Below are 127734 nucleotides of genomic sequence, written 5' to 3'. Positions count from 1 at the left end.
CCAGTAACTTTAAATTTCAGATCTTTGTATGTGAAGGTAACTTCACTCACAAACTGAAGCAAAAACATTCATATTTTAGCCTGTCAGTAATTAATAGCTAAGTAATATGTGTTCAGGCACGTCTTAGTAATTTTGACATTTTTATTATTGAGAGTGAAAGCTGCACACATAGCTGCACAGTAAGCACAGCAGGTCAACTTTGCACATCAAAACATCAGTCTGCACCAAAGGAAGCATGCCTCCTGTTTATCACACATGAGCTCCCCTGAAAACATGATGAGCTTTTCACATGGAAAACATCACCAACTCATATTCATTTCATTTTCAATGAGAAGCAGGCAGGAGGTCCTGGATGAATGAGTTAGGTGGCGATACACCCAGCGGGAGAAATATTAACAGAGATGGGTCTTGCAGATGATTTAACGTTAACTGAGGTAAACATAGCTAAAATAGTGTCAGTATTGAGTTGGGTAGAGTAGAGTGGATTATTAGGATCCCACATCATGGCAACGTTTGTGCAACATCAGTGATGTATTGAAGAGCTGTTTGGTCTGCAATATTTGTTCGTTTTAATATTCAAACTATCAGATATTCGTGCTTTCATACCAATAATATTTCCAGCCTTCTGGATGGAGTCTGCCTGCAGTAAATGCCAGCACCTGGCTCAGATGCAAACTGAGATACAGAAAGCACCTGAAAAACATGAGTAAGAAAGAGGTGAGAAAAATGTTGATCATAGCAACTTATATCTTCAATGCAATGTTTAACTTTAAAATCCTCATTGCATGATTTCCTGATATAGTGAAGCCCTTTGTAGTGTAGCACATCATAATATAGTGTAGCACAGCATACTATAGAATGATATAGTATAGTAGTGTATAGTATGGAAAAGCATACTGTGGCATAGCGTAGCATAATATAGTATAACGTAGTATAATGCGTTAGCATGATAGTATAGCATGGTAAAGTATATTATGGTATGGTGTGGTATGGTATGGCATAGTATAGTATTGTGCTGTATAGTATAGCACAGTGTAGCAGTGTAGTGTGGCATAGTATAGTATGGTATAATGTGTTATGGGATATTAAAGTAATGTTTAGTAGTTTAGTAGTGTGGAAAACTGAACAGTAGTTTGGTAGTTTAGGATTGCATAGTGTAGCATATCATAGAATAGATTAGCATAGTATAAGTTGAGTTTGGTATAGCAAAATATAAAATATGGTGGTATAAAGCAGTATGATGCAGTAGAGCTTAGTGTAGTGTGTTATGCTGTATTCTGTTGTAATGCATTGTATGTGGTACAGGCTATAATGTAGTATTGTATTATTTTGTTAAACATAGTTTGGAGTAGTGCACTGTAATTCAGTTCAATTTATTATTGTGTAATAAATTTTAACATAGCATATTTTAATATATTGAAGTATAGTGTAGTGCAGTGTAGTGGAGTATAGCACAAAGTTGCATGTTGTGGAACAGTTTTCTGTAATGCATTGCATGCCACAATATAAAAGTAGCAGAAAAGTATTATATAAAGTAGTGAAATATAGTTTCATGTAAACGACACTAGAGTGCCGTGTAATTTAGTGTGCTGTAGCTTATTACAGTATATGTGTGGTTTATTACAGTATAGTCTGTGGTGCTTATGCATCGAATGGTGTTGAATAGACAAGTGGAATATAATGCTGTATAATGTAATATAGTATTCTGCAGTTAAGAGTAGTTTATAGTAGTGCAATGTAATTTCTGTCATGTCGTGTTATGCTTTGACTAATCTCTTAGTTTAGCTCCCTCAAAAGAATTTCTCCCTTATTCTCCAAACTGAGGTCTGTCTTTCTATAATCTGTTACAAAACACTAATTATGAATCAATGGTCCACAAAAGCCACTCCATAAAGCATGCTTTCCCTTTTAAATACTTTTTATCAATCTGTCTGCAGCCTCTCTCTGATTCCATAGATTACACAGCACGGAGTTTGACCTTTTAAAAGGGACGCTGGTTTTAAGAATGTAATCCAACCTTTTGGATCAAGCCAGAACGAAGATCCCTCCAGTGTAATTGCCAGTAACATCTGGTTCTGTGTAACATGTCTGAGGCTTAAAATGATATAGATTTATAGATTTGTAGTTTGGATGCATGTCACTGATCTTTGAAAGTCTTCTTAAACAGGGAGGTGAGAACTGGCAGCAGGCAGTATTAAGGGTTAGACTAGGGAGACTGCATGAGTCAAATGTACATGAACTGCTGTCAGGCATTACGAGTGACATCATAATCTCCTCTCAGTCATATATGACAAGATAACTTATATGTACTGAGTTATTCTATCTGTGGTTTTATCCACCATTTTAAAGAACAGGTCACACAAAGTTCACCTAAAGGAAAATATCTACTTCCTAAATCATTTGGGATTGTGGACATCCTTTCTGATTCTGGGCTTTAGGCTAGCTCTGATTTTGTTTTCATGTACCTCGTCTCTTGATGGATGGTCCTCCAAAGCATCTCAGACAATAAATCTGTTAGAGGCTATTTAAAGTACTCCATTGCCACTCCACCTTCTGAGACACTTGTTTCCTCCTGCTACAACTCTCCTCCTCTGTAATCTTTTATCATTTTCTCCTCAAACAGAATTCATTCCTCTTGTCCTTTTTTATTATACTTCCACTTCTGACTTCTTATTCCCCTTCTCACTATCAATCCACACCTTTTTTCCAGCAGAATCTCTGGACACCTCCTCTCTTGCCCGTCCTCTTTCATCGTGTTCTTATGTGTTAGACCCCATGCAGCTGGGAGAGCCGCCATTAGCTTCTGTGTTCCTTTTCCCTTTTTTCGAGTCCTTGCCGCTGCTCCTCTGGCGTGACCGTCTGAGGGGCAGCTGCATGTCTGTGGGAGATCAGTGAGCGGAAAGGAAATGTTAGCACACATTCTTTCAGAAGAGGGGCATTCCCTGAAAAAGCAAAGTCTGAATTTTTCTAGCTGATCTGATTTGTATTCCGACTTAAGTTGGATGCAGGTACAAAGAAGCTTTCGGTGGATGGCCACAACTGATTCGAATCATTCACATGCCTGTCTTTGCTCCCAAACCAGCTTCCTGGTTTTAATGGGATGCAGCCACAGGCCCGTTCAAAGGACTAGCATAAACACAGAAACAGACACAAAAGAAGCAGTGATAATTCATCTTGCCTGCAAGTGTTTTGATGAGTGATCTCCATCACTTACCATGAAGAGCAGCCCTTGTCTATTGATGTGCTGGAGGGGACGACTACAAACCCAACTGTGTTGATTACAAGCCTTCAAGGATACGATGTGTTTGCAGGGTTAATTTGGTTAAGACGCACACATTTCAGGACCACTGTTGTTTATTTTCAGTGAATGAGACATCTGCATTCGTCATGAGCTACCTCAGAGGGTGTTGCGGTTTCAAGCAGAGGCGAGGGAATGCCTGGCACAACTGGGGTGTGTCTGCATGTGGTTTGATGATGTATGCAGCTGCAAAGCCACGGCTGAAGCTCCAAAAGTCTAATTCCGCTATCAGTCTGTAGCAGCGCCGAAAGGATTACAGTGATTTGGATGCCAGAGTGGCGCCTGCTAAAACAATTATTTGGATTCAAACTTTCCAAATCCAATATAGACACCAAACACTATGTGGGGACAAAGTCCCACTTGAAAAAAGTGGAGTTTTACGGTCTAAATTGCTTCTACAGACGGCGTTGGGCATCTGAATTACATGCTGGACATTTAGTCTTCTTTACAGAGCCTCAGAAAAGTATTGACACGAGTGAAGTTTCTCACATTTGACCACATTCAAGTTTATTCAACCACAAAAAATGCAATACTCTGATTTGTACATGAAACATCTGACAAATCAATATCAAAAGGTTACAAAAAATATGAAGATTCTCCTGGTGACTGGCAGAAGCAATGGAGCTGAAGGTGTACAAAGGTTTAAGACACGTCTCAAAAACTGTGGTTCAAGCATTGATAGCTATTTTTTCTGCTTTATGTCGGTTATATGCAGATTTATAAACCAGATTAAAGCCTTTATTGCTAAATTTTGTTTGAAGTTCATAGATGTGGGCATACATATTATGCTATGAGTGATAAAGTGCAACAGCCATGTCTGTTTTCATGTCACTGTTACACATAAATCACAGGAGTTATATTGAGTGAAACGGATGAAGTCAGAAAAGCTTATTGAGAGTTTGTTCATTTTAGTTCCCCCATTTATTGTTGTAACATGTTCAAGTGAAGAGCTCAGGCTGTGGCAAAGGGACTTTTATGCAGTGTGTTGGATTGAAGTGAGTCAGGGGTGAAACAGGATGGGACTAAAGTTTAGAAATCAATTCTGAAAGTAAAAATATATGTAAGAAGTGTGTATAGAATACAAAAACACTGAAATTTTAGGGTCTAAATTGCTTCCACAGACTGGTTTGGGCATCTAAGTTGGATGCTGGACAAACATTTGCTTTAATCACGTCTATAAGTGAGTGATTATATAGAAACTGTACATTTGGGCCCCACGACACTAACTACCATCAGCTGGACGAGTCTGTGTGTGCGGGTAAGACTCACGGAGCCAACACAGGTTTTTACGCGTAAAAAACACAAGTAAATCATTTATATGGCAACATTGCTTACCTCTTTATTATGCTCCTGGCAACAATGCGGCTCAGACATGGGGGAATCAGGAAAAATTGCAAATGAATCCCAGGAGTTTTGTTCTGGACACAATCAGTGTTTCCTTTTCCTGCCAGCTGGCCTGCTTTTGATTAGTAGGGTCTTAATGTAATAAATTTCTGCTGTTATCCAGTTTAAAATCACACTCATCAGTGTTCACATGGCTGCAGCGGCCAAAACAAACAAACCTTAGAAGTTGCAAAAATAGAAGGGGGCAATAGTGGGAGAAGGAGGAAACCTTTTTTATTCCTCGTGTCCACGTAACACCAAATTTCTAATGATTTTTGGGTATCTGTTGAGGGAAATAGATTTCTAATCAAGATCCACACTGGAGGTCAGAGGTCTGAGGGAGAGCAGCAGTAATCAGCATGAGGTAAAGGTCTCTGATTAATTTTCCAGGCTGTAATCTGCATGAGGCATTACATAAAATCCCTGGAATGTGATGCAATATTTATACTCCCTCCTCCCTGCAATGTTAGGTGCTGAATGTATTTCACTCATAAACCCCTTCCTCTCTGCTATTCTGCTTTCATTTTTCTTCCTGTCAAAGATGCATATTTCCAGTCAATCAGGGTGAAAGAAAAAGAAGACTAAATGTGAACAGTTCACAGCAACACTTCATCCATTAAATAAGCTTGGACTCAAGCTTATGGATCAACTGATTCTGTTTAGTTCAGCCAGTTTCCATCTCAACGCCTTTTCTTTATTTTTTTGCTTTGCATTCCTTCCTGCAAAGTGGGCTAGCGAGACAGCAAGAATGTTTGCTCTTTGTTTGTTTGCTCTGAAAAATGCAATAAGAATTAGGCCAGAGACAGAAAAAAAAAAACATGTAACGTTGATGTGGCTCGATGCCCCATGAACACCAGCAAGGACTTAAGCTGTGCTGCTAAATGCAAGGTCCAAAAGTATTTAGTCGTATTTTGTCGTCGTGCAAATTGCATTAGTAAACTCAGAATATCTGCCTTCCTCCACTGTGAAAACCTTGTGTAATGAAAAACCAGGAAATAGGAGGCCCCAGTGTGTGTGTGTGTGTGTGTGTATCAAACAGAAACTCGAAGGAAGAAAAAAAACAAGAAAAGAAAAATGAAAGAGAGTAAAAGTCCACTGTTTGTTGGCTTAAATTATACTAGTTATAAGTCAAGCATGAGGTTATACTTTCATTAAAAAAAAACGTCACATGTTTAACATATGTAGTATGTTCTCTAACAACCCACCCAGACCTAATTGCCACTCCATTAATCAGAAACAAAAATGGGTTATCATCTCATCCTTATAATTTTGGCTGATTGTACTGGAACTGGTTTCACTCAGTCTTGTTTAGAGGCATCAGCTTTTAATTTCTTTTTAAAAAAAAAGAAAAGAAAGAAAGGAACTCCAAGAAAGCATTTGGTTTCTTTTAGCCACTTTTTGTGTTTAATGGCCAGTATTTTTGCCTTGTGGTAATGCTAAAGGCATTACATTTTCCATAGCTTGACATGCTGAGTTAATGTTGAAGACAATAATAAAAAACCTGCCTCGTAATTTCCCATCACACCTCCACAGTTTAATAATTCACTATGTGAATTGTGTTACTGAAATAAATTAACTATTCATTATTCATTCATTCATTCGTTGAATATGAGTGTATTTTCACAATGCAAATGTTTGAATGAACCACGCACACTTAACATTCAACCCTGCATTTCATAAATCCTATTTTGTTTTTGGTTTTTCTGAATACAATAGGTAGCACTAATCATTATTAATATTTAATGCTAAAACTCAAATGAGCAAATTATTCTGCACATATGAACTCATTAATGGATTTTTTTTTAAATCAAATTCTAAATTACACTTATTTAGAGAGACATAAGTTAGGAATTATCATGAAGTCACTGCAGTGTTTTGTGCTCATGAAAATCTGACCACAAAATATTCTTAGGCCCCAACACATAAATTCTTGACCTATTTTTGTCCAATTAAATCTTTTAGAGGAGACTACTGGTCAGCACTCAGACTGGTGCCTTTGCCAGAATTATGCTGCGTTCTAACAGGCAGAAGAGACTTGTAATAATATTCCACCCCTGCAAACATCCTCCACTGTGTGTTTGTGCAGCTACAGTACCTTGCATCCCCCGTCTGCTCGCCTGTCTGGAAGTAATTAAATTCATGCCTTCATACCTTCTGCCATCTGGGCTCTGCAAGACTTTCTCACTGCTTTACTCCCTGAATTAAGAGACCATGCTGTATCTTTTTCCATTCTCCAGGCTCATATTTATTTTTGGTACACTGGAGGCTTTATTGGTTCAGCTTTTTTTTTTTTTCTTCTCTTAGTCTTGTTCTACATTTCTCAGGGAAAATAAGCAGCCAGAAAGAGTTTCAATTTGTCACCTGGGGAAGGCTTACTACAAAAAGATGTGTGAGAGTTAATGTACGAATGACACAACTGCAAAAACATTCAGGTTAAACGATGTTGTTAGAGCGACAGTTACGGAGCCGTCTCATCTAGAAATACTTAATTTGTAATGCAAAATACATCTTGAACTGTCCTATTAATGTATGAATATTCCATTTACCTCTTTTCCACACTTTGTCATACTACAAACAGAAATTCTAATGTGTCTCTGTGAGATTTTATGTAATAGATCAATGCAAAGTAGTGCATAAATGTGAGGTGGAAGGAAAAATATATATATTTTCAACATTATTTAATAATAAAAATCTGATGAATGCATTTGTATTCACCATACTGAGTTAATACTTTTCAGACGCACCTATTGCTGCAATGTTGGAGTATGTTTCTAAGAGCTGTAGACATTTAGAGACCAAAATTTCCACCCATCCTTCTTTACAATAAAGCTGAACCTCAGTGAGACTAGACTAATGTTGCTTCTCAACGGGGGGGCGGTGCCACCACTGGTAGCAATTCTTGCAGAAGGGGGCAGTAATTTGGGGGCATTTGCTTTAAGGTAGTTTACACCAAAGATGCACAACAACACCAGTTCAACCTTAAACAACTTGCAAAAAACTGCAGCCTGCAACACTAGAACATGCAACTGAATCAATCGTAACTCTTCATGTCTTTAGTGTTTGTCGGCTTACTGTGTTTCAGCTCCACGTTCCGGACATCAAGGCACGGTTAAACCACCTGACGCCGTAGCTTTGTTATGTCTGGTTTTATAATATTGAATGATTTATTTTTGTAGCTTTGTGTTTAGAGCCTTTGCCAGCATTGCACTGAAGTCATGTCAACAAAGCAACTTGTATCAAAAAGTGTTTTAATGTGGGACTGGATACAGTCAGGGGAAGTCTGATGGATTATGGCTCTTGTATGTGTAACCCCTGCAATAACAATACTTTCATGGCATAATTAATTGAAAAAAAAATTATTTTTTTTTAAGAGAGAGAAATTCTTCCACCGGTACCATCATGAAAGAGAGTGTTCATTTTCCAGGATCAATCAGTCAAGTTTATTTGAATAGCAGTTTCAGCAACAAGGCAGTTCAAAGTGCTTTACATTGTGAAAACATAAGAACATCATGAACACATCATACAGTCACTAAATGTGAAAACCAGTTGCATACATTACATTTTGTCATCAATAAAATCATCAGTACACATCAAATCTTTTTGGTCAATGTTCCAGTCATTATGGGGTCAAAAGCAAGTCTAAACAGGTGAAATTTTAGCCTTGATTCAAAGGCGCTCAGTGTTTCAGCTGTTCTGCAATTTTCTGGAAGTTTGTTCCTGCTGAAAGCTGCTTCTCCATGTTTGGTTCTGGTTCTGGTTCTGGTTCTGGTTCTGCAGCTGCAGAGCAGACCAGAACTAGAGAACCTGAGAGGTCTGGAAGGTTGATAAAACAAGTAGATCTTTAATGTATTATGGTGCTAAGCCGTTCAGAGATTTATAAACTAACAACAATATTTTAAAGTCTTTTTTCAGAGCTATGAGGAACCAGTGTAAAATCTTTAGAACTGGGTTGGTGTGCTCTTTTCTTTCTTTTTTCTTTTGGTTTTAGTGAGAACATGAGCAGCAGCATTCTGGATCAGCTGCAGCTGGATGATTTATTTTTTTAGGCAGACCTATGAAGACGCTGTTGCAGTTATCGATGCGACTAAAGATAAAAACATGGATGAGTTTCTCTAGATCTTACTGGGACATTACTCCTTTATTCCTGGAAATGTTCTTTAGGTGATAGAAGGCCGACTTTTTAACTATCCTTTTGTGTCTCTGAAAGTTTAAGTCTGAGTCCAGCATTAAACCCCAATTCCATGCCTGATCGCTAGTTTGTAGATTAATACAGCAAAGGCCATGTGTGGGGAAATGTTAAAGGTGATACTCTGACATCTTGTTCTCCTGAAGGCACCACAAAGCTGCACGACAAGAAGATGACAGATACTCCACAGAGAAAAGTTACAATCGACACAGTTGGAGTTCCATGCATGTTCTAATGTTGCAGACCAGCGCTTTGTGTTGCCAGGTATGCACCGATACACAGTACCAACAGTTTAACTTTTTATTCCTCAGCGTAACAGGTGCGACATCAGTCTGCGTTTCCCCATCGTTGAGTTCCCCCAGTGTAACCAGCTCGCTTTGCTCACACACACAGGGACTCCGGCAACCTGTCAAGTTTCATGGTGAAGAGACAGAGACAATGCGGTCTGCGACAGCCACTAATGAGAGCCCTGAAATAAGCAAAACTTACCAAACCTAGAAACAGGAAAAATGGGACATGGAAACAAATATGTGTATATAGAACAGAACAGTAACAAAATCAAGAGATTATACAAGTGGCATATCTGGTAAAAGACATAGAAATTATGCAGTAGAATGGCATGAGTGAAGGTTACTCTTCAGTGTAAATGGAACAGAAAGGCGATGCAAACATAACGTGATAGAGGACATAACACTAAACCAATAATGGATAGGGATGCTGATTTTAGGATAGGATTTTGCATCTTGGCCAAAAAGTTATATTTGTTTCTCATGTAACTATATTGTCTTACTGCCTTATTAGTTTACAACCCCTGTAAAAAAAAAGACAATATCAAAACTGTAAAAATGGCCTGTAGCTTTAAAACCATTCATATCAAATTATGTGTTTCTATTTTTATTTAGAATAAAATATTGAGACATTTTAATGTATTCATAATTCAAAATAAGTAATCAAACCCCTTTAAGTTTTTCACATTTTGTCATTTTACAAACACAAATGTTAAAGTAATTTGTCAGGATCTTTTTATAGTGATTGACTATTGTAAAATATGACACATGGTTTTCAAAACCATGTAACAAAAACTCTAGTAGATATTTTATATATTTTTTTTATTTGTAAAAATAAATAAATAAATAAATAGAAATACTCCTAAAAACAAAAAAGCATTTCCTATTTATTGTAGTTCACAATTGTGCAGTGCTTCATTTTGGTCTATCACATTAAACCCCAATGAACACTGAAAATTGTGACAGAGGCTGAACATTTTCTACATTTATCAGCTGCTGCGAGGCACTTTAGATATTTTCACAGAGAACCCATTTCATGCACAGCAAGGTTTCATTTATAGCCAGACAGTCAGGATGAAATAGGTGTTCCTGCTGTTCCTGACTCTTCCCTGTGTGCTTTACTCATCATTGTCAATCCACAAGTTTAATAGTCCTTCACCGGTCTGTGGTAGATCCCATCACTCAGAGTGGAGTGAAGATACTGGCAGGTACATAACTTTCCCATTTAAAGAGAAAGAGTTGGAAGGGTCAGTGGAGGCCGACAAATGGGTCACAGGGAAGGCGAGGTTGGATCTGGTTATTTATCTATAGCCCAGCGGACCACAAGAGATTACCGCATTTTCTGACAAGAAAACATGCGAGCGGTCTAGCAGCCACCTGTCAGATGGGACAAACAGCAGGACAGACGGCCTCAGCAGCAGCTCAGATAATGAGCAGCCTTAACAGGTTCTCTCTTGGAAAAGTGAAAACAGGAGAAAAGTTTGTTCACCTTGCAAAGTAAGATAAAGGAAATTAATTTCACTTAAGGATTAATGCAAAATGCTACATATAGACAAATATATGGGATTAAAAGTGAAAGTAGACTCTCTTTTCGAAAGTATTTTTCTGAGAAAGTGCCGGGAAAGAATTTTTCCCATAAAACCTCGTCACATTTAAAAATGAGTGGAACGATGACTCATTTATGAGGGTTTGAGATGCATCAGTGAGCATCGCTCTGGCTAAACTGCGGGAGATTCCCAGCTTTCAGGTTCTGTATAAACATAGTCATTTTGGCAAAAATCATAAGCTTTGCCTTACTGCTCCAGTTTAGCATACGCTAGCCTTCAGCACATGAGAGGAGGGAAACGCTGGCCTGTATTCTGAAATAGCTTAAGCTGTTTTTCACAAGTTTTAATTTGGGCAGACTTTGTGACCTCAGCACATTTTGGGGATTACTTAAAATTACAGCCACTCTGACAGTAAAGTTGGCTTCCAGTCAATTATTTCATCCCTGAACGTCTGTTTAGCTAATCAGATTTACTAGGCAGCTAATCAGCTTTATATGCCTTGGTGTTTTGGGAGGTGATATTACATTCAGCTCGTGTCAGGAGGGATTAGTCTCTGCAGCACTGAGTGTCCTCTGGACATTGGTTCGTGCCAGGCACAACACGTTGGGTGTATAAAACTTGTGTGGCATTATAAATGCCTCTTACAGGCACAGCGTCAATAAGTTGCGATTATTGAACAAATGGTAAAAGTTGTGAAACCACGGTATACATGGATTTAAACATGACTCTGTCACTTTTCTGTGTTTCGCTCATTGTGCAACCTTATTTTGTGCTGTGTATGCGTCTCGAGATAAAGGGTGTAAAACAGACATTGTGTCCTACCATGTCCTGTAAATCTATACATTACTTTTTTTCCATAATGTCAACATTTTGTGCCTCGCCTACATACCATCTGACCATTTTAGGATTAAAGTTTAATGATATACAGTCTCTGAGTGCCTCCAAACTCAAATGTTCAAATAATTATTAGCTGAATTAAAGTAAAAATAGGTTATACAGTCCTCCCATGGTAGAGCAGAGCACTGTAATAAAGGTCTTCAGTCCACCACAAAATTGTGGATTCTGCAGCAATACCAATTCAATGTCCGACTGGGAAAGTTTACTTTCCTCACCCTTTGCTCTTCCTGCTCAGAAATATAGAGCTGATTCCACCACAAAGTGGACAAATCTAACAAAATTTGCTTTACATCTATAGCAAAGAGAAGTTATGAAAATACAATGCAGTCTAGAATTTATTACCATTCATTCTATTGTAAAAATGGCAATGTATTGTAAGGTATTGTGTTGTGGTGGTTTTACTGTTTCTGCATGCATACCAAGGCAAGTTTAATAAAAAGCAGCAATTATATTGAGACCGGCTGTCATATATTATTGTCCTTTATTGCTTTTTTTTTTTTTTTGGTGATTGGTTGTTATGGTGCATGGTTTGACTTGCCCCTGTTTTATGAGCTTGGCCAAAGGAATTAGATCTAGGTTGTTTTTACAAGAGTTTATTTAATGTTTAATATGAATCCTGCTTGTAGTCTTCCTACGTAGCCAAGAACACCGTTTTCAACTTTGGTGTATTTCTTGTGAAGAGGCCAGGTTAAGCCGTCACTGCATGCTGGGTGGTGAGACTTGTGGTTGCACACACAAAGACCAAAGCAAAGTTAAAATGTGTTTTAAGCTGTGCAGCGGTAGAAAGGTTTGTAATATTCGCGGTGCCTCTGTTGTGGGATTAGACATAGCATCTCCCCACTGAAAGTTTAGTTTTTTCTTGTAGAACCCAGAGTGCTGCAATTTCCTGCTCTTTTTTTATTACTCTCTGAGTAAGCTGTCTGCGATTTTTAAGTAATATTTATGCCTTACTTCTGCTTTTGATTGTAATACATTTCTTGGGGAAAAAATATTCCCGTCTCCCCTGGTGGATTTTTGAAGTACCGGTGTCTGAAAGCGAGCTAAGAACAGCAGTCTTCTAGCAATTCTGGTGTGCGTTGAGAATCACATCCCCAAAGGGACACTTTCATGGTGGCAGATATTTATTTCTTTATGTCAGAAACCGAGCAAAGGAGCCGCTCCAGCTCATTCTTGGTCCTTTTCCATGAGGCTTGACTGTAAATGATGCATCACTCCGGCTCTCCTGGGAAAACTGAAAAGCAGACAGTTCAAAAGACATTCTTTAATACCACAGGTGTATGACTCAGTTGGAGCAGATGAACACCAGGTTTTAGAATCGGAATGCCGCTATTCGCAAGACCCCATATTCTGTCCAGGTGACTCACATGAGTGGAGTTTCACTCCGCACCCTGTCGGTGTGTGAAAGCATGCCGGCGTGAACATGCACACACATCGTTACCGGGTGAATAAAGAGTCTATTTTCGTTTTTTGCTGCAACTCTCCTCTGGGTGTCTGGAGAAGACACTCCTGCTCATCCATCCTCTTTTTTTCTCATGAATACCACACGCCCCGCTCGTATTTTCTCCCTCATGCACCGCTACATTCAAAGACGACGCCATGTTTATCTGACCCCCAAGTTATTCTCATACCGGGCACATAAATGCTACTATGAAGTAAGCTTTTCTAGTGACCGCACTGCAAAAACACAGAATCTTACCAAGTATTTTTGTCCAGTTTCTAGTGCAAATATGGTAGTACACTTGAAATAAGACAAAGTTACAAATCATAAATAACTTTTCAGCAAGACATAGGAGCTTGTTTTAAAGAAATAGTTTCTTAATATTGATGAAAAAGCACTCATTCCATTGGCAGATTATTTCACTAAAATCATGGGAAAATCTTCTTGCTATAAGTGAAATAATCTGCCAATGGAAGTAGTACTTTGTTCATCAATATTAAGTAATTATTGACTAAATAAAAAGCTCATATTTCTTGCCGAAAAGTTACTTATTAGTTAATTTTGTCTCTTTTTTTAAGTTTACTAAGATATTTGCACTAGAAACTGGACAAAAATACTTGGTAAGATTTTGTGCTTTTGCAGTGCGCTGTTGGGAGAAATGTGCTAACACATGCCTGAGCATTTTAAAGTATTGATACTGTTCAGACATGGACCAGAACATTAATGTGTGTAGGAACAAGGCCAGAATTTGAGTGTTATAAGTTATAATTCTCATCGCAAGAAGTCATTTGGCCGTGTCTTAGCAATATCAGACAGACTGGACTCATGACAACACTTTTATCATTCCACATGGTTCCGGTTGGTTAAGTCTTTAAGCTAATACCTATCAGACAGCATTTGATCTAACTTGCCATCCAGATCTTTATGAACTCAAGTTGAAGCTTCATTCGTTGCTGTCACTGCTTTGGTCATGGTTGGGCCTTGTGTTGTATGCCAGTAAATACCACAATGGTTTTTTAAACGTCGATGCCTCACTCTAGCAGCTTTTGACTGCACTCTCAGGAGCCTGGTGCTCAAATATTTTCTTCTTAAGCTTTTTGGTGTTTCTCAGAAATGAATAGAACCATCTTGGACAGAGAGGGGATGAAAAATTTGTAAAAGAAAAAAGAAAAATGATGATATATGACCTTTAAGGACCAGGTTGTTTGTAGCTACAGCTCCGGTTAAAACCCATCTGCTCAACATGTGTTTCACCTAAAAGGGTCTTTTATAATCTCTGTTTTTTTTTTTTTTTAAAAAAGCACACATTTCTACTGATGCAATGTGTAATGGAAAATCCATTTACGTGAAGAAAAAAAAAACTTCATCCACTACTGTTCTCAGCCACCCACCTGGATGATACCACCGGACCTCTTCTGCACACAGAAATGCAGTGTAGGACAAGTAAAATATAGACACCAGGGGATCTATTTATATATATATATATATATATATATATATATATATATATAAAACCATCCCACATGGCTCACTTTTAGGCTTTTTCATCCCACTTGCAAAACTGAGATGTACAACTCATGCAAACTGCTGAGCACCCATAACTTCTCTCTTGCGAGGCCCCACTCTGCGATTATTGCTCTTCCTCTCACAGGCAGGCATTCCAGACAACAGCAATAAGCGTGTTGTAAATAGACAAAACATGCTTCAACAAGCTTCCTGCAAGATGCTCTGTTGCCATAATGGTTTTCCTCTTTTAGTATTTTCTTGTGTTTTTCCACCTTCTCTCTCTCTCTCTCTCTTTCTCGCTCTACATGACAAATATCCCCTGTGGGCTGAGTTTGGATGAGAATGTAAAATGGAGTGCAATGGGAATGTCCTTTGATAATTGAGCCAAGGCCGGACCAGCTGAACGAAGCTGCAGACTCAGTGCTGCCACACCAGAAGGACTCTACAATCAGATTGCCCTCTGATTGACAAATTAGATATAAAGCTCATTGATGTAGGCGTGTGTACAGTACGTCTCAACTGTGTGTGGTGGCACTTCCCTGCATGCTCTTCTGCAAGCATCCGTTTAGTCTACAGAAAGAGGGAAAGAGTTTGTGGTGCGACAGGGATGAATTTACAAGTTTGTTCCCTTCATGTGGACGGAGCGAGTATCGGCGCATGACATCATCGGCTGATGGCGGTCAGCCTGCCTTTGCCATGCTCAAGCACGCAACGAGTGGGTTGCATTTTGAAACGGGGTGGTGGGAGGAGGAATGAAAAGCCGTAGGAAGGTTAACTGCAGAAGCTGATGAGATTGGCGACGCGCCATCGTCACAGGATCGAGAGAGGCGCTGCGGCGCAACAGCATTCATGGCATGTGCAACATCAGCACACAATCCTGCTGAGCAGCAGTGACAGCTTATTTTGTGGGTGGAAAATCATTATATTGAAAAGGTAACACAAAGAGTAATTGTCTACAGATGCTATCATTACCACACTGGTTATTCTTGCTTCTCATGTTACATAAAAATGCAAACTGAATCTGCAAACTCAAAACAGTTTGCCTCGAGCAGTTAAAAACGACCGCATGAGGATGAAAGGCATGACGGAGAAGAAAAAGTGTGAAGTTGTGAGTAGCTGATTTACATCTCTTTAAAGCTTTCACACATTCCTTTAGTGAACATTATAGTACGGTGTTTGGCTGTACAAAATGCAGAAAGTTACATTGTGTATCTCTACTCCTTGAATATGGAGAGGAACATCATTAAGTTGGGTTTGATGTGATTCCCAGACCCAAGTCCTGAGTTGAGGGTAAAATGGAAGACGGCAGAGGTAGCCACCAGCATTTGTTCCTGGTCCATTATCATCCACCTTTGTTCATACTAGGAATTTAATGCATTTCTTTCACTGTACTCTATGATGAAGTAAATATCAAAGGAATCCGTTTTATCTTTTGGCTGCTGGTGTTTATCAGCTCTACATCACAGGGAATCCATTCATATTTATCTGGCAAATAACTGACACTAAATGTATATTCTGATTACCACTAAAGGCGGTCCAAGAAATACACAATATACTTGTAAGTACTTGTGGTCTGAAAGTCACGAAAAAACTGTGAATTGCATTTTTGCCGGTTCTTATTGTTGCAAACTTTGTTCACTCATGTACAAAAGCAATGTATGAGTGAAAGCTGCCTTTGTTGGAAGAAAAAGCAATCCTGCATGTAGTGTGATAATCTGTTCAGGTGGTGCTCTTAGTTTAGCTTTAAAAATGTGCTGAAAAAAATCTTGTGATCTTCACAACTTTCGTCCTGTTAATGTCTTGGTGACACTGAATCCCAACCATGGCCTTTTTTGCATGAAGTTTACATGTTCTCTCCTGTAAACACTTGGGTTCTCACCAGGCACTCCGACTTCCTCCCACTGCTCAAAAAACACACATGTAATGTTGATCAACCACTCTAAATTTCTAAATTTGAGGTGTATATGCATGTGGTTGCCTCTGGGCTACATTTTTACTGCTATAGACCGGCACCAGTTCCCCGAGCGGCTCTGAATGGATTAAGGGGAGACAGAAAATGGATGGGTGTAATATTTCTGGTTTTACATATTGAATTTTCTGCAATATATAAATTGACTCAAACTTAAACTTAAATAAACTTTAAATCTGCTGGTGCTAACCATTGCACACACAAACCTTAAAAAAAATGCCACAAAACATTTTGTAAAGATGTGGGGGGAAAACAAGTGGCACAATGTGTCATCTTTATAGGGATGTGAGGTTTTCTGATCTTTTTCAAGGGTAAAATTAGAGTTGCTTTAAAAAAATTGCAGTTCCAGCTTTACATGTGAGATCCCTACCACTTCTGAAAGATCAACAGCCTGTCTCTGGTTTACAAGCTGTGTTTCTTAATTCTCACAATGTAAAGTGCCTCATAAATAGTGTTTGGCGACTCAACTAAGTGCAATTTTTGCAGTCTAGGTAAAAATAAACTCTTTAAGACTGCACCAACGTTGTTAGTTGGCTCTAAAGTAAGAAAAAAAATGGCATCTGTTACTGCTGTTTGAGCCTTATCGCAGTTCCTGTACTCCCATTTCTCCTTGTTTGGGCTCACTGACATTTCCCGACATATTTATTTGATTAAGAGTACATCTGACTCCCATTAAAACTTCCACTTGCAGATCCTGGGGTTGCTTTGGAGATAGATGGAAAAGTTTTCTTCTCTTTGTACTTAGAAGCAGAGGCCAAACTTTGGTGAGGGGAGCTTCGCCTGCCTCTCTGTAAATACTCCAAGGGAAAGTGTTGGGGAAATGGTTTTCTCATGAACGTATTCTAATTTTAGACGTACATATCACACTTTTATGACTGTAAGTTGAACTTGCCATCAAAAAAGAAAGCCTTTGCCAATGTTCATAGATTTATACCATTGTTGAAAATAAGCTCTCAGGCTTCAGACATAAAGTGAAGCTTTGGAGGTTCTGGGAATCATGTTAAAGTTAATGAAAACACCAGTTTTCTTAAATTTCACAGCCTGAAATTTCCATCACTGGGTATGGTAATGGAAACAGAAAGAAATATAACTTTTTTTGACAGTGTCTGTCAAACTGTCCAAAGAAACGGCCATGAGAATATGAGCTGCAGCCAAATGGGCCGGCGTTTGACAAGAACAGAGCACCGAAAAATGTTTCTTTAAACCAACTTTAAAAAATGACTCTACTTTATCCAAGCCAATTAGTTTAGCTAAATCTACAATTCTGATGTGCATAATTCTGAAATCAAAATTGTGCCTTGAGCAAAACTAATAAAATGAGCTGTAACAAATTAGAGTAATTTTTTAAAAGTTGGTTCAAAGAAACATTTTTTTTGCCGTACAGGAAGTGATGTGCCTAATCCATGGACTCAGAAAGACAATAACACACCGTGGACATCATCACAGGCCTTGGATCCTGCAAAATATGAAAAATAATCTTAAAGGAAATTAATTTCACACACCAAACACATACTCTAAAGTCCGTGTAACAGGGCTAGTAGTCCAATAAAGGTTTAGTGCGTACGTAATGTGAAAGGATGTGATTCCTGATGGACTGGAAGAGGTAAAAGCAACATATTGTTGACAAAGCTAATTTAGTTGCTACAACTTGGGTGTATTTGCACATGTCAAAGTTTGGCACCGTTTTTTTCTTTAGCAAATGTGTTCTTGTGTTCTCTTGGTTCATCAAGCCACACAAGAGAACAAGTTGTTTGCTTTATTTTTGACGTCAGCTCCAAACTGCTTACAATTTAAATCTAAAGCTCAGATTGCAAAGCGCAGACAGCGAGCCTGAGGAAAAACGGTCAATCAGTTTGTCGTGTATCTGGTTCATCGTCATCTTCTTTGGCACAATAAATGTCCAAAAGAAGGTAAAGGATTCTTCAGTTTTACTATCAAAATGTTTTTATAAACGTTGCTTCGGATCCTTCAAGAGTTCTTGCTTTTGTAGGGTAGAAAACCAAACTGAATCCTGCTGTGTAGTTTATTTTCAAAGTGTTTTTGAGCACTCACTGTGTTCATGACGCATTTGGGAAGATAGGAAAGCAGGCTTAAAAAGGGATATGAGACAAAGCAGGTACGGAACCTCTGAGCATTTAGTTAAAGTTACTTAAGGATTAATGTGAGCCCAAACCTAAACAGGAAGCACAAAATGATGTAAAGCCATCTGTAACAATATCAGCATATTTAACCAATCCTTGCCTTCACTTGCAGGTGAGGAAAATGTGCTGCAGATGGAGTTTTAGTTTGGGACAAGTTATGAAAAAGCTGCATGAAGAAAGTTTACCTTGTAAGAAATCCAACCTGGCTGGATCATTCAAATACAGGTTTACAGCACTGTTTTTCCAAAGCTTGGAGGTGAAAAGCTAAAGTGATGGTTAAAAAGCCTGGTTATGGTATTTTATAGAAAATCTGCTTTTTATGAAGTTCTGGTCAGAAGTTTCCACACATCATCATTTGGGGCTTTTCATGGTCCATTTAAACTATTATTAAAAACAAGAACCAGGTGCCCAAAGTTGAATTTCTTATGGACTTTCTCTGATCTACATAGAGTCTAAATTATGCATTTAGGCTTTAATATGTAGATAGTCCCCCACTGATATTTGGGTACATGTTGTTTGGCAAGCTAAACCTCAAGCTTGGTTGGTTTCCTGGCTCTTATTGTGGGTTTTAAACATAATCCACAAGTTTTGAGTAGGATTGGGGTCAGAGTTTGGCAGAGAAAGCCATTCCAGAAGCTTAAAACTTAAATGCTGCTTTCATCCACTCCAAAACCAGTTCTGGTGCGTGTTTGGGATCATTGTCCTGTTGCAATACCCAGTTAGGTCTAAATATCAACGATCTGACTTTAAGACATTCAGGAACCACCCCCAGTTCAAACGGATCATAACATGTGAACTGCTGGAGAACCAATATCACTGTCCGCACCAAACTAGTGTAACATTAACTAGAGCTGTGTAAAAATGGACGTTTTTATAATCTGCACATGCTCACATTAACCACAAACAGAACCAAATGCCTTTTGGATAAAGGTTTTACTGTTATCCACGACAAAGCGGTGCTATTTGGCAGCAACAAAAAGAATAATTCTTCTGTTGAGTGAAAGTGGGTATTCAAATCAAAGACAAGTGTGCCAGCTTTCAAACACGGTGATGCTAGGGGTCTGATTCAATGCCATTCATGCAGGTGCAATGCACGAGGTGCAATAGGAGGACAACCCCCAAAGTCTACAAAGCGAATCAACAATTTTATGGACCAACACGACAATGATCCCAAGCTTACATCACACCATGTGTTAGAACACACAAAGAAAGCTACCAACAGCTGAAAATGAAAATAAATGATGAAAACAAAAGGAATAAGGAGCTTTGCCTTTTCTGTATTTTCTGTGATTCTACTGTAAGAAATTGCTCAAATAGTCATCCAGAATTGTTCATGACTGCAAACAGTGAGCAACCCATCAACGGACATTGAAGTGTTTGTCTGGGTTTACAGCTTGAGTGTGGATTTATAATCTTAGTCCTGTGTGGATCAGATGAAAGCTACAATAATTTCAAAGTTGCATGCTTAATTGCAGCATTAAAAGTCATTGAAACTCTAGATGGTCAGAATGACGTCTTTGAACACTGAAAGTGTTCAGAGTGGCCCAGCTTGCAAAGCGAGCTTGCAAAGCGAGCTGGGCCACTCTGGAAGACTTGAGTGGCATGCATTTCCACTCACGCAGTTTCACATTGACTACCAAACGCTTTGTATTATAGCAAATTCATGGCACTGACCATCCAGCTATTTCAGGTCACGCACTGCTGCCACAAACAAAGCATGCTGTAATTTGAGCCTGCAGCCAGGAATTAATTGTCTGCGTTTTTGCCAGAAAACATAAATCAGCGCTCTGCACCCTTTCAGTCTGACCGCCCACCTCCCCCCACCCCCTTGACTTCTGCATAGCGAGAGGCAGCCAAGCTGGTGCACTCTTGACAGCTGTAACACCGGGGTGGGCCACAATCAGCCATGAAATCAGACATTTGAGAAGCTGACAGCAGACTTGACAGAGACAGAGATGAAGTTCAGAAACCTCCGTCCGTTCTGGGGAAGCAATGCATACGAGGAATAGCAATCTGTGGATTGTGCTTCATGTCTGAATGAACACAGGAAGGCTGATAGCATCTGGACACTTAATCAATACTTACATATTTCTGATGAATGAGTGGAGAAAAATAATAATAATAAAGCACAACCTGTTGCTTGTTTTCATAAGTGGCTGCTTCCTGCATGCCTGGCTCGTTTCTGGAGTTAGCTTGGTGTTTGCGAGGTCCAACTAAAACAATGATGACGCTGGCGGATTGAGCTCAACCCTGAACCACCATCCAAGCTATATCTGCTGATCTCAGCCCAGATCCTGTTCAGACAATGCCCCAGCTTCCTCCCGCTGCACCAATGAAAACACACGGGGCGGCTGGGCAAGAGGCGGGCAGACGAAAGGAGAGGAAAGGTGGCAGAAAGGAATAAAAAGGAAAATGGGTGGGATGAAGGCAGCCTGAGAAAGTCTTTCTATCTTTGTTTAGTCTTTTTTTTTTTTTTTAAATAAAAGCATGACTCTAACCTCCAGTACTTTGAAAAGAAATATCGACTGGGATAAAGAGCAATTCTGATGAGCCGAATGGACTGGAACCACTGGTGGGGAACAGTGTGCAGTCCATTTCGGGTGCCCTCTAACCGAGGCTTTAATCCATTTAGGCTGCGTCTTGGCACAGAATCTGAGGTCTGACAAAGCCCAGCTCTGTCCCTGCGATCCAGCCCACTGAGTTTTAAGCTCTTACAGATGTGAGGAGGAGAAAGTGGGCATGCAGCTCGGGCCAGTCTGGGACGGCTGACTAACTGGACCCAGAGTGCTAAATCTGCTTTTCAGCAACAGCTTGATGAATCCTGCGTGTCAGCTTCCTGTCTCAGATCCTCCCAGGACGCACATAGCCAACCCTTTATGGGATTTTTTTATTTTTTTTATTTTCCAGAGTGACATGGCAACATTTGCATGCAAGGATACACGAGCCAGATGGGTTTTGTTGTTGTTGTTGTTGTGTTTAAGGGCAGACAGCCAAGAGTCTTATCAGCCCCAATGCTGTCTTTAGTTTCTGTCCCAGAGCCTTTTAGGAGTCTGGTGAAGAATGTAATTTCTTTTAACTCAAATTTCATCTCATGAGCACACAGTTACAGATGTCACGCTCCTGCCATCAAACAAAAACCACAGGGAAATTCTGGAAACTGGCTCCGATCGGACAAGTCTAAGCAGCTAGCATGCCAAAACCAATACGGACAAGATCAAAGCAGGCAGGCTGAGCTGACTTTGATGATGGACAGTACATCTAAATTACGTTACGGCAGACAAATACTTAAAGACTTATTCAACACGACTCTGAAACAGATGTCAGCAGTGTGTGCTGCCATGAGAATGCCCCTTTACATCATTTAAGTCAGGAGAAAACGTTGCTGCGTTGTCGTGGTGCATCCACCCGTCTCCATCCCGAACATGCTGCTTCTCTTCATGTTCCTTTGCCCCGATCGAGGCGTTTGGCAAGCCTAGAAAGACATGACACATGATGGATCTGTTACAAGGGGACGTACAAAAACATAGCTCTACCTTCTGTATGATTATCCCCCGACACTTGAGCTGTTAAAGAACAAAAAATATATTTTTTGTTTAGATTTATTTTCTGTTTGTGTCAAACAAAATCAACGTGCCAAGACACGCACTCCGTTTAATGTGGGGGTTACATGTGGCATCGTTCAGGAGTGAGCTGAGGTGAGGCATGAAGCATGACTTGGACGGGATGGGCGCACGCGTGTGTGTGTGTGTGTGTGCGTGGCAGCGCCTATGTGTGTGTAGGGGGGGACAAAAAGCAGCAGGATGAAATGGGTGTGTCTTTGGGTTTGACGACAGCACCTTTTCCCGTGCCATTTCCTGGTTAGCAAAGCCTGGAAGCTGCTGAGAGATGCTCTCTTAACGTCTTTTCCTGACAGGTTTATCACTTGTCTGACTCTGGTAGAGAACAAAATCTTTCAAAGAAATTTTAATAGATGCTCTTGAATGATATTGTGTTGTGTTTGTTTCTACACTTTTGAACTATTTTTTTCTTCTGATCAATAAACACACCATACCTATGGTGTAAAGCACTGATGTCACTCTAACAGCAACACTTTTGGGTGTCCAACCTGTTGCAAAGTTAAACAAAAATACTATAATACTATTATATTAACATATTATCATATCAGTGAGGTATTTAAAACAGAAATCAAAACAAGCAAAGAGAACCATGTCTGCAGTTCATTCAGGCTGTTTTTTTTTTTTTACTTTCTAAAATGTTTAGTTTTTATTTAGACTTTTATTTTACCGGGATAGAAAACCATGGAGATTCAAAACCTCTTTTTCAAGGAAGTCCTGGCCGAGAGGCAGCGACAAATATAAAATGCACAGTTAAAAGAAAATGTGAAGTTATAAAGAACAGCTTCATGTTCCTGAATTGTCCTCAAGTACGTATAGTTTGGGTGCAAAAGCACTAAATTAGATGAATTCAGTCGATTCTGACTGAATTTCTACACCATTTAACTTTTTTTTATTATTGTTATTGTGACGGGAGAGAGATTAGACTAGACTGCTATACTAATATTTTAAAAAAAGCATTCCTTTCATTTTTCATGCAAAAAATAATGAATGAAAAGGCTGGTGGAGTTCTCATAGAGAGGAAAGAAGAGTTTCGGAATAATTCACTGCTTTAAAGAAAGCATGAACAGAAAATAGTAATGTAACAAGTTAGAAGAAACAAAACATATGAAGTGATAATTACTCATTCCCGCTTCAGTCAGGAGTGCAACTATGAAAGCACGCTGACATCATAGGCTCACATTTATGAACCATGTGAGAATAGCACAGATGCAAGAGCCTGGCTTGGAAACAAAAAGCATATTAAAAGAGAGCAGTTTTTGCCAAGCTACTCATTTAAATAGCTCACTGTGGACTTATTTACAGCTTCTGATTTCTATTTTGAAGCGGCGACAGGTGGTCAAACTCTAATGTCACTGCAGAATCGTCTGCTCTCACTTTTTGGCAAAACCCCAGTGCTTTAAATTCCTAAAAGACAAAGTGATTCAAGTGCTAAATTGTCGTACAGTGGCAACTTCATTATCTGAGGTGTGCAAACCTGAGGCCCTTGGCAGACATTAAGCAAATTACTTGCATAATCATGTCATTAAGTAAACAAACAGAAGCTTGGAGAACGAGCGAGAGTTGTCTGCTTGGTGGGACGATAAGTCTAACAGAGAACTTTAGTTAATGTGTAACTGTATGTTTTGAATGGACAGATAGCAAGAGATCCTTCTGACTGACAAGTGAAATCCTACCAATGTATTTTATTAAATGTGTTTCAGAATATTGGACAAGCAAAGAGAAACATTCAAACAGCTGTAACATCAGCAACCTGAGCTTTCCGTTGGCAAATCAAATCGCCGTCTGCAGCCCAGGCAAACGGGGCGGCTCTGGTTCCACCGTGTCTCCGTTCTGAAGAAAGTAGGACGCATTACAACAGCCAGGGGAGAATTAAAGTGACATTTTCCTGTTTTTCTTTTTTTGGAGAAGGGATACATTCAAAACTGGACAACTCATTCCAAAGCAAACAAGTTCAGATGATTTTTGCAGTTTAGCAATCTGCACAAAAAAAATTTGTGTTTCCTTTTTGGGCTCCGTATTGGGGAGACAGGGCCAATATTTAACAGAGCATCCACAGAAAGCATCTGCTCTGTCAGATATAGGTGGCACTCAGAACCCAAACTGCGGTGTCCATTTTTTAATTTTCTGTGAGTATTCCTGTGGAGACCAAACAACTGAAAAAAATTATAATAAATAAACTCGCTCTTGTTAATGTTTTTGGCAGCACACTGCTATGTGTAAACTCATCAGGTATTGATATAACAGCTATGTAAGTTATGAAACCGCCCCCGGAGACTCCACCAAATATAAACAGCTTGAAATATGCGCCTGTCAATCTCGCCAGCAGCAGCCATCTGGGCCTATCCAGTTACCGTGCTGAATAAGAAAATGAGAAAATAAATAGCTGGTGGTGCCGAGTTCCTGTTCGGGCTGACTCAAGGAAACCGTTGCCTTGGCGAACCAAGACTGAGCAAAAAGACTTGCTAATAAATTCAACGCTGAAATTCCCTGAGGTGTCTTGGATTTGATGATCCCAATTAAGGCTGGGTTTGACCCTCTAGTTAAGTTCTTGGATCGAGCCTGAAGCTGTTTGCCTCCAGAGGGCTGTTGCAGGGGCTCAGAGGACACATTGGGCTTTACCTCCATGACCCAGCTAAAGGCTGGTTGCTGGCTAAGGAAAGTTTTTTTTCAAAATGATCTATAAAACATACATGTTCTTGTCTAAACTAAAGTCTCGGTCTGGTGAAAAAACAACAGAAGGACGAAATCGTGCAAAAATGAGCAAATTCTTCCATGAAACTGGAAGAATTGTTTTTTAAGAGAGACAGAAATTAAGGTAGAAATCTGAAACATAAGTTTGAGATGAGATCCAAACTTGCCACAATAAACGTCACCAAGGTTGGACTGATTCTTTAAAAGATTTGTCCATTTCTCTCTTAGAAAAAAAAGATTGCACATGAGCAAAAACAGCTCTGTTCGATTCCCTCCCCTCGCTAAAGTACCAAAGAAGTTATTTGTTTTTATGACCTTAAAAACTTGCATTTTCTTTTCTAAACTGAAGCTGTAGCCTGGTGAAAAAATAAAGAACTCAAGCAGGTAAAGAAGTATCAAACAGGAGGAATTGGTTTTTAAGAAATTGGGTTTTTAAGACCTTTTTTTTCAGAGAACAAAGAATGTTTGGTTGAGCTTTTCGTAGTGTTATGTTTTGATAACCATCAGCATGAAAATATTTATGAGGCCAGCGAAGCGAAGACAAAAAAATAAAAAATGGACCTCAATAAAATGTTGGAAGTTTGCCGCTGTGAGCCAACAATGTGAAGCGAAACCACATCAGGAGAGCATGAAGTCACCACAGCCCCCGGGAGCTGCGACACCCACACGTTGCTCTACTTTTCCCTCTGAATTTTAAAAACACCGTCTCTATGACGGCAGAGAAATCTCCATGTGACTTTAACCTGCTCGGCGGTGGTCCTCAGGAAAGTCTTTCCAGCTCTGGACGGAGCAATCTGGATCCGGAGGGGACGTGTTGATTTAGAGAGCGAGGTCAGGTTCTTTTGGGTCAAGGCCGCTCGTGAGATGTCACCCAGAGCGCCGGATCCTTCCGCCTGTGGCTGAGCTGCTGCGTGCGCATCTTTCAGTGGCGTCCACCCACCACCCTCCTTACAGATTTCCTCTGTTTGTCCTGTCGTGTCACACTTAAATGTTTCCGAATGAAAACAAATGTTGATATCAGAAAAATATAAACTTTAGCAAATATTAAAATAACATGTTCAAATTACAATTTTATTTATTAACCCCTCGGGAAAAAAAATGCACGCATAATGAAATCAAACAGAAAAGTGTTTAATTGGTTAATTCCCAATTTATTGAGAGAGGAGTTATATTTCTACACTTTCACACGTTGGTTTGGATCAAGGGCGTAGGTTTGGTCTAAGTTTTGGTGGGACCTTACAACTTACTCACCAACTCACCAGCATTTAAAATGAATGCTACCACTGCGTAGTATATTGAAATATTAAACTAATCAATATAGATTTTCGTTTATTTATTTTGTTTTTGTTAAAAAAATACATATGTTTTTTTTTATTATTTATATGGCAAAAATTGGTCGGGACTATTTTATATCCCTTGAATATTGGTCGTGACATGTCACGACCGTCCATACCCAAACCTACGCCCATGGTTTGGATAATAAAGCAAAATTCAAAACTGCGCTTTCGGTTGGTGTTGACCATTTTAGTGTTATTAAAATGACCTGAAACATTTTTCAAGGTAACAAAAATAAACAAAATCAGAAGAAATCTGTAGAGGCAAATACTTTTTTTTTTTTTATTGCAGTGTGTAGCTGCAGAGAGTTGAGAGTTTCATCTTTGCCGCCCTGAATCCTTGCAGCATTTACGACACGTAGCAGTGGAACGTGTCCTCGTTACACGCCAGAGCCGTCCATGTTCCCCGTCCTTTGAAGGCATATTTCTTTCCCCCATGGCCTCTGAATCCCTCCCTGTCTTTATCTTCATCGCTCTTCTTTGACCTCCTTCATCCTGAGGTCGCATCGGAGTGCTTCCGGGGCAACGCCGTCCCTTCAGCTGTCTTCCTGCCACACTGAATTAAAACCAGCTCTTTGTGATACTGTACTGCCTCATAAACTCCAATCAGGTCCTCTCAACCACTACTTTTCAAACTACAGACAACAGCTGTGAGGAGCCCTCCCCCGCCCCGATGAGGCCGGGAACTCCAGCAGCGAACAGCATGGTGGTGCCGCCGGTGGGGGAGGCTCCGGATAAAAGCCTCTGTAGCTGAATCACATTCAATTCTCCCTCATAAAGTCAGCAGATTGACAAGATTATCTGTCCCACTCAGGCGGGAAATCGGATCTCTGAGTCGGATCAACAGGAAATTAAAAGAGAACAACAAGGTTTAGACCGAGGCAAACAAAACTTCCACCGACTCCGCGCAGATCCCGACGACTAAAACATCAACAAATAACAATGACGGGCAGGAATGTCGTCGCAGTCGTCATCTCGGCTCAGTCCAGAAAACTGGAGCTCTTATAGCTCTTAGACATCCTCAGTCATCATGCTACAACGATATTCTGTGTTTCATTGGGATTTTATTTGACCAACTAACAAAAACTTGTGCACAATTGTGAAATCTGCACAAAGTAAAATAATCCGTGGATTGTACATTTCTTTTATGAGAGGCATTGTCAACGTGTGGCACACATGTATATTTAGCATATTTAAGAGTGTCTGTGAACTCTTGTCTTTTGGATTTAGTCGTGAACTTTGACTAGGCCATCCAAGTCTAAGCTTTTAATCATTCCACTTTAGCTCTGACTGTATGTTTTCTATGTAGGACAAAATATGCAGATGTTTATGGGTCGTTTTATTTTATTTATTTTTTATCTTTGTCCTGCTCATAAATCATGATCTCTCATTCAAAATAGATACCTAGTCAAAGCATTTCCTGGATTGCACTAAGGTTGGGCAAGTTCCCAACCTGGAACTTGGGTTCTAGGTTGCCCAACCTGGGCAACCTGGTTGGGCAAGGTTTAGACAGAGGCAAACAAAACTTCCACCGACTCCGGTGGAACTTCCCAAACTTCTAGTTTGGGAAGTTCTAGTTCCCAAACTGGAACTTGGGTTCCAGTTTCCTTGACGCATCATCAGGTCAAGGACCCACCACGTTAAGTTTCTATGTAAAATACATCGCGTCGTTTCATCTTGTACGCCTAATAAAAAACAAAATCTCAGCAAGAGTCACTTTTCGTCTGCTGGAACATTAATGACTGAGACGAGGAATCAAAATTCACATTTCCACTTTCCCAATCTATATTCCTGAGCTGTAAATCTAAAGCTGCCCTCATTGATTACGTGTATTGATCAAGTCTGCCTCTCATGTTTGAATTACTGCACAGCGGGGATGTGTGAGTATGTGTGTGCACCCGCTATCCGCTGGATGTGGATTTACAGTACTGGCCGTCTGCGCACCTTGCGGCCTCTGCTCGGCTAGAAACCCTCCACCTCAGTCCCAAACATCTATCTGCCCACACTCCGCCGCCAACACCTTTTCATCAGGACCTAATGGGGCTTAGAGAGGATAGAAGCATCTAAATCCAGCCTTGAGTTTTATTTTTGGGTTACTGTCCATGGAAAACAGAACAATGAGTCATTTTACAGACAAACACTTAGAATCCAACCTTTTCTCTTCAAGGTTTGAGTCAGGAGAATGAAATCTCTGCATCAGAAGCAGAGAGTAATGATTTTCTCTTTTTTTTGCAGCAGGTATCATTTCTTGCTCTACACTTAGCCCCGTTCAGGGGGCTGATCTGCACACACACACACACACACACACACACACACACATACACACACACACACACACACACACACACACACACACACACAGTGGTGTTTTTGAAAAGGCAGATCAGATATTGTGAGTTGCAGGTATGTTGGCGCTCCCCACCGAGGCCCTCTGCTTAGTAAACAGACCCAGTAGGGCCTAGGTAATAAAGCCGTGCTTTTCTTTTATCTTTAGCACATATAAACAACCCCCCAAAAATGGGGATAGGGGAACGTCACGGGAGCTATAAATCACCACAGAAGATGAGGTAATAAAGAACACACGGGCCGAGTCCACAACAAAACAACCCAAACATCAAACCGGGCTGATGATAGCAGTAGGTTAGCGCACAGCAGTCGCACTAAACACGACCTTCTAGGCTGCTGCGGCACAGCTGAGAATATTTTACTTTATATAAGAAGATGCGGCGTTTCTCTTGGTGGGCCTGTGTGCACAGTCTGTCATAATTGCATTTAGCTCAACAGAGCTAAATTACTATTTACTAATAGCTCATTACTATTTCTCAGTAATGAGAAATAACTGGACCGCATGTGGCACGTTGTGATTTGTGCACATAACTGTGTTATGAGCAGGACCTCGGAAAAAAAAAATCCCCCAAAACCCATCTGCGAGACCAAATTCCTGGCTTCCCCCAGTCGGATTAAATGTTTTCCTGGATGGAGACAGGAATAAACTACAGCACGCTCAAAACCGTTAACAGAAAAAAAAACGTACCTTTTTCTACAATATGAAGAGTATTCTGTAGATAAACTTTATGTTTTTGCGCTGAATCGCACGAAAGAAGTCAAACCTCTTACTCTTTTTTCTAATATGTACTTCATTATATTTTGCCAGGATTTTTGGGATAGATCAACATACAGTAGGGGGGGAAAAAGTATGGCTTTCACAAAAAGCCCGGCTCAAAAGTGCCTGTGTTGAGTCCAGACATCTCCTAATTCCAAACAGCATCTGAAAGATGAAGGAACACAGCCGGCAGATCAGAGGTAAAGTTTAAATCAGGGTTGGGGTCTAAAAACAATTCAGCTTCTCACCATCTTCCATCTGAAAATGGAAGGAGTAGGGAACGACCGCAAACCCACCAAGACTTGGATGTCCACTTAAACAGACAGGCTCGGAAATGAGAACATTTAATCGGAGAAGCAGTCAAGAGGCTTATGGTAGCTCTGGAGGAGCTGCAGAGATCCACACTTTCAGGTAGGGAGATGCAGAGAGAACGGCGGACGGACCGCAAACATTTGGACTCTCAAACATGCTCTCCGTTTTCGAAATATTGCTTGAGTGATATTGAATAGAAGTGAAGAAATGATAGAGAAATGCTTCAAAACACTTGCAGATGTGATTGCTCTAAAACAGGGGTCTCAAACTCCAGTCCTGTAGGGCCGCAGTCCTGCAACTTTTAGATGTGCCTCTGCTGCACCACACCTGAATAGAATAATTAGGTCATTAGCAAGGCTGGGAGAACTGATCTACACAAGCAGGAGGTCAATTCCAGTGTTTTGTAACCTGTGGCACATCTAAAAACTGCAGGACTGCAGGACCTCGAGGACTGGAGTTTGAGACCCCGGCTCTAAAAGTTGATTCTCCAAGATAGCTACTAATTACAAATCCTTTCAACGTGCACCATTTTCCTTCCACTTCACAGTTAACGCAAAATCACACACCTTGCAGTGGTTGTAATGTGAGAAAAATGGAACATTTCACAGTACGTGAATACTTTTTGCACCGTTAAGTTATCCAAAGGTGTCTTCATTTCACACCACTCTCCCTGTGTTTGCCCGTTGCAAAGACTAACTTGTTTATTTCTGAAGACATCCAGCTTTGGCCGGATGAAAGCTTTCCCACCGGATCACTAGTCTGACTGCACCCAGGATCTTTCCACGATTACATCATCAACCGCCAGTAAAACTCACCCAGAGGAGGCGAGCGAAATGAGAGAAAAGCACCACCTCAGCAGAGACAGGAAATCCCCTCCTTTTAATGAAAAAAAAAAAAAAAAAGATCAGATTTTGATTCCTATCAGACACAGACAGTATGCAAGCATAAAGGTTTGTTTTCCCCATCAGGTCTGTCAGGTGGATTATTACCGCTAATGTAATCCTCAGAAGAGTCTCCGTTTTCTCCTGCTTGCCTTCTACAATGCTGCGACAGGCTGGCGACCTGTCCAGGGTGAACCCCGCCTCCCGCCCGGAACGTAGCTGGAGATAGGCACCAGCAACCCTCCCGACCCCATTAGGGACAAGGGTGAACAGAAAATGGATGGATGGATGGATGCCTTCTACAATGGTTTGGACACATCCCGTTTCTGGGCATGTCGTCAAGGCAAAAAAAGAAAAAAGAAAAAGAAAGAAGAAACCTAGTAGTAGCTCTTCAAATTCACGTCTCCCTTTTTTTTTTTTTTTTTTTTTTTTTTAAGGTTGAGTTGCAGGCCTGGAGGTGCTCGGAGTGATTAATCACCTCCTTCATTTTCTGCTCACCAGACCATCATCTGGTTAATTAGTGGTAATTGATGGTGTCTGCCCAGACGAATAACTGCAGGCATGTGGGTTTTCAGAGCTGCTAGAGCCAAACTTGTGAAACCTTAGCTTTTCAAGAGGAAGGGTAAAAAAATATATCCACTTTTCATCCAGATTTTCCCTCTGTTTCCTCTCGCTGCATTGTGATGGCTGCTGGTTGGCTGGTTGGAATGTTGATTTTGGATCCTCGGCTGCTGAAATTTCGCTCTGAGAAAAATGTCTGACCCCGGACGCCCGCTCTGAAACCCCGCCTGACTTAACTGACAGAGACGCCGCTCCAGTCTGCGCTTTCATTTATAATTTTTTTTTTTTTTTTTGCTCGTGTGTGCGCAACTTTGTGTAAGGGCGCAAAAGCGTGTCAGGAACCCAAACCGAGACCTTGTGGGACTCTGTCGGGAAGACGGTGGAAAAATCTCCTGTTTGCTTGTAATGTTGTTACTCAGTGGAAATGCGAAGTGTCAGTGGAAGCCGGAGAACTGGGACTGCGCAACTCGGCGAAGGAAGCAATAATTTAACAGAAGCCCGATGGTTTGTCACTATTTGTTAGAGCTTTCTGTTATTTGCTCACGGAAACTGCATGTCTGAAATAGTGTCAAAATAAGGTATGTGGGTCACTTAGAAGAAAAAAAGATAGGCCTCAGTCTATTTGAATCACCCCCACAGGGCTTAGAGTGGTAGGAATAAATAATAATCATTAAAGTATCTTGAGGTATAAATATGTCTGCAAGCTCCATTTATTATCCTCATTTTTCTCATATTGCAATCATAATCATCTTTGTGTCTGATTGGAATTTTATGTTCTAAACAACTGGAAACCAAAAAATGCAAATAATGTGGCAGTTTTGTTTTGATTGTGTCAATAGCCTACTTCACTACGGCTGAATCCATCCATCTTTAGACATTTTTTCCCCATTATCCTTTGAAAGAAAAAAAAACGACGCTCAGATTAAATCAAATTAAGTCAGATTCTCAACTGTATCCATGTCTGGCCTTTGACTAAACCATTGCATCACCTGAATATGATGCTTTTAGATCTGGTTTTACTCTTAGGGTCGTTTAGTCTCTTTCATGGCCTCCAACAGGTTTTCTATCAAAACGTGCTCTCCTGCAACACACCATCTAAATGATTGAAACAATGCAACAGATAAGTGTTTGATTTTATTGCCTCTGCTTTGTTTTTAACTCAATAAAGGCGAGTGAGAGATAATCCTCAGCAGTAAGCACAGTTTCATTAATTAAATGAAGTGCATGCCTTGGAGAGAGCCAGCCACAAGCCAGCGATAATGCACTGCAAAGTGAATAGATGATTCCAATTAGGACAACATTTGTAGTGGAAGTCTTATCATTGTATCAGTCTGGCTGCTTGTTTCTGCAGCCTTCTCAGGCAGCTAAGCTTCATTACGTTGATATCTGCAGTGTAAAAATCTGCTTGCCTATGGCGCCACCCTGTGGGGAAAATCATCAACATCCCCATTGACGTTTCTTCCTCTTATAACAATAGCTGCACGAGAGAACTCGGCTTCAGAGATCAACTTGAACAAAAAAAAATTAATCTGAAAACTCTCTCATAGTGCTGACTCACTGTTTAAAAGTGTAAAGTCAGAGTTCCTATATATTTTCCAAAATCTTGTAATATGATTACTAAATGTTACCAGAGGCCATTGAAGATCAACCACCACAAATTTACAAAATCAAACTTATGCCGTCTCAATCAACTGAGCTATTAAATTTTAGCTGCACAAATATAGCACAATTAATTTATAACACCTTTGTTTCATTTTGTTAATGGGTTAGGGGAGCGGGCAGCAGGCTGATCTCTGGTGACCTTTTTTTTTCAAAAAGTCTTAAAAATTACAACAGCACAGATGGGGGGCAACTTCACTCAGGTTAGACAAAGAATGGATGAGCTTCATAAAAGAAACAGGAACGCAGAAAAACGTCATTATTAATTTGTCCTTCCTCGTATTCTGTAGTTTAAGCAGATTCCACATTTAAAGCCAGACTGATGTGAAAGGTGTGCAGTAGATTCTGGATGACTCACCCCCAACTTCTGTATTTGGGCTCAATAAGGCTTTAACTCAGGCTAAATGGGTCCTAAGTGGGTCTGGTCTCACAATAGGGAGGACTGTGTGGTTTGACCAAATGCAATCCATATTTGCAAGATGAGATGATTCTCAGTCGGAGACGTTGGTTCAGACTGAGCAACACATTTTGGACCCGTGCAGCTCCTTCTTTTAAACCATCACATCTACAACAGGAAATTAACAAGAGGCCAAATACGATCCCTGGGACTCGCTTGTAAAATGTTGTCTGGAAAGAAAGGGAAAATATTGGCCAGAGTATTGGCCAGGAGGAAAAAGTCTAGAAATAAAACTCTTTTTCCATATTTATCCAGACCTAACAAATACTTAAAATAAAGCGTCATACTTTTGCTTTTTTTCATTTAATTAAATTTTTTTTGCTTAAAAAACCTATGTACAAATGAAAATTGGGGGAACTTTTGGAAATATTTGGCAAAGAAAAGAAGTGAGACTTTTCCAATTTCGGAGTTGGGCAGCTCATGGTGCACCACACTCTCACTCTGAAATTAATTGAAAGCAAAAACAAAGTGAGCAATAATTAATGAAGCTACATCCTTCATAATTACGGTCGAATGATTTTACTGAGCGCACCGTGTGTGGAGATAATCCATAAAGTAAAATGAAATAAGAAAAAAAAAATAAAAGAGCACCAGATTAAATAACGTAAGTCGCCTTAACTGTTACCATAAAAAGCAAATAGATCCATTACAGCATGTTATTAATTTATTAGCCAGTAGTGCAGATTAATTGATGTACAGCTCTATTTTTTTTTGCCAAGGATAACACATGGGACAGTTTTGCACAACATCCACTTACAGGCTTGTCAGTAATGCTTGCCAACCAAGAGGAGGAAAAGTTTTCAAGTACAAACACATGATGAGTTTTTTGTACCTAAAGCTATTTTCTCGACCTTCGTGTAGTTTAATGGAGGCAGTCGCATTGGAAGGTGGGCAACAGAGACGAGGTTACCTTTAATCAGTCCTGCAAAATGGCGGATAAATCTGGGTGCATAAACTGGAGGTGATCTCAGATTAACAGCCTGTGTACGCTGTCAGTGAGCTGCTAAATGCACTGAGACGTTTTAGTCAGTAAACCTTAAATGTAAGTGGTTATTCTGTAAGAAGTGATTTAAATAGATTCCTGTACAACAGTGAAATATAGGCAGGTATGTTCAGAGAGTGCAGAGCGTGAAAACGTTAACATTTGCTGTATTTCATATAGATAGAGCATGCAAGCAAATAGAAAACTATGGTCCGCAGAAAATGACGCTGACAAAGACGCATAAACAAACGGAGCAGAGGCGGCGACTCTTTCAGTTAGTTCTCGTCTCTCGTGATTTTGCTCGCTGGTTTCAGTCCGAATATTTCGCACCATCTCAGCGTTACGGTGAATTATAACCAGACAGAGGAAATAAAGAAAACACTGTAAGCACTAATCAACACTGTAAACATTAATACTTCCTAACCCCTCCCACACAGAAGCTGCTTTGTACTAATAAACTGTACAGTGTTTAGGGAGAGAAAGGATGATGTAGTGAAATATAACCTGCCATGGAGCAGCACAACAATCATTAAAAAGAGATGAAACTGATGCAGCAGTCAACAACAGTTTCCTATAATTTAACGCCGAGCTAAGATGCAGGTGAAGGTTATTGTGCAACCACTGGTGACGTCAGGTAAGATGAAACAAAAGCAACTTCCGTCAGCTTCCACTAAACGAACGCTAGTTTAAACAGACTAGTTGAAGAACGCTAAAGGTTTTTATTTGCACTCAGGGAGCGAGCGGCCCCAGCCTCAGCTCTACATGATGAGTGAGCCAAACGGCCTCGTGAGCAGCGTCGCCCCCCTCCTCGCTCTGCCGGATGGGAGCTGCGAGGTTACGGAAGTCGTGGCGCATCCTAAATGAAACGGTGACATCCGTGTCCTCTTCTTTCAGAGGGACCACTTTGATGAAGAAACCAATCTTGTTGGACTTCCTGAAGGCAACGATGCTGGAGAAAAAGGACAGAGATAAGTTTGAGGGTTCTGCATTGATTTAGTGTGTGTGTGTGCGAGAGGTCAGTGTCGATTACTCACTCTGGATCATCCTGGAAGTCCTGAGGCTCGGCCAGTTCGTCGTACTCAGCTGCAGCATCCTTCCCTGCCAAAACCAGTTCCTTACTGGGAACAAGAACCTGCACAGGAAACAAACAAATGTAATAATAAAACTTTCCATAAATGTTCCCAGTGAAATAAAAAATGAGGTGTTCTTTAAAGGTACACTTCATAACGTTAAATGACAAAAAAAATCTGAGACTAACAATAAAGGACATTTTTAAAGGCCGGGTACTTGTCCTTTTAATAATTATATTAACTGTATAAACTCTTGCTAAACATATTTCAACACAGCAATCAAGAACATTTTATGTAACTACATCTAGTGAATGTTGTAACGCCTCCTAAATACTAGAGATTAGGAATGTCTATAAAATATTCTCGCATTGAATTTAAATTTCTAAGGAAGCAAAAAATATCCACAAGAATATTATGGCAACAAATCAGATTTGTTGCCATAAATAGATTTGTCTACCTGGAACCACTCTACTAACCAACCGGTTTGATGAAATTAACACTTGCAGTCTAATGTTTAACTTGTTTAATCCACAATAATTTATTTTAAAAACAAGATCATCTAACTGCAGTGTCAGTCCCAATAAAACAACTTGGCGACGGCAGAATCAAAACATACCTTGGAAGTGCTGTTAATATCATCAGGATCATCTTCTTCACAAACAGCCAGTGTGACATGAGTAATGTTCTCCACCGGGTTGGTCAGGGTTAGCAGCACCTGACTCTCCTATCCGAACAGCAAAGAAAAAAGGAAAGATTTTTTTGTGTTTTCCACAGTCGATTTCAAGCAGTTTACTAAAAGAAATTTTTCCACATTTTTCCAGACAAACAACATGTTCTTAACACGTGAATTTGTGCTGAAGATGAGGACATGCTTCGCATCTTATACTGATTTTAGACAAGTTAACTTAATTGCCACTTGTTATTTGCTGTGTAACATAACATTATCAAGTGCGCAGGTTTTAAATAAGGCTGTGTTTCAGTTTCCCTATATCGCTTACGTTGAATGAGAAACAAAATAAAAAAAGATTACAATTCTATCAACATCGGTCATTAACACGCAACACAACTGAAAAAAAAAACAGGTGAAACTTTTCATTATTTCACATTATTTCACATTTTCATTATTTCAAATGGAGATGATCCAGACTGGTTTACAGTTTCTGGACCCTAGCAGCATTAGCTGAGAATCTAATGTTTGTTTTTTCTTAAGAATGGGATGCATTTAGACAAAACCAGCGCAGAAACTGACCTTCATGTATCGGAGATTTGGAATGGACATTATTCTTACTTCAGGGATGTAGCTCCTGACGGAGGAAAACAGAGCAACCACTTCACCGACAGCCAAACATCCAAACTCTGTTAACAATTCGCAGGTCACTGAACTGTTAAATTATTAATTATTAATTCAATTTTTTCAACTGAAACCAAATCATTGCTGCCTGACTTTAATCAAGTATTTAGAGCTGAAATTTGTTTAATTTCCAGAACAATATCTCTTTAAACCCATGCGCTCGAACATGTATTTACAGCTGCACAATCAATTTTCCCCAGATTAGCCTAATCGAGCCCGAGGCTGATTTACTTCACACACACACACGCCCACACACTGACAACTACTCACACAGCCACCAGCTGAATTTTGAACTTGATTGAAGTTGGATTAAACTCTGGCTTGCTCAGGTTGTGCTCGCATTTCTGAGGAAAGTCATTAAGAAAAACGATGTTTTACAAATTAGATCGACCATCCCTCTGCCCCTAAAGAAAAATAAATAAAACCATTAGAGAGCTGTAAAATAGCGGAGCTGTACTGACCCTGCAGCGCAGCGAACGCTTCATCAGGAGGTGTTTGTGTCTGGGGTGGAGCTGAGAAGCTCCTGCAGGCTGGAAGTCCGGCTGCAGCAGCCGCTGGCGCAGCGTGGTCACTGCGCACACACCGACAGACGCAGATTCTCCTCAGCCACCATCGCAAGGTAATCAAGAGGTGCTTCTTGACAAAAATCCTACCTTCGGGTAAACTGATGGGTCTGGTGTAGCAGTCCTCAGGCAGGGGTTCTACTTCATCAAGGGCCTGGGCGGGTTCGATTGTGATTTCCTTCTGGTCCTCACCTTCTTTAAGGCTGGTTAAGAAACACAAACAGGTGATTTGTTGATTCTCTTTAAGGGAGCACTTACTGTATATCAAGAAACGAGACATAAAACTACAAAAACTGTTTCACACCGATAAGAAACGACCCTTTTTTTTTACTGTAGGGACTCAAACGTTTTAGATTGACAGCCTTTAAACAAGATAGGAGTCGAAGTTTTCAAAAGTTAGGTTTTAAAACAACTAAAATATTCTATCGCAGTTTCAATTAATAGTCCCGAGTTACTGCGATGCCAGAGGAACCAATGGAGTGGCTTCAAGGCAAAAATAATAATAATCCATCATTGCCCCTGTCACAGTTGTTGCTGCTCAAAGCTGGTTAAACAAATGAAAAGATCAAAAAGTTCTTGGTCAGTGGTTTTCAATCTTTGTCCTTCAGGTTTTGGATGCATCTCTGCTCCAACAGAGACGATTTAAATGCTTGCAATGCCTCCTGAGTATGTCAACAAGTCCTGCAGAAGCCTAATAATCTTTAATTCATTTAAGGCAGGAGGGTGGCAGCAGGGATAATAGGTCCTAGTTTGTATACTTAAAAATACACAGTTTCCTACTTTTGATCGATCGTTTTCTACTTTGGCAAATAAACCAAAGTATAAAACTTTGGTCTTGTGGTTTAGCTACAACAACTGGACTTTGCTTACTCTTGTATTAAACTTGTATCATTTTACAATTATGCAGGGAGGCTGCACAAAATCATTCCAAGCACCAAAAATAGACCCTGAGCTGCATTTTGGACACACCTGCTTCATCCCCTTTCAGATCAAAGCTCTGAATTAAACACATAACCATAAACCCCCCATTACAGAACACTTTGTCCTTTCACATCGTGCAACCTGATCCACCCGGATTATGGGCTGTACGCTGCCAAGTACGACACAAACCATTGAATGCAGTCATGTCAATCCCACAGCTACTGGACACTGGAGCAATAGAGATGTGCTCTGTGAAGAGACAGATCACGCCTCTCCATCTGGTAATCCAATGAATGAGTCTGGCTTTAGCAGTTGCCAGGAAAACGGCACTGAACGCCCTGCAGTTTGCTAGCTGTGGTGACAGAAAGGAAATGTTTAGTGCAGAAGGGATTATGGGATGTTTTCTGGCCCTTTAGTCCCAGTGAAATTAGTGCCTCCACAAATCCAAATTTTTTGGACACTGTTTGAGGGTGGCCACTTCCTGTTCCAACAACACTGCACAACTTTGAACAAAGTAATACATGGAAGAGCGAAGTTGGTGTTTAGAACTTTAGTTTTCTGCACACAGTCCAGTAGAGTTGATCCCACCCTTTATGAAGAACTGAAGCTGATACAATGAATTGACAAAACAGGCACAAAGCTAATACTTCATGTTTGAGATTTTCCCAATATATGACTGAGCTCTGCACCATGTTGCTTATGCAGGCCACATTTAGTGCATTAAATACACTTAAAGTTGTTGAGTCCAAATAACAGAACATTGACAAGACTAATATTAACAGATTGTTGGGTAATAGATGTAGCTCCTGTTTTTTTTTTTCACTTTGAACCATTTGACAACACTAAACTCATAATAACAGCCCCATAATAACCTTTACAGTTCAAAGTGGTGAAGGGTTTGTAGCTCCTTCCTGAGAAGGCTCAGTTAGTAATATTGATGTAGCCACTTCTGCTCCCAATTATGTGTTGGGAAGTTTCAGCCAACTGGTAAATGTAAAAATCACGTGTAGACCATGGAATGAAAGCATGACCAGTAAAAGCTGGTTTACTAGCTTTTACTCAACCAATTAGTAATTAATTATTAAGTTACGTTGTAACTGTGTTTACCTCAGGTGATGCTCCAACATCACCTTAGCTGTTGACTATGTTGGAAGGGCTGATAAAATAATCAAACCAACTAGGACTGTAACTAAAGATTAAGTAGTTGATTATTCTATTCAATTATTCTGACGATTAATAGAGTAATCGAATAAAAAAAAAGCCATATTCTGCATGTTTTCATTTAAAAGATGCAAGTACACAAATGATTCAATTCCTTTTTTTAAATAAGACAATAAACATTTTATTACCTAAATGCAGTAAGATAGCATTCCTTTAGTGAATTTGAACCAGGCAAATATATCTTTTTGTAAGTCTGCATACTTCATATATGATTAATCAAATTAATTGATAATTATTTTTAATAATTGGTTCATCACGATTAATTGTTTCAGCCCTAAAACCAATGAAAGGTAAAACATTTGTCTAAGTCATCATGATGTGGAGACATTCGAGTGTAGTTACTGAGCAGAATCATAACAACCCCCCTGAGGTCACACAAATATGAAAATGTTTAACTCTAGGATGCAAAAGTAGCAGCGTTCTTCCTATTTGATAAGTGAATACTCACCTAAGTCCAGCCAGAGTGGCTATTGGGGCTCCAGGTCTCTGCCTATGCAGTCTGGTTCCAAGGCCGTATTTTTCCTGGTTGAATTCGGACAGAAAAAAACATGATCAGGCAGACTGCCAGAAGACAACTACGGGGGAGTCACAATGATTTATGAAATTAATCTACGGCTATTTTTCTACAAGACAAATTCTCTGTCTAAGAGATAAATCCATGTCAGCTCTTAACAAAAACAGAAAGGAGTTTGTTTTTTTTTTTACATTAAAGACAACAAATAAGCCAGAAAAGAGTTTTTACATCTTGTTGTGAAAGACAAGGAACACAGAACGGAGCAGCTGGAGGAAGACGAGGGGGGATTTCTTGACTTAACTAGGCTTAAATGCTTTTTTCCCCCCTTCCAAATAAACAGATGTTAAGACGCAAACATAAAGCTCCCCTTGTGTGAATCTAAGCTTAATTTACCCAAGGAGACATTCATGTGATCTGTGAGGTCGATCAGTGACAGTGTTAACAAGGAAAGAGATAAAAGTGCAACTGTAATAGACAAGACTACCCAAATTGTGAAAGTATAACTCACCACCACATGAATAGTGTGTTGCTGGGGGGTAAAAATCAAAATATCAGAGTGCATAAGCAAAGGAAGAAAAAAGGAGAGAAGGTGAAACCGAAGCAATCAAGCAAAAACATTAATGGCATTTGGTGACATGCGACTGCAACAGAAACGATCATTTGAGATGGCAAAATGGAGCCGCAGGACATCTTAAGAGGTTACAACATACAACAGGAAGCACAGGTTTGAATTAATGGGTGTTAATGTAGCTAGCTTTAAAAGCAGAAAGCAGGAATACACAAACATGATATCTACATAAACATTTTTCATTTGATCACCACAGACAAGCTGGAGGCTGTTTTGATACTCAGTCACAAAAAGCAGCAGAAATGGATGGACACAGCGTAGGTATTTCAATCAGAGCTGAAACAGTCTGGTCACTGGTCAACCACAACAATTCTTCCTTTTTTAAATAAAAAGTATGCTGGCACTCAGTGACACCCGCTCTACCTAAACCTGAGACCGAGCTGCAGTGGATCAGATCTTTAACTTGCAGATGGCTGTTGATCTCAGTGAGTACAAAACAAATGACACCACTGCCGTTTGACATTTTAAAAGGTTAAAGAAAAAGATGTGACATTTTTGGAAAGAGTTGCGTGAAAGCGTCTCTCTCAGGGGGAGCAGAGTACCGAGAATGCCAGGGGCATGCACTGTCGTCTCCTTGCCAGCTTCTTCCTGTCTCTCTCCTGCTTCTCTCGGTGGGCGAGCTGCTGGTAATACTCAATCAGCTTGGAGATCTGTGGCAAACGAAAAGTCATCCACAGACAGGTCACCATATTCCTTGTGAATTTTTAAACAAAACACAAGCTTTCAAGATCATAACACAGGGGTTTTTTGCAGCTTTCACCAACACGGATTTAAGACTTTTTATGACCATTAAGCATCAAATTTAAGACCTGTGTCACGACAGAGATGTACAGAAGAACATTAATTTGATGTACAGAAGAAGATTGCATATTTTATATTGTATTAGTGCCAAGATTTTTTTTGTGCAAAATGCATCGACAGGTTGGCAACAGAACTGAGCCAGTGGCAAAGACAAACGGCCAGCCAGCCAACAAGTGACACATTTACACTTACCAATGGCAAATGCCAAAAAAAGGTAGAATTTAAGACATTTTAAGGACTTTGTTTCAGACACATTAATGTAAATCTTTTTAAGGATATACGGAAATCCTGTAATAATGATTCCAGCTTGAGAACCATCCACTTTAAGTCTGCTAGTTGCAAGCCCAGCTTCCTTCTATATTTAAATAACTAACTTGAATGGAAACATACGTTTCCAAAAATCCACATGACAAACAATGATTTTGATCATTTGCTGAACTCCTTTACTGGATAAAAAAAATGTAGTTGACAAACTTTTAATATGATTTTAACAGCTTATTGGTAACAGCAGTCTCTGCAGCTGACCAAAACATGTGACTGCCCACTCTGACTGGAACTTCACTGTAAATAAATAGAAAAGTAATAATTTGTTATTTGTGCTGAATCTGAACTCTAAGTTCCAGCAACAGAGTTTACATTTGCCTTCGGCTATGAATGTGTGGAAGTAACTTTCTCAGAGAAGTATTCAAAAGAATGCAGTGTGTGACCAAGGAACATGTGAGTAACTCAAGAGTGCTCAAGTGACCACAGGGTACAACTTACCCGCTGACCGTGGGGGTTTTCTGGCTCCTGCCATCCACCACTGGCTGCAACAGACAAAATGCTCCAAAACATCAGACTTAAGTGGTCGTAACGCAAATTTACAGATGATAATTGTGGGTGTTTTTTAGCTTTAGTGTCCCCAAAGCTAACAAAATTAATGTGCAAATAGAATAAATGCCTACCAACTGATTTGTCAGCCATTCCTACATCTCTGGAGGTCCAGCGACAGAAACCACAGGCCAGGTAGTAGGCTTTCTTCATCGTTGTCTTGGTAGGATCATCGGGCAGAGGAGCTGGAATGTTAGTGGCCCGAGTCGACAGAGTGTGCATGCAACATGGGCAGTCAAAGCAATTTGCACACCTATATCAGAGCAAAGGGATAAAAGCGGATCAACAATTGATATAAAATGCATTCCCAGAGAGTAATACTGGTAGTAGTAGAACAAGTATTAGATGATAAATAACCTGTTCTTTTTCAGCTTAGCTTCAGCAGACGGCATGTTCTCCAGACAACTAGGACAGTAATGGGAGTCCACCTAATTAACAGAGTCAGAGAAACAACAGGGGAGTCAGTTTATCTGTGAAGAGCTTCAGCAAGAATATCATTCTCAATTGTTGTTATTTGTTTGAACTTTGTGCACAGTACCTGTCATATTTATGGACCTTTAAGAAAACTTCCAACCTTTAAATAAACATCTTCACTGTTTAAGTCTATGTACATTCAGTTATTTGAACATTTCTTACAACTTGACCAAAATTTCTAGCATCTAACAGTGGCCATGAGGTGCTTTCCCACATGTTCATCCTTTGCTTCATACCAAACCCACTTGGAGTTTGTTTCCACTTGATCTTAGTCTCAACTAAGCCCCAGCCCAGTTTAACAAGTTGTACATATTTATGTTTTAATGGCATTTGTTTTATTATATTTTGAGAGAAATCCATCTAATGTGAAATCAAATTTCAAACTTGATGGTTGGATAAAGAGAAAATATTTAAATCTCCTCGAGTTATGAATATCTTTGGGTTTAACTGGACTGAAGCAGTTCTTTAAGAACCATCTTTGGATATGTTTTCTATGCCTTAAAATCCTTCTCACTGTGTGTCGCAAGATATACTCTGGTCTATGTCTAACTTGGAGGCAACAATAAAAAAGAGGCAGTGTCAGTTAATATTTACAGCCCTGGTAAATGACTGGTCAAGGAATATTAATCGGAAGTTCTTAGAAATTGATCCCTTTACAAAAGTTTAAATAATAAATATGTAGTTACAATTATTATTAAAGGAATTGTTAGGGGTACCAACAGTTATGCCATTAATGACATTGTTAAACAATTACTTCTTAAAGTAGGATTTATTTCCCCCACAAAATAAATCAACTCTAGTTAAAGGTTGAATATTTCTAAAATGTTCAGTATGAGATTATTTAAAGCCAATTAAAAAATATATATATTTTTAGGATTTTCACATATCTTAAGAAGAGGCAACAAAACATGTGGCTGGCGTTGTATTCATGCGTCTTTATTAATTTATTATTTATTTAGCCATTAGGAATGACAGGGTTTTTTAAATTAAACGTTATGAGATAGTTGCATAAAAACCCCTAAGATGCGTTGGAAGAGTGAAGCAGTGCAGCGTCTCTGGGTGTGGTGTTACAAACTATTGGCCTCTTTACGAAGCTACATTTCCTAAATAAGATGGCATAACTGATAACAAAGCCAGCCCAACGTTGATTATAAATGGGTTCATTTCCTTATGGTACAGACAATATGTATTTTTCAGTTATATAAACTGTCTTACATCAAGATTAAAGTATAGCTTAAACCACCTAGCCTGTTTACGCTACATAACGCTAACTCTAACGGAAGTGAATCCGTCCAGCCAATAAAATTACGGGAAAGCAGGAAAAGCAGTAGAATGACAAAGCGCTTAGCCATTCACTCTGCGCGATGAGTCACAAGTCCCGCCCCTCTGTCACAGCGACAAGCAGCCCGGCTAACAACAAAGCAGTTACCCGCTATCGAAGGGGGGAAAAAAAATAACGTACCTCATGAGACACACATTCTAGCGACCTTAACTCGCTACAGTAGCGACAAAAATAAAGTTGAGATAAGGGGGCTCTAATCCTTTTCTGTCCACGGACCAGATAGACCACTCTATCTGGGTGTAGAAGAGACGCCATCTTTCACCGGCGTCGCTGGGCTCACCGACCGTTCCACTGCGTTCTATCTGTCACTGTTAGGACTAACGGCTCAGCGTTGCCCTCCAGTGGTGAACATTAAAACTACACCGACGGTTTCTTAAGGAGGATAAACACACTGAAGGCCAGGTAACCCAGAAATGCCAATAATTTAATAATCACTTCTTTTACTGTAAGATCGGCTTCGAGCATAATTTTCCCACCAAATCTTAATTTAATTCATTTGAATTTATTGATATTACCTTCAGTCTGCTAATAAGTATGATTAAAGTATAATATCTAGTTCCATTCAGGATAAAGTCCATCTGATGTTTTGCAAAAACAGTACACATCAGTTTCCTTGTTTGCAACTCCAGCCTCTGGTTGGGCTTTAAGCTACTGTGCCTTGCAAAACTTGACCTTTAAAAATGCTGTCAAATCATGACTAGACACTTCACTGTATTTCACAAGGTTATCATGTCAGAACAGCACAAAGTTTACAACGACACTACTGTCAAATGAAAACAGGGCTGGCACAATTTGGACATGTGTGGGTTTTCTGGGTACTCTAGTTCACGGAATACAGTAATATAAGTTACAAACACTAGAAGTGCTGGAGTTAGTCCATTGTGACATATACCTATTCAGTCTAGAGATAGTCCAACTGGCCTGAAGGATTTTATCTAGCAGGTGCTTTTGTTCAGTAAATAGGGCCATTACCTTATAAGTACCCTGGTAATGGCCTCAACGCATCTCACAGTTGCACCATTGTTCCTTAGACTTCGACTTAGACTTCGACTTCGACTTAGACTGACTTTGTTGTCATTTTCAATGCACAGGGTGTATACAGAACGAAATTTCGTTGCATACGGCTCAGGACAATGTTTGAGGTTCCAATGTTGTGAGTAAAGAGACAACATTTCAAAGAGAAACATTACTAATTTCTTTTAGAAAAACCTTTGCATATTTTTTGAAACAGATTGTATGTTTTGCAAACTCTATGGACATTTGGCAAAATGACCTGGATAATGCAGCACAACATCATGGATCAGCTGCAAAAGGTCACATCTCTCCAAAAACACTTCATGTATGCTTCAAAACTAGACTGACTAGTTGTAGGTATCATAGATACCCACCCCCAACATGGACTATTCACATTCCTACCTTCTGGCCTGACTGTCAACGGCCACATTTACAAGAATGCTAATTTGAGCCATCAGAGTCGTCAGTTTGGACTCAGGGTCTTTTGGCCCTGCATCGGTAAGTCTGGGGAGAAATCAAAAACCTAGCAGTCCTAGGTTTTTGAAAACTGGTACTAAAATAACATTTTTCAAAAGTAACACATTTTAATTTTTATGATTAATTATATATTTACGCAGCCCCTCATCTATTTTTTGGCAACAGGATATTACATAGCATTATCCCTACAAAGCATTATGACAGTTTCTTGGCCTGGGGCATCTCTGTTCTTCTCTATAGTCATTTTAAAGTGGCAGTGAGATATCTCTCCCATTACTGTGTTGTCAGATAAAGCCACTGAGGTGCTCCGACAGGCATGCAAAGAGGCTTGTCAACTTCCCACGGGGCAGATGGTCGAGTGGCAACTCACTATGGCAACCGCTGATCCCAGACAAGAGAAATGATCCTTGAATAAGAAAAAAGAAAACCCCTCTGTGTTTAGGGGGGGGGGAAACCTCAGCATGTTGCATTCAGAGAAACTGAGTCAAACTCTCATTAAAACTGACAGTTACATTTCACTGTTTTTTAAATGACTAGTTTGTTTTTTTTATCCAAATCATCTCAACCAAAACTTCATTCATTCATTCATTCATTCATTCATTCATGTTTGGCTACTATCCGTGTCCGTCAGCAGATGGCGTCATGTCAGCCCTCCGCCCCCTGCCACAGATGTTTACTTCCCGGGAGGGAGAAGCTGGGAGACATCCACAGAGAGCGGTCAGTGTCGTGGATAGACGGCGTCATGCGGTCCTTCTCACCGCTGCTGCTGCTGCTCGCTCTGCTGCGACCCTTCGCCGCCTGCGGAACCGACTTTGTGCAGGTATCTATTGATATGAAATGTGTGTGCAGACAAATTCAATAGCCTGAAGCCTGACGACATTTTTAGTTTTGCTATTGTCTGACAGCGCTTACACCTGCGCCCTGTTGCTTTTTGAGCTTTAGTAAGCATGTATTCTTTATTAAAGAATAAAAGCAGGATCTATCAGGCATCTTATTAGATCTTTGACGCCGTTTATGCCATCGCCTATAATTGATGGCATAAATGCCAGCACCTATCAATTATGCTAATTTATTTTTTCAGTATAACGTGTTTGTGATTGTTAAACTATATTAGTACATTTTTAATCCGCATTTTTGCATAATTATGTTTTTCCAGTCATCAAAAGAACATAAAACATTTTGACCACAAAAATCTCTACTTTTCATCTCTCTCTCATATGAATTAGCTTTGAAGAAAGATGTCATCAACAACGAGCTGCAAGATCTTGAAAAGATTGTTTTCAAGTGGATTATTTAAGTTGTTTTGGTTAAAGGTTGTGCCTCTTTTTTGTAATGGAGCAAAGTTCCTGTTGACTCTGGACTAATTTTGCACTAGGACAGCTGGCAGTGGTTGGAAACTCCAATCCACAAAACAATAGAGATATGAAAGGGGAAACACATTTCACTTCACTTTTTATTTCATGGTTGTCACCACAGGGGAATTTGCCTGGCAGCCAGGTGAACGGATGAATAAGGAATTAGTCAGTATGTAATGATAAGTCAAACCAGAGAGGAACAATCTGTTCTGATGAAACAGAACAGATGGTTCTGTTAGACATCTGTAAGACATTACGATGTCAAGAGATCCATCAAGATGAAGGTTTCTGCCCTTCTTGCTGGCGGTCTTGTTAAAGCAGAGTTCATTAGATCAACATCTCATAATTTGGGCCTTTAGATCTCCTGCGTTGTTAAAGTAACACACCCCAAGCTAATCAATGTATTAAGTCATGAATGCTTTACATGCTTAATGGTTTGAAAAATGTTCACAAATAATATTCAAAAGTGTGGCATGTATTACCCTTCAATAAAATCCAGTGCAACCAGAGATAATTTAAACTCTTTCCCTACATGTAAAGCATAGTGTGTGGAAGAAAGCTCCCTGAGCATCAGTATTAACACAGTGACACATGGTGACAGCATCATACTCTAGGAATGATTTTTCTTCCCCAACAGGGACAGGGAAGTAGCTCATAGTTGATGGGAAAATGGATGGGGCTAAATACATAGCAATACTGGAAGAAAACCAGTAGAAGTGCTAGGTTTTTGATTTCTCCCTAGACTTACCGATGCAGGGCCAAAAGACCCCGAGTCCAAACTGATGACTCTGATGGCTCAAATTAGCATTCTTCTTCAATTGTAAATGTGGCCGTTGACTGTCAGGCCAGAAGGCAGGAATGTGAATAGTCCATGTTGGGGGTGGGTATCTATGATACCTACAACTAGTCAGTCTAGTTTTGAAGCATACATGAAGTGTTTTTGGAGAGATGTGACCTTTTGCAGCTGATCCATGATGTTGTGCTGCATTATCCAGGTCATTTTGCCAAATGTCCATAGAGTTTGCAAAACATACAATCTGTTTCAAAAAATATGCAAAGGTTTTTCTAAAAGAAATTAGTAATGTTTCTCTTTGAAATAAAGCTAAGAGGGTATAAAATGACAGTTTAGAAATAAACTAACCAAATTAATTGTGTTGATCCACCTCAAAAAAATCATGCAAAAAGTGTAAGCAAAAGAAATCTGGGAGACTTTGCACATGCAAATTTGCATGCAGCCTTTTGTGCTGTGGAGGATAAATAGGTGACTGTTTCACCTATTTAGTTCACAAGAACTAATGGCATTTATTTCAGTCATAATCTTGCGGGGGGTGACTAAGGTTCCATCACTATGTGACAGCTGGTCAGCAAACCTGGCAAACATGATTGACATGGCAGCACTGAATGCACATGTGCTTTATCAGGCAGGAGAGACGGGTGGACTTCCTGGTTGAGCTTGCAAAAGAGTTGGGTAACTCTCATGTGAGTGAGAAGAAGGCACACAAGGAGAAACTGCTTCGGCAACAACCTTCCACACCCAGCTCAGGCAAAAGGGCGAAGTGTCAGGTCAACCATCGATGCAGGATGCGTGTCCTGAGGCCGAAACATCATCAGTGACCCCTCACACCCCCACCATGGACTGTTCTCCCTGCTGCCCTCTGGAAAGAGGTTCTGCAGCATCCGGTGCAGGTCCACCTGGTTCCGAAACAGCTTTTTCCCACTTGCCATCAGACTGCTGAACTCTTAACTGGACTGCACTCAAAAACTGGTCTCCACTTTATACCCATGTACATGCACATGTACAGAGCTAAATAACTTCTATTTTACTGTCAGTCCTGCACTTTATATTTTATATTTAGATTTATATTCATATTTTATACTGTATTTTATTTTACTCACAACATTGGAACCTCAAACATTGTCCTGAGCCGTATGCAACGAAATTTCGTTCTGTATACACAACAAAGTCAGTCTAAGTCGAAGTCTAAGTCTAAGGAACAATTGTGCAACTGTGAGATGCGTTGAGGCCATTACCAGGGTACTTTTAAGGTAATGGCCCTATTTACTGAACAAAAGCACCTGCTAGATAAAATCCTTCAGGCCAGTTGGACTATCTCTAGACTGAATAGGTATATGTCTAGATGGACTAACTCCAGCACGTCTAGTAAATAATATTCAAAAGTGTGGCATGTATTACCCTTCAATAAAATCCAGTGCAACCAGAGATAATTTAAACTCTTTTCCTACATGTAAAGCATAGTGTGTGGAAGAAAGCTCCCTGAGCATCAGTATTAACACAGTGACACATGGTGACAGCATCATACTCTAGGAATGATTTTTCTTCCCCAACAGGGACAGGGAAGTAGCTCATAGTTGATGGGAAAATGGATGGGGCTAAATACATAGCAATACTGGAAGAAAACCAGTTAAGAGACTGCAAAAGACTGGCCAGTCTTCCAGTAGGCCAAAGGCCCAAACCAAACAGCCAGAGCTACAATGGAACGGTTTGGATCAATGCATATTCTTGTGCTCAAAGACCCAGTTAAAGTCTTAATTAGCTTGAAAACATTGTTCATAACCCAGTCCAACCTGACTGAGCCTGATGAAGTATTTAAAGAAGAGGGATAAATAAGAGGGGATATGAATACTGTTGCAAGACATTGTGATTAATTCTTGATCCTTTTAAAACATAACCGGTTGGGTTAAATATATATTTATGCTTGGTAAATGATTATGGAATCACTGAGGTCAGTGGCCCCAGACTTACGTTTAAATTAGTTTACGTTAACACTTAGAGTCTGGAAGAAACTTCTTACCTCTAACTTTACGAAGGTAGGTACAGACCGTCACAGTGATCTGAATTTAATATCGCTATTTTTTCATTTGTGTAACGCATGTTAAAAACAAATCAATACTAGCAGCAGTTGGGTGACGCAGATGTACCTTTGTTAGAATTACTTGCTGTTCTGGCCAAAACACTCTTTAACCTCATGTCTGTACACACAGCGGTGCGACTCGTCCACTGCTGGCACCATCTACCAGTACAATGCAAGGACTCTAAATGGAAGTCGCGCTGTGAACTTTGGCGACTTCGCCGGCAAGACTGTCCTTTTTGTCAATGTCGCTACATACTGAGGGTTGACTTTTCAGTATGTAGGTAAGCAGCTGCACACTGTCGGCTTTGTTACTTGAGCATTACTCCATTCGTCACTGAAATTCTTTTGGTTTGTTTGTTCCTGGCGTTTCCTTTCAGCACTGAATGCACTGCACGAGGAGCTGAAACCCCTCGGTCTCACTATTCTAGGCTTTCCCTGCAACCAGTTTGGCAAACAGGAGCCGGGGACGAAAAGTGAAATCCTTTCGGGCTTAAAGTAAGAAAACTCTTCCACTTTTTTTTCATGCAGGTCAAACTTGAGGCAGTCACAAAGAGGAACATTGTGTAAAACTGATAGAGAAGTTTGAAGTAAATGCCATCAGGTGGAAGTTTTGTTTCCTCAAACTGCTGCGTAGAAGGAACTTTGAATCCAGGAAACTAATAGTGTAAAAATGTGAGAATCCCTTAAATTATAGTTCATTAGGAACATTTATGTAAGTGATCATAACACTAGCTGGACCTGCAGAGAAATTCCCAAAGTTTGATAAAACTTCTATCAATCAAACTTTACGCAATCAAGAGAGTTGCCTATTGGTAATTCAATAATTTTCTTATTTTTGACCATTTTTTGCACACATTCAAGCTATGTCTGCAGTTCCACAAATCATTACTGGCTTTTGGAATAACATCCTGGAGTTTAACAGCCTGAGGGATTTTTTTGGGCAGCTGCCAAACTGCAAAGTGCTGTGAGCCGCGACCACTGACAAGATGCTTTCTTTCTGGATGCCAGGTACGTCAGACCAGGCAACGGATTCGTTCCAAACTTCCTGCTGATGGAGAAGGGTGATGTGAATGGCAAGAACGAGCAACGGGTTTTCACATTCCTCAAGGTAAGTTCCAGGTTTAGAAAATAAAGGGAAAAAAAACCTTTAAGTTGTGAATCCTGCATTCCAATCTTTAGGCTCCTTGAATAGCTCACTACTTAACATTCAGAGATATTGCTTTTTTATTATTATTAAAACAAATTGTTATTCTTGCTTACTACAATGGCTACATTTTAAATGCCTTCAGCTTTTTGCATTTTATCATGTCAAAGCCACATACAGTACTTCACTGTACAGTACTTTATTTTATTGTTTTGCAACTAAAGATGATTTGTATTAAACTCCTTTGCCATAAAACCCTTAATCCCACTGCAACCCAGTTGTCTTTGGAAGTCATCCATTTAAAGGTAGATAAAGTTAGCCAATGTGTAATTCAATCTTGGTATAAATAAATATCTGAAGGCTTCAGAGGCTTGGTAAAAGAACATTATTGAAGGAACAACTTAAAGACCAAGAAACGCAACACACAGCAGGTCAGGGATAAAGGTGTGGAGCACTTTAATCAAAGCAGCATTGGCTTATAAAACAAGAAGCCAAGCTTGGGACACTGAGGACTGTTGATTCCATCATGTGAAATGCAAATCTGGCCTTTATGGAGAAGTGGCAATAAGAAAGCCATTGTTAGAAGAACACCACTAGAAGTCCCACTTCCTGCTGTGCAGCCCAGCAAACTTGCTACGTGAAACCTCTAGGTATGTATTTTTCTCTCTTGTGTACGTGATTGATTTACTCAACGTTCTGCCGTCCAGAGCTCCTGCCCTCCAGTCGGGGACGACTTTGGCGCCCCTTACGGCAGGCTGTTCTGGGAGCCTCTCAAAATCAACGACATCAAGTGGAACTTTGAGAAGTTTCTGGTGGGGCCCGACGGAAAAGCGGTGATGAGATGGAACCCCCGTGTCGACATGTCTACGGTCCGAATGGACATCCGCAATTACCTTCTGCGACTCTACACGCAGGAATTGCAGAATTAAAAGCGATATGTGCTTAATTTTGTTGTTTTAAGTGATGTAGCAATAGTTCACGCACAGGAGATGTAAGGTAGCAGATTGGATGGTAATGTGACAGTTTCTGATACATGAAGATGGCATGTAGAATGAAGAGGAGGCTTGAAAACAGGAACTCTGTGGTGCCTCCTCTGAGTCTGGGGGTGCAGGAAAGCTTTTCAGTGCATTCAAGCTGCCCTGCAATCCCACAGCACCATGGCATCTTCTCATCCCAGGAACTGTTTGCCATTACAGCAAAATCTCTTTTCTTTTCTGTTTCTTTTTAAGCTTCAATAAATCATTAAGAAAGCCACGCTGATGTGCAGACTTTTCTTCAACAGCACAATAACGGTTGTAAATACTCTAGCCTGCGGCAGTACAAAGACAAAATGTGATTAAGGTAAGACATTTACAATATATTTATTAAGCCAGTCAAATACAAAAAGTCTCACATGTGCTTTTTGCCAACAGCAAAAAGGAAAAAAAGAACGCTATAAACCAGAAAAATACACCTGCCAGAAATTACAGCATACCTTTCAAAGTGCAACTCTGCTGATGTCTCAGTTCTCACCCATCAAATATTTTTGTTCCCCGCAACTTACAAACTCATTTCACAAAAACTGAGCCAAAGTCCCGTCCCGCACAATTTGAAGCCCTTCGCCTGACTACTTGAAATACTTTATACTAAGGAAATAACTGGTGTTTAGGTAAAACCACTTTCTGAGATTGGTTTGACCATCTTACAAATTGTAAAACATATTTCCAACATCTTGATCCTGTACTATGTCATGAGGTCTTCTGACTTTGCAGGCAAATCCCCTTGGCATTAATTGCTGGTTGTCAATTGGGACTGAAAGCATCGTCAAGACATCCTGGCCAAGGTTTTTTTTTCCCTCTGAGGAGCAGAGCTGTAATATGCAAGTTGTTGTATGAGTAGGACTCTAATTACTCCTGCTGCCTTAAGATTTTGAGGCTCTGTTTGCAACTGTGTGTTGGGGCTACAGTAAAATGGTACAGGATGCAGTAAAAATGAGCATAAATATCAGAATGCGTGGTAAAACCAAGTAGAAGTGTTGTTTAATGAGATTAGGTCCATCATCATGGAAAAAAAAGATGGTTAAGTAATGTGCATTGTGTATTGTGTCTGATACAAACATACAATGTCAATAGCTACATACAATATATTGGGATTACACTAACAACATAGAAAGAACAGCATTACTAAAGACAATGATTTACACTCAGTAAATGCAACTATCAAAACAGCAGGTTATAAATAAATTATTAGTAATCACAATCATGTTTTTTGGTTTTTTGGTATCAAAATTCATTTCCCCAAATTTTTGTATTTCAACAACCACTTTCGAACAGTTACACATATTAGACATTTCTAGAACATCGATGGCACTGTAGAAATCCTCATAAAATCAATTAACATTCACTTTGTTTTTACTTCTATGATTTATTGTACCTATATAATCATTCAGTGCTGGAATGAGCACATGTTGTCCTATTTGCTTTTGGCTTCCAGTAACCCTACAAGTTAATCAAAGTGTTAAGGTGTTACATACTTGCAGAGAGACAATTACATAGGTATATTTTGCAGAAGGAAATAAGATAAAACAAAAGAAAGCAATGATAATTATTCAAACTCATTTAACAAAAGGACTTCAGTTCCAGATAAAAAAATCTAAATAATATGTATATATATTTATATATATTCAGAATAGCGAAGTGTTTCACAAATAGCCTTATAAAACGCAAGTATAAACAACATTACAATAGGATATCTACAGTTCAGTAGGAAAATTATATCTCAATCACACTTTGTCAACTCAAAGACAGTTTCATGCTACTACCCAGGCTCCATCAGATGGGTACGGTGATGCTTTAGTGCTTTCCGGGGTCGATGTTCTGTCTCTCCCTTTTGCTAAACCCTGTTGCTGTGGCTGCTGTTGACTGATCTACAAGGGTACAGAAGCAAAGACTCATTACTGTCGACCCACAAAACCAGGTCTGACTTAAAGTTCAGTTTTCCAGTTCTTCTAGTATTTAAAACATTTGTTTCTGCAACCGGTTAGTTCCATATAGTGTTCATACTCCTTGCAGTTCATGACATTACAACCAAACTACAATGCATCACTGCAGCTTAGCAGGAAATTATAAAATGAGGTATTTTAATATTAAATTAAAACTACAAGATTTTTGGAGTTGTTTTCTGCCAGTTTTGCACATTCAAACACCAAAATACTTGTAAATTTAACCTTTACAAAACAGCTTAGGCTCATTCTGTTTAAATGGAGAACCTCTGATCAACTTTCAAGTATTGGCAGAAATTCTGAAATGGAATGAGTTCTGAACTTTGACTAAGCCATTCTAACACACAGATTTAATTTGATCTAAACCATTCCACTGTATGTCTGATTAAAGTGGGCTAAATATAAATGCATGCCACACTTTTCAAATTTTTATTTATAAATCTCTCTCTATATATAAATATGTATATCTAACAACTATACTCTAGTTTGTGCTGGTGCATCACATCAAATAAAAAATTAGAAAACTTTAATTTGTGATTTTAACATGAAAGTTTTTTGCAAGGCACAACAGATGTTTTGCATAGTAGATGGAGAACTGACCTAAAATAGTTCATATACAAAGCAATTTGAGCAAAAGAAAATGTGAGTATGTTCTTTACCTGCGTTCTCTGGTGGCGGTCTTGAGCTCTCTCCTACTGCTCTGGCCCCTCGTGGTTGAGGGAATGACATCTGCCAAGGAAAACCCTGACCAAACAAAATTTACAGTTAAAACCAAAAATATTCCACACCTGAAGCAGCAATCCTTAAATTCTCACCATGATCCTCACAAGAAACTTGGGGTAAGAGGAAGAGAGACAGGGGTTTAGCGCTTCCTTACCGGGGTAACAGGTTGGAAGTCTCGAGCTGGGGGCGGTGCTGCTGCTGCTGCTGCTGCTGCTGCTGCGGCGGCTGCTGCTGCGGCGCCCGCTGCGTTGGGCATCCGGGGAGGGAAGTGAATGGGCCAGCCCTCCAGGCCCTGCGTTCCCACCTGCACAAAGGGACCACAGTAGGGAGGGCTCAGAGGGCCGTTCACTGAGCCCGACGTGGGGTCTGAGGTACGTCTTTCCTGCTGCTGCCCCTATGAGGTGTCATAAGTACAAATGTGATCTCCAATCCGTGCATGCCTACAGCGGTCCATGTAACGACATGGCCCCACTGCAGACCCTCAACCCTGCTGCACCTGCTGATCCCAAATGCACTGGACAACTAGCAAAAAGCAGGTTGTTTTTACATCAACTTATTGAAGCTCTTGCATCTGACACTTTCCAGCCACAAGGGGGCACTGGTCGACAAGTTTTTTTTAATTATTATTTTACTTATTTAACACTGAAAGACATGACCAATGACCACCTTGATTTAACAATTAACCTAACATATCCTGTTATTGTATGAAGCTGTAATACTATGAAGCTCAGCAGCCAGTACCTGTTTGTGATGCTGCATCTGCAGTCTCTCCAGCTTACATCTCTCTGTGCGTTCTCTCTGACACTCATTCTGAGCTTGATGAAGCTAGATCACACACACACAATAGGAAAACATAAAGAAAATAAGCTCTCATTAAGATAAAATAGTATTGTGCTGCAACATTTAAATGCAAAATCTTTCTAGGGTGTATAAAAAACACCAAACAAAATGATTCTTACTTGATTGGTCAAATTGGTAATCTGACCCTGGAGCCTCTCGACTTGCCGTCTCAGATCCTCTTTCTCCTCATTCATTCGCTCCCTGTCACTTCTTTCTTTCCTAAAGTCCTCCTCGAAGATTTTCACCTGAAGTTAAAAAAAATAAAAATACACACAGTTTATTGAAAGAGAGACATCTTTAAGTTGAATCCTGTTTCTTAGGCTTATTGCTTCCTCCCACAGAGGAAAGACCAAACCATAATGTCAAATGTACTCTTTAAAAAACATCAACTGTATTGTTTTTAAAAATTATTTAGCATCCAATATATTAACAAGAAATAAAGTATAAACTTTACATACAGTGTAAAGTTAATCCAAAAAAAAAAAAAAAAAAACTTGTGTGGAGTACACTGAAATGAGTTTAAATTATATTTACTTACTGAGGATAGGTCTAGATAATACAGATTGCTTTTTCTTATGACATTTTATTTTAAACAACACATTATGTTGCTTATTTTTTATCTTTTTTATTTTTGAGAAGACCTAAAAAAAAATCTGTTTTCACAGGAGCAATTAATACCTATTATTTCAAAGCAAGTATTTGAAAAAAATTAAATGAAGAAGATTTGACAACTGGGAGACCCTATTTTTATTTACTTATTTATTTTTAAAAAGTTGGTATGATGGTTGATTTAGGTATAAAAAACAGTATAAAATGTAGCCACACATCTTCCTTGATAAGGAAGAAAAAAAATGTATTTAGATTTGAGCTTTTCAAAACATACAATATTATAATGGTAACTTTGTTCCAAACTATCAGACTTTAAGTTACATACTCTAGAAGGGTTGATGATTAGTCTGACTGGAAGTAATACAGTTAAACCGCTATTTCGCGGTTCACCTTTCGCGGTCTCGCTGCTTCGCGGATTTGCATCGTGCATTGTGTTCTGCATTCTGATTGGCTAAGCAGTCTCTGCGCTTCTTCTCTACCTGTGTGTCAATAACTTTGCGGGTAATATGTACACGTACGTAAAACAGCTTGCCATATTTAACATAATCGATGGTGGCATGTCGGTTTATAAGAAGAAAAAAGAGCGACAACAACTACCGATAACTTTGTTCTTCTCTCGAAAAAACACACCTGCACCGCGGGCTTTAGAAGAACAAAACGCTACAGAGCGGAGTTAGGATGCAGCGGCTCAGTCAGAAGAGCAGTGAAATACACGTGAGTCACCATTTGTCCTACTGTACTTGGTTTGGTTTTTTTTCATAATTATTTTTTATTTTCTCCCGTTCTAATCCAATGACTCAGGTCGCGGTGGGGCGGCGCTGATCTCCGCAATTCGGGCACGGGAATCCACCTTCAGTTCGTATTAAAATCATTATTTTACAGTACAGTAGTTATTTGTGAAAAAAAAAAAAGTTTATACAGTACTTTTTATTTGTTAAACAAATGTTTGGGCCTGTAAAAAGGTTTTGTTCTTTGGTTTCAATGTGTTATGGAGTATTTTATTGTATAATAATTGTAAAAAAATAAAGGTTTCTACTTTGCGGATTTTGCCTATCGCGAGTTCTTTTTGGAACGTAACCCCCGCGAAAAACGAGGGTTCACTGTACATCAAAATATCACAACCCAAGGATATTCATTCATTTTGGTTCAGTGGCAGTTGTTGTCGAGCAGACACATAAAATTTTGCAATTTACTTAGAATTTAAAAAAAAATGAAACGAAAATAAGATACTACTTAAACTTGTTCCAAAACATTTAAAAATTAATAAGTATTTTATCTTTACTTTTTGATGCTGGTCGATAACTGATACCAAACATGATGTATGGAGGACAAATCAAAGTGCTCAATGTGCTACTAAAATATTACAGAGAGAAAAGAGCAGTTAAGTTGCATAACCTTTTTCCAAAAGCAGCTCCTAAATCTTTGTGTTAAAAATAATTGTTTAATTTTTCTCTTTTCCACTATAATGAACAGGGACACTCTAGGCCTTAGAAAACATGGTTTGGAGCTAAGAGTCATTAGCTCCAAACCATACGGAGACACAAGACATACGACGTGGAAACAATTCAGCTTTAAAGTATAACTGTTCATATTTTGTGATGCGCTTCTTGCCTGTTCTTTTAGTACAGCGATTTGTGTGAGCAGCTCCTGTTTTTTCAGGTTATTGGCTGCATCTGAAAAGTTCCCCGGTCCAGGAGGTTGCTGAGAGGATGAGGGGGAATGCAAGTTCAAGGCTTCCTCCAAGGCCTGGAAAAAAAGAAAGTGAACGCGTAAAAAAACCCCCCCAGAAAACAAGTGAAACTGATTGGAGCTGAATTTGTTTCTCTTTTGCTCACTCTGTTTAGGCGTTGGATCTCTTTCTCCTGGTATTCCCTCTGCTTACTGAGGGGCAGCAGCTGATCCTGCAGGTAGCGAACCTTCTGCTTCAGCTCAGTTGTTTCAGAGTTTAAACACTCCTTCTCGCCCTGAAACAAACAAAGTCAGTGGCACTTTGTTCAGTCTCCTATATTCTTGATTATTCAGATATTTTATAAAATGAGTGGGCTTTGTGTCTCTCCATCCTCACCTGTACGTTCTCAATTTTGGACTTGGCCAGCAGCAGTTTCTTGTCGTAGTCGCGCTGCCTCTGCTCTCGCTCAGCCTCCAGCTCCAGTACAGTTTTCTGGGACTCGGCCAGACGTTGCCTGAGGTCTGTGATCTAAGGAAGAGTTTAAATCATGTGTCTCAAGAACACTCATCACACAACTCGTGTACAAAAACTGCATACGCGACATAATTTTTTTTTTTTTAAAAAGCATAAAATGAAAAAAAAAAAAAAACTTTGGTAAAGATAAACATCTGCTGGTGCCTGTGTTGAAATAGAGCATTAAGGAAACGTGCGTTATCAAATTACAAACCAAGCCGCAAAAAGGACACATTTGCGAACACGCAGTTCTATCTTTGTATAAAATATGAACGAACCGTAGTGACGCAAATGGATATATCTGGGGTTCTGTGGTTTAAACCTAAGCCTGCATGGTGTCCCCGTCTCTGCAGAGTGTGAATGTCGGTATGTTCAAGGATGCGGGTGTGCACAAACGCAGGTGTGTGAGCGCCGTTGTGAGGCAGTGTGTGTACATCCGTGTGTCGCTGCTGCCCTCTGACTGCACCACAGCAGGAAGTCAGCGGGTACCGGAGAGGTGAGGGGAATTCTTGCTGAAGTGTGACAGGCCTTGTGGTAAGTATGCTCAAATAGCAAGCTACTGCAAGATTGCACCTTTTCCACTGGACAAGCACATTGAAACAGAAAAAAAAAGAAAAATAAAAAAGGACATGCATGTAATTGCTTCACTTGACTGCCACCTGTTTGCTCACAAACATCAGAGTTGTAAGTTTCCCTGCAGATGGCCTAAAAACTGTCACCGATTAAAAAACAAATTATTTCAATGGTAAAACTGAACTAGGGCTTCAACTGTTTTCTGGGGGAAATGCAAAAATGGTCTCCTTCCTTCTTTAGTAGCATAACCAGCAGTTTGGAAACAAATGAGACAGACACAAACTATCAGACAACACGTGAAGCCATCTCTAACCCAGAATACAGTGGGAAACTGGATTCAACATGTTTAGAAATGCTTATTGTGAACTCAAATATATTTTGTTGTCAATTCTGTTGCATTTCTACATTTTTTAAACTTTTTTTTTTATTAGTCTTTCATGATTTTTCTCTAAACTTTTATAACAGCCAAAAAAAAAAATATTTGCACAAAACGAAAAGTGTATTATGTCATCAAATGTGTCAGAGATTCTTTTTTTGCATTCGTAATATAAATGTAAACATATTTTTCACAGTAATTTGCATTCAAGCGGTCTAAAAGTCAATCAGACGTCTTCCCACACTGTTCATGGCAGCCGTAAAGTCATTACTGTACCTTCTGCTCAAACTGTGACTTCATGGCGTTCCACTGAATGTCCCACTGCTTGTTCACCTCCAGAACCTGTGAGCAGCGCCAGAAAGCGAAACAAACAAACAATGAACATGTAGGAAACAAAGAGCACAGAGACTTTCCCCAATGGCAAAAGAGGATGGGCAGCTACTTTCTTTAAAAAAAAAATTTAAAAAAAAGTAAGAAAGGACTCACATCCTTTCTCTGCTTCTCCAAAAGCTTGATCTTCTTTTCGTACACCTCTATGTCACATGCTTTAGCTGGGGTTTTCTCTGCTGATTTTCCACTCTGGGGACACATACACAAAAATTTTCCTCATTCCACAAAAATCCATGATTACATAGCACATATATGAGGAAGCTATGTTATAGATTCATTGAATTTGTTTGCTAACCATATTTCCCAAGGAAAATAGGAGGAAAAAAGTAAAAAAGAAAAAAAAAATCATAAATAATAAACGCAATTTATGTTCTTGATATAAATGTACCTTCTGCGGTGTGGTGGCCTCCATTTTAGGTCGAACAGCTGGAGATTCCTCCTTAACCGGCTCGTCTTTGGCCTCTGGAGTCTCTGTTTCTGACGGTGAAGCAGTCGACACCACTGCTGTCCCTCCCGTGACCAGCTCCTTCAGTTTCTGATTCTCCAGTCTAAGTAAGCAAGAAAGTGAAAATGATAATATTTCTGAGCAGAGTCCAGTTTTTTTCCTAGACTGTGACGCTTTACAGTCATGTCCTTTGGGAAGAACCTACAAGTCTCAGATGGGGACACAAACAGAAAGCACTTAAATAATTCCCCATCAGAAGTGAAAGCGTGGTCCTGCAGCCGCCAAGCGTAACTACAGAATGTGTAGAGTCACAAAATCAAAACAGACAAGAAGCCGTTTTCACAACTTGCAGGGAGGTTTAATACACAAAAATGACTGTAGGTGACGTAACGTGCAGCGCGACCTCACATGGTATTCATTCAACCAGCCAGACAAAATACTTTCTGCTCAACTGAGGAAATACAAAAGTCCAGTGAAGCTGAAAGAGACTGAGAAACATTACCTCAGCTGCTCCAAGTCTCGATTCCTGATATGATGATCTTCTTCCATTTTCTTTCGAAGCTCATTGTTTTCCTGTCTGAGCTGCTCACACAGCGTCTACAAAACCAAAGAGACCAGAAGACCCACATTTATTTCAATATTAACCACCACTCTGTACACTGCTACTGGATTTTTTTTTTTAAACTAAAAGCTCCTGCTTTTTAAAAACAATGCTGCCATAAAAAAATATTTTTTAAAACATACAGAGGTTTTGATTTGCACATCTATAAATCACAATTTATCAGAAAATGACATTTTTTAGGTTAAAACTTCTTTGGGGTTTCTGCCAGCTTCAACCAGGTACATTTAAGAGCAGATAATTTACACCTCAGAATAATAAAAGAAAATAACATAAGTGTGTTATAAAGCACATTTAACTTGGTAAATAAGTTAAATTAGATATGACTTAATTTGATGTTTTTTGACTTGAACATGTGAGGCTACTGCTGTTATAACTAGATTTTTTTACCTTGATGCATTTTTGTAGTAAATATTAAGCTTGATAAAATGTTACAATCAGTTTACTATTGAAATCCTTACTTTGAATCTAAACCTTGTGAAATACATCCAATTTGATGGGCTAGCAGTAGATAATGTAACGGCACAGTTTCAGTAAACGAGTTTCAGCAGAAACTAACTTACTGTAAAAAATAAAAAAGAAGAAGCCACTTGAAGTGAAAAGCAATAAATGAGCAACCATAAAAATGTAAAGATGAAACTAAAGGTAATGAAATTAAGAACCATTATAGAAAATCCATTTCAGCCTTTTTATAGCCCTAAAATAGAAATGATTAAATATAATAATTTTTAAGAACCTGCCAAAAACCCTGTTCTCGTTTTCTGTCAATAAATACCATTCTTTTTAAGGACGCATCGGTAGCAATTGCAAAATTTAAAGCTTTTAATGAATATTATTTGACACACCTCCTACTCATAGTGATAAGTTTAGAAATTAAGTTATTTAATCGTTACTGGAAAGTCTTTATTATTTTATGCCAAATAAGAGGATTGGGCAAAACAGATTAGTCAAGTGCAAAACGTTGCTCACCTGTAATGCTCTATTGTTACAAATGTCAGAGTTAAAGTTTCTAAGGAACAATGCATATTAAACTAAAACTACAGGTAAACTGATTGGCTAAAATTTGCTGGCAAAGTGTACATTTGCTTCCAAAACAGATCTCACAAGTTACCAACTCATTAAAATGTTGCTGTTTCACAACTCTCAATGTAACGTTCAAAAGAAAATAGAAATATTTTTAAAATTGCCAGAAATAGATCACAATAACATCCTAAATGTGCCAATTAACTTTCCAGGCTTCATACCTGTAGGAGAGAGGTCCTCTGTTCGTTCTTCTGGACCTTTGAGGAGAGATGGTGAAACTCCACCGCCATGCGGCCGAGGTGAGCCAGCAGCTGGTTTGGGTTCGACTCCTCTGCAAATATGCTGAAAGAGCTCTCCAGCCGCTTCAGCTGACTCGCTAGCTCGTTGTTCTCCTGAGGAAGCTGGGGAAGCGCTCCTGCCACCAACCCTGCCTGGAGAGAGCCACACAGGTGGAAAGTCAGTCATCTTCGCAGAGATGAGTAGGCGAGGCCATCTTTTACATATTTACTCGAGACCACACAAAGCCTGCTGTGCAACATAAACACTCTGCTTTATTTCTATGGAAAATAGATGCTAAATTCTCTGAAAAGTCAAACCCGTTTGACCTGGTGGATTTAAATTTAGTACTCAGAGAGTACTTTCGCCTTTTAAAATCTGTTACATAAAAATGTTATTTTTATGTGCTAAAATTTAAGAAAGGTGTACTAAAATACTACTTTAGCCTAAAATATAAAAGCAGTCCCATGTCCAAGGATGTAAAGCGTGAATGAATCTGAGTAATTCTAGTCCGTAATAATCCTGGAATTTCCCTTCACTGACTCAGATGGAGCTGCCAGTATTGTGTTTGTAGGTGAGTCAATGCACCGCTGATGTATTCCTAATTTTGAGGAAATTGCTATACAGAGGAAATCCTGAATTTAGCCTCAAAAGCCACAGAAAAAAAATTTATGCTGAAGTCAAAGCAAGAGGATCATCTGATCTGAAAAACTGTTTGGGAAAAAAAAAAACTTCTGGGGTAGTTTTTATTTTGGTACATACAGCCAAGGCATCAGAGTTCCTTCCCTCCATATTCCCCCTTTCAGATTCCAATAAGGCCTCCTGTAAAGACCAAAAAGGTTTGATATCCGTTACCGATTCATAAACGTCACACACACACACGTCACATTAGATAAAACTCAGTACATACATGGGGCTTCTCTGGCTGAAGTGTTCTCCCTAAACAGCTTGATTGCTCCTCCTTCTCTGCAGTGGGGTGTAAACAGGGTTTGCCTGAAATCAACCAAGGCAACAAGCTAAATCACAATATTCATTTAACTGGTTATCACACCCGAGTTAGATACCAAGTTCTATTCCTCATTTCACAGTTTTCAGCCATCCCACAGATTGGATGAAATCTGTGGGACTTACTTTGAGCCTCAGTGTGAACAGGCGCTCCCGCGCACAGACTGGCGGCGTAGCTGGCCGACTTTAAAGCTTCATTGTCCCTCACCAGCTCCTCCACCCGCTGTCGAAGCCGCGAAGCCTCCGACTGGGATTCTTCCAAAAGATCACCTGCAACATCATTAGAAATCTCGTCGTCACAGTCTAAGAAGACGCTTTAGATGAGTATTTTTCACAAACAGGAGCAGTCAGTAAATAGGACATGACAGATGTTCAGAGGGAAATAAAGACACATCCTTGGTGAGTCAAAGTCCAATCACACTGCTGGTATGCAACCATGTCCAAAGACAACCTAGGACGTTTTTCAAGTTTTACAATACGTCATAACCCTTGTTTCACAACCGTTTCATTTTTGTGAAAGTGAAGGCACGCAGACTGCTACAGGAGATGTATTGTTCAAATCATTTTCTGTTTTCTGTTCCATAGATAACACGAAGAAAATGATAATCCCTAGCACTCAGCAAAGATGGGTCATCCTCATTTCCCAGACATCAGAAACATGCTCTGATGTGGAACCTACCTAAGCTCTTAAGTCCCTTCATCCGTTCCCTCAGCATGCTGTTCTCCTCCAGCAGCTGGCGATAGCTGCTGCCCCCCACTACCTCATCCCTGGCCTTGACCTCACTCCCACCGGGATCGTAGATGCGATACGGACCTTTCCCTTCCATCGCCGTCGTTCACTTACTAAACATGATCTTCTGAACTGTGGGGAAAAAGGAGAACTGTTTCAATTTTATGTGATAAATAAAAACAAAACAATAAAGCACACAAAAAAGCTCAACAGAAAAAAAAAGATCTATACATAGTAGAGTTCTGATTACACACAGCTACACTGATGTCCAGTGTTTACATAAAACAATACAGCTAGGAATGATTTATATGTATTCCTCCAGAACTGCTGCCGAAGCACTGATTATATCGTTTATTGATCATTTTCCAAAAAGCTGGGCATCCACATATAACAGCCCCTCAAAAGTGTCAGAAAGTAATTTGCAGATGATTCAAGACACCCACTCAAAAGCCCACCGAAGCCCACGTTTTTTAACTTCTAGTTTCTAGCAGTAAGAGTGAAAAACCCATTGCTGATGCCCGATACAGAAACGACCGCCTGAGTGACAACAAAAGCAGCAACCTACCCACCTTAATGCTTCACTAACAGGGGTGACACATTTGGGAAGAGAGTGCTGGCGTTACAGAGGGCTAAATAATACAACCACAACGCTCATAAGCAAGGAAGAAAGACAAAAGCAGAGGGGGGAAATACGCAAAAAATAACGATATTTCTAATATTAAACACTTATTTAACACTCGAGCCTAAAATACAGCCCAATCCGGTTGATGATAGCTACCTTGATTGGCTGAAGAAGGCTAATATTAGTTTTCGCTGTTGTCATGCAAATTGCTAACGACATCTTCGTTAGCTTTCGGCTTCAATGCGGGACAGGAAGCCCTTTAAAGTCCGATATTTCTACACTAGACGGGCTCCCGTCGGCGCGGAAAGTAAGTCGGAAAGAGGAGCAACACGACGAACCGAAAAAAAAAAAACGAACAAAGAGGTTTTTTTTTTGGTTTGGTACCTTTCAGCTTGCTGTGGCCTCTCGTCTCTGTGGCTAGACAGACATCTACTGCGGAAGTAGTCTACTGAGTCTATGCCGTAACCTGGGAAATTCCACCTCGCGACGTTTGATGTAAACAGCAGTGATTGACAGCCAAACGGACCAATCAGAGGGCAGATCCGCGTCCTGCGCGGAGCCGCTGACCGTGATGTAAACACGGAGGCAAGAGGCATTGCTCAATTCCCTATTTAATCAGGTAATCTTTAATTATTGAGAACGGCTTAACCCCGTCCTCGCGATGTGTTGATGAATACGTACAAAACCGGTGCCCACTCGTTTCAAAAATGGCTGACATAACAGAAAGTGAAGTAAAACAGGTCCCAAAAAATTATTAACATTTCTCGTGATTGCAATTTAAACAATTCCCATACTTTTTTTTTTTTTTTTACCCTCAGAATGTGACTTATTTTAGAACAGGGACAAACCCGAGCGTTTTCGCTGAATTACTTTATTTTTCATTGATAAATTCAGAGGGGCTGATGGGGGGTTTCTGTTGTTGCATCACATATTTCCTCTGAACTATGAGGGCAAGAAGACCTAGATCAAGATAGCAATGAGTCTTCACTGCACGTTAACACGGCCAGCTTGGAAAATTTGTAAGAATCGAATAATAGTGCTTATAATGTTTAAGTTTAAACTATGGAAAACAACTATAAATATATAGGCTACTGTTATTTTATTTTGTTAGATGGTTGAATAACTTGTCAAAAATGTTCAAAGTACAAGTATTCACATACCTTTTCCACATTTTGTCAGAGTGTAACCACAAAATTACGTTGAATTTTACTGATGCTTTTTTCAAATAAGAGTCTATTCAGCCCACTTCACTGTAATACCTATAAATAAAACCCAGCACAACCTTCAGAAGTCACTTAAATGATATATATATAGAACCCTCCTGTTCTGTTGAAGACCTCAGAGATTAGTTGGTGTATAGAAGTTCACAAACGGCATCATGAAAACTGACATACAAGCATGACAGGACAAAAATAAAGTTCTGGAGCAGCTGAGGAGACTTGAATATTGATACTCTCCATGAAATGTTACTGACGTTGATCTATTCTGCAAAGAGGAAAGAGCACCATTTTAGGTTTATAGATGTACAACGCTGGCAGAGATGTACCCCAAAATTCATATATATATATCTTGACTCAGAGGAGCCCAGTACAAACAAACAACTATTCTTTTTCATTTTTGTAATGGAATATCATAACTTGCTGCTTTATGTTAGTTTATAACATAACAGCAAATGAAAATGCATTGAAGTTTGTGCTTATGGCATGAAAGAATGTGAGGAGTATGATTGCACATCATTGTATGACCTAGTTTTAGGTAATAAGCATAACAATAAATTATGTTATAAAAATAAAAAATAAAAAGTTATTTTAGCACAAGAAAGTTTATGCCTACGATGCAAGAGTTTATCAAAGCTTGTTTATTCAATTTACATGCTTTGACTTATTATTAAGTCTACTGAAAAGTTCTCTTGTCATGATTTTCCATTCAAAACAAACTTATGAGCCTACATATATTTTATTTAGTGGGTTTTTTTTTTCAATTCACTTAATAGATCTTTTAATAATTGAGGTTAACAAAGAAAATACCAACTTAAGGACAATTTAATAACTGCAAAGTCAAAAATGAGTGTGTGAATAAATCGTGCATGTTTTCAAGGCAAGAAAATGCAACAGAAATCAAGCACCAATAGTTAAATAATATCTAAACACCACAAAATCTAACCTAATAACATTTTTCTCATTGACTCACATAAAATCATACTGAGCTTTTCCTGTTTTAGGACAGTTAGCGTTACCAAAATTGATAATAATTGAATGAACACAAATTTTTCACTTATTTTTCGAGCATTACGAGTATTTTTAAAATAGGTGGTATAATTGCCCTTTAATCTGTGTAACTTGGGTCAAATTTTGGGTGTCCTTGTAGATAACTGTAGTTTGTTGTCATTTTTGCTCATTCTTTCTGATAAAACGGGTCTCACTAATATATATTTGGAGGCCATCTTTGTCTCACACAGTTTCTCAGATCTGCTCAGAAAATAAGTATGGAAATGTAACTGGGGCAGTGTGGTAGTCACTCCAAAACTTTGACTTTGTTTTCTTTCCACTATAAACTTCTGTGGGTCTTTGAGTTATTGTCCACTTGGAAAGCTCATTTGTGCCCAAGATTGAACTCACTGAAAAAAAAGAACAGGTGACTCAACTTTAATATATTGCATTAATTGGTCAAAAGTAATCAAATTAAGTTTATCTAAGGTAATTTATTAAGGTCATTGCGTTGCCAAATTAAAGAAATGTAAAGTTAATTTCATTACAAGTGACCAATTAAAACAATTCATTTAAGTTGGAGCTCCATTTTCTTTTTTTAGTGTAATATCTGGAGATGTTGCTTTAACATTTGCACACAAGGTTCTTCCTCATTGTGCTATCTATTTTGAGAAGTGTATCAGACCTCCTGCAAGAAAACAACTTCATACTTCCACCCCTGTATATAACAGTTTTCTCACGTTTGCTATATAATAATAGCTGTTATGGTCAAATACTTTAATTTCAGTTTTATCAAACCACAGGACATGTCTCCAAAATGTTTTCCATTGCCCCTGAGTCCATTTGCAAGCTGTAATCTCAAGCACTCTCCAAAACATAGTGTAATTCATGCTTCACGGTTGATATAACCTTAATTAGTAATCGATACGTTCTTTATTCTGGTGTTTAAGTAACGCAGTTTGAGACATATTTGTCCAAAGAATATTTTCCAGAAGTCCCAGTCTATGTCTTTATGGCAAACTTCTGTCTGGCCTTAGCATGCGTCTTAGAGAGCAAAAGCTTTCTCCTTACCCAACTCCCATAGAAGAAACTTGCACTGTCTCCTTCTGTGGTTGTGTCCTAATTTATTTCCTAATTTATTGAAGGATAAAATAAATAGTTTGTCTCTTCAGTTTTAGTTGTTTGGTTATGTTACCTGAATTAATCAGTGTTTTTCATTGACAATGTCTGCATGTTAAAATAACTTGGGGAAAGTTGCAAAAGGTTGCAATCATTTTTTTTTCATGTGACTAAAGAAAGAATATAAAAGATTGCATTCACACGTTGAACATGACCAGTCCTGTTTGGGACTTCCTGAGGTTCTCTGCCCTCCAACATTGCTTTGTTGTGCCACAGTGTATGAGTAATGCAGTGGAATATTATGAGCCATTTACCCAACTGATTACAAAGAAATCCTACCAATCCGTTGTAATCTTTCTGTACATTGTAACTTTTGAACTTTATTTTAGCTAAATCAGACTCAACATAATTGATGGCTGATATGAATCCAGGAAGGATGAATGCTGTATTTGGGTGAAAGCTTCCATTCACGAATGTGAACACTTAAATGAAACACTTTACATTTTTGACACCATCATCCCCATTTCAGCCACTGCTCATGTTTAAATGAGTTGACAGAAAACGTCCCACACTTTTATTGTCATGATCATGGAAAATTTTAATCTCTTCTAAGAAACTGAATTGCATTTTTTCATTCGCTCTAAGCAGAACATCGTCACAATTATCATTGAAAAAACCTTGAAAACATAATTTTGCTATTAATCTACACAACGTGTTTCAGTGACTGAAATAAATTTGTGTTTTCATAATATACAAATTTGTTAAATGTTCTCTGTTGGTAAGAAGTACACATGTATTCATAATCAGAGTGAAACGCAACAAAAACCATCTATAAAGCTCAACTGACCAGCTCTAAACTAAACCCCAAACAATTAAGTTTAGAAAAAAGTAACTTGACTATTAACTGGCCAAAAGTACTTTAAAGTGGACCTTTACAAATGTTCATAGAAATTAAGCAAAATACTTGTGTTACTATTTAAGTAACTTGTCTGCAGAGTCTTTAAAAGTGAAGTTAATTTTTTTTTCTTCTGAAGTTAAAATCGCTTATTTGACCTCTGTCTGTATTATCAATTGTTTATGTCAAACATAAAGAAATTTTTTTTAAAAGTCCACACAAAGTTGAAGAATATTTAAAATCCTTCAAAGCAATAGTGACATCTTGTGGGAATTAAGAAGCCATTTATCTTTGGTCACATTTCCTCCTCAAACCGATGCACAGGTCTTCAGTTAGCTGGAAATTCAAAGTATAATACAGCGATTACTTCACACAGTCAGACCTAACCACACAAGAGGAACGCTCCCACTAAGGTTTCCTTTTTTTTCTCCCACTGTAAACAGAGTTCTTGCTGACGAAGACATTTATGACAGCATGGCCTTAGAACTTCAGCCTTGGTGGTCTTACTGGGCGAGAAAACACCCAGTCTGTCAGCACCATGGCACCATTTAAAGATGATTTTCTCTGATAAACTGAGAATCAAACCTTTGTTTATCATTTTTAGGCAACCACAATTAGTGCTTCCTGTGCACCACAATGCTGAGACACCCAGTTCATACATGAACTTAAAACCATCATAGAACATACTTAGAAATACGTTCTGTTAATAATTGCCTAACTTTTAGAAACTGTAATGCTTAATAATCTATTGTCTTCAAACCCCTTGAACATTACACCATTTTGTAAAATTACAACTGAAAGCTTTGTTGTATATTGTGATTTAATGTGATAGAGAACTACAAAGTAGCACATAATGGTGAACTGCAGGAAAAACGAAGAGGCTTATAAAAATATACATGTATATATTTAAATAAGAATTACTAAGTCAATACCTCATAGAACCACTTTTCACTCCAACTAGATGCAAGTTTGCTTCGCAATATCCTTTATAAACTTTGCAAATGTAGAGACTGTATTTTATTTTTATTTTTTATTCTTATTTGCCAAATAAGTCGAATTCAGTCAAATTTGCCTTGGAGAAAGAAGAAAAACAAATTTTGGTCTCATCTGTTCAGTCCTCCTTCTTCCACAGTATTGCGCATGTGGTTTGTGGCTAGCACCAAATAGGACTTCTCACAGATTTCTTTCTTCCACAATGGTCAACTTTATGGTTGTACAACTTGTAATTGTTATGTTCACAGCTTCGTCCACCTGAGCTATTGATCTCTGCTGCTCCTCCAGAGTTACCATTTTATAACTTAACCTTGATTTGAACCTCTCCAGAACCTCATCCCTAATCTCTCCGCTGTGTTCCTTGGTCTTTGTGATTTTTTTTGTCCTCTAACAAACCTCTGAAGCTTCATCAGAACAGCTAGATTTACACTGAGATTAAATTACACAAAGGTGGACTCTCTTTACTTTTTAGGTGACTTCTGTGGCCAGTTGCTTGCTATAATGGTGATCAGCGCAAAATGAGACAAACGGTTAACACAAGTTTTTATCGGTGAGACATTTTAACAACATATTTTCTTTCCATGTCACAGCGATCCACTGTAACAAGGGATTGATACTCTCCTGTGTCTGTTTTTATACCTTTCAAGAAAATGCTACCTTAAAACAAACATAACAGTGATGGAGACAGCATATAGAAAGGTACAATATGTGCTCTTGCTTCCATAAATCTATACATTAATCATTTAATCATTCTAAACGCTAACTAACAGCAAAAGTCAGTTCCCTAAAGAGCTATTCAGTGGCCATTAGGAAAAGCAAACAGACAATTCATGTGGAGAATGTGCTAAAGTTGTTTTTTCCTTTGTCCTCAGTCTCCCACCAAACACCTTGCCAGTATTTGCTGGTGCAAGATATTTCCTCCTAAGGCTGCTGTGATGTGCTGAAACAATAAACATGGTGATGACTCTGGGACTTCCAACGCAGAACAAAAAGCAAGAGCCAGAGGATACAGGAAATGTCACCCATTACTTCGTCCTGCAGGGCAGCAAACTGCACACTTTGTTTTCTTATCATGCCAACCGCAGAGACCATTTAGAACCATTTTTCCCAATTGAACAAAGCCAAGGGATTGAGCAGAGGGGAGATGTGAAAGAGTCGCCCACAGTTTGAGGTCCCATTTTGACACAAGCACTCAGCATACACCTCACCCTGTTAAGGTACAGGGATTGTTCAGTCTGGTAGTAAAGAAACTGCAGCAAAATGTATTAACAGAAAATCCCCTTTTGGTTTAGAAAGTATCAGCATCTACGGTCTCCTCTTAGCTTAAAACATGCAGATTATTTCTTCTAAATAAAAAAACTGTCACAAATATGTGTTTTCTTTGACCCCAGCAGTCAAAAATGTAATATTTCTAAACAGAAAATCTGAATTCTTGATTTTATTTCAAAACTATGTGACAGATTATTAAGCATCTCCGCCCCAGGGAGTGATGAAATCACATGATGATAACTTTAAATGCACAGCTGCATTTGAACTGTTTTTTTAAATCACTTTATAAATACACATACCTATGACAAAAACATAAATAAATTCACAGTAAATATTAATTTTGTGATATAGGCAGGAAATACTATATATCACAATGAATTATCAGAAAGAATGATAAAATCGCATGGACTGAAAACCCTCCTCACAGTGACTGTTTTTCTGCTTTGTGATGCACAGCCAACCACATCTACTTCAGTGACAGCACAAAATGGCTGCAGCCACCTCAGCCATAGAAAAAGCAAGAACTCACACAGTGCAAACAATAGTAACAAGTCTGCAACATTCTGCATCTCCATCTTAAACGTTTAAAAACAAATAACAACTCACCCACACATTCAGCTTCTGTCGGAGAGGCACTTTTTAAGGAAACTGGTGAATAAGGGGGAAGCAATTTCACTGCGAGGCTTGGGGAATTCCCATAACCCAGTAAAATGGCCTGACACTGCAGGCTCAGCCTGAACAGAACCTGGTGTGTGTCCAACTGTTCGGCCTCCCTTTTGACTGAGTAACGCAACACACAAGCAAACAAGTATAAACATTTAAATCCCTTTTATTGGAACTTTATTGCCGCTGCTATCTTGGATGCCCGTGGAGAAACCTGAAAAATGCAGAACCTCCTGGAACGTATGACACATTTTCTTCTGAAAACAGCGTTCGGCAATCTAAGCTGTTCGTTTTTCAGTAATAAATGTTTATGTGCACGATATGGCATGCAAGCATGCAGTAAAGCGTATGGCCCCTTTTGCGTGATCGTATCGTGATGCCATCACAGCTATCAAAGCTGCAGATAAAAAGTAAACAGCTATGCACCACCAATAGCTTTCCCTGAGGACATAAGGGCTTTTATAATATTAAACTACAATCTGTCTAATTCATGCAACACATGCAGTGCCAAAAGGGAAAAAAAACAAAAAACTTCCCCTTCAATCAAAAGGGAAATTCAACAACAATGCAGATATTGATATATTGATAGTGCTATTGAAGTTATCTTATAATCTCTTGTAATTATCATCAAATGGAACAATTTTATTTTGGGTGTGCCATTAAAACCAAAGTGTCTGACTTGCTCTTTATTTGTTGCCTTGGATTTTGGCGTACTGCAGGGGATTTCCTCGCCACATACATCTTTTTTTTCTGCTTTCCTCTTTTAACTGAAAATGGCTTGACAACAGCTGCGCTCATACATACGCAACCAACTGAGACACAAAAGCAGAGACGGCTGTCACCTCTGTGCAAAGGAAACACTATCTTAGCTTTAAAGGCCATGCAGAAAATATCATTTAACTTGTGTTGTTAATTTGTACTTTTGAGCATGCATACCTTGGTATTTAGTTATATTGTTTTTACTTGTGCTAACAGATGCTAAGACATACTGGTATTTTTGGCAGAAAGGCCTTGAATTAGACTGGGTGTTTTCTGATGTTTCCATGTGAACATTTCTAAACACAGGATTGGCCTGCCAAAATAGAAACTACACATAATGTGAAATACAAACAACAAATAAGGGTGGTTTGTTATTACAAAGTCAAAAACACATTTTTTTCTTTTTTTTTTTTTAGTGGAACTTGTTTTATTGGGGTATATTTAAAATCACAGCTCCAATTAGACGGACAACAATCTAAAGGCACAGCATTAGCACATACTAGTCTTTGTTCTTCATGTGAAGCTTATTTCCGCACCGATGTAAACAACTTAATGTTACATCTGTAAAAAAGACAAACATCACCCTCCCAGGTGGGGTAACTAAGGCATGAAACAAAAAAAAATAGAAAGTAAAATAAAACTGGCTTGAAACGCTGAAAGGTCATCGTTTAGTAGGACACTTGGTTTGGCTGAGGTGTGGCAGCAGTTAGGAACAGAGACTGACGTTGACAACATTTGTTTTGGCTGCGTGAACGCGCTTGTCCTGTGGCCACTGGAGCCGGTGAGACAAAGCTGCAGAGGCATGACGGGTTTAATCTTCCCCTCCGCAGAGGATCAGCAGGGTTTTACGGTAGTCTCCCGAGGTATCGCCCTGAAATGAATGGGAAACACAGTCACAGGAGGAGTTTCACTTACAGGAAATTACACCGCATATCTGGTGACATTTGGCCATCATCGAGCTGGAACAGAAAAAAGGGTTTACCTTGGACTTACTCAATAGCAGAACTGCAAAACAAAGACTTTAAAATAGTTGTAATTATAAAACAAAGGAGTCAAATGTGGAATTACCCTTTCCATTCAGCTGACTCTGAGATGATGAATTTGGAACTTCACTGTAGTTATTATCTTTTGATAGTGTAATGTGTAGGTTTAGGCCTCTCTATTGGTACAGATCCTCTTTTAGGGAGTTTGCTCTGTCCTTGACATATATACAAAAAAAAACGGTTTATGTGTTTCTTATGTGTGAAGAAATCAGGCTCATGAATTTTTCTCATTTTGTGCAAAATGTGTATTGCAATAAAGGGCTGTTACTGACTTCATTTAAGGTGGGATGTTTTTTTTTGTGTTTTTTTTTACATTTTCAGTGACTTCATGGCCATTAGGATGAAAGTCTTAATCCCCCTTTTAAATGCCCCAAGTGGTCAAATTATAATACCAGCATTAGACAGAACACAGTTTGGATTGGCATGCAATTAGAGCCGCTTGAAGCATTCAGCATGCCAAGAAGAGTAATAACAATCTTCATCAGCATAGACAAAGCATCGGCAAAGCATGGGGAGTGAAATTAAGTAACTTTTGGTTGGGATATTGCTGCAAAATGTCAGTAGAATCAGTGATTTTACTGACTGCGTAAAATCAGTAAAAGTGGTGCTCATGTGCTATTTATACAGCACTTTTTGACTTCAGTGATCAATATATTGAGATTTTTTTACATGTTCAAAAAAGATGAGGCTGCACAGTTTAGCTAGATATCAAATTACATGTGCTGCAGGATCAGAAAGGTGAGGGTAGATTGTTATTTTGCTATTTTCTAAGAGCTGTAGTTCTTTGTACACCACTGAAATGAAGTCACACAACAGTGTCACCTGGGTATTTATAGCAACTACAGCGAAAATAAAACTTGAAGAAACACCTTTGAATATAGGAACCTTTAACAAGTGTCAGAAAAATAAAGGAAATCATTTTTTTACCTCATAATTAAAAAAAAAAGAAGAGTTGACAAATGTTAGCACTTGACTCTCCCTCCTACATGGTCTTGTTGCCTTGATTCTTGAATACTTTTTGATAATCGAGTCAAAACCAGTAACACAAATCAAGCAAAAAAACAAAACAAATAAAAACTGTAAAAAAATACAAAGATATACACAGATGAAACATGCATCTTCATGGTGCATAATATAAATTGCTATTTACATTCTACCTTTCAATAATATTCCTGTATCTGTATTGGCTTTCTTCCAAGTAATCCTTCTTTTTCTACCACCAAAGAAACACGAATATTAATATTGCTATGTGGGAAAAAAAAAAAAACATATACAGTATATATGCTATGTTTTGTCTGGCAACTCTACGCACTTGCAATCCTGCTGACATCTCAGTTTAAAATCCCTGTGTCATTTAATGTGATTACTGGATAAATTCCAGTTGTGTCCACTTCACATTACATTATACCAACTTGAGATGAAGGCTCTCTTCTGGTCTCAGAAGAGAGCCTGATAAATAAGGAGAGCCATTGATAAATAACTGATAAATAACTTTTTATCAATGTGTAGTTTTTAAAGTCAAAGGTTATTTGGAGTGTGTAAATATCTCAAAGCTATTTCTTTAAGTCATTTCTCCATCCATTTAAACCATGACCACTTTTTGACAAAGTGTGCAAATTGGCATTTCCTCTGCAAATAAAAGCCCCAAAATGTCTAAAGCAATGAACGTGGGTACAAGCAACTCTTGAAACAAGATAAAAACTGAAATTGAAATAAAAATTATAGTGATCTCTCATATTTTATATTTCTGTTGCAGTGCTTGGTAATATTTCTGTCAAAGCAAATCCAGGGCATTCTGCTCGCTAGTCTTTATCGGTGTCAGGGTGATTTCATCTGTAAGTTATTATAGAACGGCTTTAAGGAACTTCCTATCTCTGCAGCCACCAGCCAATCACACAGCAGATACGAAGAGGAAGTTGGGTTAGGGAAATTCCTAAACAGCTGTGCGGTAGCCACATGCCTGCAGTCCACCGCAGGAAGCTATAGATTATCGTACCCCACCACCTCACCACAGCAGCAGCAGTTTGAAGGACGCTGCTGCTGTGAAGGATCTGCAGATGCATGCTCACACAGAGCAACAAAAAGGCAACAAAGAAAAAAAAACAAACAGCAGAATAACATGACAGACACACAAGTAGGATGAGAACACAATTAACTTGGCAAGCGTGTTAGTGTGTCTAAGACTTAGACTTACGATCATAGTCTCTACCTGGATGAATTCATGGAGGGAGACGTCGTGTGTTTCTTTGAACTCTTTGCGAATGTTGAAAAGGTCAACCTCGCTACGGGACACCATGATGCGGATCAGGGCTCTGTCGTCTGTACCAAGTCCCTGAAGAAGAAGGTCGTGCTTATTAGTCATACTTTGCCTATTTTAATTTGCAGGACATTTAAGTACACATTATTTGGGAAAATCCGAAAAAACTGCAGACTTTAGCACCTTGTTTATTGTTTTACAGTGCCAACACAATGCAACACAACACAATAGATTATTACATATTAATAATAAAAGCACAAACTTTGTGCATAGTTTTCTTTGAAATGGGTAAAAAAAAATGGGTCAAACTTAAAATTTTTAAAACAGCTTTTGTTCATGTTCATAAATGTGTTAGGAACATTAAGCACTTCCTGTCAAAAATGTTAAAAAAAAAAAAGTCAAATTTATGTCATCACTACAGAAAGTGAAGAATGAGAAATCTAAGCAATGTAGGGATTATTATTTACAAACTCAAGGTTGTTACGTCTGAGTTTGTAAAACTCAAACTCAAACTCATTTGAGTTTGTTGAACAGGTTCAACATATTTTGGATTTTAGTTTTCCAAAATATTGATTTTAGGAAAACTAAAATCAATATTTAGTTTTCCTGACAAAAGCTAAGTGGTTCCAAATCTTTGGAACTGCGTTAAGTCTGAGTTGCATGGTCCAGTTGGGTTTCCAATAACCTATCCTACCATGCCCATTTGCAAATTATTTCCCATGCTGAAAAATATAATTTAATGAAAAAAACAGTGACACACTGACAGCTTAGCGATTCTGTATGTGTGACCACTACCTTCATGGCTTCATACAAGCGGTCTGCAAAGTAAGATGGCTGGTTCTTCACACTGCGAACTGAACATACAACAGAGAATGAAGAACGTCTAGGGAGGAGTCACAGAACAGATGATGTCAGCAAAGTCCACTTTAAAAAGCAAAATATGAAACTTAAGAATCAATGCAGCCGTTACCTATTGCATAAAAGGCGTTTTTGACATCGCCAGACATTTCCTTCTTGATAATCTGCTCAATGTCCTTGTTGGTGCATTTGACAAACTCCTGGAACACTGTGATGAGGACAAAGAGTGAAACCACTGAGCGCTGGGACAGAGCTGCCCGACTTAGACCTAGATTTGCAATTAGGCCATTGCTATTGATTCAGATTTGATCTTTACCTCTCCGGAGGTGTGGGAAGCTCCTGGTGCACAGGATGCTCATGAACTTCATCTCCATCTCATCAGACTCTGCATTGCATGCATCTGCAAGTTCCTGATTTGTTGCAAAAACAGAGCCGGAGAGAAAAGGCATTGAATCGATTTGTCTGCTTTCTAGATAGAAAACAAAATAAGATTAAGTCATAAACTGCTTGACCTGAGCGTCTGCACAGGCTCTTTCCACATCTGCAGGCCCTTCTTCTCTTGCACCCTGACCATAGCAAATAAGGTCAGATGTAAATTTTGATATGCCCACCTTTGATCTACTGAATGTCAGCAGTTAACCACAAACGTTGTTATCTTCAGTATAAAAAAAAGCATGTCACGACATTCTGAAGGCAATAAATGAGGTGAATAAGTAGATCTTTGTGTCTGTGAGAGTCAGGCGGAGCTGAGAAGACAAACCAGACTTTCAGCCAGTGAGTGGGCGTGGAAATTACATGCAGACTGAGTTCTCATGATGATGATGATGGTTACCTGCACGAGAGAAACAAGGATGCGACAGAAGTGGCCTGATGTGTCTGAATGAATGGCGTCCTCCAAAGACTTCTTGTAGCCTGTGAAGTACAGTTTTTCAGATCCAGAAAGTGATATTAGATCTTAATTTCAATTTCAGACTCACCTTCTCTGTAGGCAGCATTCATGGCTTGTATTTCCTCATTTTTTCTGGTAACTAGGATCTCAATCAGAGCATGCTCATCTGTCCCAGCTCCCTGTTAAAATTACACACAAAAAAGCAAAATTGTCACTAAGATCTTGGATCAAGAAGGAAAGCACATGGGATCTAGTCCTTAGACACTGACATTCATCTTTTAGCTAAGTTATACTCCTGTTTGTAGCCAATCACAGATAGTTTGTCCTAATTATTATACATGAAAACAAATCATTTTATAGCTATGCATTTATTCATTGTGTACATATTTATTTATCCTAGTAGTAGTACATTTTCAGTTTAAGGGTTTATTATTTTCCAAAGTTCTTATATTATGGAATATTTCCATTGATCCTGATGCTCCTTTTGGAAATTATGGAAAATATAGAGATTATGGTCACAACCTAAAAAACTCTGGCTGACAAACCTTTTAGTAGAACGTGATACTTATCGGCTTTCCACAGCTATAATTGTTTGTGCTCAAACAGTTATACCTGACATTTTGTGCCAGAAAACCTTTGAGTTTGCAATGATCAAAACTACAAAAACGCAAAAGATATAGGAAAGGAATCAACACCACCGTGCTAAAGAGCAACTTCATGCTTTTAGGCTGATGAATCAGAGAGCTTATTGCTTTTTAAAATGCAAAACGACACACAGATTGAGCCCCAGTTAGTTTTCCTAGACTTTAAAAAACAATAAGTCTTGTAGTGTTTGTGTCGTGTTCCTACATTGATTGTAAAGAACACATAATTCTTGCCACTTGCAATGCAACATGTCCGATATGGCGACTGTGTAGCTTTTCAAAAGTAAACCTTGCAGGGTATATTTTACAAAATGATAAAGACGAAAGCAAGAAACGCTCTTCTAAAAAGAACTACTGTATATCTGGTGGTGTCAAACAAACTATGAATATGTGATACATATGTGACTGGGAATGATGGGAAAAAATTTTGAGATGCCACAAAATCACAACTTCAGCTGTCCAGTCATCTGTGGAATCTCAGAAATTATCAAGAAGAAGAGGAAACAACCATTGAACTGTTGAAACCGAAACATAACAGAAAAGTAGCACAAACCTTGTGTTTTTTTTGGTTTAGCTAATTAGCTAGGAGCAGCATTTGAAATATTTGGCAGGAATAAGGTCCATGTAACAAAGTTTACTTGTTCAAGTTGATATTAATTGACAGGCTTCTAGCAGCAGTAATATCTCTAACATGTTTCTATACAAGCTAATATTTGCCTGAATGCTAGTTGACAAAGATTGGTAAAACATGGACTGTACGTCTCCCAATAAACACTTTTAAAAATGTCACACACAGAGGCCAGGAGGCATGGTGTGCTTAACGGTATCAGAGTATACCAATGTTTTCAACAGTATGGTTTAAAAAATACCCATCATGGTATTTCTGCAGTTTAAATTTTTTATTATTATTATTTTACTGCAATATTGCTTGCTCACTCACAAGAAAGAGAAATCTGTCTGTAGTTGGACCAGTTGAAAGCTGCAAGCTGACTGCAAGCATACCTAATTAAAAACACACATGGTGAAGATAGCATTGTTTAAATTCTAATTATGTGCAGGAGTTGCAATGATTTTTGCGTTCTGTTATAAATAAAAGCAAATTATTTGTTTAAAATGTTTGTGTAAATACCACAATACAATGACATTGTGGTGTTTTCACTCAAGGTTGATAGGCTTTAAGAGTCTTTTATTGGCCCATGCCTGGTTGGCAAACAGTATTTTCCACTTTTCTTTTATCGTTTCAGAGCCACGGAGGAATTTACTCTGCTGCTTGTAGCACCAGGAAATGAACGCACCACCAGTTTAGTCATGAATTAGAAAAAATAAATTCCATTTCCTGCGAAAATGCAGTGTAAATGCTATACGCTGAATATTTTTAGAGACAGTTGCAGAGGCATTTGAATTCAATGGCAGAAGACTTACAGAAATGTAAGAAATAGGAAGAAGCCGCAGTAGTTGCTGGAGGGCTGACAGTGTAAATATTTTTACAAGCCATTTAATTTCCCTTTTAAGGCTAATTTGAAGTGATTAAAAAACTGCATAGATAAAATCAAGTGCCAGCAGGAGAGTCTCCCATGAATTGATTCAAATTGTGTGTCAACATTTATCTTTTAACTGCACACAATCCAGCCCAGCATATTTAAAAAAAAACATTTATATATATATAAATGGATAAATGGATCTATGGAGAGATGTAGTTTATCCATGAGCATTTTGTCTGTACAAGAGATTCTAACAAATATGCTAAGTTCACCTGAGGTCACCCAAAGTCCTACATGCAAATATATGAGATTATTAAATGCTTTGGGTCCACTCATACAGTACCTCCATTGCCTTTTTCATCATTTTGGCATCAAACTCTGCTGGGGTCAGCATGAGCCCAATAATCAGCCGCTCTAAGTTCTTTGACAGCTCAGACTTCAGGTCCTTCATCAAGTCCTAGAAGAGGATCGAATACAGTGAGGTCTCTCAAGCAATTCCCACCACAAGGAATATTTTATGACTAATAAGCTTTAGACCCCAAGAGTGGTTGTATGTCTTTAATATATATCTACTGTGTCCTTTCTATAATCCTATTATTTTTGGTTTATTTTTTTAAACATTTGTTTCTCTCACCCTTCCCAGTAGGGATTTGAAGGCCTGTCTGATTTCCTGCCTCTGGACGTTGCTTCTTTGTGCAACGATGTCAATGATCGCATCCTCATCTGTTCCTGTTTTTAGGTAAGAGGAAAAAAACATTTACTTTACACAAAATACAAAGAAACCTTCAAAACTCACATTATTGTGCATGTGGAAATTTACCTAAGCACATTAAGGACATCTTTGGAGATTCTTTTGAACCCAAAAAAAACTTCATATATAACTTATTGCTGTGTGTTTATAATTTTGACCCTGTGTGAAATAGAAAAATTTTAATTCCAACTTGTGCTCCCATTTATTTATTTTTTAAATGCTAATGTATTGTTGTATCGATATTTGGCTCTGGAAAAGAATGATTCAAGTGGGCCTAAAAGCAATATGGCATTTCTCTACTGGTGAGTGTACGTAAGATTCGGACCAGAAATGCACGTGTATTAAAGGTGCATACCAAAACCCTTCATAGCTTTCCTCAAAGCTTGTGCATCGGCTGCAGGGTCGAAATCATCCGCAGGGCGGACTGTGGGCCTCAGCTGAGCAAGTGGAAATGACAAAATTAGAAGAATGATAATCAATAGAGAGAAGAAGATAATCAAACTAGGACAGCTGCTGATGCATAGTTGTGATTGGTATTTGCATGCTTAGAACAAAATTTTAAAAAAAGAGGTCAGCAGAACATGCAAAAGGGGAAATTTTCACATTATAGTTTGCTGTGAGATTATTTAACTGATTGTGGTGACGTCTGGGCCACATGATGACCAACCCCTGACATTTGAGGGGGCAAGTGACCTTATGAAGTCAAAATTCACAGCAACACCAACAATGAAAATGTTGGTGGGCTTGAGGAGTAGCTGGGAGTTACAAAGCGTTAGTGAGATAGCCTTTTATTTACAACAATGCTGAGAGCTTTCTGACGTTCGTCCTCTATGCTACATTGAGCTGCACACGGAGGGTCTGGAGAGCAGATTACAAACAAGAACTAGTTTTTGGGGGTGGGAACAGCATTCTCATCATATCCAAAGTTAAACAAAGCCATCCCTGTGCTCACATGGCTACGGCACGAGCTCAGCTAGAAGCAGATTATTGAGGAGCCAGCAGGTATTTGAGATTCCAGGTTAACATGCAACGACACATCTAAAGAGCAGATGGGATCCAAACCTGCACTTTGGTCATGGCACTTAATTCCCACATCTTGTAGGCTATCTGAGCAGCTTCGGGGAAGAACTCTCCAGCTAAGCTGTAACAATTAGTTTGACACAACATTGTACACTCAGCAAAGTCAAAACCTCCTGCTTCGCTGCACTTTTTGGAAGATTCAGATGTTGTCAAACAAAGTCACTCCTACACAGAACGCATTATCTTCACTAACAGGATTTTTACTTGTGCCTGCAGCATTAATATGAGGACATGTTGCACCCATTTTGTATAGCTGCTTCAGTTTTATGCACTCTGGAAAAAAGAAAAATCAGTGACTGAGAGTTTGTACTCTAGCACCCTCTGCTGGTTATTTCTGCTGTCTGCAGCGAGGCCAAAACTTACTCATCATCCCCTCCACACAGGTTAAGCAGAGTCCTCTTGTAATCGCCTGACGTATCGTCCTGATTCACACGCATAAGAGACAAACTAACATTTCAGATGAATTACATTCTACAACAATGCATCTAAAATGTTTCGCTTCTTGTAATTTCCAGACCTTTATCATGTTATAAAGCGACTTCTCGTATCTGAGACGGAAACACTCCCGGATGTCCAGCATGTCAATTTCAGAGCGAGAAATCATGATGCGGATGAGAGTATTATCAGCTGTGCCGAGGCCCTAAAAGAGGAAGAAATAAAATATTTGTGGGAGAAGGTCATGTTTAAAATAAAATCTTAAACATTTTTCGAATTTAAATTCGTTTAAATTCAAAAAATTGTAGAACCTGTAGCTATATCTGCAAAGGCAAACAAAATGGCTATGTGCTCATACCTTCATTGATTTGTAGAGACGTTTGGCAAAGAACATGGGAACGCTCCTTATGCACTGGACTGTGAGAAAACACCAGAATCAGGGGCTGGGTTATATAAACAACGCCGTAGCTTCATTTTTTAAAGTAACTCTGAAGTGTGTTTCTTACCAACAGCCAGCATGAGCCTTTCAAAGTCTCCAGACAGCTCGTTCTTAATGCTATCCTCGATGGACATCTCTGCAATCTTCTCATATTCATCAAAAACTGAACAAAGAAAAACAAGACAACATATTTTAATGTGAGGTAATAGATCACTTTAAACTCAATATTGAGTTTGTTTGGGGTGGGAGGGTGGGAGGGTTGCCTCTGATGGGATTTTAGTGATTTCTTTGAAACATTCTGAGGAATGATGATGCTATTCAACACAGTTTCAGTTTGAATTCCTCAGGATTTTCTCTCATTCTATGGTTATAACTGTGCATATTTTCTCAAATATATACATATATGATCCAGTAAAAATCTAATAAATGTTGTGATATCTAACAAATTATTATAAGGTAATACCTGCAGGTTGTATTGCTATATTTTTATTCTAAACGCTTGTGAACTTTCACCAAATGAAGCTATTTGGGTTACATGTACAAGGTTAGGAGTTGTTTTCGTACAGCTGCATGAGAACCAGACTGTCTCTCCCCTTATTTTGGATCCTTTGTCCTTGGTATAAAATTCATGTGTTGTCTCTCCCTGGGAGAGCTTTTCACTCAGAACTGCATCATTATTGATTGTCTTACAAGCTCTTTGTATTGTGCACAATATATGAATAAACCTGATTGAGTAATTTCGCCTGACAGAGCTTGGCAATTAATTTTTTTCCACAACAATGTCCATTAGCCAGTAGCATGATTCTGGCCAGACATCTGACTTTCCTTTTTGGAATAGGATGATTTTAAATAAATTGGTTAAACTGGTATGGACCAAAATGTTAAGCATGATCCTTCATTTTTCATTTGGGTTGAGACCAGCTGTAATGTTAAGAAAAAGAAAACCAGTTTTGATGTAAGTTTGGACCACCATCATCATGGATTTCTTTAGCATCATGGTACGGGGGGGTTCTCATCTCATTAAAAGTTTGACTCAGCTACGTCAAACTTTTAACCAGCTAGCTGTTGAGTTTAAGTGAAGTTTTAAAAAGCAGGAAGTCCTTGATTTATATTCAATCCAATACAAACATTATTTCCCCACAGCATGATGCTACCACAACCTTGTCTGACACTTGGCAAAATCATTTCAACTCATCTAAATAATTTTGTCACTTTGGCCACAGAGTTCAATCTTTGTGTCGTCAGACCATAAAACAAAGGAATATGACGTTAGCATACGAGCAGAACTTCCACTCATTTACAGAGATCTTGCTAATAATGCAGAATTAGCAGTTATCTGCTTACATGCAGCTTTCTTAAAAGTTAAATATTTCTCTCTCATCTGTCCCATACATGCCTTCGTTCAAGTTTTTAGAAACATCCAGCAGGACCTGTGAAAAAATAACCTGAGGTTTTTACTGCTACAGAGACCTGAGGTCACACTGGGAATGTACTGGATGTCTCACCACCATGCTAATCTTCACATGAACTGGACTCACCCATGCGAAGGTGGGTCACACTGCGGTTTCCTAGGATCATGATGAATGTTGCTTCGTCTGTCCCCCACTTCTCCTCTCCAGCAGCGTACAGGTCCTACACAGAGGTGAGATAACATGATAACGTCAGAAAGAAGTGACCCGAAAAACAAGAACAGTAAATTCCATTATAGATAACAGAATCCGACAAGAATCTTAGCTATAGATGATGTATGGCATTATCCCCGAGATCCATAAAGAAATTATTACAATATTTCAGAATAGCATACTATAGTGTAGCATCTTGAAACTTAAAAAAAAACAAACATTTCTTTGACAATGTATCTTTGTATTGCTCATAATTCAGCTGGTGTGCTCCACAAACTGTTTTAGGAAGGCAGGGGTTGCTATTAGAGACACAGCCTCATAGCATTGACTCCAAAAAACCTCAAACTTTTATAAATTAGCATCAGAATAATAGAAAGCCTGAGCTTGAGCTGTATATTATTTACTCTAGCATCCCTTGAGATCTAAAACTAATGCAAACATGATCAGATTCCAGAACTCAAATTCACTTTATGTTTGAGAAAGACGATGCTGTGCTCAACATGAAACACTTAAGAAGCCAAAACCCAAGGAATCCAAAAAGTTAGTTTTTTGGAATCCAACCTTGGTTTGTAAAAGAGATTCCAACAAAATCTAAACTACATCCAGCAAACTATATGTATTTATATAGAAGTTGTAATTTACTACTTCCAAAACTACTACTTCAACAATACTTTACGTAGCCGTGCATTTTTGCGCAAATGTTTCCTTTTTGCTAAATTAAAAGTACCGCATTTGAATTAACTGAAAGCCTGAATAACCTAAACCTGCATCGTCTGCATAATTATTCTCACTTGTGCGTCCTGCTGCACCAGGTCTGCATCCACCACTCTTGATTCATCTCTGGTCCCCTGAAAACATCCATCCATCCAATTAACTCACTGCTGATCATCTGAACAGTAAAGACATTAACGCAATGTCTGCGTCGGTTTCTTCTCTCGACAAACCTGAAGCATAACAACCAGCATCTTCTTAAAATGACCCGATGTGTCAGCAATAACATCCTCCTCTATGTCCCTGCCATAGGCTGGAGACGTACAAAATGAAACACAGAGATAACATGATAACGTCATGCAACGTCAAATGAAAAAAATAGAATAATATCTCTTAAAATCCGAATGTCCTTCACGTCTTACCATCCTTGTAGGCCGCAACCATATCTTGTATCTGTTTGTTATTTCTGGACGCCAGGACTTCTATCAGGCATCTTTCGTTTGTTCCGGCTCCCTGAAGCAGAGCGCGAGGGTGAACGTGGAGCAAGAGCTCCTTTAAATAATTACCAGAAGGAGAGTAAATGACATACTTTGACTGCATCATGGATTTCTTTAGCATCATGGTACGGAGGGGTTCTCATCAGACTCACGATGAGACGCTCAAATTTTCCAGTGAGCTCATATTTCAGATCTTCAATCAGATCCTGAGGAGATAAAAGGATGTTGCAGGTGGAGAAAAGCATTTGGGACTGGAACATAAAAGTCCCGTATGAATGTTTTGTGCACCTGCCCAAAGTTGCATTTGTACGCTGCGATGACTTCTTGCCTCTGTGCGTTACTCCGAGAGGTGATCAGGTCCAAGATTGTTTCTTTGTCACTACCTGAAGAGCACAAAGCAGCTTTTTTTTATTTACTCACTGAGCTAGGAGAGAGTACAGATAACATATAGCTTCCTGATCATGAGTTACAGAGGAATGAGGAACTCACCAATGCCTTTCATGGCATTGTACAGAATCTCAGCATCAATGCTGGGATCAAAGTCCGGAGCATCAGATATTGTACCTCTGAACACCTGAAAAATAAAACGAAGCTGAAATATTTTTATTGAAGTAAGAGAAAAAGAGTCACATTAAGGATGTTGAACGTCTCCGATGCATCATGTTATGACTCAGTCACTGTGTAATCGCCCTGTTTCTGTATACTTTATGTTAGTTTTTAATTATTTTTGAGTTGAACAGTTTATAGCTGATATAAATCAATGCAGCTTATGGCAGAAGCTGAGCTAAATCTCAGTGAGTGCTGCAAGAAGTATGACAAACATCACCATTGAGAATTGGTTCTTCTTCCTTCTTCCACTGAAAAGAGCCATTCCCACAGCATGGCTCTGTGGGCCATGCTGTGGCCCAATGTATTTTATTTTATTTAACCAAAATAAAATACATTGTGCTTGTAAAATGTGAAAAAAGAAAATCATGTAGGGTAAATGTTTGTACCAATATTTCTATTATTGGGGACGGTGTGTTCAGGGTAGCGGATATTTCTAGTTTTTACACCACATGTAGCACTTTGGATGTTGGCCAAAAAGTTGAATGTTGGTCTCATCTGGTTGCGACATCTTCCACACGACTTGTAGCAAACTGCAAACGGGACTTCTTCCACGCTTCCATCGAGACCAGATTTGTGGAGTGCATTGCAAATAGTTGTCATGCCGACATATTCATCCACCTGAGCTGTGGATTTGTGGACCCTCTCAGGAGTTACCATGATCTCCTTGATGGTCTTGGTTTTTTATACTCCATCTCTCTCCCATTAAATACTGAAGCCCTCCACAACCCAGTAAGGGTTAAATTGGTATAATCACGGACGAACTGAGCAATGCTCTGTTAGGTCCCAAAATGAAATATTGTTTGATAATTTGCTTTAAGCCGTCTCTGACCTGCCTGATGTGTTCCTGCTTGTTTACTACTGCTATCTAACAAACCCCTGAAGCATTCACAGATCAGCTGCATTTACATTTAGATTAAATTAGAAACAAGTCAACTCACTTCTGAGAAAAAGGTCTTTATATTAATGCACAACACAATTTTCTGATACAAATGTACTTTAAATAATATTGTCAAAACTTTAATCCTTTTCATCTGACTTCACAACTACTAAGTCAGATAGTTGTGAAGTCAGATGGACTTGTTGATAGTTGTGACTTGTTTGTGTACCTCATAAAATCCCAAATTCAATTTACTGAAGTTGTGGTTAAACTTCACAAACTATGGAAAAGGTCAAGGAAAATGAAAACTTTTCAAGGCTCTGTAGACATACAGTCATGTCAAGAAAGTACGCCCCTTTACATTTTTTAGAGTCTTAAATAACACAAAAAATATCATGTGTGAATCTAAGTTGGAATTATAAACTCAGAGTGACTAGACACCAGTACAAAACTACAACATTTAACCACTTAGACCTCAGCTTGAGGAGAAATAAATTCTGTGTTTAGGCAGAGCCACTCACTCATGTGCAGAGCGATGCTAAAGTATGTGTCTACATGTGGCAGGTGTCGGGTTGCCCACAGACCACCTGTCTTTACAAGGTTCTGAAATACAATACAGCAATAGACACACCTACTGTACTTCTAACTCTGTTCCCTCTTGACCCTGAGCCCTTCACTTTGTCCACAGACGGCTGTGACCAAACAAGCTCTCTGGCTGTGAGAAAATAGGTTGATTTACTCTGAGTTCTTACTGCAGCTGCAGTTGAGGAGAATACTGCAGCATTACGGCATGCAGCGAGAATGTACTCCCCTCTGCCGCCTGCACATGCTCAAATGCTCTGCGTCTGCGACCATCACTCTGCGCGACAGCTGAACAGTTTCAACCACATAGCAACAAGGTCCCAAATATCTGGCCTTAGCAACAAGCTTTTATCTAAACAATTATATTAATGAGAGCGAATGTGGATTGATTGTTGTCTTCTCACTCCTTTCTTGCAAGATGCATCTTGTTTTGTTTTTGTTTTGCTTTTTTCTGAAATGACCAAAATTCTGCAGATTTTGAAAGTTTACGCGTCATCAGGAAAGTCAGAGGACCAACTCTGGAATCGTCTCGTCTGCTGTCTCTGAGATACGGGACAGGTAGCTGTGACACCCTACACTGCTGGCTTTATGATGTGTAGGGATCACATGGTGCCAGGTGACAGCGGCCGTCCTCGCTTCATTCAGTGGCACACAAAAACCGAGCATGTCAAATAGACACCAGATCTCCTCCACAGTTTCATGTGGAATTGATAACGATAATATCAGTCACAAAACTTGAAATGTTTCATTGGTATTTTTATGAGATAGATCAGGACACAGTTGTGATCCGAAAAGAAAATTATCCATTGTTTTAAAAAATATTCTCAAATAAAAAACTTGTAACATTTGTATCCAGCCTCCTTTACTTGGATAGAAGCAGCCAACTCTGAAGGAGTTGCAGAGATCCACAGATGCGGTGATAGAATCTGTCGACAGTAGAGCTTTTAATCATGCACTCCTATTCGGCCCTAATGACAATGAAATGTCCTGTTTGACGTTTGCAAGAAGGATAAAACAATGCTCCAGTCCAACACATTCTCACTCCCGACTCGACCAAAACTTCCTGGCTTACTTGACAGACATTGTATGTAAGGGGAAAACTAGCACTCAACATCACCCTGAACACATCATCCTCGTAGTGAAATATTGTAGTCATGCTGTTGGGACGAGTTTCATCACTGGAGCAGCAAAGCAGGTCAGAGCTAAGGAGAAAATTACTAGAGGACTATACTACTAGAGGAAAGTCTGTCAAAGGCAGCAAATGACTTGACACTGTTGCAGAGATTCCAAACAACTCTGAAGATACAACCGAAAGCAGCAATTGAACAATTAAATCAATGTATGTCCAACTATTAAAATGGCCCAGTCAACGTCAACACTTAAAGCCAATTGAAGTAATTTTTGAAATTGTTGTTCACAGACTCCCTCAATCCAGTGCAACTAAGTTGTAGTGATTTTGCCCTTTACAAAAATCAGTGTCTCGATGTGCAAATCTGGGCAAATGCACGTCACAATTGTCATTGAACGCCACATAAATTCCTTTCCTTCAGCCGTACAAGGTGTGATGAGAACAGTTTTGTCTACTCACCATGTCTGTCTCCGGTGTCACTGCTGCTCAAAAATCTGTTTCTGGAGAGAGAGGAAGAGAGAGAGAGAAAAGGAGATGCTGAATTAAAAGCAGCAATACACACCATCAGTGTCATTTTGAACTGGACAGTAGCCCTGGAATGTGCAAGTCATTATGATGCAAAGACATATCATAACGTCCCCTTTTAATGTCAGGCCTGTTTTGCACCTCCTGTAATTTTCCAGAACAGTCCAGGATCAAAAGATTAACAGGTAAAGAAGTGTCTGCAGCTGAACTGATTCACTGCATGGGAGCTACATGAAATAAACCTCCAGGGAAAATGACTTGTCACACTCTGCACTCTGCCATGTATCAACCTCTAAAGGATCCGTTCGAATATGTCATGGAGACTAAGTTTCAATGTTCTTAATGCAAATGACAGAAACTAATGAATTTGTATGTAACCAAAATACAATACAAAGAGTATGCCTGACATGAACTAAAATTGTTTGTAAATAAAAGGAATGAAACACACTCTCCGGATTTTAAATGCTCAGTATTTGAGCAGGACAGCTGTGACGTTTTCCCAAAAATAGCAGGAGGCGTTTAACTTAATATCACAATCAGTGTCTGAAGGGGGTTTGGGGTTCTATAAATAAAGGGCCACACCCTTCTCTGTACCTCACACAGCAGAAACAAAAATCAGCCGTCTGGTTTGGTGAAATAATTTCAACTTTTCCATTTCACTTATTTAATTTTTTTTTTTATATCTGATTCTCTAGAAGTGCCTTCATCTTTGCAGCAAGTCTCTCTCTGTTTCACTCTCACTCTCTCTCTCACGTACACACGCACGCATATATGCACAAATTAAGCATCAGCAAACTTCTCCTGTGAATACTGCAGCAGCAAACCTCGCGTTGAACCAAGCTGGCAGAGATCTGACACTATAATACAATATAAAGGCTCCAAGTAGGACACAGGGGCTTACCTTGGCTGTGCAGGAGTAATCGGTGCTGGGTTACGGTGGTCCTGCTGCCTCCTATAGCAAAAAGCCGCTGTGTCTCCCGCCCCTCCTCTGCGCTCAGGCCTGTCAGATTCAGGCATGTCCCGTTACGTGTCCTCTGACGCAGCGACTGCGGCGCACTCTGGCGCTGCAAGTAAACTGTGGAGTTGTGCATAATAGAGCGCATGAAGTAGAGCAACTTTGTTCCTCAATGAGATTACTTAACAAAAACCAAACAGAAACCAAACTGATTAGTTGTGCACATTTTTTTTTTCTTTTTTTTTTTTTTGTGATTTTACGCACGCATGCAGATGAACGGAAAGTGTTCATCTGCATGCGTCCACCGTTTCTTTTATGACCTAAAGAGGCCGGACAAGTGCTTAAAAAAACCCGCAAGATTGACACGTTTCCACGGCGACTTTGATGGTTCGAAGTTTGCGTGGGAGCTTTGCAGTTTGGTTATCACACGGTGCAGCTGTAAGAGCTGGCCTGCTCTATTTCTGTCGCGTCAGGAGTCCATTCCAGTAAGCGGGGGAGAGACGCCAGCAGAGCTGAAGGGGGGGTTGGGCAAAAGAGAACCACAGACAATGTCAGGACACTATAGTGTCCAAAGTGTAACTAGATTTGGTTCTTCCACAGAGGCTGTAAACACACAAAACCATTTTATATACGGTGTTAATAATATTTTTGTGATTTATTTGAATCCCTCTTGTGTGTGTCCTGAGTATGAACTTACTTCATGCAGACTTTTACTTTACTCAGAAGAAACGATGTGAAACAAGATGTGACTCATGGCACCCTTTCATAGCACGCTGCTCAAAATGGCATTAGCGTGAATCAGTTGGTTTTATTCTGCTGCTGCTGCTGCTAAAAGTAACTTTCATCTTTATCTAATCACTATTTCTTAATAGTGTACCTGCAAACTACTTAACACTGGTGGAAAAGAGAAGGATACTACCTTCTCCTCCTCATTTCTAAGTGGCTATGTCTGATGTCTGCCTGGGACAGAGTAGCGAAAATGAAAGCAGAGACCAGGCTGGTTTGACAAATCAGGTGCTTTCCTCTCAACTGGCACATTTTAGCTATTTTCAATCACACCTTTCAAAATGTGTCTCCTTCTCAAGTTAAAGAACAATGAAGTTGCTTTGAAAGTGCACATAGGAAGACTTCATTTGTACTTTAGATCATTTATCAAAGGTGATTGCTTTGCACTTTGCTTGAGTGATTCATAAGTGAAGCTTCTGTTCCTCAGAGAGATTAATGATTTTGAGATTATAAGTGATGAGCTTACTGTCAGTTAACCATCAACTTCTGACAAATGTCATGTTGTCGTCAATGATTATTACTTAGCAAACAGTGTTGAGAAATGAATCAGCAACAATCTGATAAATAAAGAATCAATTAAACATTTCTGTGGCAAGCTCGTATTCAGAACTGCTTCAGTGGATGTGTGTCTACACAACTGACTCAGAGATTTCCACAGTTGGCTGCATAAGGGTTGAAAAAGCATATTATTTTTTTCAACCCTGAAGCATATTGAAGCATAATAAACAGGAAAAGGTCATTAGCTAAATTTGTGCTCTGAGTAGTTTCAGTTTAAGTCTCTAGCTGGATGTCTACTTAGCACAAAACCAGACTTGATGTACTTAACTATTCTACTACCAAGCCTCTCCACATTCAATGAAAGGTGGACTAGAGGAAGACTCTGTTCCCCTGTTTTATAAATACTTATAAATTACCTTATATTTTATTTATAAATATCCAATAAATTTATATAAAAGAAGGTTTTGGAGGATGTAAGAGACGATGCTGTCCAGAAATAAATTATATAAATCAACATATTTGTTTATATTAGAATTGGAAACACCTTCAAGACCTATATCAGTTTCAGCCATTAGTAAAGAAATATTTCCATAGAAAACAAACTTGAGCAAAATTTATAGGAAACAGAATCACTAATAAAAGTGGCACCAAAATTGATCCAGGTGGAGCTTCGCATTCTCACATAGCGCCAGCAGATGTCAGTGCAGTGACCTCAAGTCATTTGTCAATAATGGTAAAGATAAAGTCATTTATTATTTATTTATTGAAATTATTACCTTACCAATTATCAGGTATCTACACTTTTATCAGCCAACTGAAGCACAACCATTTAGTTAAGATTTCTTTTGACTGTGCATTGATGTTCATACGACATATTCCATTTTTACCTTCCACAATTACTCAGTTTTTAAACAAATTAATCTATTCTCTTTTCACGTTGTCTTTGAATAGCCTCTTTCATCCTACTGACTTTTTTACTTCACATTCTGATTAGATCACTGAACCCACAGTGGTTTGCAAACGTCCTCTGTGAGTCCCCTCTAATAGACGTGGTTTCGGTGCAGCGGCGATTAATACCACAACACAGCATAGGTATATTAAAATTATTAAAAAAGATTAAAAGTATATTTCTGGCTTATTTCTTTTCTTGCTGTAAATCGGCAACGTCAAAAGCTTAAACACGAGCTGAGCATGAAAGTGAAAACAAATAATGTATTCACAATATTTACTGGGTAGAATAAGATTGCCCCTTTTTGCTATTGACGCATTAAACCCAATCTGGGAATTAAGGCAGAAATTTATGCAGCCAATGAACATGAATCATTATTCAATCTATTCCCCATAACTTGTAGACCTGAAATGTAAATGTGGGGTCAGAAGTCAATGAAATAAGAAACAAAAATGAAATGCAGCCCTGATTTATGTGTCTGATTTGTTTGGGTGTCTCTTCTTTTTGTCCCAGAGTCATATTTCCTTTCCCTTCAAGCAGTGCTAAAATGAAGAAAGCGCCGTGTTTGGGAAAGGCTGACTGAGACGGGAGCTCTGGTGATGAAAAGCATTTGTTGTATACTGACCTCTTCTGCTCTCAAACTGCACTGCACTTGAAACAGGGGAGCATGAGCACAATTCAGTCAGATGTGAAAAATGGAAGAGTAATTTAATGAAGCTCTGAAATCATATTTGTAGTTCAGTTTAAAGGCAAGCAGATTTCTTGAGTAACCCTCAAAGTTTTATTTCGGCTTTGTACCCGTTTTGCTTTGTTGCACATGTTTAACCTTTAACTTTATATTATTGTAACCTCTGTTGAGGGCTCAATATTTTTTTTTCTTTCGAAAAATTTTTATTGTTACTGTAAACATTTAAAAACATTACATTGTTGCAATTATTCAGAAATTTCCAAAAACTTACAAATTCATCAATTTAGGCTAAAAGAAGCTAAGAACAAGAATTATAAAATACAAAAACTCTGTGTGTTAAAAGTTGAGCAGGACCGGGGTGACTCCCTCCCAAGTCCGGAGCCGTCTCGTCCTTCCAGACAGCGCTGGTGCTCAGAGGGGATCCCGCCCTAAAGCTCCTTCCCTCCTGCCTCACCCGGAGAGCCAGGCCGCCGCTGCCTGGACCTCTGCTCGTGGAGCGCCGGCTCCTTCGTCCACGGAGGCGCAGGCGATTCTTCTTGGTGGCTGTGTCCTTGGCGCGCCACCTGCAGCCCGTGATGTTTCTCTTTTTTCTGCCGCCATCCGGATCACAGCCACGGGGGGCATCTGCCTGCGCCTGCTCACCAGCAAGTTTCTGGAGGTCCAAGTGGCGTCTTTGATGGTGGCTGGGGTGAGCCACATCTCAGCGAAGTCTTTTTTAGTCATTTTCTGCTGGCTCACCCCGTACAGCACTAGCTGTCCATGGAGGACCTCCCTTGCTGGCAAGTGTGGGAATTGCAAGGAGCCGGCCTTCGCCCACAGGTCCACAGCAGCGCTGCACTCCCACAGCAGGTGCCTCACCGACTCCGGTGCGCCACAACTGGGTCGGGGGCAGATGGACGTTGCAGACATGCCGCGGGAGTGCATAACGGCTCTGACCGGCAGGATCCCATGAGCCACCATCCATGACATCCTGGAGTCCGTTTGGAAGGAGCTCAATAAAAACACTCAATAAAAACACACACAGGGTCGGATAGCCAGAACATTCAGAACTTTAATGGTGGAACACACAGGTCTTTTCATTCGAACAGATAGCCTTTTCGCTCACGGTTCGCTCTCTTCTCTGCCGCTAAGCCTCATGGGAAAAACACATAACAACATAACAGCACCCTCTAACTGCTACATTGCCCCCCCTCAGACGGCTAGCTGTCCCCAGCAACCAGGAATGCCTACGTGAAATGAACCACAACATTGAACAACAACAGAACTCTTAATCCATTACGGATTAACTACAAAGTCTCTAAACCGTGCAGGAAGGCGCCGTTGTCTGGGGTTAGCGCGCCGGGACTCACCCCGGACAACTTGAGGCGTAGGAGAAACCACTGGCGGAGGGTCCGTCTCCAGCTCGCCAACCGCAGGCTTGCCTGGCTGGTATGGGGCCAAGCGGTCCCGGTGAAGAACCACCAGCCGGCCCCTCTTGCGCAGCCGCACCCAGTACACCACATCAGAAAGTCTGTGAATCACCACAGATGGCCCAGCCCACTGACTGGTTAGCTTTGGGGACAGTCCTTTTTTCCGTTCAGGGCAAAAGACCCAAACCTTGTCCCCAGGGTCGAAGTTCCTCCCCTGACAGCGCGAATCATAGGCACTCCCGAGCCAGTTCATGAGCAACCCGTAGACGCTGCTTTAAATCACAGATGTAGCTCAGCCCTGGCCCAACAGGTTGCTCCGTTCCGGGGGGTGGTCCAAACACCAAGTCCACTGGGGTGCGTAGTTCATGGCCAAACATCAGCAAGGCAGGGGTGCAGTGAGTGGACTCCTGGACCGCTGTCCGGTAAGCCCACAAGATGACAGGCAGGTGTAGATCCCAGTCATGTTGCCGTTTATCCACCAGAATAGCCAGCTGGGTGGACAAGGTCCGGTTGAACCACTCAACCAGCCCAACGCTTTGAGGGTGAAGTGGCGTGGTTCGTGTCTTCTTGATGCCAAGCCTCCGGCAGACCTCACCAAACACCTCCGCCTCAAAGTTCCGGCCCTGATCACTGTGCAGCTCCTCGGGGGCACCGAACCGACAGAACATCTCGCTCACCAGTCTTTCAGCCGTGGTGGCAGCGCTCTGGTCGGGGATGGCATATGCCTCCGGCCACTTAGTGAAATAGTCCATGGCAACTAGGATGTAGCGGTTCCCTCTTTCCGTCACAGGAAATGGGCCTAGTACATCCACACCCACTCGTTCCATTGGAGCACCCACCTGGTACTGCTGCAAGGGGGCATGTGAGCGCTGGGTTGGCCCTTTCTTTGCTGTGCAAGCATCACAACAATGGACATGGAGCTCCACATCTTGGCGGCAGCCGGGCCAATGGAATCTCGACCGGAGGCGTTGCAGCGTCTTAGCGACTCCAAAGTGACCTGCCCCCACAGACCAATGGACCATCTGGAGCACCTTGGCCCGCAACTGTTTGGGCACCAGCAACTGAAGAACGTGACGCTGTGCTGCTGGAGCTTGCCACTGTCGATAAAGGAGCCCACTGTGGCAGCAAATGGTGGACCACTTGGAGTACAGTGCCTTAGTCTCTGGATCTAGAGCTGCTATCACCTCCCAGGTGGGCCGCTGGCCAGCCTCCACCCACTGCTTGATCCGAGCGAGAACAGGGTCCCGATCTTGTTCCTCCTGCAGTTGTTTGGCCTCCATAACTTCCACACCATCCACAGACCCTTCGGTCACCCTGAGACACCTAGGATGTTGTAGGTTTTTGCTGACGACTTGTAGAGCCACGGTCTGGGGGCCCATTGACCCACGTCCTTCCACCCGTTGACACTGCTTACAGCCAATTCCTATTGCACACGGCCGGCGGGACAGGGCATCAGCATTGCCATGAAGCCGACCAGCCCAGTGAACGATTTGGAAGTTGTAATCCTGCAGTGCCTCTAACCACCGTGCTAGTTGCCCCTCTGGCTCTTTGAAATTCAGCAACCAGGTCAGGGATGCATGGTCAGTGCGAAGAAGAAACTTCCTCCCATAGAGGTAGTGGCGGAAGTGTCGAACCCCCTGGACAACAGCCAGCAACTCCCGCCGGGTGACACAATAGTTCCTTTCTGCCCGGCTGAGGGTGCGGCTGTAATAAGCAACAACCCGTTCTCCTGTCTCTCCCCCTTGCGAGAGCACCGCCCCAATGCCTCTATCACTGGCATCAGTATCCAGAATGAAGGGTTGGTTTGGGTCAGGATACTGCAGTACTGGGGCCCCCACCAGTGCCATCCTGAGTGCAGAGAAGGCAGCAGCACAGTCTTCATCCCAGTGGAAAGTTTGTCCCTTTTGGGTCAGCCGATGCAGGGGGCTGGCGAGAGTGGCAAAGTCCTTTAGAAATCTCCGGTAATAGGAGGCTAGCCCCAAGAAGCTACGCAGCTCCTTAGTGTCCCGAGGCTCTGGCCAATTCCTCACTGCACTGACCTTGTCTGGGTCTGTAGATACTCCGGCTGCACTGATAATGTGGCCCAGAAAGGTGGTCTCTCTCCGGAGCAGGTGACACTTCCGTGGGTGAAGTCGCAGGTTAGCCTGGCGAATGGCATCAAACACTTCCTGAAGGTTGGCCAGGGCAGCCTCAAAACTGTCTGCGTGCACCAGAAGGTCATCCAGGTAGACCGCACAGCGGCTTCGTGGAATATGGGCCAACACCCTTTCCATGAGGCGTTCAAAGGTAGCTGGGGCATTGCAGAGACCAAAAGGCATAACCTTAAATTGCCACAGTCCCTGCCCAATGGTGAATGCTGTCGTTGGGCGAGCTTCTGGAGACAGTTCCACTTGCCAATAACTGCTGCGAAGGTCGAGGGAACTGAACCAACTGGACCCAGCAATGTAGTCCAGCGTATCGTCAATGCGTGGGAGGGGGTAGGAGTCCTTGCAGGTGTTTTCATTCAGTCGTCGGTAGTCAACACAGAACCGCCAGTCTTTGTCTTTCTTTCCCACCAGCACTACCGGTGCGGCCCAGGGACTATTGGAGGGCTCTATGACATCAGCCTTTAGCATCTCTTCGATCTTCTTCTCTGCCATGGCCCGCCTTGAAAAAGGCAGACGGTGGGGCCGTAGACGGATGGGTCTCGTTTCTCCAGTGTCGATGTCGTGCTGTACCAGATTAGTGCGAGTACACTCCTCATCCTTAGCAGCAAAAATGTCAATGTAGGCCTCCAGCAGGTCCTGTAACCGTTCACTCTGCTCCTGATCCAGTTCTCCACAGCTCCGCAGGCACAGCTCCCGTACAGCCTGCCTTGTCTCCCCTGATGGCAGTTCTGCATGTGCCTCCTCCGTCCCCACCAAGTCATCCAGTGGTCTTTGTGGAGCCCTGTTGCGGTCTTCTGCTAGTGTTGGTGCATTAACCTGTTGCACCTTCTCTTGACGTTGGGAGTGAAGTTGAACGGCTTTGTGGCCCACTCGGAGCGTGGCTGAAGTAACATCTATTATGTCCCCCCACGCCGCCAGCAAGTCCAATCCAATAATACAGGGGTCCTGGATTTTCGCCAGCCAAAACATGTGTTGACTTTTCTGACTCTCCACCTCCACATCAAGGACCCGCCAGCCTTTCATCCTTGAGTGCTCCCCAGTGGCCGTGGTGATGTATTTCTTAGTTAGGGACCATTCTCTAGGACTTAGTGCCTCTGTCCCAGGCAGTATGCCCGGTCGAACCAAGGAGGCCGTGGAGCCAGTGTCTATCAGAGCACAGAGGGCAACACCATTTAGCGTAATGTTCACATATAGTCCATGTGGGCTGCCTAGTCGCCCCAACCGCATTGCATTTTCAGTAGTAGGGGTGTATTCTGGTGGTGGCAGGCCCCCTCCAGTACCACCCCAATCAGTTTAAAGGAGGCTGTAAGTCTCCTTTACGTGGAGCTGGTGCTGGACAATCACGAGCCAGATGCCCCAGCTCTCCACAACGGTAGCACTCTGGTCTTCTTCGTCGCCGACCCCCGGATGGTGCTCGCGGTTGGATAGCGTTGCTTGTCTCAGGTTATCCTCATCATCACTCTCAGTACAAGCTTGGTTTGCATACAGCCTCACCCCTGGAGCGGTATTCTTGACGCTTAGAATAGGCTCTACCCTCTCTGCCTCCTCCAGCACCGCTGCCCAGCTGTTATGAGAGTGGACACCGATATGTTCACGAAGTCTGGCTGGCCGAAGTCCCCTAATGAAGGCTTGGAGGGCAAGTTTCTCCTGTATTGCTTTCTCCAGATCAGGGTAACCTTGTCGAGTTTGTAGCAGAATGTCAGCTGCATAAGAGCCTAGGGACTCACTATCCAGGCGCCAGCGATTAATCAGCTGTTCCCTTGCATGCGCGGCATAAATCCTCCTGCCAAAACACCTCCAAAGAGCTTCCTGGATCAACGGCCAACTGCAGCGTTCTTCTGGACGTAGGTTAGACAGTACTTGTAGGGCACCCCCCTCTAAGCTCAAGGCGACTTGAAGCGCTGTCCCCTCTGGGGACCAGCCACCCAGTTTGGCAGCCATCTCCACCTGGACAAGGTAACCATCCAGTGCTGTCTCCCCATTATAACGCGGGAGCTTGGGTAGAGTTGGAAGGTGACGCCGTCGGGGAACCTCCTCCCAAGCAATCCTCTCCTCCGACTCTTGCCTTCCGATGGTAGGCGGGGAAGCAGGGACGCGGGCACCTACCAGCCTCGACTCATTAGGTCTGTCCGGACTCGACCTCTAAGTGATTCTTGCCTGGAAGGGTAGAAGAATGGCGACAAATTTGAGGAAAGGCAAACACTCTAGCTTTGCGGCTGCTAGGCCCGATACCGCCTCGGAGCAGACTACTGCTAAAGTCGGAAGCTCAGTACCTCCTTCTCCTTCCCGCGGCGAGGCGGACGCACTCTCCTTGAAGTCTGACATTCTTGCCGCTATAAAAACCGATATCTCAGCTGTGATTAAATCCGAAATAAAAGAGGCTTTGGCTGAAGAGTTCACTTTTATTAAAGGAGAGCTACAAGCGAGCGGAAGTGGCTAACGGCACAATGCTACTTCGTGCCGACCTAGACCACGTTAAACAAAGCCTCAAAGAGGTAGAAGACGGCTTGTCAACCTGGTCCGATGAGGTTGTTACTCTACGCACCACTGTGTTGGAGCTGAAAGAAGAAGTTGATGGGCTCAAAAAGAAGTGTGACGATATGGAAGGGCGCATGAGAAGGTGCAACTTGTGGATCATTGGGGTTCCCGAGACGCCAGAATCCAGCTCCACTGCAGCAGTGGCTAAATTGCTAACAGAGGTGCTACAGATGGATAAAGCGCCACTGATTGACCGAGTTCATCGTACTGGCAGTGGGAGCAAGTCAGGCGATAAGCCGCGGGTTATTGTCGCTAAGCTGCACTATTATCAAGAATGTGTGGAAATATTACGTCGGGCCCGGAGCCGTGGCCCTCTTCGCTTCAAGGAGGCACCGATTATCATCACATCTGATTATACAGCGGCTGTGGCCAGGGCCCGGGCGGCGTTTTCGGAGGTGAGGAGGCTTCTTCGCAACCGACGAGATGTTCGTTACGGCCTGCCTTTTCCTGCTAGGCTCCGCATTTCCCATGGGGAGGAAGACAAGGAGTTTTTGGATGCCAATAAAGCAATGGATTACGTCAAAAAGAAAATCATCTCAGCGACGGCCAGCGAGGACCGATGTTAACTGCAGGTCCAATCCCCATCGTTCCATTATTTCAGGTTGTACGGAACCTTCCGACATTATGTCCCGTGTTATATCTTGATTTAATTTTCGACTCTATTCTGAGGGACAACATCCTTCTTTTGTGTTCTATGTATGAGGGTTTCGCAGGGGGTCTGTCCAGATCTTGGTTAGTGATGCATTTACTGTATCGATGCAGCAAGGAGCATAAACGACATTAATACTTTAAAGTAGGGGCACCCTTTTTTTATTTTGATTACTGTTATTTAGCTTTGGCGGGAGCCCAGGCAGGGAGTTAAGTTCCCCAGTACAAGCACAAATGTGTGGATTTTTTGTTTGTTGGGTTCTTCGTGGTTATTCGGGAGAGAGGGGTGGGACTATACTGGATCTATTTGTTTTGAGTATGCCTTCTGTCAGGTTACCTTTTTGTGATGGTTTGTGGATACTGTACTACATCTGATTGACCATTCATGAGCAGTCCTAATACTAATAGGTTCATCAACAGTCACCCAGTTAATTGTGTGAGTTGGAATGTGAAATCCCTTAATGGTCCAGTGAAATTTAGGAAAGTTATGACACATTTAAGACAACTTGATGCTAATATTTCTTTCTTGCAGGAGACCCATTTGTGTAAAGCAGACAGTGTAAATCTATGTAGGCGATGGTCCGGTCAGGTGTTTCAGTCTAATTTCCAATCTAAATTGAGAGGGGTAGCCATCTTAGTTGGCAAACAGGTGCAATTCACGGCATCCAGTGTTAAAACGGACGCTGCTGGACGCTATGTTATTGTGGTTGGAAAACTGTATGCACTTCCAGTTATTTTAGTCTCGGTATATGCTCCAAATTGGGATGATCAAACATTCTTTAACACGCTCTTTTCAAATTTACCTAATATTTCAACACATAATCTTATAATTGGAGGAGATGTGAACTGTGTGCTATCATCCCTTGATCGTAGTACAGTGGGAAGGATCTCTCTCTCTAAATCTGCCCAGTCAATTAATTCATTTCTTAACACTTATGGAGTGGTTGACGTATGGCGTTTTCGAAATCCAACCCTAAGACGGTATTCGTTTTTTTCCCCTGTTCATAAGAGCTATTCCCGGATTGACTATTTTCTCCTCGATAAACGGATTTTACCTTTAGTGAGCGAATGTAATTATGGGGCTATAGTCGTTTCTGACCATAGTCCGCTCATAATGAAACTGAACATTCCTGTTATGCAATCAGTTTATCGTCCTTGGCGACTTAATCCCATACTTTTATCTGACGAAAACTTCGTCGATATGCTTACTTCTGAAATTAAGTTTTTTATTGATATTAATCGGACTCCTGGGATGCCACTCAGCACTGTTTGGGAGTCATTAAAGGCTTACCTGAGAGGCCAAATCATCTCTTACTGTGCAAACAAAAAGAAGAAAGGTATCGAACGGCTAAAATTGTTAACAGATCAGATTCTACAATTAGATAGGGAATGCTCCCATACTTTTACACAAGACTCTCTTCAGAAACGTGTATTACTTCAGACAGAGTTTAACATCTTATCTACCCAACAGGCCGAATATTTATTATCCAAATCTAGGTGTGGCTACTATGAGCATGGGGAGAGGGCTGGACGCCTTCTTGCGCAGCAGCTATGGCAACGTTCAGCTAAACAGGATATCTCAGCAATAAATGATGATCATGGTGTAAAATGTTGTGAGGATGCCGGAATTAGTCTATGTTTCAGCAAATTTTACCAATCTCTGTATACCTCTGAAGCCTCACTTAACCCAACTGAATTGGATGATTTTTTTAAAGATATTAAAATTCCTTCACTAAGTTCTGATCTATTGTTAAAAAAGAGGTAATTTAATACTAGCTTTGGACAAAACGTTTGGCTCTTTCCTCTTTAATTTGCCCGGGATCCTTGACGAGCGACGGCGTTCTGCTAAAACGAAACAACAACAAAGCGTGTTGACGTCACAGATCACAGAGTTTAATTCCATACAAAGAAATGAACAACAAAGCTGCAGAGGAACAGAGATATGCATTTTCTCATAAAAATAAAGACAGACAAGGGGGAAAACAGACAAAACACGAAACAAAGACAAAGGAAAAAAAAAGCAAAAAATAGCGGCCGCTCCTTGCATTTTCTCTCCTTTGGTCATCTTATACCAAATAGGTGTTTCCCTATTTAATTTATGCAGCCAAGGCGTTCCGTTCTTTGACCAATTGGAAACCCCCTCAGGCACCCAGAGAAACTTGGAACTCCCTGATCTACGGCAAAGATTGAAGGCCGTCTGGTTTTCGTCTCAGTAAAAGGGCGGACCACTTAGTGCTCATCTCTGTCTGATACGGGCGCCGAAAAGTCTCTTCCCCCATCGGAATGTTACTTTTATTGCTCTGTCTGTCAGCGGGGGAGGAAAAAGGCCCTGCTTGTCTGAATGCCTGCTTATTCAGCTCCTTACCGCATCTCAGACGAAACCTGTTCCAAATAAGAGTATTGAATATAACTGTTACACATGTCGTAGATTAACTGTATTAAGCACTAAAATTAATCATTTTTCCTTAACACTATCTAACGAATTGGAAAGAAATTTTTCTTTAGCTGAGATTAACTCTGCAATTAAAAATATGCAAAATGGAAAATCTCCAGGACCAGACGGTTTCCCGGCAGAATTTTTAAAGAAATTTTTGGATTTACTTTCTCCCCTGTTGCTATCAGTTTTTGAGGAGTCCCTGGCCACACATTTATTGCCGCTTTCTATGCGTCAGGCTGTAATTTCACTGCTTTTAAAGAAGGATAAAGACCCCTTGAGCTGTAGTTCATACCGCCCAATATCGTTATTAAACACTGATGTTAAAATTCTCACAAAGATGTTGGCAAAACGATTCGAACGGATTATCCCTACAATTGTTTCACCTGACCAGACTGGTTTTATTAAAAATCGTCAATCCTTCTTTAATATCAGGCGGCTATTTAATGTGTTGTATACTTCTGCCCCGCCCAGTCACAACTGTAATGAAATTTTAATCTCGCTGGACGCTGAGAAAGCGTTTGACCGGGTGGAATGGAACTATCTATTTAAGACCTTGTCCAAATAAATAACTTCGGTCCTAAATTTGTTTCATGGGTGAAATTGATATATACCTTGCCAATGGCAGCAGTACGCACTAACAGTAATCTATCATTGAAACGTGGGACGAGGCAGGGATGCCCACTCTCGCCACTTTTATTCGCAATTGCAATTGAACCACTTGCAGTGGCTTTGCGAAACAGCCCCAAAATTAAAGGTATTAATCGGTTTGGCACTGAACATAAAGTTTCCCTATACGCTGATGATACACTTCTTTATATCTCAGATCCCTTATCTAGTATTCCTGAGTTACTTATTTTACTTCAAAAGTTTGGAAACATTTCTGGCTATAAGGTTAACCTTCAAAAAAGTGAATTGATGCCTGTGACTCCAATGGAAGTGCAGCATATGGGTCCAGTTCCTTTCAAAATTAGCCCCGCTAAATTTAAATACCTTGGTATCTGGATTACTCACAGTCACAAAGATCTATATATAGCAAACTATCTGCCTCTCCTGGTGAACCTTAGGAAAGACATCACTACATGGACATCTCTGCCTCTATCCTTGGGAGGTAGAATCAATATAATCAAAATGGCAATACTGCCTAAATTACTTTATCTATTTCAGAGCGTGCCAGTGTTTCTCACCAAGACTTTCTTTACAAATTTAAATAGTGAGTTGTCGTCATTTATTTGGAATAAAAAGCACCCGCGGATAGGCTGTAAGATGCTACAGCTACCCCATGGTCTTAGTGGCTTGTCACTCCCCAATTTCCTATATTATTACTGGGCGGCTAATATTAGAGCCTTACTGTACTGGTTGAGAGAGGACAATCCTGCTCCCACTTGGGTGACTTTAGAGAGGAATTCAGTTACGGCTAGCTCTCTCTCTGCTCTACTCTGCTCCCGGTTACCGTTTAATCAACCAATCTCAACTTATACTTCTAATCCGGTTATAACTCACACAATAAAAATCTGGAATCAGTGCAGGAGGATGTTTAAAAGTACGGAATTATTAATATCTGCTCCAGTATCAAATAATCACATGTTTGCGCCTTCACTAATGGATTCTGTTTTTAATGCCTGGAGTTTAAAGGGAATAACTTCTCTAAATGATCTTTATATAGACAATAAGTTTGCCTCTTTCGAACAGCTCACACAGAAATTTGACATTCACAAGTCACAGTTTTTCAGGTATTTACAATTGAGACATTTTGTAATGTCAAACTCTGGATGTTTTCCTCTACATCCACCAACTTCTCTTGTTGATGAGGTTTTGATGTGCAAGTCTGTAACAAGACGCTCTATGAGTAGAGTCTATTCTCTGCTCAGTTCATTTAATGATACCAATTTAGATTCCTTGAGGGTCAAGTGGGAGATGGACTTGGAGGAGTCCATATCAGATACAGTTTGGCAAAAAATTATTCAAAATATCTATTCGTCCTCAATATGTCTGAAACATGTTATAGTTCAATTCAAGGTAGTACATCGTCTACACTGGTCTAAGGACAGATTGTGCAAATTTAAAAGGGACTTAGATCCGACGTGTGATCGTTGTAAACAATCTCCAGCCACACTTTTACACACATTCTGGTCTTGTCCAAAGTTACACAGATATTGGCAAGGCATTTTTGACACTTTTTCAGGAATATTTGGACAAACTGTCTGTCCATCACCACTCATCTCTCTCTTTGGGGTGGCTCCAGCAGAGTCCTCCTTCAGCAAACATCAAAGGACTGTGTTAGCTTTCTGCTCTTTACTGGCTAGAAGACTCATTCTTCTTCGATGGAAGGATCCACATCCTCCAATATATGGACATTGGTTAAGAGAAGTTATGTCTTACATTCATTTAGAGAAGATCAGATATACTGTTAGGGGATCTGTAAACAAATTCTTTGACATCTGGCAGCCATTTATATCTTATGTCGGGAATATTTCGGCAGATAACTTTGTGTAAAGGTCAAATATTGGTTCTTTGTGTGCAAACCTTTGCTCTGTATCGGCTGATGTATGAATAAAACGTGTATTCTTGTTGGGGTAGTAGATCCGGTATAGGAGAGGAGGGTTGAGAGGGATTTTTTGTTGTATATTTCGTCAGTCTTTTTTTTTTGTTGTTGTTGTTGTTGTTGTTTTTGTGTGTGTGTGTGTGGTGCATGTAAAAAATAATAAAAAGACCTTGATCAAAAAAAAAAAAATCCCTGATGTTTGCCAAAGGTCCTGTTGAGGAAAAATGATCATTTTTGGTGCTTAATACAGTTAATCTTACGGCATGTGTAAAAGGTATATTCAACACCCTTATTTTGAACCAAACAAACAGGGGCCAAATGCAGATCACTAAATGGGGCCTCCCGCTGTGCGGCCAGAACACACAAAGCCATAAAATTAGCATTTCCGGCAGGGCAGAAGCACTGGAGCTTGAGGGAGAGACATCTGGTCTGTTCACAGCAGTTAAAAAACCTGCAAGAAACCAACATCTGGGATGGTGTGAAATTTAATGCCACATAGAAGAATGAAACCGCTAACATTTAATTTCTAAGTATTAATACCATGTTTTTACTGAAGATTGTATTATCTCATTTTAAAACTACTAAATGATGAATGTATTTGAAAAAACTGTTTTATCTGTGACTATATCAGAAGCAAATGGAAATTGTTTGAATGAAAATGTTTTGTTTACTATTAGAAAATGGCTCAGAAATAATACCTTATTTTGCTCTGTTGAGCTTATGTGTTATTTTGGCAGGACTCAATCTTTTGGGGTTCTGACTGTAGAGAAGCAAAACTGGGGTTTGTAAAGATAACAATTCCTTGGAAATTACTGGATGCAAGTCTCTTTGAGAATTTAAGGAGAGATAATGGAAGAGACTTCAGATTTCACAGCTATCTGTGAAGTCTTATCTTAGGATTTTACTGTGCCCGGGATGGCCGTGGGACCACAGGGGGTCAGGACGAAGCGGTTCGCTCTTTTGTTTTACCAGAGACCATATGGCCCTTTGATCTTTGCCGTAAATTAGGGGGAGTTCCTAAGTTTCTCTGAGTGCTTAAGGGAGTTTCCAGTTGGTCAACTAGAGGAACGCCTTGAGTGCATATATTAAACAGAAGAAACACGCCTATAGTATAAAACTTCGTGTCAGCACTAAAAATTCAGAGTTGCCACTATTTTGCTTTTTTGCAGCAGCTATCTCCAAAGACACGTCTTTGCCTTTTCTTTGTTTGTTCTTTCTCTATTTTTTCCTGTCTCAAGGTAAAGAATGCATATCTCTGTTCCTCTGCAGCTTTGTTGATTGATTCATGCGTTGCTTTGTATGGGATTAAACTCTGTGATTCTGTGACGTCAACACGCAGTGTTGTGGTTTCCTTGTTGCTGCACGTCGCTCACTGAGACCGTCACCCGCTAAGGATCCGGACGATTAGGGAAGAGAGTGTTGGGTAAATTGTATTACTAGCATTATCAAATATTCGTTGTATTATGTAGCCTTGTAGTTACATTTAGATAATGTTTACTTATATGCTTTTATTCTTTTACTCTTAGTATAAGTAATGTTTCTGTGTGTTAAATAGCTCTGATTCCTTCCTAAGGCCTCCTTGGGAGAGAGAGGTGATAGATATTCTCAGCAGGACTCCCTGGGAGATGGAGATGTTAGTTGCTCCCAGCAGAGTTTTACAGTCCTGCAATAAACTCTGCTCTGCTCTTCTTTGTGCTACAAAGCCGTTGCTTTGAAGCTATACAACGTGTCCCATTCGACGCCGTGCCTGGAGCAAGAAGGATTTAGATTGTATATAACATGTGGTTAGTTAGTGATTGTCATTTAGCACTGCAACTAAAATGCTTTGACCCCACCCCTTAGAGTTGCAGTGCTCTCTGTGATAAGGACTCTGAAAGTAATAAAAAAGAGGGGAGCGGACAAATGTGTTTCAGAGCAGTTGGAGATTTGTAACTGTAAGCACGTCTCTGTCTGCTCTCCTCGCGAGAACAAAGAATTTAACTCTCTTGTCTTTCCTGTGTTTGTTTAATAGGTATTTAGACCTGACAGAGAGAGCCAAACGTTTTGTCCAAAGTTGATTTTTAAATAACCTTCTTTAATAGTCCTCAGTCCAGTACAAATAAACACCTTCTTAAAAAAAACCCATAAAAATACATCACATGAACACATGAGCACTCAATCATTAGGGTTATTCTGAGAAGGATTTACAGTTTACAGTTCTCACTCTGCCTCCGTGCAATAATGAGTACATTATGACCCAAACTGGTTGGGAGTGAGAAAGGCTACTTTGTGAGTAACTCCATTGAGTAGGAGGGTCATGCAGGCCAGTCCTAGATATATGGCAGCAATGTTTCCCTCATCCGAGTCACAAGCTCGGATATTTGCGTTGTCTTTGTCGCGCCAGCACAGACCACTGGTTGCCCCTCATAGGACCGGAGATAAAGGTAAAACGCTTGCGTGTCTGCAAAGAAAGTCAGATTTAAAACCTCGGCATCAACATGAATGAGTGTGTCCTACTGACGAACTGTCTCTGATAAGAGTTCTGTCTGATTTGCTTCTAATGCATAAGAAAGAGCCATAAATGTTGCATTAGTGAACATTAGTTGAGGATCAACAGGATCGTGATTAGCCGCGTGATCATAAAGCTGCAGATCACGTGTGTGGACGCTGTTATTTAGTTAAGCATTACCCCTTGTCTCTCTGGAAATGGTATCTCAGCTGGAGAGATCCGGCCTGAGCGCAGATTCGGTCACAGGTACTTTGACCATCCGTGCCGGCCGCCTTCCTGCTCGCCTGCTTTCTGCCTGTTGAAGTGAATGCCAGGAGGGATTAGGTGATCTGAAATCCCATGATTGGAGGCGAGAAGGTAAATGCTACCTCTCAGTGAGCAGCTCCACGGCCCGCCGCATACATGAGCTATGAAAGCTGCTTTGTCCTCCACTAAAAGAAAAAAAAAGAAAAAAGGGAACTTTGAGGGGCTGAAAGCCTGGCCTGCTCAGTTTCTTTAAGTTACTGATGAAAGCCCGGATCTTGAGAGGCACTGAGCAAACATGTCCAGGAGATACAATGCAGATTTGCAAACCTAATCAAAAACAGGCAAATGCTGGGAATCTGCCGACCCTTTGGAGGTTTCTTGTTCTTTTCCAGGGAGACAAAGTCTTACAGATATGTGGACCTTGAAGTATTGAATTATCTGGCAGGCATTATCATCAGAAGTTTATCAAAGTTACGAATCTTAACAACAGCACAACTGTAAATGTCCACCAGGAAACAGGGAAAAATTGTCACTCTTTTCTGCTTCTCTTCCTATGAATAAAGTCGTTATTCTCTGTCAGTAATTTGATCTAATTTAAACTCTGATTTATTTTAAATTCTGACATATTTCTGATCTGACATATTTATCAGATTCCTGCTTACTTTTCAAACACGGTAACACTCAAGTTATTTTTTACTCCAAGACTAACAAAAATCAAATGAAAAGATATGCATTCGACCTCTTCTGACCTCTGTTTGCCTTTGATTTCTTGTTTTTCTTAATTTGTTTTCAGAATTGATTGATTAGGACCTGAAACAGTGACCTGAACAGCTACTCTATCTCTGATGGGATAATTGCATGAGTGGGTTGAGACCACTTTGTAAGACCACTGCATTTTTTAACATTTTTTTATTTTATTTTTTTAGAAAAGCTACTCAACAAAGTAATAGTGCTTATAACCAATGACTGATTAAAGGGCAATCGATAAACAGGGCGTAGTGTTCTGTCCTGTGGACCGCAAAGGAAATTCCAGGCATCAGCACTATCATATCTTGGGGAGATAAAGAAGGTCACATATTAAAAGAAATATATAGTTTTAAGGGGATGACAGATCCTGTTGTGTCCTCTCAACACACCTGTGAGGTAGAGACCTACAAAGACGTGAGTTTTCAGTTTTCTACATCTCATTCTCTGACATTCTTTTGTGACGTTCTCAGAAAACTAGATTTTTACTTGCTTTCTTCTGTAGATTAATTCCACATTTTTCCAATGAAAACGGGACAGCAAAAGGGAAATCAGTGATGTTTCTTGATAGGGAGAGCTGACCTGGCAATCATTTACTGACACATCCTCTGATCTGCCCTTCCTGTCCTTTTCCTCTCTCCTCGATCTTTCACAAATTTGCTCTGCCTGTCTTCACAACATCAACCTGCTCTCCCCCCTGTGGGTTCTTATATAATCCCCTCACTATTCTGATCCGAACCCCAGGCAGAAGCATGCCGTGCGGTGTGGTCAAGTCCTTTCTGGTGAGTCTCTCTCGCAGGAAACCCATCGAGCCCGATGGGGAAGAGTCCACTTTTAACCGATGCCTTACCACCCTGGACCTGATCGCCCTGGGCGTGGGGAGCACCCTGGGAGCCGGGGTCTATGTGCTCTCCGGAGAGGTGGCCAGAGACACCGCAGGACCCAGCATTATCATTTCCTTCTTCATCGCTGCCTTGGCGTCTATATTTGCCGGACTTTGCTACGCGGAGTTTGGATCCAGGGTTCCCAAAACGGGCTCGGCTTACCTTTACAGCTATGTGACTGTTGGTGAGCTGCTGGCTTTTATCACTGGCTGGAATCTGCTGCTCTCCTATGTGATAGGCAAGTACCACATTCTTTACTGAAGTTTTTTTAAAATTATTTTAAAGTAAAAATAACTTTATAAAAGTTCATTTAGAAGATAAAATGTTCTTTCTATATTCATTTGTCCAAAATTAATGTTGGTTATTCTTTTTGCCTGTGCTGGTAGAATATATTTATTTTACTTGCTGACTCTTGACCTGTTAATTTCCATCAATACTAGCTTTTTAATTTCAAAAACAGATTATCATTATTTTGACGTATTCTCTAAGGACACTTAAATGAACCCATAAATGATAAAGGAAGGATCTCTGTGATGTTTTTTTTCTTTGATCTTTTACTCCTGAAAAGCAAATTCTCATAAGCTTTTCTTGCGGGAAAAAACATATCTATTTATTTTTTCCCACTTGATTAAGCAGAAGTGCTTTAATGATCACCACGGGCAAAGGAAATGTTTCCTTCCAAATTTTCTGTTTATGACTGCACTAAAATGGTGACTCAGAATGATCATTTTATGGCCCTTTTTTCTGCTCAGGAACATCAAGCGTTGCTCTGGCGTGGAGTGGGACGTTCGATGACCTGATTGGGGGGGTCATATCCAAGTACTTCGAGGAAAATGCCTCCATGGGCCTTCCTGGATTGGCTCCTTACCCAGATGTCTTTGCAGCTGGTCTCATCTTGCTGCTCTCAGGTACAAACCGTTGCATCCTCGAGTAACACGAGAAAACTGCACGTCAATTTAAAATAAATCTGCTTTTCGTGAAGGCATATTGGCGTTTGGGGTGAAAGAGTCAACGATGATCAACAAGATCTTCACAGCGATCAACATCTTAGTGCTGCTGTTTGTTATCATCTCTGGGTTTATCAAAGGGAACCTCGCCAACTGGCAGATCAGCGAAGAGGCGCTGATAAACGCCACAGCACAATCCAAGTAAGAGCGAACCCAACTTGTGTGTTTTTTTACTGACTTATTCCTGGGTCAGTTGGGTCCGTTCATCATTTACTTTACACATTAGTGTTGGGTCATGGTTTCTGGGTTAAGTTTCAACCCAAGTGACTCATTGTCTGAAGCCACAAAAGAGGCAGTTTTAGAGGTTAAAAAGAATAATCTATAATCTGGATTACTAAACAAGTAATGTTGTGATTAAAATTGATAGTTTATTATTATTATTATTATTATCCATCCATCCATCCATTTTCTGTTCACCCTTTGTCCCTAATGGGGTCGGGAGGGTTGCTGGTGCCTATCTCCAGCTACGTTCCAGGCGGGAGGCGGGGTACACCCTGGACAGGTCGCCAGTCTGTCGCAGGGCATATTATTATTATTATTATTATTATTATTATTATTATTTTACACTTGTGCTCCTCAAATTAAAACAACAAAACACAAGCTTGGAGTCAAAGTTACTTACTTAACCAATTTGTACCCCCAAGTTGCAACCATACCTAGCCATTTTGTCCTTGCTTATATACATTTCATATATGTAAACAAGATGTTTAAAAACCATATACCTAAACCAAGGTGTTTACATTTTGATGAATTATAAGGACACGTGGTCAAATTTGTCAAATGATTGATGTCTGACAGGCCAGTTGTCCAATCAATTATCGTTTTATAGCTGTGACCCCTTATAGAACAAAAATAACTCCAACCGCAAACTGCCACCAGCATTTATTCATATGACAATATTTATAATAAGTTTAAGTCGTCTGTTGCAAAAGAAGATACAAAATGTCCAGCTTGGCAGGTAAAAGGTTACCCATGGTTAGAACAAAGATTTCACCACTTCATACCTGGAAAGGTTGGGCAAAAGACATCAAAACTGCGAAAGAGCTAAAGGAATAGCAACCAATAATGTATAATAATAATAACCTTAATAAGTCCCTGTGTATATTGATTTTATGAGCAATCATTTGGACAAAGTGTGAATGTTAAATAGTATGTTTGAGTTAAGATGCTAAAAGGCTAATGTTCTCTTCAATAAACAAACATGATTTAATTAAAATTATTCTAAAGCATAAGTTGCTATATTAACATTTCTTATATCCTTCTGTGGAATCCGATAAGGTTAGTATGTAGTTTAAAGTGGCTGCCTGTAAAGAAAGATGAATCCACTTCTAGTCTTTACTCTATACAACAAACTGGTTCAAAGTTTGACCCAATATTTGGTCCAAACCTCAAAACTTCTTTCCAAATAGCCATCAGTTTTTGGATGTATATGTAGGACTGTGCAAAAGTTTCAAAACCAACATTTTTCTTAAATCTAATATTTTCATAAGCTCCTGGTGAATAGTTAGGCTTCCCTAAATGTTATTTCACCAGTTTAGTTTTGGACTATTGCAGCATATTCCACTCATTTTCTGTCCTGTAGTTTTAGCTGACCATGACAACATAAAGTTTGTGCTTAGAAAAATTTGAAAAAATATATCCAAATCTTATCTAAAATTGTCTTTTTGCTAAACTTTAAGTTTAGTCACAATTTCATTCTTAGATCATTTACAATTCTGAGTTAAAGAAGCAAAACGTAAAAAAAAAAACAAAAAAGAAAAACAAACAAAACAAATGACTGTCTGAAATAATCAAATACTGGACTGAAAATGGGTTGAAAATATCCACGGCCAAAAAAAAAAATATATTAATAACAATAATAAAGACTGTAGAAACATTGAACTGAAACACTTTCAACAATTCTACATATGGCCTGCTTCTTGGATTCCAATTGTAAAGAAATAAGTGACAGAGTTGTAAGTACATCAGTATTACCTTCATGCTTATCCGACTAAGTAAACATAAAATCATGCCCTGTCTTCATGCAGCAACCTGAGCGACACCCTCAATATAACGAGCAAATACGGAGTGGGGGGATTTTTTCCTTATGGCTTCAGCGGCACATTGGCAGGAGCTGCAACATGTTTCTATGCTTTCGTTGGATTTGACTGCATTGCTACAACAGGTAAAAGGAGCGTTCTTCCTCTTATGACCAAATCATCTGAACATTTGATAGCTAAGATACGAGTAAAATGCAGATAATTATATTTTTAACGCAATAAAGCCAAGTGTCACAGCTACCATTAGCACTGGTGATGCCTTTTGAATGATGTAAAGTTTTACAAACAAGGCAATAAAGAATATCAGCAAAACTATTTTCTGAAACTGTGATAAGACACTTTAGTAGACCTGCATGATCATACAGTGAATTTACAACCTATTAAGCTATAAAGCACTTTAAATTGCACTGCAGTTACCTGGTTTACAAAAGATAACTCCCAGAAAGGATTTGCAGCAGTGGAGCTTCTGTATCTCTCAAAGATTGCATTATAAAGCACATCTCTTCTTCCTTTTCCAGGTGAGGAGGTGAAAAACCCTCAGAAATCTGTCCCTGTGGGCATTGTGGCTTCACTCCTGATATGCTTCCTGGCCTACTTTGCGGTGTCTGCTGCCCTCACCTTGATGATGCCCTACTACATGCTCAATGAGAAGAGCCCTCTGCCAGTGGCCTTCGAATACGTTGGCTGGGGACCCGGCAAATACGCCGTGGCTGTGGGATCGTTGTGTGCCCTGTCCACCAGGTCTGAATCCTCACAGAACAATACAGTTGCGGTCATGTCTTGTCAGTAATAAAGCTGGAGAGCAGGCAGCGTCCATGGATTATGCAATAAAAATAAAATAAAAAATTCTGAATTTACTCTGCAAAGCTTTGGTGGAAATAATAAAGATATGTTATCCCCGATTGGCCAAGCCTTGCCCAGCAAAATTTCAACTGGAGTTTAAAAGTACCGCTTTGTGTTGGACGTGTTTGCAGGCTTCAGTCCACAACTAATGTTGCATTTAATGTGCCTCAGTAGCCCTGACTCTGCCCTGAAGACGACATCCAGCTGAGTTCAGCATGTTGAAAAAACCTGTGGAGTTTTCAAATTTTTTTTGTGATTAGTGACCAAGTTAACTACAGTACACAAGAAGAGCTGATAACAATGTGTTTCTCACCCATTTTATACAATCAAACACTAAAGGACAAATACAAAACAGTGAAGTACTGTGTCTGTCCCAATGTTATAAAAAAAATCATCAGTGTAAATAATTCCTGCAAGTTTCATGATGTTTCATGTGTAAACATTGTGGTACATGAACTTGGAGTTGGTGTCAGACTTAGGAGGACATTCTCAGACCGAGTAATTTGATTTCCAAAGATGGGCTGAATGCATTATTTGTTGTGGTAATCCAGGCATAAATAATATGCATTCATGAGGCTGAAAAAAATCGAGACCCAAGTTTGTGTTAACAATCAATTCAAGTGTTATGTTTTCGGGACAACCATTGAAAGTCATGAAAGCAGATGCTAAAGAAACGGTGGAAACATAGTGAGCGCTGAAACAATGGCCACCGCTCATATCAGTTTGCTCAGGGGTCAAGAAAAAGAATGCTGACCAAGTAACTTTTATTTAAATCAAGTGAAGTCAATGGCAACAATCAGTCTTTCTGTTTGTGAGGCCCAAACAGCCATAATGGTGTTGTTGTTTGACCCCGATTGCACTTTTTTTCTGCAGCCTGCTGGGCTCCATGTTCCCGATGCCTCGGGTTCTCTTCGCCATGGCAAGAGATGGGCTGCTTTTCCAGCCTTTGACCAAAGTCACTGCCAAAGGCAGTCCGGCTATAGCCACCATATCGTCCGGAGTTGTGGCAGGTACAGAAATTCAGGCTGTTTTAAAAAGTTTGCACTGGCGTTTATGACTTGAACTCAAAGTGATATTATGTATCTCTTTACATTTATATATTCAGCCATTATGGGTCTCCTGTTTGACCTGGAAGCCCTGGTGGAAATGATGTCCATTGGTACTCTGTTTGCCTACACACTTGTAGCAATATGCATCCTGATGCTGAGGTACGGTTGTGAAATTTCTTTTTCTGAATGTTTGACCTACAGATCCCAAATTGAGCTGATTCTGCTTCTGCTTTAAAAACAATCATAAAAGGCTGCAAGTACCGTAGTCATAAATTATATATATATATTTGGGAAAAAAGATGGTGTGGCACCATGTGTGTGAATTAAAAAAAACTGTTTCTGTGTGCTTTCTTTAGAAAATGCAAATCATAACCCTAATTTTCCAAAAGTTAATTTAGATTAAGTAAATAATCTTCTGATTCAGCTCACCAGAGATTTTCTCTCCATATCTCTGCTTCTTAAACTTATAAATCTCAGTTCCTAAAATCAAAATGAAAACACACAACACACGTGTCCTATATCTGTACGTAAGGTACCAGGCTGCCCCATCTGAAGACACGGACCTGCAGGTCAAAGAACCAAAGCCCAAGTTTCACTTCCTGAAGCCTCCCTCATCTCCCAACTCTGTCACAGCACGAAGAGTCACAATCCTAACTATAAGTTCTGGTAAGAGATGCCAGCGTTTTTAGTGGAAACATTCCCTTTCTGGCTCATGGTTTGATCGTTGCTCTTTATTTGTCTCTGTGCAGTTGTATGTGTGGTTGCACTGTGCGTCACCTTGACTCAAGCCATAGACGCTCTGGTAAACGTAGAGGCATGGAGCGTGGTGCTTGTTTGCATCTTTTCCTTCCTCCTGCTTCTCATTTTAATCTTCATCTGGATTCAACCACAGAATCCCACAAAGGCAACTTTTATGGTAAGGGTAGCTAAAGTCCAGTTGGTGTGGGATGGTTGCAGCTTTCATCGTACTGCTTCAAAGTTTATGGTTAAGACATAGTGACTGGAAGGTTGTCTTTTATTTGCGTAGCTCAGTCTGTTGGAACTACTTTATCAAAGAAGAGCGAACCAGAATTTCTCCAACTCAGTCAAAAAGACTCATTGCCAGTTCCAGCAAACGTTTTGATTTTCTGTTTTAAACAAAGGAAATTGGAAAATGTGTACTCTGTTATAATACCCGGAGAATCATATAAAGGCCCATGCCTAAATTGATGTTCACTTTGTAAAGAACGTAATTTAAAAAAAACCCTTCTAACTCAGATTTTCATCTTAGGTGCCATTTCTGCCAGCTCTACCTCTACTGAGCACGCTCATCAATGTCTACCTGATGGTGCAGTTAGGCTCAGCCACATGGCTGCGATATGCTATCTGGATGTTAGTGGGTAAGATTTAGTCACTCTCCTGTAGCTTCAGTCATTTAAAAACTCTATCATCCCTGCTGCTCTTCAACAACCATCCGCCTGATTCCCCTCTCTGCAGGGTTAGTTATCTATTTTGGCTACGGAGTCCGCAACAGCGTTCAGAGGAAGCGACTCAGGACCAACAGGACCGACAGAACCGACAGAACCGACATCGAAACAGTCAGCAGCAAAACAGACACGGACATAATTAAAGAGGAGAAGTTTTGAGCAAAAATGGGGGTAAAGACAGATACACTGAGATGTTACGTAGAGTAACTACATAATAACTGTGTAACTAAATTCTACATGCATCGATTAGTATCTACTTTTGTGGGTTTTATTGACCAAAAGTGCCACACTCTAAAAAGAAAATAGTTGATCCAACTTAATTGAATTGCTTCAATTGGTAACAAGTAATTCAATTAATTTTATCCAACCTAATTTAAGTTTGGTTAACTTGACAAATTTAAGTCAGTCTTAATCAATTAATTTACTTTATTCCAAATAAAAAATTTAAATCCATCTTACTTAATTTTATAGAAAGTCAACTCAAAATTTTAAGTTGTTCCAACTTAAAAAACTAAACTACCCCAAATTAAATTATCACTCACATTTTACTTAAAATATAGCTTGCATTTAAATCATTTTAAAAGTTTTTTTTAGCATGTTATTTTAGTTTTTAAAATAGGAGTAAAATACCTTCATGCTACTCAGAAATTCCACTCGGTTAAAATAATAAATCTACACAAATGGAACATTTTAAATTTTATTGTGAAAGCATCACAAACTTACAGGTTTTTCACAAAATATTATGCATTAAACATGCTACACAAATCTTTTGAAACTTCATAAGGAATATTACATTTCAGCAACCTGCTAGATCAGAGGTGCCCAAGTCCAGTTGTGGAGAGCCATCATCTTGCAACTTTCAGATGCATCCCATCTCCAATACATCTGAATCAAATGAACTGCTCATTACAATGCCTCTGCTGAGCTGAATGTCTGCTGTTGTGTAAATTCAGAAATTAGCTTCAGGTGGTATTGAAATAGGGTCCATCTGAAAGTTGCACAATGGTAGCTCTCCTGGACAAGACTTGGACACCCCTGTGTGAGGTTGTAGAATCCAGAATTATTCCTCAGGAAAAAAATTTGCCTTTTTAGATTTAACACAAGTCCTCCTAAAAAAGAAAATCCACACTGATCCACAAACCATAACATTTGCTGAGAACATGTTTTTGACATAAAATATGATGACACTAGTGACTATTTTTACACTGAAAATAAGAGCAATACCCAAAAAATATTTAGGCAAGTTTTCAAACAAAGATGTGGTGTAATAGCTGCCTAGTTTAAACCAAGTCCGTTAATTTAACTGACACCAGAAAATAACAGAATAGTAAACATTATGATCTAGATCCATTCAACCTCCTTCAAAAAACACTGAACAAATCTGTTGATTCAAATTTTTAAAAAAATGCAAAAAGAAAATTCTGTGAAAATGTCCACAAACTGCAGCAGCCTACTACTTTCCTACTTTAATTTTTCCCCCTTAACTTGTATTTTTTCCCCCACACAAAACCAAAGAGATGAACCATGTAACTTTATGAAATGTCAAAAACAAAAAAGACCTACTCCCAAAATGATAATGTTCATCACAACCTCATCAGTAAACATCCTCCAGAAATACCAGTCAATTGTTATCCAGTAAACTCTGTATTACTTGTGGCTTTAATATGAACAATGTCCCAAAAGAAGTTCACAAAGTGCAGTTCCTTGGGGTGTTAAGCTTCCAAAACATGGCGCTCTTCTGTCCAAACAAAGAAGACTGAAGATCTTCTGTCCTGTTGCACAACATGCCAGTGTCTTTACTGTGAGGTCTGAAGTCTTCCAAACAAATTTTGAACTTTGGGAGACATCTTGTGCTGCTCAAGCTGCATGAAGATTTTTTGGAACACTTCAAATGTGAAGCGCAGAGCCTTTAGATAAGCCAAGTTAAGGGAATATATCAAACCCAGAAGCAGGGCACATGCTGAGGCAACTGAAGTCAGGTCATGCAACACCTCCACTCCCTCAATGACGATGCCAATGTCTTCTGGGGGTTCTTTCAATCCCTCTCCCTCCTTCCGAATCACAAACACGGCCATGGTGAGTTGTTTGAGTTCCATCTGGGCATCATCTCCGCTGCTGCCCTGTAGTGAGTTAAACAATATGTTAAAACTTGAACACTGTAACTAATCTCTCACTACAGAATTTGGAAAATAAAAGCCTTGTAAATGCAAGCACCAAGTATAAGATGTACAGCTTGTGAATTGAAGAGTGGTTTATGGCATTTGAAATATCCTTGATAAATTTTCCAAGTTCAAAGTTGCTTTACAAATTGAATAACTCAAAGGGTGATTTTTAATTTTTTTTTTGAAAAGATAATGCATGTATATAGCTTTATATATGTTCCATCATATTACAGGCTTTAGCTTAAAAACCAATTTCTTAGATTTTTTATCAAAGCAGAATACTGATCCAGCCAATGGTCATCTTAGGGTGGAACTCAATACAAAATGCATATTTGTGTTGCTTGTCAGATATTTTGGAGCTGGTATCAAAATACCATGACTCTAAAACATATTCTTATTAACTTGTTTGGCATATTGGTAAACAAGAAATGAAGTTGATGTGCTCTGCTGAACAGCAAATTCACCATTTCTGGATTTAAGCAGGATACAGCCATGTTAAATTTACATTTCTGACACCAAATCTGCCCCATTTTTTCAAACAGATGTTCACATTTAGAAAAGCCAGTCCATAAATCATTTAAGAAGGTAAAAACAACTGACATTGAATTTGTCCATTTGCTTGAATGGGATGAGATGCAACTTTAAACCTTTAAAAACTTACACAGTATTCCTTAATAAGGTCTTTTGCATCCTCTCCAAGAAAGGTGATGAGCCCTTTCAGAACACATTCCCTTCGAATCCCAATGTCTTCAACCTGGAGAAAAGTTATCGTTATCAATATTTCATATCTGAAGAGATTCATGACATAACTAATATATTTGGGCTGTTCACAATAGCAAAGACCTATCAGATGCCATAATGTACAGCCCACAAGTCCACTGTGTTTTAATGCTGCACTTCAAAATTATTCATAGTCCACCTCTGCCACATTTTATCCTTCACATCTCAATTTGTGAAACTAGAATGACTTTTTTTTATTTTTTATCAAGAATATATTCTTCAGGTTCTACCACTTTAAAATGTCTTTTATAGAATTGTTTTCGTCTCCAAGCACTAGAAAGGGAGCCTTTATCTCCTATTGCTTTGTTTACAGGGTTTGTTTCACAGAGGGCCCTGGCAAGTTTTTCAATAACTGACTGGTCAAACTGGCAAAGATGATCATGTAGTATTTGGGTTACAGTTCTGCATGTAACTGGCAGGGACAAAGAACCAATTAAATAGTTTAACTCCTGCAATAGTTCATCAATAGCTGCATTTGACACAAGAAAACTGCTTTCTAACTTTAGAAGAACTGATGCAAGTTTAAGTTCAATATCTTTCTGTAAGTTTTCAGAATCAGTCTCATTAAATGTGTGATCTTGATTAGCTTGTGCAGTACTGTCTTGATCAAAAATATCAGTACCAGAACTAACACACAATTCTTCACCAGTCTAATTGTTTTTTTTCAGTAATCCCAGTCTTAAATGTATTGCTAATGTCAGAATGTTTTCTGTATTTATGACTTTTGCAGTTCTCGTAAATATTTGTTTGATAAACACAGTCCTGAAACACACACGTGACAGTTTCCTTGTTCTTGAGATGTTGAAAAAAATCTCTCTCAGTGGAAAGTTGATTAAAATCACAAATGGGGCATTTGAATCTGGTTAAGTCTTTGGTAACTGTTTGTTTGACTGGATGATTTCTTGATAAATGGCTCAGTAAAGCATTCCAGGTCTTGAATCTACATGCACAACTTAAATATGAGCATGGATACGAATAACCCCGTCCATAATGCCTGTGGTCTAGTTTGTAGTGCTTGAGCAATTCAGATCTTCTGAAAAACACCCCCTTGCAGTCTTTGCATCTCCACATTAAGTGCAACACTAGAAGGACAAGAGAGGAACTTTGTTACCTATATGTTGCCAAATCTGAAGGCAAGGAAGATGAAACAAATATGGAGGCAAGAGTCAATTTTGAATACTGTGACAACCCTAGCCCCATGCAATACTTTAGATGATTGTTTTACTGCTTGGTAAAATATAGATTCAGAATGGATTTGTTACCATAACTATTTCACTGTTTTTAATACCATACTGAAAACACTCTATATTAATCAATGTCATATTGTTAGTATTGCAAGGAATTTTTTTAATGCACAAATACACATTTCTTAAATTGCCCTTCTCAGTTGCATATTCCTTAGGATGGGAGTAAGCTTTTTTTTAATGACTCCACAGTATTTTTAGGTTGTAATTTTAAATTTTTTGTGTGCATATATATCCACAAATATATATGCATGTCTGTTTGTGTGAATAAATTGCCTGTCACTTTCTGCTGTTGCACTGGAAATTTCCCACTGAAGGACAATAAATGTCATTTCTATTCTTATTTTATATCTGTCCACTATTTAGTGTTAAAAATTACAGTAACTTTAGATATTGGTGGGAAAAAATGCTTATTTGACTATAATCAGTTCTCCACTGCAAGGGCAGCTTCCCTCTCCCCAGCCACCTCCCCACTTGTGTGAATCCTGAAGACTTTGCATTTTAGAGCACACATATTTCATATTATCAAAATAGCATATTCATTTTGCATTTAACTTTTTTTTCTAAAATTAGAAGCTTGATGATATTACATAAATCCTTTATGAAGAAAATATGGCTCACCTTATGTGGTTTGATGATTCTTGGTTCTAGGCCTGGAAAGAGAAGTGGGTAAAAGAAGTTAATACAACAGTGTTCTAGCCAGAAATGCTAATGCCTGAAATTTTCATTTGATCTTAATTTTTCTTCTTTCTTTTCCTGGCGTTCATGCCGGTTGTCATTTCGATTTCTGTAGCCGGTGAAATCAAGGGCGCGGACGACCATAGGGAGATCAAACTTGCACATTGTGAACTGTCCGTGCGCTGTGGTAGATTGCAAATTGCAGAGAAATAATACAGGGCAAGAAGCGATCTAGCCGGGGCGGAGTTTGTGGGGCAGGCTACTAAATGCAGAGCTCCGAAAGTGAAGTTGTGAAATCCTCAGCCCAGCCCGAGGGCGTCTAAGCCCGGCCCAGTGCCTGGGGATCAACGGCTAGCTAGAACACTGCGCAATGTTCCTACAGACACAATTTGCTTTTTTAAGAGAAATGACACCTGATGGATTCTTAGCGCTGTCAGGATATTATGCGTTTTATATTATGTCGCCAGTAAGCAGCATGAGAAAACTGGAAAAAATGGCTTCACCGGCTGCAGCTAACAGTGATTAGCACAGTGGAGTTGCATCACATTAAATTAGTTTTGCACAGAACACCCCCACCTCTGTAATTTCAAGTTAGGTTTTTTAGCGTAAAAGTACACATAAAAAATAAACATTCAGTCTAACTCAGAGTAGTTATGTTAAAACATGTTGAGATTTGAACCGCCGAACAGCGCGGCTAATTACAATTAGCAAATGTGTGAAGAGCAAATAACTGATGACACTTCGACGTTAAACACAGTTCAATGTTTCAAATTTAAGGTAGAAAAAGTTTTAAATATTTTTACACCGTTTATTTAATGTTTGGTTATGGTGGGGCAGCATACTTACTGTTTTATCTGAATCTCGTCGACAGTCAATGCTCAGAAGAAATGGCGGTCGGTACCAGAGATGCAGGATCTGTCCCGGGCGGAGCTTACGTAATGACGTCAGACGTAAAGCTGCATTAAACTTAATTGTTTCACTTCGACTCAAATTAAAAAGTTCGTTTGAGATAAAATGCGTGACTGTTAAGTTAATTGAACTCATGAAAGCAAGTTGTCATAACTAAAGTAAAAGAATTAAGTCAGGTTAATGTAAATAAGTCCATAACATGAACTACAGCCCAAATACACTTTTTAGAGTGCACTAAGCAGGTTTGCTGAACATTTGGAAAGAAATGTCCAAGTAGGGGAGCATTTTATTTTTCCTTATCTGAAACTGAGTTACATCTTTCCAGTCAGATATTTGTACTGTGTAACACATCACCGCATAATCAGCATGTTTAGGTTCAGAGAAATTTACTGCATTTACTAAAAGGCCTTGGAGAGAAACAAATATTTTTAAGTAAATTAAATTATTTAACATATTTGTGTATTTATGTTGCCTCTCGCACTATTGTTATAAAATGAAAAAGACTAATAAACAAAACAATTAATATTTTGTAGACATGTAACATTTTGATACATTAAATTGGAGAATATTGTATTTGCCCTTAAAATTGTTGCCATTTTGTAATAGTAACAAAGATTTTAAGCTTCTAGGCACAAGCAGATGTACTATATACAAAATGCCATTTTGTGTAACATCATATTTGATTCGTCCTTTTTATGTTGTTTAAACATAACTTTGCTAAAAATTGCATTGCATTTTTACATGTAAATATGAACATTTTGCATATTTTCTCAAATTCTGTAAATGTATTCCTTAATTTAAAAAGGAAAAAAAAACAACATTTAATTGTAACCTGGAGTTACTTTTGTCGCAGGTTGACTGGAAGTGAAATAAAACAATAAATATCGCTACCACTTTTCCAGAAATGTCTCTTCAGCCACAGGAAACAGGGAACAAAAGAACCTTTCAGAACAGCTTTTCTTTTTGCTGCTCAAGATCCCAGCTTAGTTGTCACCTCAAGGAAACATATAAAATCCTCACTCAGCACACAGTATGCTTTGAATTTGTTGCGATTTCCAAGTGTCGAAGAGTTTTGCAACAAAGATAATCATATTACAAATTACCGTATATGCAATGATAAACTGGATTTTTTATGACCTTCCCGCTGGCAGAACCGTAAAAATAAAAAGAGAACAATGAAGTCATTTTAGCACCAGGGCCACATATACCACTTTTTTTTAATTTTTTTTTATAATTTTAGTTTAGTTTTTTGTTCTAAAGGAAGCAATTTTCACATCAACACTTTAGCTAAACATGCATAATATGCTGGAAATCCCAGTAAAGTTAGCTGAGAGCTTTAGTTTGGAGAAGTTGAGATTTTGTTACATCAGTTTTTATGTGAAAAACAAGCATTTCTTAACATGGAGCCTTGGCGAAAATTCAAACTGGGAGACTCGACCAGCTTCACCACATCATCTAATCACTACGCCCGACCGCAGCCAATCCGGACCGGAGCTTCACGCCGCTCCAGCCAATCGTCGTCCAAAGACACCTTCAAACGTCCAAGCTACCCTGGGGTCTTCCTGCTCGTCAGCCGTGCTTCGAACCACGTGAACGCTTCTCCTACCTCTCCGACATTCAGTCAACAAGTTTCAGCTGCCTTCCGTCCGCCCAGATCCAGGGAGTGTCCCTCACCGGCCGGCTGCGCTCCTGTCGACTCCCCGCTACTCCTCACCAATCTAACCGCCCTCATCACGCCTTCCTTCGGTCTCCATCGGCGACGACGAGCCGGAATTTTCCGTCCTCCCCTCGTTGACGTCGCAGTCCTCCGCTATCTGCCGGGTTCCCCGCTCCGGCTCACCATAGGCTGCTGCGGCTCATTGGCGCTGTCCCCCACATCAAGCGCTGGTCGTCTCCACGATCCGCCGTGGCTGCACCGACGCACGTCGGCTCTTCCTGCTCGTCCCACCATGGACTCCATCCGTTGCCCGATCGTCTCTCTCAGTTCACCTCCGAGAGAACGTCGCATCAGACCGCTACGCTCACCTCCACCTATCTCGGCTCGCAGCTGGCTTGTCAGCCTCATCAACCCGCAGCTTCATCTGCGCCCATTGGGCGTCGTCTAGGTAAGACGTACCTGCTCCTGACTTGTTCATTCTCCCTTCGCTTTACGTCTCTGTCAGAGTACCAGTGCCTTTAACTCATGTTTACCACGCCTCCTATCGCCGGTCAGTCTTGGCATTTCCAGGGCCGCGACTAGCTCGTTCCGTTAGTTCCCGCTCAGGCCGCCGTAGCCCTCTGTTGCTAAGATCGCTCCAAATTCTGTCAGTAGTTCCAGTTTGCATTTCAGCTCATTCTGGCCTCCGCCCCAGCTGCCGCTGGTCTCCTAATCGCAGCACCATTTTCTTTAAGCTTTTCATGACTAGTAGAGGGGATCCGCCTAAAGTTCCATATAAAACGCACCTGAAAACAAACGGAGTTATGGGCAATCTTTTATTTACAATTTCTCTTTTCTGTAAAAAAAAACAAAAAACAAACAAAAAAAACGTGCTGCCCCTTCTACTCCAGATCCATGCAAGCAGCCCATCCGCACAGACGGCAGAGCGTCCGAGCGCTGCAGCTCCAAAATGGTGCAGTAATCAGGTGTCTGAAAGAGAAAATACCTTAACTATGGACCCAGCAGGTAGATTACCCGAGAGCAGAGACGCAGCCTACCTAGATCTGCGCTTATCATCTGGTGAACCAGGTGGAAACGTAACAACGCTGCAGGAACACACGAATGGCTTCATTAGTAGGTCCAGCATCCACAACAACCGCAATCCCAGCCATTGACTGTAGATGGCTTGACGATCTCAGTTGAGCAATCAGGATCACAAGCCACCCAGGCAGCCGACATACACGGGGAGAAACAGTCACGCACACACACCTTAGCAGCACCATCAATCACGGGGCCGCTCCTGGTGCACAAAGCGGGGAGGATGGTTCTCCTTCCCCCTCAGTCGGGCCAATGTCGCACCACGAGTAGTCTGATCATCAGAAGCCGCTCGTAGGCTCTCTAATTTTGCAGCTTCATTGCAGCCAGACCGGATCTCATCTGCGTACTTTCCAGTCGCCAATCTTAACCTCCACCCTCGAACAGTTAGCTTCACCTGCACAGCGATCCGAACTTCACGAGTCCTCTTTCAAGTGATTCATAGTTCACAACGCCGCTCGCTCCGACAGCTTTCTTTCCTCGTCATCCATTGGTTCCGACCCATATCAAGGAGGCATACACATAGTTAGTACTCAGACATGCGCGCTAGGTGGTCAGCGTCATCTGCACAGCCATCAGTTCGATACACGCGACGGGATAAAACCAGCCAACGTTCTTCTGGTAAATGAATGGTCACTAATTACCGCTGGAGCTAGTCGTAGCCGACCACAAAGCTCGCTCGTATAAAACAAGCCTCCCGTTCCCCAATAATCCGACTGCTTACCACCAAGCCGGACCGTCGCTGGCAATACGGCTTACAAAGATCTAACTTCCCTGTTATGTGGCCGATTACCTAAAAGCGTTTCGGTAATCCCCTTCTGTCGGTCGCTACCAGCCGTTGGAGCAGGACGTATGGCGATCCTCATTGGCAGGAAACTAAACTCCGGCTCTCGGTCTCGTGTCCGTGCTGTAGTCTACCGCGCATTAGGAATCCTGACTTGTTCTACCCTTTTCCTTGCGTTCTCTAAAGAGCTTTTGGGGGATTTACAGGCCCCTATTATTTAGTGATCCAACTTCGTCTCATTGCCCCCAGCATAAGATAAAAACACTCCAGGATTTCGAGAATTACATCCACGCATTCATCCGTAGTTGCATTAATTAATTAGTTAAGCAGGATTCGTATATCCGTACAACTTAATCATATTACAGCAGATCACAGGCAGCCAGTCTGTCCCTCCAGGTCCAGTTATAACTCCCACATCTGCCTCCGTGCAAAGCATTCCTACAGCTTCCCTTCTTCAGTTCTTTCCTACATCCGCAGTCTGCTCGCTGGAAGCAACTTTCACGCTAAGCTTTAGCAACCTACCACATCATCTAGTCTAGTCTGGTCATCTAGTCTAGTCGAACCCCGCTGTGAATTCCTTCTCAAGGGATTTCTAAGCATAGCTCCTCTAATCCTGATAGCTGGAAACCCATCTCATTCCCATCACTTGGGAATCTCATCACTGCACACCAATCCGGCGCCTTCGTCCCCTACATCAGAGCTCCACTCATGCACTTTCCTCCTAGCCTTCTATGGATTTCTGATACGGAGTGAGTTCACACTGCATCTAAAGTATTCAATCTGTTAGAGACTATCTAACTCAATACTAAATTCTTCCCTGACCACTACAACCGCTGCCCGTTTCATCTGCCACCTCGGACTGATCTCAGCTGAGATCCTCCCCCTTGCCACTTCTCGGGCCATTCTTTCAGAATAGGCATTGCCACATCGCCATCGTCAGGCGTCCCTTCAGCTTTTCTCCTTCAGCTCGGCCGCTGGTCATCCCCGGCCTTCTCATCCTATATCCTACCAAATCTTTCAGCTGTGCTCGAAGCTCCACATGCAATGTCTGCAGGTGAGCATCTCTCCAAATAACTGGTGGTGGAGCCCTAGTCACCGTAAATAGCTACTAAATGGTGAAATGCTTCTTTTGTTCATTGGTCCCACAGTGACACTTAGTGGTTGATTTGTGCTTTATTTTGAAGAGCGGTAGATTTCTTCTTTGCGTATTTTGTGTTAGGCACTTCCTGTTTCGCTAACCATGCAGAGTCAGCGTTAGAGCCTGAAGAAAAAGAAAAGAAAATTTGCAAAATAGCGCTCTTGGAAAGCAGAATGAGGTAGGAATGTGCGCAATTGTGTTTTGTGAACATTTATGTTTATTTATACATTATGTATCCTTTATTTATGCTACAGTTTCACGGTGTCTGACAAGAAAGGTCAAGATTAAACTGCACCCGTTTGGAACTCCCTGCATCTGGCTGTCCATTCCGAGAGGCCGCTACGTCACCTCTAACATTTCTTTCACACCTAGGGAAGCTAGCAGGGCCCAACAGGCCCTCAGCCCTGCCGGCTTGGCCTCGCAGTCCATCACGCTGCTTCGCCATCAGTCCCGCCAGCGTGCGGGCCCTATCGCCTATCAGTCTCGTCAGGCTGCAGGCCCGACTGACGCCTATCAGTCTCGTCAGACTGCAGGCCCTACCGTCGCCTATCAGTCCCGTCGACTGCAGGCCCTACCGTCGCCTATCAGTCCCGTCGACTGCAGGCCCTACCGTCGCCTATCAGTCCCGTCGACTGCAGGCCCTACCGTCGCCTATCAGTCCCGTCGACTGCAGGCCCTACCGTCGCCTATCAGTCCCGTCGACTGCAGGCCCTACCGTCGCCTATCAGTCCCGTCGACTGCAGGCCCTACCGTCGCCTATCAGTCCCGTCGACTGCAGGCCCAACCGACGCCTATCAGTCCCGTCGACTGCAGGCCCAACCGACGCCTATCAGTCCCGTCGACTGCAGGCCCAACCGTCGCCTATCAGTCCCGTCGACTGCAGGCCCAACCGACGCCTATCAGTCTTGTCAGACTGCAGGCCCAACCGACGCCTATCAGTCTTGTCAGACTGCAGGCCCAACCGACGCCTATCAGTCTTGTCAGACTGCAGGCCCAACCGGCGCCTATCAGTCTTGTCAGACTGCAGGCCCCCAACGTGGTGCGCCTATCAGTCATCCGACTGCAGGCCAGCCAGGCCTCGGCCCGGCTCCCTCTTTTGGGGGGAAGACTATCCCGAGCTCGCCGAGCATACCGCCTGCTCATGGCGATCCTCGGCTCACGGTCTTCTGCCGGGTCCGAGCGCCAAAGAAATTGTACCATTAAATCTTTTTAACTGCTATTTTCTTCTCTGTGTGAGTCTCTCCAGATTGAAATGGAGCCTTGGTGAAAATTCAAACTGGGAGACTCGACCAGCTTCACCACATCATCTAATCACTACGCCCGACCGCAGCCAATCCGGACCGGAGCTTCACGCCGCTCCAGCCAATCGTCGTCCAAAGACACCTTCAAAAGTCCAAGCTACCCTGGGGTCTTCCTGCTCGTCAGCCGTGCTTCGACCCACCTCCTCCCCTTCTCCACCTTCACCATGAGGGCCGTCCTCCAGGATCCCTTGTGCTCTTCCTCTCCAAGCTCCGCTCCACCACCAGTTTCGGTCCCGGGGGGAAGACTATCCCGAGCTCGCCGAGCAGACCGCCTGCTCACGGCGATCCTCGGCTCACGGTCTTCTGCCGGGTCCGAGCGCCAAAGAAATTGTACCATTAAATCTTTTTAACTGCTATTTTCTTCTCTGTGTGAGTCTCTCCAGATTGAAATAACATTACGACTAACAAATAACAGTGGATTTATCCATTCCTGTATAGATAAGCAATGAATATTTTTCAGTCTATATAAGAAATGGGTAGTGCCATTTTTTTTTTTTTTTTTTTGGTAATAATTTTGTGTTGCTGTGCAAATTAAAGTTCAGGAAAACAAAATGGGACTACAATACAACAGATATTTTATTCTTAAAACAAGACAATAGAACTACCGGTAAATTATTTAGTTCTATTTTTTTATGCACTGGAAAAAGGAAAGGAGGAAATGTTTCCCCATCTATAAGAATGACAATAAGCATACTTTCTGTAACTTATAACTTATTTCTATAACTGTTTTCTTAGTTGTCGAAGGTTCCTGAGAAGCATGTGTGTAAATCAATGGGTAACGTTTTGAATAAAAATTAATTACTTAGTGACTATCAATATGGCTTAAGAAAATCTACCAAGATCTTGACACATGATCAAATTTATAGAAAATACAGTAATAGCTTCTGTTGAGAAACTTTTAAAGGCAACTGGAGATTTAAAAATCATTTTAAAATGTTGCTATTATGGAGTAAGAGGCGTTTTAAACCACTGTCTCAAAGGCTGTTTGTGGGGAAAAGGGCCATCAGACGACTCAAGTGTGGATTTGATCAGGTTGAATTTGCTAAAAAA

The 127734-nt window shown here is 40.3% G+C and overlaps 5 protein-coding genes and 2 long non-coding RNA genes across 15 annotated transcripts; 2 read left to right on the top strand and 5 right to left on the bottom strand.

The window, feature by feature from the left end:
• Positions 1 to 24744: 24744 nt before the first annotated feature.
• LOC114139355 (uncharacterized) lies at positions 24745 to 45015 on the bottom strand. Its single transcript, XR_003594430.1, has 3 exons — positions 44856 to 45015; positions 32815 to 32823; positions 24745 to 24756 (listed from the first exon to the last, which is right to left on the bottom strand). It is a non-coding gene; the product is annotated as an uncharacterized LOC114139355 (long non-coding RNA).
• Positions 33914 to 44388, bottom strand: dctn4 (dynactin 4). Of its 2 annotated transcripts, XM_028009255.1 has the most exons (14): positions 44125 to 44388; positions 42546 to 42616; positions 42263 to 42441; positions 42081 to 42124; positions 41060 to 41167; positions 40398 to 40418; positions 39824 to 39897; positions 37324 to 37436; positions 37132 to 37241; positions 36941 to 37014; positions 36569 to 36623; positions 35936 to 36043; positions 35284 to 35381; positions 33914 to 35198 (listed from the first exon to the last, which is right to left on the bottom strand). In XM_028009255.1, exons 1-14 carry the CDS (start codon positions 44257 to 44259, stop codon positions 34979 to 34981), a joined length of 1410 nt encoding a protein of 469 aa, XP_027865056.1. In that variant the 5' UTR covers positions 44260 to 44388; the 3' UTR covers positions 33914 to 34978. The 2 variants fall into 2 exon arrangements, with proteins under 2 accessions (XP_027865056.1, XP_027865057.1); XM_028009256.1 differs by lacking the exon at positions 40398 to 40418 and having other exon boundaries at positions 34979 to 35198; positions 44125 to 44382.
• A 1099-nt stretch (positions 45016 to 46114) lies between the features above and the next one.
• Positions 46115 to 52121, top strand: gpx3 (glutathione peroxidase 3). Its single transcript, XM_028009257.1, has 5 exons — positions 46115 to 46315; positions 49854 to 50004; positions 50101 to 50218; positions 50732 to 50831; positions 51575 to 52121. Exons 1-5 carry the CDS (start codon positions 46130 to 46132, stop codon positions 51794 to 51796), a joined length of 777 nt encoding a protein of 258 aa, XP_027865058.1. The 5' UTR covers positions 46115 to 46129; the 3' UTR covers positions 51797 to 52121.
• Positions 52122 to 52209: 88 nt separating this feature from the next.
• On the bottom strand, positions 52210 to 71439 carry tnip1 (TNFAIP3 interacting protein 1). 3 transcript variants are annotated; one of them, XM_028009248.1, is made up of 18 exons: positions 71350 to 71439; positions 63588 to 63770; positions 63035 to 63178; positions 62814 to 62896; positions 62666 to 62725; positions 61849 to 62058; positions 60488 to 60582; positions 59929 to 60088; positions 59637 to 59729; positions 59427 to 59492; positions 58085 to 58216; positions 57855 to 57983; positions 57631 to 57765; positions 55530 to 55655; positions 55312 to 55395; positions 54725 to 54964; positions 54507 to 54591; positions 52210 to 53772 (listed from the first exon to the last, which is right to left on the bottom strand). In XM_028009248.1, exons 2-18 carry the CDS (start codon positions 63733 to 63735, stop codon positions 53699 to 53701), a joined length of 2064 nt encoding a protein of 687 aa, XP_027865049.1. In that variant the 5' UTR covers positions 63736 to 63770; positions 71350 to 71439; the 3' UTR covers positions 52210 to 53698. The 3 variants fall into 3 exon arrangements, with proteins under 3 accessions (XP_027865049.1, XP_027865048.1, XP_027865050.1); XM_028009247.1 differs by lacking the exon at positions 71350 to 71439 and adding an exon at positions 64645 to 64771 and having other exon boundaries at positions 52213 to 53772; XM_028009249.1 differs by lacking the exon at positions 71350 to 71439 and adding an exon at positions 64645 to 64771 and having other exon boundaries at positions 52213 to 53772; positions 54725 to 54874.
• A 117-nt stretch (positions 71440 to 71556) lies between these two features.
• Positions 71557 to 89627, bottom strand: anxa6 (annexin A6). Of its 5 annotated transcripts, none has more exons than XM_028009250.1 (25): positions 89496 to 89623; positions 88529 to 88569; positions 85362 to 85446; positions 85161 to 85255; positions 84965 to 85078; positions 84798 to 84888; positions 84609 to 84688; positions 84456 to 84512; positions 83581 to 83674; positions 82110 to 82205; positions 81962 to 82020; positions 81686 to 81808; positions 81532 to 81590; positions 81151 to 81229; positions 80444 to 80525; positions 79972 to 80066; positions 79681 to 79794; positions 77301 to 77391; positions 77156 to 77235; positions 76836 to 76889; positions 76640 to 76733; positions 76436 to 76531; positions 76261 to 76319; positions 75403 to 75540; positions 71557 to 73036 (listed from the first exon to the last, which is right to left on the bottom strand). In XM_028009250.1, the coding sequence occupies exons 2-25, from the start codon at positions 88529 to 88531 to the stop codon at positions 72977 to 72979; spliced, it is 1998 nt and encodes a 665-aa protein (XP_027865051.1). In that variant the 5' UTR covers positions 88532 to 88569; positions 89496 to 89623; the 3' UTR covers positions 71557 to 72976. The 5 variants fall into 5 exon arrangements, 4 of the variants coding, with proteins under 4 accessions (XP_027865051.1, XP_027865052.1, XP_027865054.1 ...); XM_028009251.1 differs by having other exon boundaries at positions 75418 to 75540; XM_028009253.1 differs by lacking the exons at positions 84965 to 85078; positions 85161 to 85255; positions 85362 to 85446; positions 88529 to 88569; positions 89496 to 89623 and adding an exon at positions 85256 to 85261 and having other exon boundaries at positions 84798 to 84821.
• Positions 89628 to 106548: 16921 nt separating this feature from the next.
• Positions 106549 to 121620, top strand: LOC114139744 (cationic amino acid transporter 2). The gene is made up of 14 exons (XM_028009837.1): positions 106549 to 106614; positions 107719 to 108086; positions 108414 to 108791; positions 109306 to 109461; positions 109536 to 109701; positions 111588 to 111724; positions 112118 to 112340; positions 113316 to 113452; positions 113548 to 113650; positions 114024 to 114157; positions 114241 to 114407; positions 114762 to 114870; positions 114968 to 115245; positions 120966 to 121620. Exons 3-13 carry the CDS (start codon positions 108422 to 108424, stop codon positions 115114 to 115116), a joined length of 1851 nt encoding a protein of 616 aa, XP_027865638.1. The 5' UTR covers positions 106549 to 106614; positions 107719 to 108086; positions 108414 to 108421; the 3' UTR covers positions 115117 to 115245; positions 120966 to 121620.
• LOC114139745 (uncharacterized) lies at positions 116101 to 120956 on the bottom strand. Of its 2 annotated transcripts, XR_003594502.1 has the most exons (4): positions 120668 to 120956; positions 119765 to 119796; positions 117781 to 117873; positions 116101 to 117077 (listed from the first exon to the last, which is right to left on the bottom strand). It is a non-coding gene; the product is annotated as an uncharacterized LOC114139745 (long non-coding RNA). The 2 variants fall into 2 exon arrangements; XR_003594501.1 differs by having other exon boundaries at positions 119765 to 120956.
• Positions 121621 to 127734: the final 6114 nt, after the last annotated feature.

The sequence above is a fragment of the Xiphophorus couchianus genome, chromosome 23 (genome assembly GCF_001444195.1).
Source record: "Xiphophorus couchianus chromosome 23, X_couchianus-1.0, whole genome shotgun sequence".
Lineage (NCBI taxonomy): Eukaryota > Metazoa > Chordata > Actinopteri > Cyprinodontiformes > Poeciliidae > Xiphophorus > Xiphophorus couchianus.
This window is presented reverse-complemented; position numbering and strand designations above follow the sequence as displayed.

Coding starts and splice junctions, on each gene's coding strand:
- dctn4 (XM_028009255.1), bottom strand. CDS start 44,259: ATGGCGTCTCTTCTACACCCAGATAGAGTGGTCTATCTGGTCCGTGGA. Junction 36,624..36,940: donor AAAATTCAGCTGGTGGCTGT/GTGAGTAGTTGT, acceptor TTCCTCCGTCAG/GAGCTACATCCCTGAAGTAA. Junction 35,199..35,283: donor GACTTCCAGGATGATCCAGA/GTGAGTAATCGA, acceptor CTTTTTCTCCAG/CATCGTTGCCTTCAGGAAGT.
- LOC114139744 (XM_028009837.1), top strand. CDS start 108,422: ATGCCGTGCGGTGTGGTCAAGTCCTTTCTGGTGAGTCTCTCTCGCAGG. Junction 108,792..109,305: donor GCTGCTCTCCTATGTGATAG/GCAAGTACCACA, acceptor TTTTCTGCTCAG/GAACATCAAGCGTTGCTCTG. Junction 113,651..114,023: donor ATATGCATCCTGATGCTGAG/GTACGGTTGTGA, acceptor TCTGTACGTAAG/GTACCAGGCTGCCCCATCTG.
- anxa6 (XM_028009250.1), bottom strand. Junction 76,734..76,835: donor GAGCCTGTGCAGACGCTCAG/GTCAAGCAGTTT, acceptor GCAACAAATCAG/GAACTTGCAGATGCATGCAA. Junction 75,541..76,260: donor GCTTGTATGAAGCCATGAAG/GTAGTGGTCACA, acceptor CTTCTTCTTCAG/GGACTTGGTACAGACGACAG.
- tnip1 (XM_028009248.1), bottom strand. CDS start 63,735: ATGGAAGGGAAAGGTCCGTATCGCATCTACGATCCCGGTGGGAGTGAG. Junction 63,179..63,587: donor GAAGGGACTTAAGAGCTTAG/GTAGGTTCCACA, acceptor ATGATGTTGCAG/GTGATCTTTTGGAAGAATCC. Junction 57,766..57,854: donor AGATCCAACGCCTAAACAGA/GTGAGCAAAAGA, acceptor CTTTTTTTCCAG/GCCTTGGAGGAAGCCTTGAA.